We start from the raw sequence: 144,179 nt of genomic DNA, 5'->3' as shown, positions 1-144,179 counted from the left end.
TACAGCGGCACTGATAACAGCTCTATAATATTGACTGAACCTTGATAATTTCATATCAAGGTTGCCTGGTAATTTGTAGTGCATAATTATGAGATTTAAATAAAGCAATGCATTTGAGTGTTTTCTTTAGGTGATAAACACTGTCTGAAAAGTACGCTGGAATGCTTCTTATGCTTGCATAATTTTGTCATTATTGCACAAGTTGCTTAAAGATATAATGAAAGTACAAGCAACAGGGGTGGTTGAGTGTGGTTTACACTGTCAATCTGGCTCAGAAATGGTCCATGTTTTACTTCTGGACCTCAGCCATCCACTTAAGCTAGTTTTGCTCCCTGAATCAGTTACTTCCCTCCAAGAAGAAATGCAGGCTCAGTTGACTGTATGTAACACAGCAAGTTGAGCTTTTTTTCTGAATGGTGGGGGTATGTCCTACGGCAAGGTTGGCTAGGGTGGTGAGCAGAGCAAGCCAGCTCTCTCCCGGCTGGCTTGATGCCCTTGAATGCCCTCCACATTGTGCCCTTGGGCATGACACACGTTTCAGCCTAAAGCTTTAAAAATTGCTCTTTCATAATTTCAAACACTTTGAACACAGAACAGGAAAAGCTGCTGTGGATCCAGATGGTGACCCAGGCCACTTGCTGCAAAGTTGTCTAGTCCAGACTTAGGGTGGTCTCAAACAGTGTGAAGGTGAGCCTCTCTGGAGCATTTAGGCTGTTCGTGAAGACACCTCCACACTGCAGTCCATCAGGGTGGTATGAGAATATCTGATACTCATATTTTATTTTCCTTTATTAGCTGCATTTCAAATTACATGCATGTTTGGGAGTTGCACATCCCACATAGGAAAGAGAAATTTGAGCAAGTGAAAGAAGAGTCTTGGCTCTGCTCAGCATGGGGCAGGTCTGAGCAGTTGCCTTTTGGTTATTTGGTTGCCTTTGGTTATTTGGTGGTATCTGCCTTGGCCTGGCAGATAAAATTTCCCAACAGGATTTAGCACAGTCATCCAGAAGCTCTTGTGCCAAGACAGCAGTACTGCTCATCATGTGATGTAACTATGTTTGTATGGCAGATCATGGTTTTGTCCTTCTTGAACTGGGTGCTCTAATGGCCTCTCCTAAATGTAAAATCAGTGAGGACAGAGCTTCAAAATATCTTTCTCAAATAATTGGTTTGAATATTACTGCAGGGCAAAAATGCTTCCTAAATCAAATGACCTTCAGAAGAAAATTATAATGGTCGGTATTATAGGTGGAGCTTCTGCAGATTCTGAAGCCCAGAGGGTGAATGTAAGTTGTAAGTATTCCACTTATAACTAATTTTCACAATAATTCATGTTTTGGATCAAGTTCAGCACTTGAGGCAAGAGACGTGTGACCTCTGAAGTTTTACAGCTGCTCTGGAGCTAAAACCAAGGAGATAAGCTTGTAATGTTTAATCCTAGGCAGAAAAAAGAGACTAGGTGAGAGAAAAGGAAACAAAAACAAAAAGAAAAATATTTATTTTTGTTGTAAATATGTGTTGTCTTGAGTTATGTGCAAAAAGAACAGAAGTAGTGTGGATGTGAGGTGAACTTAAATGTCAAACTCCTCTAGGGCTTCACCTAGTTGTAAGGATAATAACATCTGTTCCCTAGATTCTACCTGTTCCTCTTCCTTTTCCCCTCCTTCCTCCTGCTCCACACATTTCCAAAGGTCATAGCTGTGGGAAGCCTTTAGTGCACAGGTCTCAAGGCACATAACTCATATTTCATCTGCTAGAGCAGCATTGTCATAATTCCCAATATAGAACAGCCTTCTTCAAATTAGATGTGATTGGTCTGTTTCTTTTTTCAAGATGATGGGAAATTTTTGATCAAATATTGCCACATATTTCAAAAGACAGGGTCGGTGTGGATGTAAATCGAGCAAGATGTTATGTGACTCTTATTGTAAGTCTTACCTCAAAGTCTGTCTTTTGTCCCTTTCATATTGTCTTCCTTCACCATTAAAATCCTTTCTAAAGTGAGATCTGTGCATGATTTGTGCTAATCTAGTCTGACAGAGTAATGTGAACCAAAGGCTTTAATATAGTAAGACTTGCATTGCACCCATATTTAGAATTTCTTAGTAATTAATACATTCAATCTTATTTTTATTTCAACCAGTTCACTCCTCCTGTGAAAACCTTTGCCAATACTTAATTAGTTTTACTTTTCACAATGTTTGCTTTTCAGTGGAGGTCTACTACATGGCATTTCCTCCCGTGTCTTAAACGGTGGGCTAAGTTTAAATCCTTTCTCTACGTAGGTAGTTGAGAACTGTGACCAAGTAATCTCTCTGAACTAAATAGTTATATTGTGTTAGCCTTTGCAGCAACAGACCCAAACTGTTCAAATAATTTGATCCTGAGTATAAATTGACTTTGTACTGGATGAAACCATTTCCACTGCTAATGAATGGCTAGTTTTAATCTTGTGTTCTTGGATCAATGGCTTTTGTAAGGTAGCTTGATCCATACAGAAAAAGCTGTTAGATTTTTATTTTCAATATCTTTTATATATTTATTTGCTTGAGCTGCAATAACTGATACTTTGAAAACTGAACGTTTTCTGGTTCCTTCCTCATATTTCAGCTGGTGTTAACATGTGAAGAATGCATCCTTGAAAACATTAGATTCTTGTCTGCTATCCTTTTCCCCTGGTGTATTCATACTTGCTAATCAGAAGGTAGCTCTGGGTTGAAATTTGGGCAGTGATTACTGCAGACAGAAATGGGAGCAAGTACTCGGCATTACAATAGCTGCTGTAGAATTTGGTCACTAACAGGCTTTCAGCAAAATAGTATTAATTTGCCTCTTCACATACTCAAACACATAACATATAATTTCATATATTTTCTGAGTGATCCTCAAGTGTGGCGTTCCTAGCAATGGTTTGTATGAGTCTTTCAGCCTCCCGTGCTTCTCATGAATGCCCAGTTCAGCATTCAGCTGTCCTGTACCGAAGACTAAGGAAAGAGCTCCTGCAGTTGGGCTCCTGCCAATAGTGCAAATGTGAGTTTGTGCATACCTTCATTCATAAGTTAGAATTAGTCATATGCTTAACATTTCTGAAATTCCAGAGCAATATGTGTATATATGAGGTTACTGAGGCTTATTATCTTGCATAAATCTGCAGTGAGTTAGTCACGAGCAGCACTCCTTGGCTGTCAAATACCCTCTCCTCAGAGGACATAGGTGATCTCTGATAGCATTTAGCAGCTTTTTTCATGAGACCTGAGAACTAACATGAATAAGATGCTGCAACCTAAACCCAGCTTTTTGATGAGCTGATTACTTTAGGAATTCAACAAGTATTGGTAAAAATTGCCTCTACTTGATCTCTTCTTTTCAAGTAATGATCATTAGTTTTTGCCATACTTCATGTTAGTTACTTGGTTTGGTTTGGTTTTGGTTTTTAAATTTTTCTTAGGTATTTGTCACTTGCATTCCTAATATCTACATAGGTATCTGATATTTTTGAGCTCTTCTACTTTGGTTTACAAATATTTTCTGAATATAATATTCTAGAGTAAAATACTTATATCTGTGAGGCATATATATTGGCATCTAAATATGTTTTGCATTTATAGTCCGTGTGCAGATTCTGTGAATAGCTCTTTAGAATGGGAAGTTGTAGAAATGGGAAAAGCACAGTACTCTCCAAAGATGTTTGAGGTGGTGTTATTTGTGTAGTGCTTTGTGAGTTCAAATGACTTGCTTCGTGATGAGATTTTGTAGAATAATATTTCACACAAGGAATAAAAAATGTATTGGTTTTCATACTGTAACATTAAAGATTCTGCCAGTCTCTGTATTTTGACAGGTGAATTTGTAAGGATGTGCTTGGCCTTGTGCGTCATGTGCTGTGTGTCTCGATAGACCTGACTAGATTAATGAAGAGCAGAATTTTTCCTAAAGAATAGAATACTGGAATAGAAACTGAAAATAAACTGAAACAGAACTTGTGATTCATATAACTACACCCAGATTTTAGTTCTCCAGCTCTTCAGGTTCCCCTTTCTCCTGCCTTTTCTTCCCTATGTCTGGCCACCTCAGTCTGCAGCCACCAGAGAGACCATTGAGAATTGCCGCACGTCTCTTGCTCCCACAGTCAAACTTGCTCAGCACTTTGGAAACAATAGCTGCTTCATTGCTGACTTCTGAAACAATAAAGTTAAACATATCAGCAACAATGCATGAAAAATGTGATGAACAACCTTCCACAGGAAGAGGTTTTCCATTCTACTGTGTAGGTATACAGAATTTATTGGTGTCAGAAGCTAATAAGTAAGAAATCCTTCTTCTTTTGTGCTTTATCTGCCAGCTCAATGCTGAGAGAAGTAAACTGTGAGATTTACTAATAATAGCAGGAAGGAAGAACCCTGTTAAGCAGAGATAGATAAGTTGGAATGACTTGTGTGTTTAAAATCCAAGGTTGTTTTTTCCTCTCCTCAGCCCTTTTTATAGTCACCTTTCAGAAGAGAAAAACAAAAGAGAACTTCAGGAGGTGAATCTCACTTTCAAGGGAGGATTGAGGGAGAAGAGGCAGATGCTAGGTACAGATGCTATAATGATGGTCATATGAAAGGATTGTGAAGATGTGAGATGTGGCCTTGAAAATTTCTGTTTAGTTTTCTTATCCTAACAATGAATCATGTCAGAAGAGACTTGTGGAACTGACTCACTCTATGTCCTATTAGTGGCAGCAGTCTCAATCTTGTATGAGCTGCTTTAAATTTTAAAGGTGCAGCATCACTACCCTTGCAGATGCTGCTGTCTCAGCACTTGGAGGTGGGTTATTTACAGGGACTCCATTTTCTGCTTTTCTTAACTTCTAAAAGAAAATGCAGAAAAGCATTTTTTTATTTTACAGCAGTAAAAATCATGGATCCTAGCCATCGTCTGTATTATTTTAAAACTTTCATGTCTTCATTGCTTTGTTTCTTTTTCTGAGCATTATTTTAGTGGTGCAGAGTTTGCTTTACTATTTTATCCCTGTTGAAACCCGAACAACATCCCTGCAAAGTACTTTCATAGCAGTATTTTCTATTCTGAGACCCTTCATGAAACACCTAAAGGGCTGCTAGGGTTTTTTACATCAAAGAAAATAAACTTTCTAAGATAGAAAAACCCATCCAACAGACAAAATATAAACGTCTCATTTACATTATTCTGAAAAGCTTTGGAATTTTTTTTCAAAAATTTTTTGCATCTTTTTTTTGTGGACTGAGAGATTTCAGTCTATGTTTAAATTATATTTACAGTAATTTAGCAAAAATTGAAAAAAAAGAATTTGAACTTTCCTTAGACCATGTGCTGCCTAAACTGAATGATCAGTCTAAATTATTGGAAACTGAAAGCCTGGTGTTAATTTACTTGTAAAACAACTACATCTTGTGCCTCTCACATTCCAATAAGTGGTTTGTTTTAGTTAGGGCAACACACTTAAGGAAATGCTGCATTGTAGAGGGGATAACATGAAGTAGCACCCTAAAACTGGGGTGAGGCTGTATGTTTTTTGGCAGCATCAAAGTCTATTAGATGGGTAGAAAGGATAGCATGAAAGAGTCCGTTTATTTTGAGGCACTGGGTTGCTGTGCTGCTACAAGATCTGCAAGTGGACTGTAGGCCCTTTGCAGGGACCTCTGTGAGAGGAGCAGAGCAGAAAAGGAGGAGTAGTGTTGCCCTCAGAACGCTGGATTAGTGTGCTTGCGTGGCTTTCGGGTCCCTGGTGCCAGTGGAAGCTGTGAGCAGAAGAGAATGAGGGAGTCCTGTTACCACAAGTAGGCATGAGAGTGAGTCCATGTACAAGCATGGACTGTGTGGTTAATATTAATTTCTTGTAGCCTGTGTCTATGAGATTTAATTAGGAAAGAGACCATCTCCAGTATATTAACTGTAGAAGTCAATATTTGCCGAGTACTTAATTCTCACACTTTACCACCTTAAGAGGAGGGATATGTGTGTATATATGCATAGGTGAAAAATCCAGGGGTAAAAAAATACAATTAAAACGGCATGTGAAGGAAATAAGGAAATACAACTGCTAAGTAATTACGCATGGGCTGACTTGTTCTGATAATGTCCTACTGTTTTGTAGACCTTTCTCCTTTGTCAAGATTGGAAGGGGAATGGCAGCATGGGGGCCCATTTGTGGTGCAGAGCAGAGAGGAAAGTGTTTGCCCACTCCGATGGAAGGGTGGTCATACATGATAACATGCTGCAGTATGTCTTCATGTGATCTGTCAGATACTTATTAAGAGAGGAACCACAACAGGTCTTGAGAGCTTTTAGTTTCAGTAAAGATTAGTGCAACAGGAATTTGTCAGAAAATATAGATCTGTAGTTTCAGGAATTGCCCATTTCCTTGATTAGTAAAAAAATCAATTTATTTCTCGTAAGTGATTCTCATTCCTTACATTCACTCTCAAAGGATATTATATAACTGTTGTTCTTTATTCTCAATATATTATTTAATGTGAAAGCTGCATTTCAGCATTTGATCTATTTATGTGCTCTTTGTACATGTACAGACTTTCTTTGGATTTGGTTCATTGTAACTTAAAAATAATTTGAATACCACAGGTTTTATTGTAAACAATGAAGGATTCCAACCCTTGTGTCATTGCCGGTTTTTTAAAAAAACACACTTGGAATTGCTTCAGTAATTATCAGTGTTCTCTTATAAAACTAATTAGGCTTTTCCTGTGATGGAAAGAAGATTAAAGGTCATATAGTTCAAAATAAGTTTTTGGACATTTCCAGATAAAGGAAAATAAACTCTCATTAATAAGGTCGACTTCTTAAATGTTTGTGAGTTCACAAGGGTGTATGAGATGAAGAGAACCGGCAGGGACAGTATTATGCAGATAACATAACTCTTCTAAGGAACAGCAATTTTATTCTGCAGCCTTTGTAAAGACTGAGTGATGTGGTCTGGCCCTTGAACCTGACATTGAGTAAAGTGCAGCTGACAATGTGGGCAGTTGACATTTTCCTCTGAAGACATGCTGTTTTGAGAGCTACACAGTAGCTAACAGTATCCTCCAAAACTGAAATGTGCTATGAAATAATTAAATTATGTTTTCTTCCAGTTACATGTCAGTAAAATGCAATAAGCACTGGAGAAGTGGAAACTTCCCTGTATTTTCATTGGATTCTTGGTTTAGGTACTGAAAAAAAGAAAAAGGTATGTGCATTTTTTTCTATGCTTTGCACCTGTATTAAGTATTGAAAAGGCATAGTGGATAGCCACTGGAGTCATGATAAGAGGTATTTTGTAGTAATCAGACTCGTGTGCGTTTGCTCACTGTGCTTGTTCCATGCTGTGTTGCAAAGCACAAGAATTCAAGGAAGTGTGTCGATCATGAGGTCACCAAATTCAAGCATATCAGGAAATGTGTGTAGCTGAATCAGATTTATTAAAGTGCATCCTTCATCTCCATATGCTATTAATCTGCCAGTTGTAGTAAGTATCAAGAAAATTTTTGAATGGGTTAAAACACAAGTATGTAAGTGACTCTGAGCTGTTTCCTTCTGCTGCACAGCACAATAACCTAGATGATCAAAAATTCTCTTTTGGCCAGTAGCATCCCTTAACCTTCACTCCTTTGCTTTGTTCTTTGTTCAGATGATTAGGTGTTTTCCATCTGCTCCTCTGTGGCAGGAGAATCTGTGCTTGTTAATTTGAGCTGACTTCCTAAGGAAGCTGGGCTTATCTGATAATGTGTTGTCTGTCCCCTCACCCTTGTGGTAACCTTTGAACACACTGTTCAAGTTCACTTCAGTCAGGACGAGGAGGTTAGATCTCAGCATACTGTGTCCTTACAAACTTGGTGAAACTCAGCATCTGGATGGAGAAACCCTGCTGAGGAAATGGCTGCAGAGTGAAGTCAGCCTTTACTGTACTGCAGTTCCGACCTTTCTAGCATACCTTTGCTGATGTCTAATAAGGCCTAGGGGTAATCTATAATAGTATTGTCCTAATATGTAGCAACAATAATCATGAACAGGCTTGCAAATATCCCAAAACATATTTAGTCTATTTTTGGTGGTATTTGGGTTCACTGTGTTTCTCAGAAGAGTTTGTTTTTTGTTGTTACCATCTGGAGAGCAGTGCTGTGCTCCTAGTAGTCATTGGTGTGCTTGTATTTAAACATGTACTTGATGACTAATTGATATCGCAAGGACTTCCAAAATCAGGAGTGAGACACCCAATTTTCCTTTGAAAGTATCCTCATTCTTCTGAAAAATATCACGCTAGGAACAGTGAACAATGCATGAAAAAAAATACTCTAGTAGGACTAAGAGTTTTTAAGTTAGCATACAGTTTAATTGAAAACAGGCATAAATCAATGAGAGCAAAAGGCAGAGTGTCCAAAATGCATATTTTGCTTGAAAAACAAGAAAAGCCACCTAACAAATTACCTTTTGATTCTGTTTCTTTGCTTTTTATTGTCCTTCCAGTCTACTGCTCTGCCTGACTGCTCCACCTCTTCAGTATCACAGTGCTTTTTTCTCTCCAGCTCATTGGTCCCAGCAGGGGTATTCTTCCCAGTGGTCTCTGTCTTGTTCTTATTTGGTGGGGATTTTTGGTTTACATGAGTAACATGAAGGAGTCTTCCGTTGTACTTTCCAAATCCATCTCAAAATTGTATACATTGTACAAATACGAAGTATTTTATATCTTCTTCTGCTACATATTTCCTTTCTTTCAAAAGGGAGGTACTGAGTGTCTCAATTTCTCTGTGTGTGTTGTGCTCTCCAGCAGGTACTAAATGCTTTTGTAAAGTCATCCTTGAGTTGTGGCGCTTGTTCATGAGTTTGTCATCTCTCGTGTCCTTGCCAGGGAAAGGTGCTTCTCATGCAAATCACCACCTGGAAATACCCTGCAGCTTTCCCAGTCTGCAGCTTGCTTATTTGTATTTCCATAGTATCTAACAGTCCTGGAATAAAAAAAATAAAAAAAAAAATTAAAAAAAAAAAAAGGAAGAACTAAAAATACTGGAATGCAGATGCAGTTGCGAGTTGGCCTTAGAAGCTGAGACAGGTGACATACTGCATCTGGGGTGCACTTTTACCCTTGTTGGTAAATTTCTTGCTAAAATGCTTGTGTCTGTAGGTGGTGCTTGAGACCAGGAGCTTTGAAAACAAAACGCTGAAGTGTTGATCCTTGCACTGAGCTTGTCTCCTGACTTCTCACTTCTTGCAGAGGCAGGCTGGGGTGCCTGCAAGATTAACTGCAGTATCTCGGAGGTGATGCTGCTGTTTGGCAGCTAGAGGAAGCAGTGAGGAGGGAATTTTTCTTCTCATGCTTGGCAGGAGAAAGACCCTAACAAAACAAATGTCTCATAGGACTGTAAGTTTGGCCTTGTGTACTCCTGCACATTTAATGAATAATATTTGAATAATAAATATAACACCCTGTCTTTGTTTTCTTTTCTTCCGCGGCAGATTACAAGGCATTTGGTGCAGATAGGAAACTTGAATTTTTTTATCAGCTTTCAGAAAAAGAAATAGCAGGTTTTTAAATTAATTCCTCAGAACTGGGGAAAGCCAGATTCCCAAATGGGACTCAGTCTCCGTTTATAAACAAGTTTCAGTGATTCATGTCCTGCAAATCTTCTATAAAGTGGAATAATGCCATGTTATAAAACAGAGAGGGAAAGCCTCCATCTAGATTACTAGTGATTTTTGTCTCAACTTTGGAAATTTTTTCAAGGAGGTGGAAGAATGTACTCTATTGAAAAACAGCCAAGCTCCCTCTCCCTCAAATAAATCTTTTTTCTTTTTATTTTTTTTATTTTTTTTTTTATTTATTGCTCAGCTAGCTTTAAAGTCATAGACTGAAACCTGTGCTAAATGTTTAGCTGTACTAAAGAAAAGCAGTTCATCTTCTGTTTCTGTGATCATTGCCTTTACTGTCAGCTGTATTGGCCATTTGCTTAGTTTCCCAGAAATGTGTACTTCTGGCATGGTTTTTCAGATAGGGGAATTTTTTTGGAAGCTTTCAGTTAGCAACAGTAGAATGCATAACTTGATATATGCATTTTTACCTGTATGTGAGTGTGTTTTTTTCACTTTGAAGGTTAGTGTCCTTCAGCAGAGACAGGTAAAACGATCTTTCTCTACCTGCTGAGCAGAGTAATTTTTCTTCTAGAAAGGTTTGATCTAGGCACATACATAGGACCTGCATTTCTGCCTGGTAGTATTTGGGATGATGGCTGTCTAGTATTGCCAGAAATGCAGCCTTTTATCATTCTGTACAATATTTTGGTGGTATGCTTTTATAATAATTTTCCTTGAGAGCTTTTAATACCCCATTTGGTGGTAAATTATTATGATACCTTTAGCTGTGGAGCAAAATAAAAATTTTTACTTGAGAAAGGTTATTGACAAAGAGACTTCTTCATTTGCCTTTACTACATATATTTTTACTGATTTCATAGTTTCGTCTGGAATTCTCCATTTAGTTTCCTAAACCTTTCATATTAGCTGACTTTTTAACCATTTCTTTTCAGGTATCTGCTTCTGGAGCAGAATTATATATATAAAAACTCCGGCAACTAATCCTCAATTCATAGACATTTTTAAAAAATGTATCTGGAGGCTTGTGACTGTCAGATCAGGCTGCAGGCAGAAAGCAGGCTGGGAAGATTATAGATTTTTTTTTCTTTAGCTGGTTGGTTTGTTTGTTTGTTTTCAAAGTGGTTTCCAAGCACTTGACAATGAAATACATTCAGAGACCAGAAAACTCAAAAGTACAACAAAGCTTTGCAGAACTTTTGTGCTTAGAGAACTGGTCTGTTACAACTGACTAAGAAAACACTTTTTTTTAAAGAGAATTGAGCATTTGGTCAGCTTTGCTAAAAAAAAAAAAAATACACAGAGCCAGTTAAGTCAAGAAATAAGTAATAACAAACACAGTCAGAAAGAGACATACCAGTTAATTTTCTGTTTTCCCCTTTAAGAGGTTAAGTCTAAAAAGGGCAGCTATCTTAGCTGCCCTCATTTTCTCTGTCACAGAACCTTTAACCTTCTTTACAGCTGACAAGGTTTTGAAGCAAAGCTGTCCTCACATATTTTCCCAATATTGTTTTGGAGTACTTTTCCCTTTCTGATCTATCTGATCATTACTAGATGCACTGACTGCATCAAAATGTCTTTAGAAGTAATTTAAAAGTCCATGATGACTATTGAGCTCTTTTCTATATTGGCCACCAACTGCTGGTTCAGTGGTTAAAAATCTGAATCTAACTGTTCTTTTGCTACTTTTTCTGCATAAAAAGAAATTCAGAATTTCTTTTTTCTGACCACAGGTGCAAGGGTAGCATGACATGACGCCCTACATGGAAGTCAGGGCATTCCCATGTGCTGTACCTTCCAGCATGTATTGTGGAATCCTGCTTGTAGTAGATGCTTTTAAAGAAGGACAATTTACACTGAAGCCTGTCATTCAAGCCTGCTGTTATGGCGTGAATTTGCATGTGAATACTTTCTGTATTCACCCACAGTTTTTTTACTTAGCATTGATTTGTGAGAGGCTCTTTCTGTATTTTAAAATTTCAAAAGTGAAAGACCTTTTCAGGCAAAGACTTTAAGGTGAATTTGCTGTGCAAACATACTCATGCTCAGTCAGGAGGTTTTCAGTCTATTTGAGGATGAGATTGGAGTCTGAAGTACTAAATAAACAGCTACGTGGCAGCTTTGTACAGTATCTCAGGCTGGATCACACACTGATATTGAATCAACAAGGTCTGAATGTAGGAGAAAGCAAATATGGCATGGGCTGTGTAAACACATAGGTTTGCCTTTGGAAAGTTCCTTCATTGTTCTTGATAATGCTCAGGCCTCAGGGCAGAGATATTTCAAAACTGTGGATACAGCAGCTTTGGTTCACGGAGAAATGTTTATTCCAGGAATGATCAGAAATCTAAAAACTGAGACTGGGAAATGGTGAAAAAAAATTGGAGTTTAAGGGAGGCGCTATTGGAGATCTAATATCAGTTGTCTTCTATGTAAGAGGTTGCTGCAAGACAGAGGATAAACTGTTCTTTGTCTGCTGGAGATAGGACAAAGTAATGTGCTTAAAATGGACCAAGAGATTGTTGTGGAGCACATTTGGAACACTGATGATAGCCCCAGTGAAGTGACATGAATATATTGCCCAAGGAAATGAGATTGTTATGGGATGTGCTCTTTTTTAAGATGGCCAACTGGTAGAACTGGTTTAATTCCAATAGCTTTTTCTGGTGGAGACAATGGATTTAACACCCTTCGTACTGTTTTTAAAAACAAAGACCTGCAGTGTAAAGACATTCATATTTAGTAACAACTGCTCTGGTTGCACTCCAGGCAACCATGGTCAAGGTTTTACCTTCTTTTGACAATGTTGATCTCACTTGTCCTAAATAAATATCCCTGCTTCTAAGAGTACCTCTGTCTAGAGGATAATATGCTTTTCATATCTTTCAGGGTAAAGAAAAACATCCATGCCTTGTTTGAGTTAGTCGTGAACTGATGGAAGGCAGCTTTCATGCAAAGAAAGTACATTTCCTATTTTTAAAGTACTTCAGTGATTTTGTAACTTTTTAATTAAAACAAGCCTATAAATGGGAATCTTTTCTCCTGACTAATGGCATTTAATTACGTGACATGTGGCTTCTAATTGCCAACTTTTCAGCAAGTTATAAAATGTGAATAAGAACGTAAGAGCTAGGAAGTCTATTCTTGTTACAAAAGATCGTGGTTTACAAGACTCTCATCATACCCTGCATGAGACTACATAAGTTCACTTCTGTGCCTGTCTCTGAAACTGAAATTAAAACTGTGCTTTAGTTAGGAGAATTTGGTATGACTCAGATTTCTTGTAATGCACTGCTATGATGTTACTCTTAAAACTTCTGCAGTAGGAGGACAAGTCAGTGAGCTATGTGTTGAAAGAGGTGCAAAATACCAGATTTTCCTAAAATACACACACACACAGACACACACATAGTTGCTGAATCTACCTCATAAACCTGGCATGACCAAGCAGGTTTTGCATGTATCTGCGCAGGTAATGTGTTTAGAGACTTGGGATTAATATGAAAGACTTGGGATTTAATTAACATCACAGCTCAGTTCTCTCTTCTTTAAGTGGTATCAATGCCTTTTAACCTTTCCTTGACTTCGCCAGCTGATAGAGGACTGTCAATTGATTGTGCTATAGAGCTTGAGATTTTGGGTTTGGACTTTTCTGCAAACCAGAAATAGCCTGTGAAGAAGTCCTCAGAAAGAGATAAAATTTGCATATATTTCACAGACTGAAATAGAAGTCAATAGAAATCAATAGAAAAAAAAAAAAATTTATTCATGTAGCTCCCAGGCCTGGCTGAGTGGTATTCACTTCACTGCCAGAGGTTTGTGAGCAAAGTTTAAACCTGTAGATAACATTCCATATTTTCATTAATGACATGGAGAAGTACAATATGAGTACTCTGAGATATACCAGAATGCAGAGGGGGAATTTGGCTCAGAAATTAATATATTTTATGTGCTGGTTGGTTGTTGATTCATCTTTACCTAAATTTGTCAACCTCTGCTCCTGATTTGGCTTTTAACAAGCTGCACAGCATGGATATTACAAATTTGGAATATATGAAAGATATTCTCTGGGGGCAGTGTGGCTTAAATTAGTGTATGTTTTGTGAGGTTTTCAAGTGATTTGAGAACATGCTGAAATTAAAATAATTACTAAGTTTTATGGGTACCCCTCCATATGTAACAGTGGTCCTGACCGTAGCATTTCTCTCATCTCTTGTGCTGCCTGGACCTTTCCTTCTCCTGGTTATTGCAGACCAAGAGAAATAAGAGAAATGGCTTCCTGTGAGCAGCTCTGGATTATTTGGCGTAGTGCTACTGTGTTTCTCCTCACACAGTGCAGATTGGTAACAGACAGAAGAGCATTTAATGCATTTCCAGCTGTCCTCTAAGGGAAGAGTCCCTAAAACGAACAAACAAACAAAAAACCAAGCTCATAAAAATACGGGGGGATGAGGGAGCACAGACCTCATGGTGCAGGAAACTTCTGTGTAAAGGGGTTTCTTTTAAAATTACAGAGACTTTTAGACAAAGTTTGTTATTCTGGTGATGTTCGCCTGGCTTTGGAAGATATTTCTGAGTCAAGGTCAGGAGCCTTTCAAAATAGGATCCTGGACAAAATGGGAACAAAGCTGCTCTGTAGGACAGGTAGGCTTGTCATATTCTAACATGAAAATGACCCAGCTCTTGCTTTCGGTTGTTGGGAAGACCTCTGGCTACATGGTCTCTGGAAGGGTGCTTATGTCTTCACAGGTTTCAAGTAGCAGGGAAACCATGCGCCAGATATTGACTGAGGTTTTAGATAGGTTTTCTTGCAGTTTCTCCCTTCTGAGAACAAAATCTGAAGGTGATTGATGTGTGGGCGGAAATGAGTGTGTTCCCAGGGTCCTGCTGAACAGCTGGGCTTCTCTTTTTAAAACAAGAAACTTGTTAAATCTTCAATGAACACACTAAATATAATATTCCAGTTAAGTTTTTATGCGACGGTCAGTAGTTGCAGCAAAAAGTATTTTTTGATAAAGGAATGGCTCTTTTTTTTTTTCCTCCAAGGCTTATTAGTTAACACTGGATTGAACCAGTGATCCTCGGTGATCAGATCTGGTTCTGCAATGTCTTGGGCATCCCTTAGGTTTGAATCACAGCTTTTTGAAAATTGAGCAGAGGAAAGAAGAAGACAGATGGTGTGTTTGGTCTTAAGTGCATAAATTAATCAGAGGACATTTCCATTCACAGTATACAATATCCTTTGTAGATATGGCATTTCATCTAAGATCAAGAGGCTTTTCCTAGGAGAATACTCTGCCATGTCTGTTCAGTTCTGATATTAGATAGTCCTGAAGAGTACCTATGAACTGTAGAGTTTTATATTTCTCTGATTCTTGAGGAAATGTCTTAGAGAAAATGCATGAATCAAGGAGTTGTTGTAACAGAGGAGGTTTGTTTGCCTGGTGAAGGAAAAGGAGTTGCTATGCCTGGGAACATTACTGAGGAAGAAAAGTATATGGAACAAAAAGTGGCATTTGTGGCATACCAAGTCCAGAATTTAAAACTTTGATTGTTTTTTTTTCTTTATTTCTGTATTTAATTTTAGAACTGACCAGCTAGTTGGAAGATGACGTTTACTCTTGCTTAAAGCTGCTATTCTTAAAACAAACAGTAGAAGAATGTGGAAGAACTCAAGCCTTCGCTGCCTTTTAGCACTAGCTATTTTATGCTTAAGAAGCTTAATGTATAGCCAAGAGATTGGTAAGTTTATTGCAATGCAATTCACTAACTCCTTTTTCTCTGTAGCTTCTGTACCTTGTAATTTCATTGCTTTCCTACTATATGTATGTTCGAAACCTGTCACCTCTGTGGCCCAACACCATCCTAGGGATGGAGGCAGTGCCAGGCCTGGTCTCTGCTTTCCACCAGCACCCAGCAGCATCTTGCAAACCAGTGCAAAACAGAGTGTTAAATTCTCCATAGTACCACTGATAGTCTGCATATGCATTGATGTAAATGTCTACATTGAAACCTTTCTGCTGTATATGTTGGCTCTCTTCAGCCATTTCACACATTATCATTAACTGTCCTTCTGTCATTAATTGCCCTCCATATATGACATGGAGGAGAGCAAAAAACTCATTAGGTTAAAATCAAAGCTTGTGGTTTTGCCATTGGCCCAAAGCCTGCTTATTAGGCTAAGCAAGGAATGGGTGTTGTGGAAAGAGGCAGCTGCCTCTGTTATATGCATGAGTATAAATCCTGATCTCGGGTACCTCTACAAGTCTGTGAGTCTGTGGCTGTCTAATCAGGCGCACAAATCATTCAACAGTTTTAAAATATTGGCCAGACATGCGTGCAATAAAAATTTAAGAAGAATGGCTACAGATGTGAAAAAATGTTTTACAGTTGCTCATTTTTGACCTGCAGTTTTTTACAGTATTTTTTATATGATTTCAGGCTCTCCCAGGGACCCCCAGAATTTGAAATGTGTAACGCACAATTTACACAAAATGCTCTGTACTTGGGATGTCCCTTCTAGAGGAAGACATGGACAAACTGACTTTTGCTACACTACCAAGTAAGTCCCTCCATATACCTGGTTAAAAAGTACTAAATTGTGATGAAGGTACAGTTTTTTCTCAGTCACTGCCCATGGAAATTGTGATGCTGTTGTTTCCCAGCATCTCCCCACCAGTTTTCCTTGGGTGGTGCTTCCCCTAGGCCCTGTTAACTCAGGCAATGGCAGGGTTTCTGGCAAAGCTGTTCCATGCTAATAATTTGCCTGCCAAAATCTTCTTGCTGTTTTCAAAGGACTGGAAGATGCACTTATTTACGCAGACTTCTCTGTATGTCTGCCTATCCCTTGGTCAGAGATTTCGTGAGGGATATCTTCAAAACAGGTTCAGTCCAAAAGGAAATGAGAGTTGGAAGCAATGAATCCTGATGTTGTGGGCCAAAGCAGTAGAATATATGACACAAGTGTTGAGATTCACGTGGATTTTGTGTGGAGAAACATGAACAATCAGTGGCTGCCTTAGAACCTTTATAAATTTTAAGCTGTATTAGAGGAAACAAAAATTATTTCACAATTGAAACAGCTTTTCTGAAGTGAATGCAAGTTGAGAATTTTGAGAAAAGTTTAAAAAAAACTTAAATCTTCTGTGTATTTTTTCACTAATGAGAACTACATGTTCAATTCCCCATGCTGTGGGTCTGCCAAATACTTATCATGTGCTAGGGATGAGTACAAATCCATTCTGCATCTTGATCCTGCCCCCAATCCAGATATTTGTACTGTCTTTTTTTTTTCCTGTAAATTCTGCAGGCAGCCCAGACTTTTCCTTGGGGTCCTAAGGGCTTGGCTGCACTTAGTCCACCTACATGCTTGATTTTCTGTGTCTCATTATTCCTGCTGCATTGCCAGCTATCATTTCTATTTAAAAAAACACCATATATATGATTCTGTGGCCAGAGTTCAGAAGTGCAGAGTTCATGAGGTACTGCCCTCTGAACAGGAACAATCATGTAGCTGCTGCTGTTTCTCCTTAGCAAAGCAGGACAGGCTGGGGTCCCTGAAGCAGAAAGTCTGAGCAGACATCCCTGAGGGAAAGAGGTTTTGTTTTCCAGTTGCCCAAACATCCTCTAATAATATCTCAGTACCAAAGAGGAACAGCCTTTCTGAGCACTCAAGTCTCAGCTGGCCTTTGCTAGCCCAGAATCTTGTGTGAATCTTAAGAGTTCAACCCAAGCTCTTGACTCCAGCTGATGGGAGCTCCAGGGTCCTGTTCCAGTTCATAAGTGAGTAACAGTCCCTCAGCAGGAAGTCTGGCATTGTTCTCTCTGCTTTCCTTCCTGCCGTCATTCCCCCAAGAGGAAGGTCTGGATTTTTCCAAACTTTCTGACTTTCTAGTTGCATATCAGTGATAATGAGCAAAGGGACTTGACCCATCCATTATTGTTTCCTGTATATATCTACATCTTAAAGACAAAAGCCAGATCACATTGTGCTGAGCACTGCACAAACATTAACCACAGGCTACGTGTTCACCTGGGATCTTAGGAATCCTCTGCCCTGCTCTCTGCTCTTTTCCTGTGAGCTGAGCAGCAGAAGGGAGCTAAAAGATTGTTCTAAGATACAGACATGGGTGTTAATCCTTCTTTTTCAACCCATGTGAGGGCACATGGGTTGAAAAGAAATGGAGGGAGAGTGAGTCAGGAAACACAAAGGGAGGAGACAATGCTATTAGGTTTGGGGTTTTTTGTTTTTCTTGTTTTAAAATGTTGATTCATGGTGACTAGGTTTCAGAAACATGTCTTTTGTTGGCCTCAAGTTTAATTAGATATTAAGAAATATTTTTTTCACAAAAAGGGTTGTAAAGCATTGGAACAGACTGCCCAATGAATTGGTAGAGTCACCATTCCAAGTGTTAAAAAGCATGTGGATATGGTACTTAAGAACATGGTTGAATGATGAACGTGGTGCTTGTGCTAGGTTAACAGTTGCATTTGATGACCTTAAAGGATTTTTGCAACCTTAGTGATTCTATGATTCTATGATTTTGGTTAAAAAGCAAGGTTTTCACTTTGAGGTGTTCTCTTAACAACTAGTTGGTTGCATTATGCAGCCACTGCATAATCTACCACTATGATAAAAGTGACTTGAAAGATGAGAGAATGCCATTAATCTGATATTAACCAAAACCCAAGCAAGTCTCACTCCTTCACAAACTCAATATGGAGTTTTCTGTTTATTACAGAGAATTTATGTTTTATTAGTGTGCAAGAATAGGACTTAACTTGCCTTAGCTTCCTATCAGCTGAAATAACTGCTTAATCCTATTTGTCTTTTTAGTGACCTTACCCCTCAAGTGTGTTTTAAAACTAAGGAGAGAAGGGTTGAGATTCCAGTCCCAGAGAGCTCCATCACAGTGACAATCAAAAGCTCTGGAGCTGCTTTTGCTACCAGAGAATTTGTAATTCATCAGAAAGACATCTGTAAGTATCAGGTCAAATGTGTGTCCTAAGGCGTTTATACTATGTTTAACAGCTTTTCAGATGTGTATGCTTGCAGGTTTCTTTGGCAGCATTCCTGTATGTAGAATGTTGATGTGCTGACTCCATGGAAAGCTTCCATATATTTTTATAAATGGTTTTCTCTAACCCTTCAAGAGAAAGAGTACTCATCTTACCCATAGTTCATAGCAGCAAAAATCAAGGGCAGAATGTGAGGAGGAAAACAAAATACAACAATGTTACATCCCTCACTCTTTTCCCTTTTTAGTCCTAGTTAGAAATTAGGAAGCATTTGTAAACAAATTCCTAGACTACATACATAAGTAAATTAGACTTTTTCCCGCTTCCTTCCAGGCAAAGAAGGAAGTTGTAAACAGAAGACAGCAGTGACACAATCTGCCATGCTTGGTCTAGTTTTTGCCTTTGCTTTGCCTGCTTACTCCTTCAGTGTGGTCAAATTGTAACGTCAGTAACACTTCTTATCCATGGTTCTCTTTCCTGTCAAGAGCAGCTCAAGAACTTGTACAAAATGCAGCTCAAAAATATTTGGTCTACAGGATAAGTCTCTCAGGTTCATCAAAGGTTACCATAGGCAGTGTATTGATTGTGCCAAACACTTTGCAGGCTCTCAGATCCTTGGTCAGGAGTGAAGATGGATGTATCACGCATATTTTTAAAATGTTGTAGTTTGCACCAGGCCCAATGAACTGCTATAACCCTTGTATTACAGAGGTTCTTCCCTGTTTCTCAGCCTCTTGCTTCACCACAACACATTTTTAGAAGAGATGCTTCTGTTTAATCTCCCTGTCCTGTCCCTGTCAGGATCTCATGCCCTTAATACTTATTGTAGCTTAAAATCACTTTCCCTGTTATCTTCAAAACCTCATGTGAGCTTCTTCTGTCCTGTCCTTCTGGTCTCCTTCCTTGCCACTCTCCCTTTTGTTGCAAGTCACCACTTCCCTACTGGTCTCCAAAACATACTTCTTCTTTTGGGGATGTTTTTTCCACTATTCTCCCTAGAAGTGTTCTCATGGACATTTCAAACACTGCTACCATATTTCCTTTTATCGCTGCGGTATTGAAGGAAGGTGGGAAAGATGGGATATCTTCCCTCCTGTGCATTGTTAAGAGTCATATTCACAATCAGTTATTCGCCCATCTACGTGCTGAGGTATTAAAAGAAAATGCTACCTGATGATTCATCAGCACCTCTGCTTTCCTGAGAACTCTCATGCTCAAGTAGCCACAGAGCCTTGTTCTAATTACAGAGGTTGAGTTACATGTTTGTATGGCTGCTAGCCAGTTCAGAGCACAGGGATGTGGCTGTTAAACACCTGTAGGGTTGGTGCTGCTCACTAATGACCTGAATATGGCTTTTTTTTCCTCTGCCTCTTTTTCAAGCCTTTGTTCCTGTCACCCCACACATTCTTAGTTTAATGCCTGACTTTCCAACTTCCACATTAAATCTGAAGTGGAGTGATAATGGATCAGTCTTCCCATATGGACTGGATGCCCTTTGGCAGATTCAGATACTCCGAAAAGAAGCTTTGGAAGTAGTCACACAAGTAAGTCCCTTTCTTCTTTTATGAAAAAAATATGTACAGTTTTTGCCTTTGGTAATGTTCTGAGAGGTCACTTGAACAAAACTGGGAATGATGAAGATAGTGGAGCTTTGCAGAAACTGAGTGTAATCATGCTTCTGGCAGGTAACTTGTTGTTAAATTTTGCAGTTACGGGAACACTGGCTACTGAACTGTTGGTACTTAGTCACGGCAATTTTTTTTTTTCTGGTAGAGGGACTTTGGAATTAGAACTTACTTACAAATTTGGCAGATACTTTACACCTTTGTCTCTATATCTCCAATAGTGTCTCTAGTCTTGGTCATCACTGAATGCTCAGCTTGCTTTTTTCTTTTTTTGTAATCAGAGTTCTTCCAGGCCAGTTTGTAGCTCTGTGCATAAATTTTAATAATGAAGAAAAGATGAAATGTGAAGCCTGGGACTAGTATTAGAAGAGTTTTATTTTGGAGAAGTTGGAACATTTTGCTGCCTATGAGAAGCCCAGGGTGCAGTAAAACTGGACACAATTTTACTGTGTAAAACTGGACACAGTGCAGTATACGTCTTTAAATGCTTGGGAATCCTCCTGCTCTCCCTCAAATGTCTGCCCTCTGGTATTTCTGGCTGACAGTCTACCTAGCTGTTGGGTTGTTTAGCAACTTGAACTTTATCCAGGTAAATTCATAGCACAACTAAAAGTTAGGTGGAACATTCCAATAATCAAAATAATCAAACACTCCAATAGTCAAAAAATTATTTACTTCACCTAGTTTGCCATTCTGTTGACACTTTGGAGATTATATGTCATTATATTAACAGGTGTTCATAAGTTCTGTCTTGGTTTATGTCTTGGTGCAAAACTTTGCAGGTTACTTACTACTCAAAACTGACTCGTGAAGATGTCATTCTTTCTTGGAACTGGACATCAGATATGCCTTTGGAGTGCACATCACACTATGTGAAGATTCGCTCTTACATTAATGCAACACAGTTTGTTGGCCCCAAGGATTGGAGTGACTGGAGCCCAGCAGAAGTGATCCCTGGTATGTTTGTTCCCTTGCAACCACATGGACTTTTATTTCTTTATAAGAATTAAGCCAAGGTCAGAGGAAGAGCATTAGGTGGTGATGGGCTACTGTTTGAGACTGTTTTGATTAGAGAAAATGCAATCACTAGTTAATGAAACCTAGGAAATACTTATTTGTGTGCATTGGAGTGCTCCTCAGTCACATTTTAGCTGATCAGCACCGTGTTTATAGCAAACTGTTCATGTAAGCTTTCTTGTTTGTTTTTTTTTTTTTGGTTTGTTTTCTTCCTTCTCTGCTAGGAAAAGATACCGAGCCTGGTGGAAGTGGAGTGTTTCCTCTGGACCCTGTGGTGGCAGTAGGTTCAGATTTGACGTTCTGTTGTGTCCATGAAGAAGATCAGCACATAACAAATATGACTTATGGATCAAAATCGTATACAATGATGCAACTGAGCCGTCGAAGCCATGCCATCAGAGTGCTAAATGCCAGTGTTTCAAATACCAGTGGAACAAATGTAGTGTGCAGACTCGAAAATGGGTTGGAAGGAAGTGTCGTGTTTGTAGGATGTATGTATCATGATTACTAACCTTAGGAAAATCAAAATCATTTTGAGACTCTTACAGTTCTGCTAGGAAAAAAATACTACTGTGGTTTTTTTGCCTCCTGGGGGAAAAGGTTTTGAAGTTTGGTTTTGAAATTGAACTAGGGATTGTACTTGTTTGATTTCACTGTGGAAAGGCCAGCTCATGGAGGAGACACCAAGTCTGAAAGGATGAGAATGTGCCCATGTAAGCCCTGTTTAGAACCCGCCCCAGTGCTTCTCTCATTGGTCTCATGTTGTAAGGTACTTTTTCATGATCTGGAATGCCAAGTAGTTTATTGCCATATGAATATTCAACCCCTATCTCTACCAGTCTCTATCAGTTTAGGTTTCCATCTGTTCTAGTGTAGTCCATGACTAGGTAAGAGTAAGAGCAAGAACAGTAAGTGCAAACATTCATTTACCAGTCGGTCAAGTGAAGACAACAGTTAAACTTGCAGCAACAACAGATGCTCATCCAGGGCAGAAGCTCCTTGGGAGCTAATTACAGCAAAGGAAACTGGGCAGTAATTCCTGGGCATTCTTCTAAAACATCCTTTTACTGTTTTCTTTAAAGATACTGACTCACTTTGTATCTTCTCTGTGTAGCCATGCAAAGCTCAGACATATGTTCAGAAACAGATACCTATTAAAACAAATGGCTTAATGTACCTCATTCTTCTTCCCCAACATTGGTTACTTTAAAACTTTTTATGTTTTTTCCTCACAGGGAATTTGAGAGTTGTCATCTTCCAATAGCTGCTGATTAGAATCCCATTCCCTATTACAAATGCATACCTCTGAACTTAAGGTCCTTGAGGTTGAGGAAAACGACAGGAGATACTGGAATAATTTTGAGAGTGTGTTCCAATCTCCAGCCTGTGCATCCTGTCATTGACTTGGTCTGTTAAGGGTTCACTAGAAAATGCAAAACAGAATTCAGCCTTTTATTACTTCTCAGTGATATACCATTTTTACATTATTTGTGCAGAATTTGCTTTTGTGGGAAAAGCTTCCATGTAAATAGATCAAGAATGAAAGCCGTAACAATCCCATAGGATTTTCCTTCACTTTTTTTTTTTTTTTTTTTTTTTTTTTTAACCGATGGGTTGCCAAGTCTGTTTCTTATCAGTGTTTCTTTTTGTAGTACCTGGTTAGTGGGGAGAGGTATTGTTACAGTCCTTTTGCTGGTGAGGGGAAGAAAAGCTGAAGGAAGTAAATATGTATACACAACACTTTGGTTAAGCCTAGGTCTAGCAAAACAGGCGTTTTTTTCTGGCTCACTGTTCTTAATATGAGCTAAGTCTGCCACCCTTGCCTTGTATGTTAATTCCCCTTCTCCAGGGCAGAGAGAAGAGGATAAATCTCTATGTGGATGTTGTTGCTCTACCTTTGGCATACACTTTTCCAGTTTCATACACCTCAAGTGTACAAGACCTGAAATAAGTGCTCTACCTAGTCTCACGTTTGCATGGTTATCTCTCTATGGGAGCATTGCCCATCTTTTCCAGCAAGGCACACATCACTGCTCTAGTATGGGCACAAAGAACAAGACTTAAAAGGAAAAGATGGACACTTGCAAAGCCATGGTGAAGAGGATAAGCCATTCAGGGCTTACTTTAATTTTCAAATTCAGTTTGGAATTCATGCTAAAGGGACTATTTTCTTGACATGACTTGTTTGGAGAATTCAAAGCAGTGGTGGGGCTGGCATGTTAGAAATTGTGACACACAGCCGACAGCATTCCTGCATTGCTCAGCAGCTGAACTGATGCTCAGAATTTCAGAAAACTCTTGGCAGAATTTCAGTGAAACACTTCCAGGTCAGAGCCTGGAGCTTGTGAACATGTTTGCATGAGATTTGCCAGATTACCCACCCACTTAGAATTCTAGAGTCAAGTGTTAGTCAGATGGGGTTGATAATTATCCATCTATCTTATTGTCATTTTTTTAAAGCATATTACTTCTGTGGTTGGGGTGAAGTTATTGCCATGTATTTTTGAAGCACGCAACCTAGACCCAGTGAAACAAAAGAGCAATGCTTTCAGGAAGCCAGTAACCCAAATGTCACACTAGGATGACAAAATGTCAGCTAATTGTTTTTGGTTTCCTTTCATGCTGCAGATGCTCCTGATATTCCCCAAAACCTCAGCTGTGAAACACCCAACTTTCTGATAATAAAATGCACCTGGAAACCAGGCAGGCCCAGTGGACTATATGGAGAACGAAGAACAAAGTACAGTTTATTTGAAAGGTAAAATTAATCAGCACTACAAGGAGTAAAAGAATGAAACTGGAATACCTTCATTGCTGACTAGGACTTACTGCACCATACCTATTTAAGTTGGATTTCTTAGAGCCTAAAATACTTTCCAAGAGTTTCAGCAAGCTGTACCTAAACTAAATTTGGAAAACCCTGGTCTAGCCCTCCAAAATTCCAGTGGGAATTAAGGATAACTTTCCCTAAGGTTTTTACCATTATGAACCCACAATCAGATAAAGGGCTTAGTGTATCAGGCTGCTGCCAACATGTAAACAAGGCCAGTATGAAAATACAGGCAGATAGTAGGAGTCAATCACTAATTTTTAACTTTTTTATATGAAACCTGGGTCAGATAATTTCAGACATTTATTGAGCTTTTGCTAAGCAGGATGACAGATGAGAAACAATTGTAAGACAGGTCATGGGGCATTTCCCAAATGCCACTAGGGAAAATAGCGGTTAGCCTCCATCAGTTCTCCTGCCATTAGGAATTAGAGCAAACAGAGTAAATATTACCCATAAAACATTGAAAAGGACAAATAACACTGGTTTCACCCACAGGAAGGTGGATGTCCTACTACATAGTCTTTAAGGCCAGGCCATGTAAAGCCTTAAGAAGAAATATTGGAATAGCACTTGCAAAGTGCAACCACTTCTTTGGAGGTTGTCATTAGAAGTTAGTGAGGAGTTAACAAAATTCCTATGGTGAGAGGAGACTCCTGTGTCATTCCAAAGGAGCAGTCAGGGAAAGAAGCCAGGAGAGGCCTGAGTCACACAAAATGATGAGAAATGGAGTCTCATGGTGGCTTAGAAGCGCGCTAGAGGCATTGAGGTTTGAGTTACAGTCACAGATGTCATCTAGTGTGCCAGTGCTAAAAAAGCACTGGGTAGGGTGCGAAGAGGTGGACAAAACAGGGCAGATATTCACAGGAAAGGAGCTTCAGTCACTGACTGCCCATGTTCATCTTATAAGTAAGAACATTGTCCAGTCTTGTTTTGTGCAGCCCAAATCTGTGAGATTAATATGATGCATTTCAGGATAAATACTCTCATCCTTATTGTCAGCCCACACTGAACTATTGAAATAGAGCACAGTGTGGAGGGAGCTCAGAACTCAGCTAGAACACAATAAAAAAGCCTGAAAGTAGAAGAAGTTAGTTAAACTTGTACTATTGAATGAGAAGCTTACACAGATAGTAATTAAAACAGATATATGTACTACGTACAGATACACAATTTAGATTTTATCCCTAAAGATGCACCCCCGTTCTTGTCTGTTATCAGACTGCCTCTCCTGCTTTTGATTAAAAGACAGCTGGGACTAGTGGATGTATTCCAGGTAACAAACCTGAGTTCATATTTGACAGGGCTTATAGAAAGACAGTGTGTTTAACATCTCACTAGTTCACAAAGCAATTAAGAAAATTCTTTAAATGCAAATGTATGCTGATCTGAACAAAGATACATTAAATCAGAATCTTAGCTGTGACTTGTGAGGTGGTTTTACAGGACCTACCTGTTTTCCAGGCTTTTGAAAAGTGAGAGAATAGAAATGTTATGCTAGTGGAAGAGGACAGTTTCACGTGAGAACAGGGCAAGTCATGACTGATGCCACTTTAAGCTGTGTTGTGGTGTTAGATATGCCTCTGCAATCAAATCCTTCTGTAAGCCATGTGAACTGAACCCATTGTTCTGTGACATGTTTTCCATCTGACTGTTGCTAGGAATTAACTTACTCAAAAACTAAGCTTTTCCTTCCCCTCTTTACTTTGTAGAACATCCGGTAAAAATGTTTCATGCGAAGTCAATGAAGTGAACAGAGACCATGTTTGTGGCTTTCCAGTACTGCCAGATCAAAAAACCTATGATTTCATATTAGGTGTCTCCAATCCTATTGGGCAAGCACAGTCATCTCTTTTGGTTGATATAACTCAAAGAGGTAAGACTTATGACTTACAATGCTGCTTATCATGGAATCTCAGAGTGGCTGGGGTTGGAAGGGACCTTAAGAATCATTTAGTTCCAGCATAGCACACACACTCCCCATGTCCCACTTCCTGCCATGGACAGGGATGGCACACACTGGATCAGGTTGCTCAGGGCCCTCTCCAACCTTGCCTTGAGCACTTCCAGGGATGAGGCATCCACAGCTTCTCTGAGCAAGTTTATGTTTTATTTCATATTCTATTACACATCAACAATTAAAATTTAGGTGTAAGTTTATGAACCTGTATGTAAAGGACCCTGTATTTCAGTGTTGGCTTATAGGACAAAATATTACACAGTTTTACAGCAGCAGGAGTTGGAGCATTAAAAAAAATAACATAAAAAGACAGAAGGTAATATCAGGACTATTGCCTGCTATTGGTAATAGCCATGGTCATCTGCTGTCAGGGTCTGGAGAAAGAAGTAGCTTCTCTCACTTAAACCTTCAGTTTAAAAAAGGAAAGGAAGATCATCACCTCTGTAGCACTGCCTTCACCACCCATTTCTCCTCCACAGTCATGGCTGAGATTTCAAGGATTCCTATTGGTTATAGTATTCTGCTGTTCTCCAAAAAACTGAATTAAATATGAGGATAGTACATTTTTTTTTGTCCAGGTCCCAGTTCAACTAGCCTGAGATTAGAATTGTCAGAGTAAATTGATGGAGTTGAGAAAAGCATAATTTGTTTCTGCTAATTATTAACTGGGCTGTTTCACACCCAGGTGATATGCTGCTGTTTCCTATTTGTTTCCTTTTCTTTCTTTCCTGCACTGTCCAGTTAATTCCCAAAGCACAGTACATATTTCCTTAAGGTATCTGGACCAAATCCAGCAATAGATTTTTTTTTTTTTCTTTGATAGCTGTGAATGTTAGTGCTGAATATTATTGAAAAATTCTGTGAAGGGAATTTTGGGGTGGGGACATTTAGGAATCCTCCTTTGTCCAGGTCTGAAAATCCTGGCAGATTTTAAGTACTAATTCAAAAAGTTCTCAGAAGTTGAGCAAAGTTCAGTAAATTTCATCTATCACTTGTGATCATCTGAAATAGCTGGTGTTTCAGTCTTTTGATAAAATCTGTTAGGAGGAAAAATGTTTTTCTGTGTCTCAATTCCTTATCATGTCTGCAGTACACTCAGTCTTAAGTAAATCTGTTTCCATATTTGATAGCTGAGAAGATAGTCGGGAATGAGAGCGCTTGCAGGTGCTTTCCCAGTGCCAGTTTTCCCAGTTGCTGATTGAAACACTTATCCTTCTGATTCTCTCTGATCTTCTAAAATAAGATTTTTCTGAACTATAGTAAATGGGATTTTTCTTATAACTGAAGGTTTTTTCTTTATTTTTTAAGTTCATCCGAAAGCCCCAGAAAAGTTAACTGTTACTGGGAACAACTCTACAAGCATCCAACTGCGTTGGTTTATAAATGGCAGCTTTGCTGAGACCAGGCTTCTGTGTCAAATTGAGATTAGCAGTAGTCACTCCGAGAGAAAACTGGTAAGCATTGCTTTTAAAAGATAATTGTTTTGAACAAATGCTAAACTTTTTCACTGAACTAATCACATTACAAATGTATTTCTCACTAAGAGCTTCATTCTGATGGTCTTATTAAATCATTAATGTAGTAATGAATAGACGTTCATTTACATTCTTGCTCATCTGTTATTGCCTGTTTTGGTTGGTTGGTTGAGGTTTTTTTTGTTTTGAACACTAGAGAGAAGCCAAATTACGCACCATGTTATTTGGTACTTGAAAGGGGTGCATAGTGCTTTATGCTGATCCTTTAGGTAACAGTCTGTGTGCTTTGTCCTTCTTGGTGCAAGCTGTATTAACACACTCTTGTTCCAGGATGCATTGCTGCCCTGCAGACTTCCACACTGGCTGCTTCAGATCTTGAAGTCTGCAGTTGAATTTCTCCTTTTATTTTTTCCCCTCAGGGAACAGTTCATTTGTTTGCTGTCAGCAGTTGACGTGCACGTGGCCATAACAGGCAACTGCTAAACCTGCTTATATGTCAGTGATGTAGAGGCAGGAAAGGGAAGGATTCTCCCATGGGATGTATCAATAGATAAACTCCAGTTTATGTGGAATAACTTCTGCAGCATGACAGAAGGTGGTATTTCTGGGTGGGGTTCAGACTTTCAGCCCAGTCAGGCTTCCAGCTGCTGCCTGGTGCTTTGCATCATGGACTGGAGCTGCATATTTTCTCTGCTGACTGTCAGAGGAGCTTAGGATACTAATTTAGACCCCAGCATCAGAGATACTGAGTGTAGGTGATGTGAATATATCCTCTTTTGTATTGCCAGACTTAGTAAAGGGTGACCTGTCTCACTGGGGAAGCCTAATGCAAAGTGTGCTTTCAGCTGGCCTGAGATTCACCCCCAGTTTCTTTGTGCATACATATCTCTGACCATTCATTTCAAGTAGGCACATAGTGAATTCTCAGGTAGGTCTTGATGCACAGAGCCTGAATTTTTAATTTGAGCAGATTAACCACAGAGGCTTCTTTTTGCAATGCTTGTTTGATTTTTAGCAGTATTCTGTTACTCCCGGCATTTAATTGTCAGCTGGGCACAGCTGTTGAGCACAGCCTTGAATAACGTAAATCAAGCCACAGAAATGATGCAGCTAAGACTAAAGATAATCATTTTACATAATACATGCCTCCAAAATAAGAGGGTGCATGCTCTCTAAGAGTATATTTAAAATACTTTCAGAGTACTTAATGAGTACAGAAACCTTAAGCTTTTATATTTTGTCTGTAATAACATGTGTTAAGTAATACCAGAGATTGGGTACTATAAAAGGAACTTAGATATTTTTGGAATATGCAGCTCAAAACCTGGGGCATGGACTAATTTGTGAACTCTGCTACTGCATAAATCATCTGAGATAGAGGGAGAGGGTCAGGACTTACACTTCCACAGCAGTTTGATTCCCTTCACCTGTATCAGAGCCCTCACCCACAGATATTTTGTATGCAGCGAACAGCTTGGCAAAAGCTTTTATAGCTTTGTTGTATGGTTGCTGGTTGCCTAATAAAAAAACTCCAGGAGTTCCGTCTCACAAAAGTAGCTGTGAAGTTGCTATGGGGTTTTACATGGCATTTTGAGGATGTTTTCAGAAGCGTTTCCATCCACATGAGAGATTGTTGGCTTTTCTAGTACTTTTCAAATTGTCATTTGTCTTTTCTATTATTTTTCAAGTTGTCATTTGGCTTTAGAAATGCACAATTAGTTGCATTATAAAGTCGCTTGAAGTCCAGTTTTTGGCAGCTGTGATGCACATGTGTTATAATTAGATTCAGTAAAAAATTCCTGGGCTTAGGGTTTCTTCAAGTAATTGTGAAATTGAAATGCTGTCTAGACCCACACCACTTTAAGAATAATAGGAGAGACTAGTCCTGTCATAAGAGCTGTCAACTGGGATCATCTGGGTAAGACCTAGATACTATCTTCTGAAAGAAAAATGAAGGCAGCAGACTACATAAACATGATAAACATTCTGCTCAAGCAGAACTGTCTTTAGTGAACTTCTGTGCGTTCTCTTCTGAACTTCTCATAGGAAAAAGGCCTTTGTCCCCACAGTCTGATGTGCATGTGCTCAGTGGGAGCGTGCGTTCTGAAAACCAGAATTCTGGCCCGGACTATGTGACCAGTTTTGCTGTATATGGGTGAGAGGGAGACTGAATAGGATGGATGGGAAACCACCACCTGCTACTGTGTGCAGAGCTCACACTGTTGCAGAATCATCCATGTTGCCTCTCCTTTTCACACGTTACTGTATGCTTCAATTTCTTTCTATATAGAACTTTATTTTGGTGGATCTCTGAAGTTTTTGTTTAGGGTGACTGCATGGGACATTTTTTTCCCACTATTTTCTTCATAGGGCTTGACTGCAGCTTTGTCAGTATTTTTGGGGGACAAAACCCCTCACCTTTTCAGGTGTTGTCTAGCAGTGTAATTTTGGAGAAAAAAAAAACACATATCACATCAATTTCTGTAAATTTGTAACAGCGTAATGTCTCCATACCTGGGCGGAAATCTTCAACTTACACAGCTCAGCTGAATGCATTGCACCCTGACACCAAATACCAGCTCAGGGTGCGCTGCTCGGCTGCTGACCACTTCTGGAGGTGGAGTGACTGGAGCAGGGGAGTGGAGCAGACAACATCAGAAGCCCGTAAGTTCATCTAACTCTTGATGATAAAATGTTGAACTTGTCAAGATACATATTTTAAAATTAGTCATCTAAAAAAAACTAACTTTTCAATAGATGGTAAATTGTTTACTGTGCTACTGGGGGAAAAAACTGCCACTCTTATTTTTTTATTTAGCTCCTGCAAGAGGACCAGATATCTGGAGAGAGAGAAGTCCTTCTGGTGAAAGCCTAATAGTCTTCTGGAAGGTAGATAGGACACGTAAAATATTATGTCATGTAACTGTACAAAAAACTATTTACTTTTCTACATTTATAAACATATATAAACGTTTATAAATTAGTGAAGTTTATAGTCAATAAACCAGACTACTTTTCTTAACTTTTTATAAAACCATCCATTGAGACAAATATTTTTCCCCAAATAAGAATGTTATTAAAATTTTGTAATTTAAACATTTCTTTGAGAAGCATTTCATATAAAGAATTAAATGTTTTATACATATCAGTTGAAAATTAAAAACTTAGGAATTTACATGTTAATTCTCAAAGTCACACTTGAGTTACTTTTTTGCTTTATAATCTTACACAGTCATCAGACTAGATCAGGAACAGTAAATTTATATTATCCTATAATACAATGGGATATCCTATTATATAATATAGTAATATATATTTTTAATATATATATGTATCCTATAATATAATGTAATATCCTACAATATAATATTATCCTATAATATAATGTCTTCTGTATATTGCATTTTGGTTTTAATGCACTCTTTGTCTGTTCACAGCCCTTATCCCTTTCTGAAACCAATGGAAAAATAGTGTCTCATGAAGTGTCCTGCTACCTGCTAGAGACACTACTGGAGAGTAAAGTAGTCTTGGAACCCTCAAACAGTACCGAGATAAAACTTGGAAAAAGTGACTGTGTAATTAGTGTTGTAGCCAGAAACCGTGCAGGCTCATCTCCCCCTTCAAGGATAACAAGCGTGGAACTTCCAAGTGGTGAGTGCTCCCAGCTGAGAGTTTAACACCTTCAAAGCTTGGGGAATAGCTAGGAGAGTTTGTTTATTGAAAAATAATGCTTTTTTTTGTGTGCGTTTATTTCCCCACAAATCTGCTGGGCAGGGAGAAAAATGCTGCTTTGCTTTTGGAGTAGTGTCTCACCAATTTATTGTGCTCTTTACATAAAATAAAAATGATAATGTGCACTCTTTACAGCTAATTGCACTTTTCAAAAGCATTGGTGTAGATCCCTGATATTTTGGGAGCTCAGTGTATTTCTGTTCTTGTTGAGACACTGAGAAGTGTTACATGCTAAAGAGATTCAGAAGTTTTAGAGGTGTTGTGTGGCTTTTTAAGGCAAGTATTATCAGTTCAGTGCCTGTGAGCTCTGTAGAAGAATATTAATTGGACTAGTTGGTAAAGTGTTGGCATCCTTGTGCTAGGGAGCCAGTATTTGAAAAGGAGGTAGAGCTTTAGTTTCCCAATTAAAACACTGCTACTCTTACTGAGGGCTTTGTAAAGGGAAATAGCTGAGCCAGATAATGATTTTCTGTTCTTAACACTGAGCTTGGAGAGTAGATAATATTGCAAAGCAGTTATTGAGAGTCCACACTTCCCTGCACACCAGACAGTGTAGTCTCCCAAAGCCCAAACCTTTAGCTCCAGATCTGATGCTCTGCAGGGAGGACAGATTCACACAGCAAGGCCTGTCTCTGCTTGTTTGCCAGGAGCATTCATGGATCTGCTTCTCCTTGCCCACCTGGAGAGCAGGTGTCACAGTTGGTTGTGTGGCAACTCAGGTTCTGGTAAGACATGGCCATCTCTCATAGGAATAAATGTGTTCTGGCTGAGATTCACAGTGAGATGAAAAAACAAGTTTGCTTCTGTGGGAAGGAAAACCATGTGAAATACAATGTTTCTTGTGCTTCTCCAAAACAAAGAATCACAGAATAGGTCAAGTTGGAAGGGCCCACAGTCCAACCACCTCGCCCAAGCAGGGCCATCCCAGAGCACTCGGCACAGGATTGCATCCAGATGATGCTTGGGTATCTCCAGTAAGGCAGACTCCACAACCTCTCTGGGCAATCTGTCCCAGTGCTTGGTCTCTGCACAGGAAAGTTCTTCCTCATGCTCACGTTCCTGTGTTCAGTTTCTGTCCTGTTGCTTGGCACTACCGAGCAGAGCCTGCTCCCTCCTCTGATTCCTCCCTGTAGGCTTTGACAGACACGGATGAGGTCCCCTCTCAGCTGGCTCTTGTCGAGGCTGAACATGCCCAGCTCCCTCAGTCTGTCCTCTTAAGAGAGATGCTCCATTCCCTTAAGCATCTTTTTTGCCCTCCGCTGGACCTGTGCCAGGAACTCCATGTCTCTTTTGTCCTGAGGAGCCAGAACTGAGCACAGCACTGATGCTAATACCTAGTAGTATATTCTTAGTTTGCCCATTGGAGAGAAAAGTAACTATATGGGACAGTTGATTTGAAATGCTTTGATAGCCCTCCTTCAGCAGAGAAAGCGTCAGGCTCTGGGAGTCAAAGAGGCCTCTGTAATAGGTTTGTGGTGTGGGATAGATGATGGCAGCTAGAGCTTTCCATTCATTTATAGCTTTCTCTTAGATGTCTGAGGTTCCCTTTGGTGTTACCCAACTTGTGCTCATTAAAGATTTGCTCCCGAGTTGGTATAGGAATTGAGTCACTGACTGGAGTCATACAACATGACTCATTCAAAGAACTGGATGACATTTTTGCCCAGACATCTTTTCTGGCTGCTTCCTGTGTGCAGTCTGTAAGTGCTTTTAATGTCAAGAAGAGAGCAGAGGGTCTGAAGCTGGAGTTTCTGAAAACTGAAAACACAAACACAGGATACACTGCCATAATTAATTTGTCACTGTCTCTGAACAGTGCTCTGTAGAAAGCTGGGGCATATAATCTGGCTGGTCCAGGCTCCCCTACCACAGTAGTGCTCCAGTGCTAGTAGTTATTTGTTCTTCTAGTCTAGGTTGCAGCTATAAATACACCAAAATGAGCAGTACTGCCCATGGTGAATTTCTAGTTGTCTAGCTCAGAAAATAAGGTAGAGTGTGATGTATTTAAGTGGGTTTTAGACAGTATGTGATTACTGTCAGTAAAAAACTCTTTTCTGTAAATAGAAAAAATCAAGTCTGCTCATTAGAAATATGATCTTTTACAGCATCATAGAAATGTAGTTTCACTGGATGCATAGTAGTTTTTCTGGGGAAAGTATCAAGGTCCTTGTGGAGTTGATTTGCTTTTATTATTCATGTGTCTTTTTCTTGCCATGAGCAAGTTACAAAACAATTGTACACTTAACTGTATGCTAAGATTATTTAGAAATAGACAGTCCTTTGACATTTGCAGCACATCTGTGAGAGTAAAGTTTTCATAACACTAATTCCTAAAAACTGTGCTTGCCCTTCAGCCTTCCATGGTTTATGGCTTTAATAAAATGAAATAATCGACTCAATGGGGAGCATAAATGAGAACACTGAAAAAGGAAAACTGAAACCCTGAGATTGTTTTTGCAGATCTGTCATGGGGCCACTCCTTTTGTGGTGGCCTTTGGAAACCATCCCTTAGCTCTGCGGGGTCCCATGTGATGGACAGCCATGGAAGGCAGCTGCAGGAATCGGAAGCTGTTCCCAGATCTGATCACTTCACAAGAACAGCTAAACCTTTGATAATCAGAAACAAGAAATATAGACTAAAGGCAAAGTTTTTTTTTCTTCTTTCTTGTAAAATTTACCCTTGGTAGACTGAAGCCACCATAAAGTTCACAAGGGACATGATTATTGCATTGATTCTTCATGAAAAATGGTTGTCTGTGGTTGGGCGAGTGGCAGCAAGAAACTTTGAAAGAAACACAAAGCAAACTATTTGATGAAATGACAGCGGGAATTTATAGCTGGAGGCTCCTGCCAGATTGGTGTCAATTCATATTTCAACCTGACATCTGCTGTAAATCCTTACCTTGAAAAAGTGCTTTTTAAGCCAGTCCTGAGCTGCTGCAATTCTCTTCATCATACTTAAGGCTGGCTGAGGGATTTGCTGCAGGCTATGTCTCATTCTAAGCACTCTAGGCTCAGCTGAGTGCACTGCTTCGAATTCTCAGTTCACTCGTGCCTCTCATTCCTAGAAATGACTGCCCCTAGAAATGACTGCCGTTTATAAAGCCATTGTGCTGTGGCTGGAAGGCTTTCTTTCATCTGGGGCTGTAGATAAGTGTCTGCTCTTTGATGGATTTTTGTGTAATTTTTGTTGCAGACAATGTCACAACAGATCAGGCCGTGGCAATGGGAAATGGAATTAATATTTCTTGGGATTCTTACCCCAACATGACATGTGGCTACATAGTAAAATGGTGTCATTCATCTGGGTCTGAAGCCTGTAGTGTGGACTGGCAGAAATTTCCTTCAAATACAACAAATGCAGTGATAAAATCTGGTAAGTCAGAGTACTTTCTTGTGAGTCTTTCTGGTTGAGATCCTGAGCAGCAAGTGGAATGAGAGCAGCATGAAGCTATAGGTTGCAGATTGTTTGATTGCTGTGTACTTGTGTAAATAAATTAATTTCTTCTTGGTACTGTGTTTATTTTAATTTCTTACACAGTCTTGCCAAATCCAAATATCAGTCTTGACTTAACTTTTATCATCCTGTATTTATTAACTGTTTTGAAATTACCTCTTGTAGCTGTACGCCACAATTTCCTAACTCAGCCTAATGCATAATGGTTAATCTAGAGTTAGGGGTTTTATTTGGATTCTAAGCATAAACAGTGCTGCTCAGGATGGGAGAAGACTAATCCGTTGTTTTTACATGAGGCAGATTTTTTTTAAGTGTGACCTCCATGTGCTGGCTTGCTGTCAACTATTGAAATTTCCTGGAACAGGGCACATTCCAGGTCTTTAGATGCTGGTGGGCAGATCAGGGAAATGAAATTCAGCTGTGGTGGGACTAGTAGCAGCAGAAGAGGAAAGCGAGAGCACATTAAAGATGTGGAATTTTTTCCTCTGCTTTCTATAAGGGTATATATTTGCCTTTTAGAAGAATTTAGTAATAAAGTCTCCATTCAAGGAAACAACTTGGAGCTGTGTATGTAGGAATGTTGGAGGGGAGTGAGACCTGGAAGAATGGGGGCAATATGTTTTTCTGTCTGTAATTACAACACTGTGTCCATGTTGTTTCTGTTTGTGCTAGCTAGAGATTTTTTTTTTTTAAGCAGACAATACTGTGTCTGTCCAATGATGCACTGCTTTACTCCTGAGCTCTTCACGGAGATGGTTCTTGCAGGATGTGACTCTTTTATGAGTTGTCCAGCTGCTAGGGCTGGGCTCAAGCTGGCAAATTCACCTCTGCTCTTAGTCCTGCTAGGAGAATCCCTCAGGCTGGACCTGAACTCTTGCAAAGCCCAGTTGACTTCTGTGTAGTTACTCAGTGGTATCTGTTTAGAAAAAGTCTTCAAAGCAGTGTACAGTCCCGACTTGACAAAATCCCAGAAAGTGGAAAATTATTTACACATTACAGCATTAAATATCTGTGCTTCCACCAAAGACATGTGAAGCATAGATTTGATGACTATCTGTGTTTTTTAAAGTCAGGTCAGGACTGAAGTTCATTACTAAGTTGTTTCACTGTCACTTCTGAGCATTTTCTGCGATCTTTTGTACTGTTGCTCCAATAAACCTGGTTATTTCAAAATGCATTTGTATTTCTAAGGAGGCAGGATCTACATGGCTGCTGTGGGAGGAAAGGAAGGGGATTATTTCTGGTAACTTCAATTTGTGTTTCCCCATGGAAAGGGCAATTTATGCAATTTGAGTAGCTTGTTTTGAATCCTCTTTGTTTAGTACTAAACTTTCTCTGGGAGCTAGATTTGGTTACTGCTTCTAAACCACATCTGATGGCATAGCTTTTGTAGAAATTACAAGTAGGAATGGTATTTATACCATTATACTTTGTAATTTTTGATACATATTTGTATATCTGCATCACGTGAAATCTACAAGCATCATTCTTCTGAAGTGAAATATACTTACAGCAATTTTCTCTTGCAGCTCTGTTCAAACCTGGTGTGAGATACAACTTTTCTCTGTATGGCTGCAAATCCATGGGATATCAGTTGTTGAAAAACGTAACTGGGTATATGAAAGAGCTGCGTGAGTACACTTTTATCATTCAGGATCTCTGCAAAGTGAACTTAGTCTTTGTCTGTTTTTCAGCTCAGTGCTGGTAGAAGACTGAGACCAGAATCTCCATGCAGTACTACTTACTCCTGTTTGTTCTCTGCATATAACTGTAACACATTTCTCCAGCCACTTCAAGTTCCAAGCATATGCAATCACACTTTGTTCTCCAGCTTGTGTGGTGGCACAGAGTGTCACAGCAATTCACAGCCATAATTTGAACCACATGGCTGTGGTCCCTTCTACACAAGAGAAGGCAACTTTTTTGATTCATCAAGTCCAAGTAAATTTTGAAGCACATTTAGTACAGCTCAAAATGTAAAAATTTAGTACAGCTCAAATGTAAAAATTTAGTACAGCTCAAATGTAAAAATTATCCATAACATTTCTGTGTTGAAATGAAAGCACTTTGTAGATCCAAACTAGATCCTAGAGCACAACCACTTTGAGAATTGCAGTTGTATTCTGTCCCACACTAGCCCTGTTTGGGTAACTGGGGTTTGACCCAGTGCTGAGCTTTGCTGGCCTGAAGATGCATTAGTGTCTGAATGCTTTCTGTTCCCATGTGTCTGGACATGACTTTACACTTTAACACCACATTGTATTGTATTGTATTGTAGTGTAACTACAGCACCCATTTCACTTTGAACTTTAATGTGTTTTCTGCTAAAATAGTTTCCCTAGAAACTGAACTGCTGACATAATCAGAGTCCTTGGAAATGGTGTTGTTTATTTCATTGCTAAGGTTGAAGGTGAGGTTAAGGCAATTTTATCAGAAACTCTATTTTCAGCCATTTGTATTTCTGCAAAAATTCTGAAAGGCTTCCCAGAAGAGTTTTCCATGTGTGTTATGAACAGATCAGACAGAAGCTTTCAAGATACAAAGACTTTGAGGGACTAAAAATGCATTGAATGTGTAGAAGAAACTTACTAGGAACTGAGAAATGCACAAGAGCATAAATTCATTCTCAAACATTAGATTTGCCTTTGGACAGATAACCATCCAGAGAAAAATGGATGCATTCTTAAACATGAGTTCAGCCGTGCTGGAACAAAGCCAAAGTCCTGACATTGTACATGGCAGTATGCATTATCTGCTGTAACACTTTCAGTAGGCTTCAGGTATTGGAATAAGGACTTGTGCAAACTGCTAAAAGTAGTTCTTTCAAGCTTAGATGGTAAAATTGTGGAGTTTTTTTAGTTTTAAGACAAGCTATGAAGTCACAGAGTTAAAGCCTGTAAAAGCTAGTATGTATCCTCTGAATGTTTATACAATCTTTTGGGGTTTATTGCAGGAAGAAGAGTATTTACATTTATGGGTCTGTAAGACAGCTGACCAAAGAGAAATTTTTCTTCTAGCACCTCTTAGTAGCTAATACTGCAGCAATTATTAACAATTAGTCCAATATAGCTGTGTTTTTGTAGACTCCTGATAAGTCTTTCACACGTACTTTACAGTGAGGAGTCTTTAGGAAAAGGTTGGAAAATGCTAGTTCCAAAATAAAACTGATGAAATGCTTACATGGTTTCAGCATTTTATGATAAGGTAATTTCTTACTGGTTTCTTCCTTCATAATTCTCCCTACAGCTCCAAAAACTGCACCAAATTTTATTGTTGAAGAAACTTCTTCAGATTCTATATTGGTAAAATGGGAAGACATTCCTATTGAAGAATGCCGAGGATTTCTAAAAGGATATCTTCTTTCCTTTGCAAAAGGTGAAAAAGATGCTTTGAAGCCTAGACTTTCAGAATCAGGTAAGTTAATTGTGTAGATTGCAACTTTCTTGCTTACATATTTTTTTTTTATTTTTCAATAATTTAATTTTACTTTAATAAAAAAGGTGCTTTAGTAATAATTCGGTTGCATTACTCACTGTTATAATTTGCTCCTGATTTAAAATGCCTTCGTGTGATTAGCCCAGTTGTTTTTAATATAAAGCAAAAGTTGGAGAAAACTGTCTCTCTGAGGCCATAAAGTAATGCAGTGACTAAGTGGCAATGTGTCATGCTGTCCTGTGCTCAAATACCCTGGGTAGATGAGGTGGGGAGGTTACATGGCTATATTTAATAGGGTATATTCTGCCAGTTCCTGTTCTGTCAGGACTGAAGCCTGACTCACATTCATAAGAGGACACGCAGGAGGGTAAGGAAATGCAGTAAATCTGCAGCAGCAGCAGCACCACACTCCTGTGCTGTTTGGTGCTAGGGTCCTTTATTTCAATTTTTCTTTACAAGGACTGTTCTTCTCGTTTCATCTGCTCACTTCAAGACAGTTTTGCTAAAGCTGAGGTTGTCTTTTTGAATCCTTTCATATGAAGTTATGCATTTCTTACTGCTTCCAAACAAACAGGGAATCCAGAACTTAAAGTTAACAATATCACTGACTTAACAAAGAAGTCTATGAAAATACTTGATCTTCAAGGCAAAACAAGTTACCAGCTGGAACTACAAGCCTACACTGCTGGTGGGTTGAGCCCTCCTAACAGCCTCTATGTGGTGACAAAGGAAGACTGTAAGTTGATTATCCCTGTTCAGACATATCCCTCTCTTTAGCACAGGGGCTGTATGATGTGTCTAAATCTGAGCTTATTTTGTTGGTTTGTGGGGTTTTTTTCTGTTCCTGTAGGTGGTTTGGGCCTACAGTCTAATTTTTGCCTTTATTTAGTTGGTTATTTATAAATACAAAAATACAGTTCAGAGTGAGGGAAGATCCTTTTCTATTACAGCTACTTTGTAGTTCATGGTAATGTATGCATAAAAAATAACTTCTAACCTACTACTAAATATAGTGGAGTCTGAGCTTAGTTTTCTCAAACAGCCAGCTGTTTTTGTCAGGTTTCCCATGATGAATGTCTGCTAATACATGGTGGGAAGAAAGACATTGTGGAAATATTTATCAGTTTTAGAGTTGTAAACAGATGCTTCTCGACTTTGAATTCAGTTTTATTGATCCCTTGACAGAAGCAAACACAGAAAGACAATTATATAAAAGAGATTTTTGGACAATGAGAGAAAAAAAGTATTTCCTATGAAGGACTAAACACTGGGGTTCAACTAAAATACGTGAAAATCAAGCTTGAGGCATTTAATATCAATGGAAGAAGGTAGTGGAGATCTATTGGAGCTAAAGCCCAGGGATTGGAAGCATTGTAAAACATACAAAAGACAATGCTGTTTATGCAATTAGTTGTTGGCCTAGAAGAGCCATTACCAGAAACTTGGCCAGCTCAGGTAGCATGAAAGTGCAATGTCAGTGCTTAGTGAGAACAGAATCACCATACCAATGAGTCTTGTACTGCACAAGAAGCTTTCTGTAATTAAACAATCAGAGAGAAATACCTGCTGATTCCTGTAGTTATCACTGAATCTGTGAATTGCTGCAAAGGGGAAGGATGATAGGTGTAGGTCACTGTTTGCAGACCACTGCACTAGCTGAGTTTAATGGAATGGTCTTTAAATGGGGAGAATATTAGAAAAGGAATAAAACTTACTGGTAACATTGGATATATATTTACTGTCTCCTCTTGTTCTTATCTGCCAGCTGTAGGATTAATCATTGCAATTCTGATCCCCGTCGCGGTGGTGCTGCTGCTTGGAGTGTTGGCCAGCATCTTCTGCTACCGAAAGAGGGAATGGTAAATGCCTGTCTCGGGTTCTCAACTTTTCCTGGAAGTGTTTGCTTCAGTGCTAGGGTTTTCCATGATTTTAGTTACTCCCTGTTTTCTCTATATACCCAAAGATGTTAGTGGGCTTTGTTCACAGGTGGGTGGCAAAAACACCATGCAGAGGATGAGGGAGAAACCGAGTTGGAGACAGGTCAAAGGGAGGAATGCAAAAAGTTTTTGCAGGAGCCTGTCTTCCAGTGAGCACCATTTATAAACAGTTCCCAAATGGAAATAAGCTGGCGACATACTGTAATTTGTGTGCCCTCTACAAACAAAGATGGACATAGCATCTTCAACTTTTAGTAAATGTGGCATATTAAATTCCCAACTTAAAAAAAGAAGAAGGTTGCTGTTTTTTCCATTATACGCAGTGAAAGTTCAACACACTAAATCTTTGTACCAGATGTCTTCAGTATTCTGAGTTAAAGGGAAGTGTCTTGACTCCTTTTGTGTATTCACAATCTGTTTCAGGCCTTGCTATCTTTATAATAGTTTATTCTTTCGTCTTTAAAGGATTAAAGAAACATTTTATCCAGAAATCCCGAATCCTGAGAACAGTAAGGCACTACAGTTTCAGAGGAACATCTGTGAGGTAACCCTTATTTTAAATCTAGTATTTTAAGCTTCTGAAAGATAAAACCAGTTAAAGAATTCTTTTGCAAACTTTGACTCATCTGTTCCAATTGTAGAAAAAAACTGTGGCAGAGAGAAGCAAGCCAATTTACTGAGTAACTTCTGTCAGGTGCTATCTAGAGCTTTGTTGTTGTTAATGTAGTTATTTGCAATGTATGAAGTAGGAAAGGACTGTTGCATTTCTCTCCTTCCAGCTAATAAGAAGTGTCAGTGCCTGATAAGAATACGGGAGTAACACACCCATCTTTGTCAAAGTGTTAAAAGAAGCAGGAAGTACGGAGATCTGCCATATCCCATTATCCTGGTAGATACATTATTTGGAGATGGGCATAATATTTAAACAACCTTCGGGAATGGGTTGTACAAAGATTTGGAGATTCGGAGAAAGTTCTCAAACATTTACTGCAGTGTCTTTAATTTGCATAAAATACTTCCAACAGTAACAGGAATGTGAGCCAGAAAATGATAAACGCTTTTTTTTTCTTTTTTTTTAATGTATTGTACTAGTGGCCATTGGATGAGTACAATCCACAAGCCACCAAACTACTGTAATTTTGGCAACTTGTTGCTTTCAGGTTTTCCAGATCTTTTGTCTTAGTGTCTCCCCCTTCTCTTTTTTCTCATTTCAGGGGAATAAGACACTTAAAACACTGGAAATGAACCCCTGCACCCCCAATAGTGTTGAAGTGGTGGAAACACAGTCTACCGCTCCAAAGATTGAAGACACAGAGATGATGTCCCCAGCAGCAGAGACCACTGTGCCTGAAGATGGCTCTGACTCAGAAATGGAAAACCACGTTGTTGTCTCCTACTGCCCCCCTATCATTGAAGAGGAGATCTCAAATCTCCCTACAGATGAACCTGGGGGGTCATCTCAGGTGGTTTACATTGATATCCAGTCAATGTATCAGCCTCAAATTAAACCAGAGGAGGAGCCAGGAATAGACTTAGTGACTACGGCAGGCTATAAGCCACAAATGCAGCTCTCTATCAGTGCTCTGAAAATAGAGGGTCATTCACCTGTGGAGGAAGAATTGGATAAAACTGCAGGTTACAGACCTCAAGCAAACACAAACACAAACACGTGGAACATGGGCACTCCAGACTCCCCTGGATCAGTTGAAAGCAGCAATGAAAATGCATCTTTTGGGAGCCCATGTTCAATTAATTCCCGACAGTTTCTGCTTCCCCCAAAAGATGATGAAGACTCTCCTAAACCCATTAACACAGGGTGGTCCTTCACACACTTTTTTCAGAACAAACCAAATGATTAACAGTGAGTCCTCATTGCACGTGAACCTGCCTTCTGAATAAGCTTTTATTCCTGATATTGTAAAGAAAGGAAGAAGAAAACTGCAAAAGGAATTAATTATTCTTGGAGACAGTCAGCAGAAGTTCTAGTGAGCTGAATGTTACCATATTACCATGTTTAAGTTAGTCAAAGTGTTAATACTCCATTGTAATAGAGGCTGAGAGGCCAAAATTATAGCAATTTAGTTATTACTCTAGTAAAATATATTGGATGCAAGGGGTTTTGAATTTACAGCCCCTGATAATTATAGTCAAAGAACTCTGCCTACCTTCACACAGTGCTCCAAGATAAAAGTGGTCTCATGAAATTTATAACTTGGAAAGATTGCTTTGCTTTGTTGTAGTTGTTCTCAACCATGCAGACTCAAATGATGCAGCGCCAACAGATTTCCTTACTGAAGGTTTAATTTATAGCAAATTCAGCCTAAGACACAGAAACAATGCAGATGGAAACTGTTGAGATCTTGTACCTAGTTATAAACAAAGAACAAATGAGTGTGCTATTTTTTTTCTTCTCCTGTATGGAAGGTTATTGTCACTGTTTAACACTTAAAAAGCAACGGCTATTCAAATCTGTTGCTTTTTGACTAGACACTAATTTCTGTACCTACTGTACAATGTTTATTAAATGTTTGACTCAGGGGTACAAACTTGGGGAAAAGAAGTGTAACACTGATTGAAACCTCAACAAGAACTGCATAAAGTTTAAAACTTCCTTTAAAAAAAAAAAAAAAACAACTTAGAATGCTCTATATTTTTTCTATCTTTTGGTTAAAGAGTTAATCTTTCCTAATGTATTGCACTAATACATTTTGTATTTCATAGCTTCTGCTCCAGATTTCCTGCTTTGAAGTGGTACAGTAGTCCAGTCACCCTCAGTGTTCAGCAGTCTTTGCACTATGCAGTAATGTAAGCCATGAGGAAATCTCTGTCTACTCACCTTAGCTGCTGAAGCAGTTTGGCACATGAAATTAGAGGTAGTAGGACTAGGTCCTTGAGGAGAAATTGCTTTTTGGATGGTCTTTATTGTATTAGCTTTGTATTACCTGCTGCCTGGCTGATCTTTGATCTTAACTTGTCAACCCAACAGGACCTTCTATACAAATCCTACCTGGGAGTACAAGGTAGGGTTTCTCTAGTGGCAGGGAGAAACCCAGGGAGGTTTTAGTGCCACTAATTCTACCTCTCCTTTACCAGATATGTGATGCAAAGAAAGCTTAAATGATGTACATTTTGTGCTTAAAGGAGTGTTTAGAACAATCATCTTTTAAAATGCTTGTTTTCCCATGTGCATCTCTAGACAACTGTAACTGTAACATTTCATGGTGTAAATTTCAGGCTGTGGCATACATGAATTTCACTAGCTTACAGAAACTTTTGAGAAATTTACCTGTTTCTTGCTGTAAAACAGTGGGAAGACATCAGATGTTAAAAGAGTGATCAAAAAGGGTCTCCATGAAGTTCTAACCAAATTTTATTTTAATCTCCATTTCCTTAGCTACTGTGTTTTCTTTAGGGTTTGGATTGTTGTTTGGTTTTGGGTTTTGGGGTTTTTTTTAATAAATAAGACATGGGAATGGTTTTCTAAACAAAACAGATAAGGAGACTGAATTGGCTAGGCTGCTAGTTGTAAAGGTGTGAGAGTAGACCAGGAGGATGACTTGACAGACCTTTGGTCTCCAACCCACATGATCTGGCCATCAAAATAAAACCAAGCATAAAGTTAAATCTAATCACAGCAATGGGTCTTCAGTTTCAGAGGCTGGCATGTCTGTGCCATCTCCATAGAATGAAATATAGAGGTGTTTCAAAACTGACAAAAAGGCAAAGCACTAAATAGTTACCATAATAGGTAACAGCTTCCTGTGTGTGCCTCCCAATAGAGTGAACTGTGAAGTAGTGAAAAACAGATTAGTCTGCAGGTCTGGCAGAGTGCACAGTGTCTCTGAAAGGACAGAAAGTGCACATAGGATTCATCTGTTGAGTCTTTGAATTAGCAGGGCTGCACGTGAAAAGACTGGCAGTGAAAAGAGCTGAGGTCCATTTGTGACCAAGCATCAGCACAAGGGAAGTGTCATAGCCTGTAACTTAGAACATTAAACTAACACATGAAATGAAGCAGTTGAGCCCTTCGTGATTGATAGCTGGGAGGAGGCTAAATCCTAATAGTAACAACTGTTTTTCACAATTATTCTTTTGTTAGAGTATTTCTTTTCACTAGTGTAGATTTGGCTTAATGTCTCCATCTGCTAAGATGAATTTTAGCTTTTGCTGCTATATGCTTTTAATTGAAAGCAGATGATGTCATGGACAGTGTGTATGGGTAGTGGTTAGGGGTATTTTTTTACAGAGCAGATTCTCAGTACAGAGGAGCAATCAGTATTGTATGGTGATCCAACTGAAAAAAACCCTCTGTAGCAGAACAGCTGACCATGAAGAATAACTGTGCTTTTCATATGGCTGTGTATTGCAAGAAACAAAATCAAACTGCAGTTTGAGAGTACTAGCAATTTTTAATTTGGAGACTGGAAATCAAGGCAGCTGCAGAGAACACAGAGAGCTCTCACAGGAAGTAGTTTAGGACCATTCTCAGTGTTCACATGGTGAATCACTTACACATAAGCATCATATACTCAGGTTTCCCAGTGTGCTGCTTCTGCTATTCAGTAAAGACAACAACATTTTAAATTGCTTCATTTCTTAGTGATTAGGTAAGGAAAAGCTCCACAAATGCATGTTCTGCCTCAATATTGATGTTATAAACTCTCGGACCTAATTATTCATCTCTTTTTTTCTTTTTTTTTTTTTTTTTTAATTCTTGACTATATACCTGGTGTTCTGACTTTCAGGATGCAGGTCAGAAAGGTCCTTTAACAGCAATGGCTTCAGTGAGAAGAGTGGGAGAGTGGGACAGATGTGGGAGAGACACAAACTTGTGCAGTATCTGTAGCATCATTGTTGCTTAATGCTGATGAGCCAGTAAGCAGTTGTCATTCCAGCACTTGAAAGCTCAGCTGCTTCACCTCTGTGGTTTCCTTTGAGCCTCTTCAGTGCTGCCTTTCAAATGCTATCTCAGATCTTCAGCAGTGAATTCAGATGCATAGGGAGAGGTGGTGCAAATGTGATCAACCACTCCTAGGTACATGGAGCAGTAGGGATGAATGACAGGGACAGTCAGGGAACAGACTTGCTTTCTGAGCCCAAGTGCCATGTTAAACCAGTGAAGCATCTTTAGGAATGTCTTTGAACCAAATACTCTCAAAGCATGGTGCTCTCTCATAGCCTCTAAATGCTTTGATAGCAGTTGTAAGTATCAGAGGGGATCAGATTCTTTGTACTAGTGCCTTCTAGCTTCCTGATGAGCCTCTTCAGACAAGTTTTTTTCTGAAAAATATCTTAGGAATCCTAAAGTTTAAACAGCATTTCCTAACCAGCCTTTTGTGAAAAATCTTATCCTTTATTGAACATTTGTTTTTAGTTATTTTGGCTTTTTACTTCATTTTTTTAGAAGAGTAGAAAGTGCAGCTTTAAAAAAAAAATTAAAAGAACCAACCAAAAAGCAAAACCCAACAACTTCCAGAAGGGATATCACCAGAAGGGATTGTGTCATGCCTAACTTCAGTCCTCCAGGATCAGTATTCAGAGATGTAGGGTATTAATGCCAAGCAGTTGCTTTCTGAAGAAAGTTGTTGATTCTGCTGCTTTTTATTTTTGAGCCATGCCTGTCATATGTGACAATTTAAGTTTTGTAATGGGTTTTTGTACTGTTCACTGTACGTGTGGAACATCAGTCACATTTGATGTATCATTGTGCACTCTCTATTTGACACATTGATTATTTTTGGGTTTTTTGCATGCACAGATCTGGGATCTCAAGCTTGTGTTAGATTTTGGGATGGTGGATCTGCATGTGATATACCTCACAGAACTACTAGTTAATATATCAACAAAATAGTAAGCTAATGTTACCGGCAGGCAGTGAATTACTTCCCCTGCTGTGCAGTGGCTGTATAGGCAGATACAGATCCTGATAACTGACATTTGCTGTCTTTATTATCTCTAGTTGCTGCTTTAATGGGTAAACCATTTCCAAAGGGAGCCAGTTGCTGTGTTGTCATGGCACAATTGGCAGATGTGCTGCATTTCTTCATCTTTGGTTTATGTGGGGGACCAGAACTTTACTTTGCTAGGAACGTGGCAGCAGCACACTCCTGCTGGCCTCGAGCTTCAGGCTGTTCTGAAGAGGCATTTTCAAGTCACCTTTTCATGTTGTTGTTGATAGGTTCAGCTGGGTAAAGCTTAGTGCTGGGTTGTTCCCATGTTTCCATGATCATGTCCTCCAGGATACTCAGTTGAACATGAATAGGAGCAAAAATTAAAGCGATTGGGTGCACTGGAGAGAGAAGGTGATTAGACATCACTCTGAAAAGGCAATGATAAATTGTGTGCTCTGTTTTTAAATAAATACTGCTTTGTAAATAGAATACTTGTATCCCTACAAGTAGATAGAAATATAGTAAAATAATTTGACAGATATTAGAAAAATGTAACATTTAGAGAATGAGATTGCTAACAAAGCTCTGTGTACCATAAATCTATGAAGAGCTTCCTGTGTAAATAGCATCTTCTGTTCTGCCAGAGACTTTGATGAAGACTTCGGTGCAAATGACATTTAATATTTGTAACACTTAAGTCCTAAGCCTTTATGCACACATGTGCTTGCATCATCATGTGCCTAGGTGCATATGGCAGAGAAAGTCAGCTTACAGCTGCCAAAGTGATTTTTTTTGGAGTCCTGTACATGAATATATACCTTCTGAGACAGTTTTGTCTAGGGGAAGCACCTGCCGCCTTGTGCTCCTCCCAACGCACTTTGCAACACTTGTGGTGCTGTGCATTAAATGGTGCCCTCTGTGGATGATGCTCAAAGATGCTGTTGGCAGTTGGCAGTATTTGTTGGTTTTTCCCTCATCTTTTCCTTAGCCAGCCTGGAAACACAGACCCAGACCCCAAATGCTAGACAAGGATTCAGAAGTGTTTGAGTGTTTCATTCCTTTATGTTTAAGATATCTTCCTTTATGTCTTAGATATCTCATTAGGAGCTGTAAAATAGTTTCTTCCACCACGATTTTCTTTCCCCTCCCCCATTTATATAACTCTAGATTTTCCCCAGTGTTTCTAAGATAGCCAGTGTTTGTTTTCTTTTAGCATGTTATACAAACAAACCTCAGATGATATTTACTGATGGTATCTCTAACTTTATAAGTTGTCCCAGCATGCATGACAATACTTCTCCCCCACAAAACCATCTATTATTTCCTTCAGCTTTTACAACTTAAAAAAACAAAAAAAAAAACTCTAGAGGACTTCTGGGTTTTGGAGAGCAGAGGCTCGGTATCCCCATGCAGGTGAGCTGGTCTAATGGCAGGGTGTTTCATGAGAGGATGGGGTTAATCCCTCTCCAGTCTCACCCTCTTCTTGTGACAGCACTGTCCAGGTGACTTTGTGGTGCACCAGAGCAGATAAATCCTTGGTTTTCAGTTTGATACCTAACAACATCTCTAGGACAGTCCCAAATCTGCATTTTGACTGAAAGCAAGCTTCAGTGGAGATTTATGGAGAGCTTCTCCTAGAAGGTTCAATACCTTTGCAGCTCACTTGATCTCATGTTGTGCAAAAGGTAGTGAGTAAAACTAACCCAGGAACAAAGCAAAAGTGAAATTTTCACTTTTTCATTACTTGGATTAAGAAAAATTTTAAAATTAATAGCTCCAGCAGGGCAAAGTAAAATAGAAAAGTCACATCCTTTAGTAGTAATACAATAAAAAAATAATCTTTGAACATCAGTCTGTCAGTGTTTTCTAAATGTGGTTCAAGAATGGCTTTGGAAACATTTTATGTTTTTTTAGCATGTCAAAAGTTTGTAAAACTGGGGATAACAAAAAGAGAAGACAACTGAATCATGTCATATCTGAAATCCTACTTGAAGGTAACAGCAATTTGAACTTTGAGCCTTTTGTGGCACACAAAACATCGGAACTGGTGGAATCATACAGGTCACCTGAAAAAAACACAACATTGTACTATAATGCTGTAACTTTAAAAATATAATACTGTGAATAGGTTCAATGTTTTTTTTAGCTCTTTTTATACCATATTTTTTACAGCATAAATAATTTGCTTAGATCTGTTTTTTATGTTCTGTTTTTATGAAGATTTTAATGGACTTTTGTTTAATACTAGTGAAAATATTGTTTGCCAATTTGACATAGTCATCTATAGAAGTTAATTCTGAGAATAAATCAGTAGACTGAGCTGAAAAAATAGTCTTCATAATACACTAAATCTAATAAGTCATTCAGCATATTTTTCTTGCCGAATGATACTGAAATTTTCCAGCTTCCAAATCTGCTATTGAAAAATTACTTCTTTCATGATTTTAGCAAAATCATCACAAGGCACTTTAAAGAAGCTGTAGCATGCCAAGTAAAATACTGATTCAACAAAGTGTATCAATATGAAAATTTATCTGCTAAGCAGTTAAACAAATGCATGCTTAAAAAAGGAAGCATGGGATCATGTTGGGGATAGAATATTTCAGTGTGGCAGTTGACATTTAAGACTAACCTAGCACTAAGATGCAACTTTGCATACATTTTAAACCTAGTTTGCTTGCTTGATGTAATTCTTGTTGTATTGCTTGGGTGTCTAAAAGTAAGCATGTGTTTAACAATTTTGCCATAGTATTGCCATGAAACTTAATAAATATATTTTCTTACACTCTTATATGTCTTCATTTTCTTTGCTTTCCTATTTCTTTTTTAAGTAAGAGTTAAATTCTGCTCATGCCCCAGTACAAAGAGAGTTATTTGAATTTTGTGCCAGAGTAAATAACCACAGGATCTAGCAAGCACAGCCTTGGCTTCCTGATAGGCAGAGTGGATAGTAACAAATACTCCCCAAGTGGCTTCTCCTCCGCACAACAGATCCTGCCATTTCCAAGGCCCACTGAAGCCCTCCTGTTCTTGGTGTACAATGCAGTGATAGGAAAAAGCCCAGGTCACTTACCTGTGTCCTCCTTGGCTGGTGGCTCTAGCACAGCTGGGGTTTGATATGTGATCCCCCTGCACCCCTGGGCTGGGGGTGTGCAGACATCAGCCCCTGCAGACTCTGCACGGGGAACATCCCTGTGCCGGGATGAAGGGCACAGTGGCAGGACGGAGGGGCCCAGGCTGTGCACTGTGGGGTTCGTTTGGGTGGCACAGGACATTTTCTCAGTATGTTTAAGTGGAACTGAGATGACCAGCTAATGATCATGAGCCTTATGTTTGAGTCCATTTATGTCTTGTCATTTATGTCTTGTCATTTGGTGTCTTAGTGACAGGTGAAGAATTGTGTTGGCTCATCTAATCCAGAGCACCTTTACTTGGGAATAACCTGACCTTAGCAATGTGTGTAATGACAGGTGCTACACCACAGCACGTCACAAAAACCATCATGGCATGTGCTCTCTCCATCTCTTTGGAGGCATCCTTGAAAGTCAGAGTCAATTCCTTGCCCCACAACAGCAGATTGATGCAGCTTGATATGACAGCAACTGGGCAGGGTGTGGGAGCTCTTCTGAGCACTGGGGATTGTGGGATTTAGGTCTTTTAGTGGGACTGAAGAGTATTGCTCTGAAAAAAACACGTAGAACTGTTGGAATGTGGGAAGGCTTAATTGTTTCAAAAGTGAAACCCACAGCTACCCTCTCCAACCCTGCTGCTGCTCTGGTAGCAGGGACACCAGGGAGGAGCTCCAGACAGGTCTCACTCCACCATCTGTGTCTCAGGTCTAAAAGAACTAAGAGGATGATGGCTTTGCAATATCTTCTGAAGATATTGCACATGTTCAGACATATCTAATTCAATCCTTGGCAAAACCAGGTTAATCCAATTGGGCTGTGTATTTAACACAGCTCCCAGGCAGCTAGAATGAGTAGATATGATCATCATGGAGACACACAACAGCAGCAGCAGAGGACTATGAAAGCAGGAGGTTTTTTGCGGGGTTCATGAACTGTCCCATGCATCACCATCATATTGAGAGTGGAGAGAGGGAGTCAGACCATCCATGTTTTCTGGCTCGTTCCAGCACACAACCTTCTCCAGGCAGCAACTGGCAGAACAATAGGTTGCAGTCTCAAGCTGCATCAAATGAAATATAGGTTGGATATTAGGAAAAAGTTTTCCATGCAAAGAGTGATAAAGTACTGGAATGGCCTGCCCGGGGAGGGGGTGGAGCCACCACCTCTGGATGGGTTTAAAAAAAGACTGGAAATGGCACTCGGTGCCATGGTTTAGTTGAGGGTTCAGGGAACAGGTTGGACTCGATGAGTTTGAAGGTCTCCCAGCCTTGTGATTCTGTGATTCTTATGTTCTTTTTGGCTCTCCCTGTACTGCCAGTGCTGGTAGCTCCCAATGTGGCAGTGGCTGTAGCATCAAAGTACACACTCCCCTGGATCTGCAACCACAGAAAACTTCTCTCAACACATAAATAAAGCTTAAATTTCCTCTGTATGAAACATTTGTTACCTATCTGTGTTTTGGTAAGAACAATCAGTTCAAATGAAAGCTACCTAAACATGATGATAAACAGGTAATTTAATTTTTGAATTCTGCTTTGCAGACGCCACAACTAAAAACTGTAGAGAAGAAAAGAAAGCGGGAGCAAGTGAAATGGTAAAGAAAATATTAGATATTGCTCCTCCCATGTTTTCAAAAGACAAAAATTTAGGAAAATTCTGCCATGTTTGCAAAAATTGATGAGATAGGCTGCCACTACTGCCAATAGAAACTAAGAGTCTGCAAAACAAAAAATTAGGTTGGAAAGCTGCTCTTTTGTGAGACAGAACATGGGGTGTCTGCGCTCTGCAGCTCTATATTTTCCACATTTCTCCATATATCTCAATTACAAAAAGTGTTGGAAAACATGGCCTGTGGGGATGGTGTTGAAAGAACTGGCACAGTTGTTTTCCTAGAAAGAAAGACTGAGGGAATGATTTAAAAAGAAAGAGCAGGGGAAGAGGAACAATGTAATCTTTGTCTTAGTGCACAATGAACAAAGAAAAATGCTGTGACAGTGAATGGATATTCAAAAGAAATCAGGGCAGTCGGTCACAGCACTGCCAGGCAGTCTCCATCACAAGGGGTTTGACAAGAGGGCACTCACAGACGAGCGAGTCCTGTCCACAGGGACAGAAAGCCAGGACCTTGCAGAGCTGCAGTGACCACAGGTGCTGGCACCAGGCTGTTATTCGTGAGTGAAATGCCTAAGTGCAGAATCAAGGGCACAACATCACAGTGCCTTGTGGACCCCACAGGGCCCACAATGACTCAAACCAATGAAAAATGGAGTGGGAGAGAGTTGGGGAACAGGAACACCCCCACCCCACCCCCACCACCCAAGAAGTAAAATGGTGATAAAAGACTGTCTGATGGGATGTGGCTGTTGCTCTCTCTGAGTAAACCATGACTGTACCTTATCTAGTCCTTTAAAGTGAGGAGATTTTCCTCTCGAGGGGTGATGCTGTCATGGAGGGAGCTGAACATGCAGAGCTGGAACAACACATTTTCCACCCAGTTTACTTTGCTGTGCAAACAGAATGAAAACATTTTCTGAAAAGGAAAGCCTGGCTGACAAAATAGCAGGCAGCTATTGCAGGGTAATACTCCATCCAGGGAATGGGCAACTTCCCAATCCTAGTAACCCCTTCTTCCCCCTCCTCTTCACTCTTTTGCTCCCTGGGGCCAAGCTGGGAGGACTGGGATGGAAATGAGCTCCTAGCTGACCCAGGACAAAGCAGTGCAGCAAGGATTTTCCAATTATACGGAGCGTTGCTAAATCTCATCTGGCTTTAGAACTCCTTGACTTGCTTTCTTTTTCTTTTATCCTTATTTTCCTTTAGGATGAAGCAGATTAAACCTAACTGATTCCTAGTAGCTGGCTCCCATGGAGATGGAGGAGTAGTGGAGAGCCGCAAGACACACTTTGCCCTGGGCAGAGTGAGGGGCAGCTAGGAAGCAGCTCTGGCCAGCAGCCAGTGCTCAGCACAAAGCCTGACTCAGCCCACCAAAGCTGGCATCAAGGCAGGTGTTCAGCCCTACTAAGTGGAATATTACGTGTTTTGGGAATAATGTGGAAAACTAGTAAGAAAAATAAGAGCTGCAGTTTAAGGAAGGAGAAAAAATTGCAAAGAGAGGTACAAGCACTTGTGGCTGCTGCCTTCTCTGCTGGTTTGCTCAGGTAACTGCAGCAAAAGAGATGCGGCTCCAACTGGCAGGAACTTACCCTGTTCAGCACTGGGGTCATGCCTTGCATCTGAGTCAGCCCAAGCAATGAATAATGTGACTAATAAACATTCCTGGAGACAGCACATGCAGCCAGTTCCTGGGAAAATGACTAATCACTCTGCCATTCACTGTCCACCTTTCTTTTATCCTTCCCTGACCCAGCATCAGTGGGGAAGGTGGCAGAGAGCGAGAGGGGCAAAGCCTCCACATGTAGTCAGATGTTCCTGATTTTCTGCTACCTGTCTCCTGTTCAGCCCCTGAAGTGGAAACCACAGTGGGAACCCATGCCCAAGCTTTACCAGGAAGAGTGGAGATGTAGATGAGGGATGTTTCTAAGATTGTCTTTAAAAGGATGCAGAAAGGATCCTTTTTTTACCGATTTGAACCACTCAGCATCTTTGCTATTCACGCCTCCACTCCTGGCTGGCCGGCACCGCGCAGCTGTGCTGCTCGTGCTCAGCCTGCACCGCTGCAGGGTGATGTCGCCAGCCCCGAATTCCCGTGTGGTGACAAGCAGAGTTGGAAACAGATATCTGGGGAGCTGCTCTTCTTTTCCCACAACAACAACAGAGGTATTTCCTACCCATACCCCTCCCTACCCGACATTTCAGAAGAGCCACTTTTGTTTTGGAGAAGCACCGCCTCGTACCAAAGCGCCCGGTATTCTGCAGTAAATTATCTTAAAAGAGAGACTTCTCCCACCAGATGTTTGCCTTGGAACTGGTCTCCAAACTCTGTGACAGAAACTAAAGGATGGGAAAGGCCAGGCACGTAAGACAGAGCAGAGGATGATGCTGTTTGTGGACCTTGGTAGAGCCCCATCAACACCAGCCCAGCATGTCCAGAGGATTACGGGTACAGCCAGTCAAATCTCCTTACTCTGTGCCAGGTCAGGACAGGTCATTAGCATCTGGAAAAACCCTCAAGCTCATAAGATGTGAATTTTCCCTCTCAGGCAACCAGCAGCTCAGACACTTCCCAAGGCTGTGTCAGGCCACTCCCACAGGGCTACACTGCGTAGACAGAAAAATCTTCAGCCTCCAGAAATATTAGTTTTCACTCTTTTTCAAACTCCACGCATTTTCCTTTTAAAACCCAAGGCATCCAATTCCATTTACTTTGGTTTCAAAGGCACATCTTGATCTGGTATACTTTATCCTGCTTTTTCCCAGCCACAGAGGGTTTCTCCTTCCCCATGAGGCTCCCAAGCCAAACAAAACTTTGATTCTCCTGGGAGGAGAGCCATGAGTGTCTCCAGTTCCTCTGCAAGCTGTCCGTATCTTCTACAGATGTTTTTTCTTGAAGTATCATTTGAACAGGGGGCAGAGCACAGGTGCACATGATGGCACCGCCACGTATTTTCCTTTTACTTTCCATTTCTAATAAGTGCCTGCATTTGTTTTTTGTAGATAAGGTAGTGCCTGCTACCTTATCTACAAGGAGCACAAGATCTGTCATCTAAGAGATCAGGGTGTCCCTTTAGCATGCAGGACAGGAGCTAGGCTGTCCTTGGCAGGAAGTTGTCTGTACCATTATCTAGATTTGCTGTAGGTGGGATGAATCTAGGGAATGTGTGTGCGGTCTCAGGGGGCCAGGAGCACTCTGAGTACAGCAAAAACTTCCTCACGTCCATTGCTTTCACCACATCAGGTCCTTTCAGCTCACAGGCATTCAGATGAACCTGTGCCCCTGAGGAAGTTTGTGGTTCTCCTGCCATAGGCACGTGGCAGGCTGTGGGGTGCCCTGCTGCATGGTTGGTCTCTCTTCCTCTCCCCAGCCCCTTCACAGGCTCACTCATCCACTTTAAACAAAGAATTAGGGAATAAAAATCTCCAAGTTATGAAATTCTGGACCACTCTTTCAGTGTCTCAACAGCACTCTTGTTTGCCTGCTTAAATTATACTTTGGCAATCAAGGTTGCATAAGTGCTGGTCCAGTGCCTAGAAAACACAACATTTTAAGAGGACTGTGACTTACCAAGGTCTCTTGCAATAGCTTTTCTCATTATTAAAAAAAAAAATTATACCACAGTAGCAAGTATTTGCTCTTTTTTTTCCCTAATCTTTTAATCTGTTTAAGACAGGAAAGCTTCATAATGTACAATTTTAAACTGTCAAAATTTACAGAACAAAAAGAGTCAAATGTAAAACTGGTCATAACTCACAAATATCCCCATTAAAACTGTATAATACAGACATTAAGCCACAGGTCACTTTTCTATTTTTAGGAAAGTGTGCAAAGAGCTAATTGTATAGTACATGTAGATGTTAAAAGTGATGCCATGTAAGCAGGTCTGCTGCTGCTATAAAAAATAGACAAGTATAAAATTACTTCTACAAAATTGGTTCATTTTTGTGTTGCTTGTAATAAAAAAGTAGACTTGTAAGAACTTTCCTCCTCAACAAACAACAATATTTTGAAACCAGTCATTGTAACTGTTATCCTGCTAGACAGGATGAAACATAATTTAGCTAAATCAGAGGGTGGTAAGGAGAACTGCTTGTTCCAGGACCCACATGTGAATGCAGAAATACGCTGCCCACTGGTGTGTGTATTGAACAGCACAGTCACTGTAACACTGCAGGGTGGGATGACTGCAGGTGTTTCAAGATTGCTTTCTCTGATACTACAAAAGATAACCTAAGGACCACAAAACACAGTCACTGAGCTACTCGTAACATCACACTTTGCCTTTGCACTGATGCACAATCTTTAGCGCTCACTAAACACTTAAGGGGTAGAGGGCACGGTTCATACACAAAATGCTTGGTTTCATTTGGACAGAAAAGGAGAAGAAAGGAGAGGGAATGAGAGGGGAAAAGTGTTCTTCCTTTTTTCCTTGTTTTTGGGTTTCCCTTTGGCTTTGTCACCTTCCCAGATGGCAAACATAGTCCGGCTGTAGAGGACTGCCAGCTCTCACTCAGCCACACACACAAGCACACGACGGGTCCTCAGCACCGGCATTCCTCTCTTGTCACTTGGTCCCACATGTGTTGATGTTCTTCCCGTTGGCAGCATCCTCCACCAGCGAGATGTGGTAGTCAGTTGAGAGCGTGAGGTGGGAGATGCAGCCCACCAGCCCCCGCAGGTACTGCCGGTTCGTGTGCAGGGCAATTTCCTTCATGCCACCTGCGGGAAAGGCAGCTGTCAGAAACTCTTCACCAACACGGGCATCTGCTCCTGCTTGGCAGGCTGCACACCCAGCAATGCCATTCCTAGTGCACCTCAGAAGGGAATTTTAATCTATAGGTTGCTTTGTGTTGTTTTAAGTAAGGATTTTAAGCACTTGAAACTACAGAGGGGACAAGCAGGAGGTAATAAATTAGGACACTAATTATTTATTCCAGAAATTGTAGCATCAGTAAGAGCTGAATCAGCTTGTGCCCAGGTATGGGGTTTCTAACTGCCTCTTGCTATGTACCTGCCAGGAGTACCACAGAGTGTCCTATAGTGCTCATCCCTTCTTATATCCATTCCCCCATCCCACTCAGGGAGGCCTTCTCACAAAAAACAGGCTGTGGCAGACTACAGTCTGCTGTGTGGCACCTCCAGCAGGAGCTGGACAGAGCTGGGAAGCCCTGCCTTGCAGCTGACCTTGCATCTGCGTCCTGAATGTGAATAATTAGCACCCACCTACATAGAGATCTCCATTGATATTTAACTGCCTCATCTTCCCAGGGGATTTACCGGTCCTGGCACCATAATCGTCCACGGTTACTTTGCCAGACTGTCCATCCCTGAAACAAAAAGCAAACCACTCTCATTCATCCAGCCTACAACCAGATGAGAGGAGGAGCAGTGGCATTTTCCACTCGCCAGGAAACCAGAGCAGCTCAGAGCTTAGCTGGGCTCATGGTGAAGGCTTGGAATTGGGAAGTCCCACAGACTCAGTGTACCAAGGCCATCCAGACTTTTCAGGTTTTAGGATTTTTTTAATAGATGTAAAAGACCTTCAAAGTGTGCAGGACACATTTTCAGAGCAGAAAGTGCTGGAAAAGAATCAAATTGGACAGGTAGGGGACAGAGGGGATGGGCACATTCTGACCTGTTGTTAAAAATCAAATGTAATGTTAAAAGTTAACAGCAGAAGCTTCAACAGTAGGGAAAAAATGGGAAAGCTATGGCAAAACTTATTTTTAAGCAGTTTTGTTTCTCTAAAGCCATTTTACATATGATCAATAACAGTATTAACAGGAAAGCTACTTGATGGGTCCTATTCTCACTGAATTTGGGAACAAGTTGTGCTAAATGTCAGACTGTGATTTCCAGGGAATCAACCTCTCATGAAGAGAGGGATGCATGCTTTCCCTGCTGGACACAGCTGCCTCCCATGAGGTAATGAGTTATAAATATGAGTTATATATACACTGCAAGATGTCTGCACCTCCTCCAAATAGAAAAACTAGGTTTACACTGTCTGTGCTCCAATGCTTGTGCCAGCCCACAAAATGCTCACCAGGGAATTTTAAAATGCAGACATTAAAGAGAAATACTCTTAACAGAAAGGGTAGGGGCTTAATAGAATGTCTGTCACAGCCCCAGAATAGCCCTGCATGACTTTGGCAGCCTGCCTTGAGCTGTGCCGAGCTGGCACTGTCACCTCAAACACAGCAATCTTTGTGTACACCATCCCGGGACAGCCAAGCTGCTAACAGTTCCACTCCTGAGCGAGGAGTGAGTGTGGAGCCGCAGTGATTCACACCCAACCAGCATCTTTAATGGCAGGGTGGCTCCCAGGTGCCTCCCAGATGGATCCTGCCCGCTTACCGAACAGCTTTGACTCTGTGCCACCGGCCGTCGCTGAAAGAGCCGTTCACCATGACGGAAGCAATGCCACTGCCCAAATTGTAGCTACAATCAAAAAAAAAATTGAAATGTTACTGCCTTCCTGTAAAGGACTGGTTGCCTACCAAGCTGCTCAGGCATCCTTACTCCCTTTTGGCTCGGATTTTGGGGCAATCAGTGGAGTCCTTTGGAGTCCCAGCAACAGTGCTCTTATTTGGTAAAGTCAGTCTCATGGACAAGCAGCTAAAACTCCCTGAGTTGGAGTGGGTACCATCACCACCTTCCCATGGGGGCAGGAAGAAAGCCTCACGCCATGCTTCCCCAAAGCAGGGAACTATGAAGGTCAGTGATCTACAGACCTTTGGCCTAATAGGAGACCGCAAAGAGTGGGAATTTTCAAATACAGTTAATAAATAAATTTTTACAAGAGCAAATAAGCATGCAACCTATAACAGATCTAGAAACCATCTGAAATATAGGGAAGGTTGAGACTTGTGATATTAGAAAAGATGAAGTCTAATAAATGCAGCTGCTTCAGCTGCCACTCTAATTATTTCTTTGCTTGCTTTTTGCTTCTACTAAAATAACTCAGCAGATATAATGTCCCCATCATGTTTACACTGCAGGCATCTTAATTTCTGAGTCCTTGAGGCTTGGGCCAACCTTAACAAAAGAGAAGTAGCTGCTAGAGCACAGTGAGCTATTGAGTGCTCTGGATGAACTAGCTGCTGCTGGACTTCAGCCTGTACGAAGCAGGAGGGATTAAAGCCAACATCACTATCTCTCCAAAAAAGACTGAACGTGGAATGAACTCATAGCCAGGGTGAGGTTCTGAAGAACAGCACATTAAACTGTGAGCTGCCCAGTGCAAAGTGATTACCCTAAATTTGTTTCCTCTCCAGGGGTTTAAGTGAGTCTCAGGCAAGCAGCCCCTTTTACCCAGGATGCAGACACCAGTCCAGTTCAAAAACAAGAGGATTTGAGTGTTCAGGATTGCATCAAAATGTTAGACCTTTGATAACAGAAATGAGATTCATATCCCTTATGAATCCCTCTACAACAGCTATCCCCTGCAACAGTGAAATAACCTTTGACAGAAGCAGGAAACAACAGAAAGAATTTCTAGCAGCAAGTACTACAGGGAATAAGGCCATAGAAAATGGGAAAGAAAAGGTGTGTTTTGGATTTCAAATTTGATCAGAACACAGACATCTAAACTTCAGCTGCAGGAAAATTCTTCAGACAAATTCATAGCTCTGATAGTCTCTTGACTTCACCTCTCAAAAGATGAAAATCTAGCATGAGGATCAACCTTTCAGAATTATTTTTTTCCTGCTTTTGTCCTTTCACCATCTTCTTTGATGGTCCCCTTCAGTAAGCAGTTACTGCTTATGAGGGTTTTATTTTGGTAGGTTAATTTTTCACCTTCCTAAATGAATGTGGAAGGTAAAAATATTTCAGTAAAATTCAGCTGGTTTGGTCTAAAGCCTTTGACTATCTTCATCTCTGAGGAACAGCAGCAACATAATAAAAATTGCACTGTGTTTTGGAAACAGAATAGAGTGGCCACTTACTACCATGCATCTTAGAAAGACTGTCCCTTCCAAAGACATTTAAACAATGCACCACTTCTGCAGAGTCAGTTCCTTATTTATAAATCAATGAGGAAACGAAGAGGTTTTGTCAAGTTAGCCACTGTTAAATCTCATTCAAAAAAAAAAAAAAAAGCTTAAAAGAAATTAAATAGAAACGTGTAACTTATCTATATATCTGTATGGTAGCAAAGAACAGCCAGTTAAGTAAAAAAAATTAGCTTAAATAATAAACTCTCTGCCGCAAGATCAATAGTATCTCACAACAATCCACGATAGTGATGGCATCTGTGGTTTGCTGTTTCAGTATTTGCCTTACACAACCTAAAGGAGCACCATGAGGAAACAAAAAGCTTTCAAAACACCAAAAGTCCCAAAAAAACCCCATGCAAAAACTTGCACGTGCCTGAGTGTCTGCAAGGGAGAAACAGATGCTGGAGCAAGACCGCAGCATTTCCCAATACTCCCCAACTTCATCATTTTGACAGCAGTATTACTGCTTAATTAAGTGATTCTGTGGATGGTGGCAGAAACAAGGTGTGGTGACAGCTGTGTGTGTGTGTCACAAGGCTGGATATCTGGGGATTTGAGGTGGTGGAAGCCCTGCTCCTGTGCACTGTCTGGCAAAGAGTGAGCCCACAGTGAGCAGTGGCACCACCAAAGTTTGTCCTTGACCCCTTCCCTGCTCTGCCTGAGATAGATTTAATAGGTGTGGGGGGGGGCTTACCAAGAGTGTTTATCCCCTCATAAGAAATCTTTCAGAAAATCACAATAAAGCCCTGATGTTTGAAAAACTGGGAAGGAGGAGTGATGCAAATCTTTCAGCACATTACCTCTTCAACTTACATCCTCTCCCAGACAGCAAATGGGACCCACCATTGAACAAAACTTTGAGGATGAGAGTGTCTCACACTGTGCCAAGGGACAAGTGCGCTGTATGTGTTGTAGCAACTCCTTTGAGCCCTGTGTGTTACACAAACAAGGGAGAGAAAGTTTACCTGAATATCAACGCTCCCTCCTGAAGGCCTAGAGAGATGAAATCACTGTTAGGTCGCATGGGACTGTTTCCCCTCCACATCAAAAGGCCTTCCTTCATTGTGGTTTTAAACCTCATGAACACATTTGTTCTTGTTCCTGATACCCTGTTTAATGCAGAAGAAAGAAATAATAGTAAAATACTAAATTGTGCCAGTCTTCTTTCAAAAAAACATAAAAGATGATGCAGTATTTTGGTTCTGCTGGTCTGGTGGGTTACTGCCCTGCAACTCATTTACATGCTGATTTGTGAAGGATTCTGGCTCACATCCCCATTTCCATCATTTCAGAGCAGGGGAATTTAACTCATCTCTCTACACAACAGCTGCTAGGTTATTCCATACAAATAAGAGAAAATCCTTTTATTCCTCTAGCCTAGTGTGAAATCCAGCCCAAAAAGCAGATTTTGAGAATGCTCAGTAGATGTGATGCCCTCAGAAGCCAGTGGAAGAATCATAAAAAGGGCAAGTCAGTAAGTCCCAGTAGGTGGGAGGTACCAAATGGCAGGTGAGGATGCTGGTGTACCCTTCTCTACTCAGTGGCTGAAATAAAGGTAGATGGAGCAATTTGTTGAAACAAACCAACATTTGCTGGAATGTGGGGATGTTCTACTATACAGAGAGTCAAAAAAGTAACTTTGAGAATCTAAATGTTAGGCTAAAGCAGGAGCTAAAAAGGAGTTAAGGTCCTTAGTCTCTTTTGAGACACAAGCTCTGTATGTCTGTTTTTTGCCCTCAGGGAAAAACCAGTCCCTCTCCATGCCAGACACAGGTGTGCTATTTCTTGACAGCGTGTAAGATGCTCAAGTGTAATAAACTAAGCCACAAAGATATGCACTTAAAATGTATTTTTCCCTGAAATTTAAAAATATGGCAGAAATACTGTTAGAAATATTATAAATACAGCTTAAAACACGTACATATACTACACTCTCTCACATAAGGCTCCTAACATTATAACATTTAAGAAACAGAATACTTAGGTCCACAGGAAATACATTACCTTTTCAAGATATCTGGATTATCATATGTGAGGTAACTGCGACCAATAAATTGTGGGATTTCAATTGCTTCTGTAATGGCTGAGAAGTAAATACAAAAAAAAAATGAAGATGAGTGTCAGATACCTGACTTGGAAATGGAAGGAAAAAAAGAGACAAGACTCTTTTATTGATTTAGTCCTGCAGTGACAGGTACCATCCAGTGACACAGAACTGAGCTGAACACACCCTGCTTTGCAAACAGGCACTGCCAGATTTTACCTAGACGTAGGGGCAGCAGTTACGGGGGTTTAAATGGCTGACAGTCCCTGTGCTTACAGCCTCCATGTCAGGAGCCTAATGTTCTGCTCCACTACAAATGTTAGTGCAGAAAAATACGAAGCATTGGGAAAACATTGCAAATTTTCTCTTTACCCCCATTTCCACATTCCTTGATTCTCTATGCGGTTCAACACTCCCTCCTGCCAAAGACTGTGCATTAACCACCTTTGTTTATAGACTAAGAAACTCCTCCCTGCTGCTAAGAGAGCACCACATGCCGAGCACATTAGGGACCTCTCACCCTGCAAAGGGAGGCTGAGAGGCTGCACACACAACCTGTGAGCTCCCTGTTTTCTCTTTCTGTGCCTGTGACTGCACTGAGTGGCTGCTGCCTGGTCAGAGCTCACCCTGGGGTGCAGTGTGGGGGGCAGGCTGTCTCAGGGAGGAGTTACAGAGTCCAGAGTCCCAGATCACTTTAGCCTATTGAAAACAGCTGGGACTATGCTAAAGGCTGCACGGCAGAGGCTGTGGAGCCCTTTGGTGCATTCAACACTCCAGTGCAGCCCTGGGGGTCTTTCTCTGTGTCCCTCATCCAGCATTTCTCTAGGGACAGCCCCAGGTGCCCCTATGGTGTATGGCTGGGACAGGGGCAAACACTGCAGCCAGAACTGGAGCTGTGCACTGCTGCCCACGAAGATGACTTTGGCAAAATAACTCAGCTGTGTGACATAAACCATGGAACATCCCTGATACAGAGCCCTTCACCAGGCTATGAGCATCAGCCCAAACAGATTTTTTTGTCGAGTGAACATCCTACAGTTTGTTGCTGGTCTCCCGTAACTGACTGCTGCATTAATATAAGCCAGTTGTATAAATTACTTAAAATAGATGCCTTCATCCTACTTTCTTACTGAGGAATAATCCCTTCAACCCACAGCTAATCCCATCTATATAAATTTCAAGCTTTCCAGGGCAAGGATACCTGCTTTCTTTACACAACACAGGGTCTGGGCTTTTAGAGCTCACTGTGACACAGATATGCAACAACTGGTGTAATCTGGCAGCCAGCAACAGTAATATGAAATTTAGCTCTAGGTGCCAAGACTGAGAATTTTAGACAGTGATGAATGACTGTTTTCATCCATAGTGAAATCAGGAAAGCTGCCTAATGTGTCTAAAGAAACCACCACAGGCCATGTCCAGCCTGCAGTCTGCCAATGCCGTTGGAAGATTGCAAAAGTTGTGTTACACTGGCCAAACATTCCTCACCAGGTCTGACACTTCCTGCACTGGACAGCTTCTGATGGCAGCAGAGCATGAAAGGAGCCCTTGTTCCCCCACCACATCCTGCCCTAGAGCCCCACTGCTCTTTGCCTTCAGCAGGGGAAGGTGCCCACGTCATGCAGCAGCCTTTGCCTGTGCCAGAGCACTCTGATTTCCTCTAGAGAGCTTAACGGGCATTTACTGCTGCTTGCTCTTCATTTGTTTCACTGAATCTGAGTGCAGAAAAACAATCAAATTTTAGCAGTGCCCTTGGTGCAGCCAGGATCTTTGCAGCTGGAAGGAAGCAGAGCCAGTAAGGAGATCTAGGATACACACCTTCATTCTTTGCCCATCACGGTTCAGCAGACAAGCACCAAAGCTCTCATGCCAAGCAGAAGTGAGCTCTGGACTGCAAGGCAGTCTGAAGTCACGCCACAAAACCCACAGCCGGCTACCTGGCCCTCTGCTTGGCAAATAAGGCAGACCACCTGTACAGCCACTGTTCTGAGCTTGGCAAATGCTTTGGATGCAGTTTGAAAGATCAACAGTAGGATGTTTAAGGAAGTTCTGTATAACCTTAGAAAATATTTTGGCTTAATGACAGAAACTCCCCAGGCTTAATGGAAACCCAGCATCCAGACAGACAATGACAGAGCAGTTTTCACATTATTTGCAGTACTTACTGTTTAGGCAGTAACTTCCACACTCTGCAGTGAGTCAGCACAAAACAAAAGAACATTCTGGGTTTATTATTCTAGAGCATAAAAATCTCCTTTAGCCCAATTTCATACCCACTTTTCTACAAATGTATAATCTCCCACCTACCACTTGCATAAGCGACTACAATCACCTGTGAAGGTAGTACTGTTTTCATAATTGGTTTGCTCCAAGTATCTATATTTGTCTGCTCAAAACACACAAAGGGACAGACAGGTAGGACCAGCAGCAAATCCTTCTGCTAGTCCTGCTTCTCAAATCTCAGTGACTCACCAGGTTTTACCCAGGGATCAGCTCTAGCCAAGGGAAAACAAGTGTTTGCTGTTCTATTCCATCTTACAGTTGAAGTATAAAAATACCTTTAGCACTCCCCAAGCTTGGACAGAAGATATAAAACCTAGCAATGACAGCAAAAACTCTACTGAATCTTCAGCTAATCATCCATTACAATATGAATCAATACTTCATATACCTCATACCAGCATTACTTGAGTTTTTAAGTGGTGTGTGTAATTTCGAAGAATTACATGCACTCCCTCAAAAGCACTTTGCTTTTCAGGGTTTTTTACAGCAGCCTACCACCAAGTAGGATGGAGACAGCACCTTCACCTCACATACCTTCTGAGTCCACTAACCAAAACCCTGTTGTGAAACAGAAGTGGACACAGACATGCTTTCTCACATTAACAATGTCTATACCCCAACAGAGACACAGGTAAGGAATATTTTGAGGAATCTGTTTCAGGTGGTTCTCATCAAGGCTGTCATGGACTGAGGTTCAGGGGCAACGCCATGCTCTATGCACATCTGTCAGAAAACCCTTCAATTTTTGGTGGCAGCTGAGGCTGCACAAGCACAGGGAGGTTGAGCTGCACCTGAATAGGAGCCATAGTATCAGGAACAGAAAACAGGTAGATCATGCTTTTGGACACCCTTAAAAATGAATAAAGATTGGATTCACATAAGAAGCAGGGCCCAGGATCTGGCTAAATCACAGGCAAAAGTACTTCAGACTGTCTCTGAAAGCCTGGACACCCACTGAAGTGACAACAGGGAGGACATGCCAGCCAAGTGGCACCACTGCTGGTCCATGAGCCCAGACACTGCTCCCTGGGCTCAGCACAGGCCAAGAGCTGAGCAGAGGTGAGGAGCTGCGGCCCCAGCACTGCACACCAAACGGGCAGGCACTCACACACCCGGCTGCAAAGCATTCCCTTGAATGACTGCCCTTGGACATGTGTTGGTACTGCTGCAGATACCATCTTGAAGTCAGGAATTTAGCACCCTGCACATACCTAGAAAGTCAAAATCCCAGTTCTCCTGCCTCCCTACAGAAAAGCCAGGGTAAATGACGTTGTTTCGGCTCTTAGTTAGACCACAACAACGTAAGCAAAGGGGTTTCTTGCACTGCATTTTATTATAATGCTTTTGTTCTAAGATATTGTCTGTTTTGAAAAAAAGGCCAATATATTCATTGCAATTTAACCAAAACCACTACATTTAACTTTGAAGTTTATGACTGTGAGAAATGAAGCAGTGGGTGAAGACAATAATGTCAGCCAGCTCTTTTGAACTGAGTTTACTGTTACATTACAAAACCTCCCCTCAGGAATTTTTTAAGATCAAGCTTGACAGAAGTGAAACGACTCCATCTAGTGGAATAACCCAAAGCACAGTTTTTAAACGCTTTTCTTGCAATCTTACCCCTTTTCTGAATCTAAGGTTTGAACTATTACAGTGGCTCTGAAGAAAAGAGAGTAATGTGCACATGAATGAGTTTTCCTCCTTGGTGGTCTCCTTCGCCCCACCAAGGCAGGATCTCTGCAGATGGTGCAATCTCCATCAGAGTAGTCAGTGCCTAAAACAGGAGCAGACCTTTCTGTGTGTGAGAACAGTGTTTGCTGTCAGCTGTATTGTGGATAAAATTACAAGGGTTATCCATGCTCATGCTTCAGGATGTAACATAACTGCTGGCTGGAGGACCCTGGCAGGAATTCCCCCTTTGCACAGCACTGCACTATTAGGGACGTGTACCAAGTGTTAGTGTTCAGTGTTGTTCCCCACAAGCAACCAGATACCAGGTTGCTATCTATGGATCCTAGCCCCGTGCTGGGATAACAGTTACTGCATTCCTAAGTAACAAAACAAATTCTTCCCTAGATACATGGAAAGTGCACAGATGAAAGGGGAGCTCTGGCCTCCAGGGCTTCTATTTAAAGGCATGTGTACAGTAGCAGTTGTAGGTGCTAAATCTTCCTTATTTTTGTGATCAGCTCCTGATCCCTGGTTAATATCCAGCCATGGTTACCTTTCTGGCAATGTTGCCCATCGAAGCCCAGGGGACAGTCACATTCATAGCTGTCCTTCTTGGGAATGCAGGTGCCTCCATTCGCACATGGTGAGGTCACACAGGGGTGGGCAGCATTTGCTAGGTTGATTCCAAAAGTGAAATCCTGTTTCACATCAATTGTCCGGTCATTCAAGATAATCTATATGTCAAAAAAAAAAAAAAAAAGTGTGAAAAGATGATGTTAAAACTTTCAAATGCAGAGCATCCTACTGCTAGTTAGAAGATTCCGCTGAAAGACTTCAGAGAAATGTAACTCTCAAAACTTGGCCCAAACCCTATTCTTGTGTGTTTTCCAGTTACAGAGGTCCAACTCATACTTTTGCTCCCCCTGATCCACTGGAGGTTAATGTCTTCTGTGTCTTGTGAAACAGCCTTAGGCAACCCCTGTAAGGGGTGAAGCTGTGTGGAATTTACCAGGCCCTTGCCTGAACACTTGAACACTGGTGCAACACTGGTTGTAGCTGAACTGTGAGCTGAGATGATAAAATTAGATGAGTGCTGCTGAAGAAAAGCATTTCTGAGATCAGAAAACCCCCCAGGAGATGAGTGTTGACAACAGAAATACTAAGCAGAACAGCTTGTTTTTCACATTTTCTATTGCTTTCTAGTATCTCATCTTGCCTGAAAGAAGCTAGAGTTAAGATGAATGAAAAACATAAATAATGACTTCACAAAGCTGTTTGTATATAAATGGAAGAAAACTGTTAAATGCTGGGATTTTTCCAATATGTCAACTGCATATGTTCTCCAAAATAAACCAACACTTGTATAATCTCAGCTGACATCTCAGCAAGAGAGATTGCATGCAGGCACAGCATCTGATCTCAGCTACATCAAAATAAGTACATCTTAACAAACAATAGATTTTAAGGCCAGAACTGAGAAAGGTAATAGTTGCTCTGGCTCCTGCATAACTTGGGCAATGCACCTTAGGGAATCCAACCCGGAGGAGAGGTTACATAAAGCACTGCACAACTCTAACAGCAGAGAAAACATCCAGTCCTGTCATGTAATGAACTGGGGAAGACTCCATTATGTTTTCAGCTTCTTTCCAAATTTTGTTCCACAGGTTACCAAGCCTCCACTCATAAAAACATGTCTTTTGTTTTAAACTTCTATTCAGTTTCCAGCCCTTGCTTTTCATCCTGTCTTTTTCTGCATAATTCCAGCACCATGTATCCAAAGAAATCTCATTCTTATCTAAGAACTAGAAGACCACAACAAAGTCACTTCTCAGCCTTATCTAACTGAACTAAATATATTGTGGTCTTAGGTAATTCTATACACTGCATATTTTCCAGTACTTGGTGATGTTTGCAGCTCTATTTCTATATAGTTCTCCCAAATCCAAAGAAGGCAAGCGTTACCAGTGCCCAAAAGGCAGGCAGTACTTTCCCTTGACATCCCATTCATGCCTCTGAGAATACAAATCCACCTCACTAAGTACATCATGGAGATAAAGACTCACACTCTACATTTCCCAATCCTTATCAGCACCTTTACTCTATTGTACAGCCCCTCACATAGTAATTGTAACCTGTGTTAATTGTTCCTAGGCTCTCTATCTTGCATCCCAAAATACATTGTGTTTAGTCAAGTCTACCTTCCTAATCACATTCATGTGTCTGACCTGTTCCCATCCCTATTACTCACACCTCCAGTTTTCCTGAACTTCATGCTTCCTGCTGGACAGCTGACAAAGACAGTAAAAAGTGTCAGACTGAGTGACTGAACCATTTACACCGAAATACAATTACTTTTTGGTCCTGGAACAATTGTTAACTGTAGAGCTTTAATTTTTTTAAAATAAAAACTATTATTAAAAATTTGGTTTTATTTGGTATTTCTTTACACTAATCTGATGCAATTCACTCCTCTAAAACTGTGAGGATTCAGGACCAACCTTCCAACTTTATCCAAGTTATTTTAAGTATGTTTAAAAGAAAAATGTAAGTTCATTTCCATTTGATTATTTACTTAGGCCCGATACAAACTGAACTCATGCTCAGCTGACCACATGGGAACATCATCCCTAATGTCTGCTAACAATGGAAAACATCTCCTCCATACATGTGCCCCCTATAAAATTGTAAGAGGGGAAAGCAGCATGGTGCACATCTCCATGGTGGTGTAAGAATGCACTAGGCAGACTTTTCACTGTGAAGTAATCATTTAACCACTTCATGGTGGGCTCCTGAGGTGAATCCTTCGTTATTTTGAATATTGCCACATAACAATAACAGCAGTTTTGCACAGAAAGCATGCATGGATACAATGGAAATAAACGACCACAGTGTGTTTCTCTGGGCACACACCTTCTGGATGCTCCCACTGAAGGGTCTGAGGATCCCAGAGTTCTTCTTCACATCATCATAACTGGGGACTCCACCAATAAATATTTCAGAGCTACATTTAATCTGTGTAAAAGCCCCCTGCAAGAAACATAGAATAACATTTTATTAGAGTAGCTGGAACCATGCTTCTATCTTCAGATTAGTTGTCATACAGCTTATTCCAATGCCTCCTCCTTGTACAATCAAGAAAGCCACTGTAGGACTCTTGACTGACTTTACACTATCCCTGTCAGAAGTAGCTGAAAAATCTCAAGTATTTCAAAATACCAATACTGAAAGAAAAAACGAAACTGACTTATAGTGTTTTCTGACTGCACATATAGCTTTATTTGCAAAGACTTGAGGTACACTGATGTAAATCTATAACCAGAATTAGGTTCATAAAGCTAAAATCAGAGCAAAGTTAATGCAACAGGGAGTCATTCAGTATTTCCAACATCTAAGAGATAACCTACTGGAGGTTAGGGGCTAAATGAAAGAAACATTCAGTTTGTATCAACTACCAGAAGCAGTTGCTCAGGATACCTGATGGGAATATTCAGGGTCCTGGAGTTAACTGAAAGACATTTAACAGCTAAAGACAGAATAACTGCGTAACTCCAGTCCTGCAGAAGCTTCTGTGCTTTCATGGTTGGCAGTTCCCAGCCACCCTCCTCCTGGAATACTGCAATGCAGCACTTAAGAGAAAAAAAAAAAAAAAAAGGGATTGTTCACTTTAAAGAAGTCTTGAGTGCTCCAGTCAAATGTTTCTCACTCAATTTGTTTCCTGACCCACAACTAGAATTTCAATTTACTTAAATTTTTGAAGAAAAGTCAAAGTTTTGATAAAAGTTTCTCAGTTTTCTGAAAAACCTGCTATAGGATTTTTCTGCTATGGAATTTTTTTTGCTATGGGATCTGGAGTCTGGTTTTCTGTCTGCACTCTCCACTAGGTAGAAGACATTTCCCAAGCAGGTCTAGCCTTGGCCTTTATCAAGATAGAAAATGTATCTCTGTGCAGGCATTTAAGTGCTTCGAGTGAATATCCTGCTTGGTACAAGTACAGCTTCACTTCATTATAAATTAATTTGACTCACTATGATCACTTGGTGAGTGAAGAACAAAAAGCAAGTCATCAACTGTCTAATTGTTCCAGCACTTACTCTGGCCTGCAAATTATTTTAGCAAGAAGAAGACAAAGAAACAAGTCTCTTCAGGTCCACCTTTCCAGGACAATATTCAGCAAGAGGTAAAAAACACTGGGCACATATTGTTCAGCATGATACTTCCCCAAATTACACCTCTCACAGAGCACACATTGCTCAACAGACTTAGCCACAGCAAGAACCAACAGATGAACCTCAGGAAGATATATGATCCAGAACAAAAATGTGAGTCCAGTTATGTGTCAGGAGCAGGTACAGTCGGATTCCAGTGGGATCCCTGCCTTTACATGTGTCCTTGTCCTCAGAGGGAAGACCTTACACACAAATTCCCAACTCTGGGCTTAAGAAAATGTTGCCCTAATGTGCATACAATTTTAAGCTAGTAAGAGCTTTGAGAGCAGGCTGTGCAGTCTAGCATGCAATCACTTTACAGTTCAACAGCTGCGTTCAAGACAAGTCTGCCATGAGCTCACCTCAGCCATCCCTTCCACTGGCTTCTGTTTGTCCACCTGCAGGATGCCATTCTTTGCCGTGCGAGACACTCGCAATTCATGCCACTGACCCAGGCTGACAGGTTCTTCACTCCTGTTTTAAGGGCAAGAAAATTTTCAAGCATGCAACACTGTGCTTTTCTGACACTCTGTAATGTTAAAAAGTCAAGTCTTCTGGGATGATTTTCTAAATAAAAAATAAATATCAGCCACTGTGATTCTTCCCTTATATGGAAGTAACGATCTTCTGAGCCCCATCAGCAAAGACCATATTCTACAGCAAATAACAAGCACTCTAGTTTTATTTATAAATGAAACACTATCACCAGCACACACTTTAGCTACCTCTGTGCTAGTTTTTCTGCTCAGTCATTTATAACACATAAAAACGAGTTTTTGTCTCAGCTGTACATCCTCAATTCACTAAAAGCTTCCCACTTAATGGTTGGTCTAGCCCCACATTCTTCATCCTCTTTTAAAACAGAACTACTTTGTGTTGGCTTATCAGCTCTATTTATGCATCCTGTTACATTGACATCTATACACACACACGTGCAGCCCGGATGCTGTACATAAAAGGGAAGTAATTAAAAAATTATCCTAATAATGTGATGAGATCTTGGCTAGGAACAATAATCCCCAGTTGTGCAAAGTATTCATCAGTCTCAAAGGAAGCATTTTTAAATAGTTCTTACAATCTTTACTGGCACAGCACTAATATGAATAGCAGTCTGTATGAAGGGCAAAACCATATTCCCCTTCACAAGTTCTATAGATCTTTGTATCTTGGTTTCAAATGTCATTTTACTACACTGGTTAAAGCATTTTATGTCTAAATGAGATGTAGCAGCCTTTCCTCCAGGAAGACTGTAAACTTTTGTTTGATTTACTGACCAAGCTGGAAAAATCAGAACTGTGTTATCTAGGACCCCTAAGACTTCTTAGCTTCAGTGAAAAAAACACATAATTTCTGGGGAAGAAATAATGTTTTGTATTTTCAGAATACTTGCATTTAAAAATAAAACAAAAAAAAACCCCCATATTTTGAAATTAAAAAACAGAAAAAACTGTAATCTGAAATAGTCAATAGCGATTCAAATGCTGATTAAAAAACTTAAATAATTTTGAAAATGTGAAAATAATTTTTTTTCTTAATAATCAACATCAGTTTTGAAACCTTTCTGTCATGTTTTTCTCGATTCTTCAAGTTTTTTAAAGCCCATTTTTATCTATTTTAATGATGCTGGCAGTGTTACTTGACAATTCTGAATGACTTCTGAATGGTTCACAAAACCTGCATTAAAAATATTACCAAGCAATGCCAGTCACTTGTCCTCGTTTTTATGTAGCACCATTTAGGGTTTAACTGTCTTGGGTAAATCAACAGGTAAGGAAATCTAATCACCTTGAAGAAGTCAGCATATACATATATATAAAGGAACCAGATAGGTTTGGCTACATAGTAAGTGGCAACACAAACATTATCTCCTCTGCTACTTAGGTTGTCATCATGCTAACCTTCCTGGTTTGCTAGATTTAATTACAATCAGGGGTGATTAAGCCTTGCAGAGTCATCACTTCAGAGCTGCAAGCTCTTTTGTGGAATCACGGGCTTTTTGAAACCAGCATGAGTTTGGTAACTCTTTCTTCTGATGCTTAAACACTCCTGGCTCTTCATGTGCTGTGGGGTTACTTTTTCCCATGCAAACCAAAGTTTAAAAAATATACCAGACCATGAAGATCTTGATCCTGCTTGGCCAAGGGAATTCCCAACAACTTCTCCTCTGAGACATTTCAGTGCTCAGGTTCTGCATCTGGCCACCCACTCTGCATCCCTTCTGCCTGTGGAGCCCCCAGAGCACACTGTGCTGCTTCCATCCTGGGATACATCAGGAAATCACGACCTTCACCAGCTCTCCTCCTGCTGCTGCTGACGTACACAAATAAGCTTGCCTCATCCTAATTATAAAGTTATTATGGCTGTGTTCTGATTATAATATAATATCTAACAACCTGGTGGCCCTACCTACGGCAGAGGTGTCAGGATGACCAGAGCTATATCTCTGTTAAAGACACAGTGTAGGCATGACATAGTATGATTAAGATGGAGTTTTAACTGGATATTGACCAGGCAGGCATGAAAAACAGGGTATCTATTTATCTTATTTAATCACTAACAGAGCTGATGACAGGGTGCGAGTTGCACACTTTGTCTAGAAAAGGAGCTAACAGGATAGCCTGACAACTTTCACTGAATCCTGATGGTCTCCTGAGTCTCACCCATTCCTCAGCTACCTCACCACACTCTTTTCCTCCAGTCCATGTAGCTCAGGGAGTAGCTGCCATCCAGCTTGCTCTTCTGCTTTCCAGCAGAAAGGGGCAGTTTCTACTCCCAGGCATATGGTTGTGGCTGTCTCTACATTTCATAACTCTACATATCAGTTAAACTTTAGTACAAGGTGTTTTGAAGTGCTACAATATTCTTGGAAGAAAAAAAAAATCTACTTTAATATTTCATGGTTGCCAGTAACAGGAATTAGAAGGCTGCAATCAGTAGAGATTGAAGGCTGCTGTAAGAAAGGCTATTCTGAGTTGGAGAAAAGGTCTCCAAAATTAGCTATTTCTGCCACTTTTCAGCAAGAGAATAGAATAGGGCAAGTATGAAGTGATTCTTCCCTTGATATATCTCTCAGCTTCTGGCAACTTGTCATTTAGCAATTTCCTGAGTCATAGCCTGCATCCGTACAACTGCGTTTGATCTCCCTCAATGGAGCTTTCTTCAAATTTGTCCAACTTTTTTTTAACCTATTTATAGTTTTGGCATCTGTAACTTGCTGTGATGATTAGTTTCCACAACTTATTTATGTACTCCTCTGAAAAAAAAACAAACCCCAAACCCAAAGAAAAAAAGTCTTATTTTCTTTGGTTCCTTATTTTCTTTGCATATTGAAAAAATACAGAATACTCATTAATCTCCATGCCATTCATTATTTTAAAACCTCTATCATACTTCCACCAAACTCCTTCTTTTCCAGGCTGAAAGGTCTGGCTGTGGAAGAGTTTTGTGGAAGATGTTTCATTCCCTCTCCTGTATGGCAAAACTACTCTCCCTTTTTAATTCTGCTAATTTCTTTTGAAATGATGTGACCAGAATAGCAGCAAGTTTTCAAAACAGGGTGCATTGTGGGCTTCAGCAGAGACATTCTTCCTTATTCCATTCCTAATAATTCTCTGCATTTTACTTAGGTTTCTGTATTTGTCTCCAAACAGTTTGCTGTTGCTTCCACAGAACTATCCATGATGACTCCAGGATCTTTCTCTGTCTGACAACACTAACTGTTTTTCCACAGCTGTGCATTGTTAGGCTTGTGCATTATTTTGCATTTGCTCCCTTTCTATTTCATATCTAATTTTGTCTGCAAAACTGAATGAGTTTGTTAGCTTGAATCCTCATTCACTGTAAAATCAGTACATTTTCCCTAATCACAGTATAGTCAAAATTCCTGATGCCCATCCACAGGAATCATTGGTATGCAAGACTTGCAGACAGTGCACACATTTTGCATAAGCTTTATATAGAAAATTTCTAAATACCAGGTCAGCCTGGTCAAACTGGCAGCCTCCTGGGCCATATCCAAGACACTCAGTGCCTCTGTCCAGCCCAGTGCCGTTTCAGAAAGCCCAGGAACAGTTGCCAGTGACTGGACACTCAGTTACACAGGGAGAGAGAGCAGCATTTTTGAGGCATTTCGCTGCTTCTATCCTCCTAAACATTAATTTTAGGCTGCAATGGGTCACTCACAGAAGGTCTGTCTGAGAACCTTGGTGACCAGGTCAAACCACATATTTATGTTTTAGACAGCTTACGTTGCATAAATTGGATACTAGCCTCAGGTCCATCAAAAAACAGCACTTTGAGGAAGTGGAAGGACCTGGAGGTGTATCTTCTTGTGCCATTTCCAGCCTGGCACCCCTCCTTGGAACTGGAAACCAGAAAGGAGGATGCTCACGCAAGCGCCAACATTGTGAAATCCTGTGGCTAGAAAGTATACGCATAAAATATTTATAGATCCCCTAACAGCGCCATGGGGGCAAGAAGTGAATTACTGCAATACCATACAGACACAAATGTAACATCTGTAGGAAGACAAAGCATAAAGCTTTGAAATACACTGATGTAGGGAAAAAATCCTGCCCCCTTGACCAAAATTATTGTGCTTAATAGTGCTTCTGTGCTTCCTCAGAAGCAGGCACAAGAGACCAAGGGGTCTGCACACCTCATCATAGGCTGTGACCCTTTCCAGCCCACTCCTCTCCTGGATCAGCAGTGTGGCACTGCTGGGAAGGAAGCACCAGCGTAGTGATTTTACAGCACCATTTACCTGATAACAGCCGTTCCTGAGCCGCAGTCGAACCTGAACTCCACGTAGCCAGCCACCATGTTGATGGAGAGGAAGTCCTTGCTGTCTGTGTCATAGCTGTACAAAAGGACACCAGTCTCTAAATCTGGACGAAATGTCAGCTCAAACTCCATGAAGGAAAGGTAATTCTGTGGTTCCAAGGGCCAGGGTGTGCTAGCAAATGATCTTAAGGATTCGTTGAACTGAGGTATGGCCAAGGTGAGTGCTGGAAATCCAGAAATCACAAGCAGGTCACTTGAGGCTCAAACATAAAGGACTGACTCTTACCAACCACTGTCTGTTCCTTGGGTTAAGTATTTAAGCTAATGATTAGCAAAACTATTTTTTTTTTATCTAAATTACAAATATTTTATAATACTACCCAATACTAGTTAATCCCTTCCTTTTCCAAGGATTTGTACTGTAAAGCATTTTGTACCTTTTCTTTACGATTCATAATAGTGCCTTTCAAAGTAGCAAGCATGCACACAATGGGTGATAGCATGAAAATTTCTACAGCATAAAAAATAGTGCCAGATGTATTTTACTACTTCTATCTCTGATATTAGCAGGCAATTGACATTATGTTATTTGCATTTCAAAATACACAGCTGACACTGGTTTTAGGAGAAAGGTGGGTATTTTATTAGGATTAATGTGCAGCTGTGGATGGGTACATTATTTTAACTTCCGAACAGGAATTTCAAGATGCTTAAGTACAGTTAGTTTAAATAAGCAAAGAAGTTTGAGAATCACAGATTACGTAGGAGTGGGATGTAGCTCCAAAGCAGTAAGGGAAGGGTTTCAGTACGTGACTTTTAAGAAGATAAAGTAACAAGTATTCTCTTCTGTCAGTGCAACAGTATGAGACCTCCTCTGGTGTCTCTAAGTGGAAAACACATCGAACACTAAATAACACACACAAAGAAATAGAGGCATCCCAGTAACCACTCACCTTCCTCGCAATGATGACCTTTAAATCCAAGAGGACAAAGGCAAATATAAGAGTCTGCTTTGCTTGCAGTACAGGTGCCACTGTTGATGCAGGCTGCCTCATCACAGATGCCACTGCTACACTCACCTAAACACAGGAGTCAGAAAATCAATTTATCGAGAAGTTTGTCAAAGAAGATTTATTTGGCTGTTGATCGCTGCTACTAACCAACACAATTTGCTCTTATACCTAGATTCTTTCCCATTTTAACAAATGGTGTGCAAATTAGACAAGGGAACTTGATTATTATTTTTTTTTAATGTCAGACCAGCAAGAGACCTTATAAATAGCAAAAAATAGCCCTTATAAGCAAACCATAATAAATGTAACTTATACTCATTCCTTGGATTACTTATTGTCTGCTCTTTTTCCTATTTTCTCATAAGATACAAATTTCTCTAAATTGTTTACATGCACTAAGCCTGGTTTAGTTTCAATTATCTTAAGTGCTTCTTTGTTCACTATAAATTCATGCCATGCTCAGCATGGGAGGTGTTAATCATCAACTAATCTTATTAGCCAAAATGGGGCTGTCAACCTTCTTGTCCACACTAAAAGGCATCCATATCATCAACATACGGGCTTTGTAAGAAGCATCTCTATTATGCTGGCATATCAACTTAAATAACAAGAAGGTTATTTCTTCCTGCTGGATTTTAGCTGAAATTGTTGTAGAAAAAATAAAATCTCATTTGCTTCTTAAAACTGGTACCTATAAAGCCAAACTATAAACTGCCAAATGTACACCTGATTGAAGTTCTTGTTGAATTTATTTTCTCCTTTACTTTCTGATCAAATAACTCTCCCCATGTCAATAGTAACAAACTGATTACTTGTATCAGTTTGTATACATTAAGAAAGACCAAGTTGTGGTGTACAATGGTAAGCACATCATTTGGAGGGGCTTAGTGTCTTATAGTAAAGAATTACATATTTAATGTAATTCTAAGAATTACATATTTATTTTGAGGGACATTGAAGTATCAGCTCTGAGATGACAAAGGTTTCATGAGTCAATTCTGGTAATAAACACTGGGGAACAGTTTTGCAGCTTGAGGTGATTGACAATGCTCATCTTTGCTGTATCTGCTCCAGCGTTAATGTTGGCAGTATGTTCAAACAGATCAGACTTAAACAAAGTCTTTGAGAAACAGAAAAGAACAAGGAAGGCAACAGCAACAGACCAGTCATGGGATCCCTGATTTGAGAAACGGCTTGAACTGGAGTAGTCTTGATATTTGACAGGCTGCTCTCCCAATGTCCCAGTGGCTTTTCACAGCCTTTGTGCCAGCATAGGTGACTATGCTGAAGAGGCAAACCACAAGTGTGGTGGCTGCATTTGCTTGGCTCCAATGGCAGATGAAGAAGGAGAGAAGCTGCAGCAGGAATCCCAGGTTCTGCCATGCCTGCTCCAAACCATGCCCAGTGGCTGGACCATCCTCTGTTGGTCCCTCAGCCCACAGTGGGACCTCTGCTATAGCCAGAAGAGAGAGCAGAGAGATGGATGGACTCCTCTGCTCGCCACCCTCAGTTCTATGATCCATGTAGCACAGCACTCCTGATTTATATACTGTGCCAACAGAAAAAAATCTCCAAGTGACTGACTCGCAAAAGTCATTCCTAAGCCCTAGCAGAGCTTACTTGCAATTTTTTTGAGTTATACTTACATGACCTATTGTTTGCAAGTCTCTTCTGGTGCAGTTTCATATAAATGTGTGCAGTCACACAAGGACAGCAAGGCTTTATCAGTCAGTTTCAAGTCACACATGGCAGAACACAGCATTTCTTTTCATTGATGTTGATTGTTAATGCAGCAGTGTGTGGAGCATTCATGGATGGGAATGAAGCTAGCTGCATCCCAAATGGCAATAGAGATTAGGGCTAGAGAAGTTCAGCAGGGCTTTCATCTGTCTAAATTCCATAGATTCTCACTCTCATGAAATTACACTCTGACTCCAAAATCTTACTCTTTTCAGCAACTGTTTCTTTGGCCAGTCTGTTCTACTCCTATATTGCACAGAAGTTTGGCCATGTTATCTAGAGAATACAGAGCAATTGTTAAGAAGTTTCTCATAAATCATTTCCTTCTTGGCATGTCAAATGCACAGCTACAGAAGAGAAGAAAGATGACTTTGTGGCCAAAGCATGGCAGGGAGAGTTCAGTGGTATGGAATCTATTTCTTGCTGTTAGCACTTGCCTTCTGTCTTGGGTTTACCCTTATTTTTATACTGTTTAGACTGGGAGATCATTAAAGCAAGGATTTTGTTGCCCTGCCTTTTTTCAAGTGCCCATTAAAGGGATTAAATAGATGAATAAATGAGACAGGACTAGTTAATTATCTTCCCTACTTCTCCATCTTTTACTCTGTGAAGGGAAAATAATTTTATAATAACACCTCATAAAGCTGCTGGAAGTATTTATTCCAAGCTATTTTTAAATCATACCACAACTCTGGATAGCAAAACAAAGGATGGTATACAGGAAAGCCTATATGCTTCAGCAGTGGCTGGGTGTAACACAGAAAGCCCTCTGTAACACCCACAGGGCTGCTGTGGGCCTGAGAGATCCACGTGTTACTTTGGACAAGTGCAATGATATCTTTAGGCAATGATATCTTTTGGGTCTGTACTGTTTCAAACACAAGATCAGCATGCATACTATTGATTTCTGATGACAGGCCTGTGTCAGTCAGGGGCATGAAGAGGTGCCTGAGAGCTGCTGGCAGAAATACCGGCGCGCTTGTAATGATATCTGCAACACAGATCTTACTGTTCGCTCACGAAAATGGGTTTACTATTTACTGCGCACAGTGTGTCCACAAAGGGCTTGCTTGTGCAGTGTGATGAACTGTCCTACGACAGACCCAGCAAGAGCAATGTGCAAAGGAACAGAGGAAAGCCAGACCAAAAATAGAGACTGTGCCTTCCCCCTCCCAAACCTGGACCTTCACTCAATTTGTCCCAAAAGGATAACCTGGAGTTATCAGTTATAACACTGACTAAAGACCCCACACCATTACACTCACCGACGTCAGCACCACTGAGAGCTTTCCCTAATGGCCAGGGTCTCATGTCAATTATCTTTCCATTGATGCTCAGCGACTGGACGCAGCCCTGGAAGCCGCGGTTGGTGCCGGTGGCCCTGACCAGCCAGTACACGCTGGGAGCACCGCCAACGTAGAAGGGAGTCTGGAATGTGATCTTGCTGTACTGGCCCTGAAGGGAGAGCAAAGCACAGCATGCTGTGTAACAGATATAACAGGAGAAATCATTAAGCCACAGTGGTTTACAATCCATTTTTTTCCTCCATGAAGAACTGTGTCAGGGAATGTTGTTCATTGGTAATTCCTTCCTGTTAGTCATTCCCTAAATCAGTCCACCATTTGAAATCAACCTTTTTCACCTGCATCCCATCACGATAACACGAACTACTAAAAGCACAATAAAAAAGACTAGAAATCACTGTTTGGAGGAGAAAGCATGGTCTGTCTTTTGCTGTAATTTCTTCCCTTCTTTCTGCCAAAAAATTGTTTGTCTCCTAAACTGTAAGCCCTGAGGGATAGACCAATGAGATAATGTCTTTTGGACAGAACCCAGCAAGCGTTCGGTACTTAATAATTATGAAATGACAAAGAAAAAGTAAAAAACAAAGAAAAGGCAAAAGCCAATAAAGTTGCAACTTCAGCAGGGTTCTGCTCACTTTGCCATTGCTAAATGTACTGCCCATCTCTTTAACAAATCTGTAGGAACCTACATATGCAAGTTTACTAAAATTGCTACAGTGAAAGAACAAAAAACATCAAAACCAACAGAATCTTTTTGGACCACTGACCCAAACTCCATGCTACTGCAGCCACATGAGTCAAAATGCCTTCCACAAACTGATCAAAATATGACTTTTGCCTCCTACTCAACAGCTCTTTCAAAACCCCATGGACCTTTAGAATATTCAAAATTCTCAGTTATTCAGGGCCAGGTTTTACCAACCTGCACTGACCTCTAGCCTAAAATCTTCCAGGGCACCCCTGCCCTGCCCCCATAGCATTTATAACAATATATTCTATCACCATAGCCTGTATTTGGCCGGGCTAAATAAGCTGAGGGTATTGAGTCTGCAGATGTTCACTTGCACAGCACACTGCAGAAGCTGTACATATCTCTCCTGATTCACATCCGCCCTTTGCATGGCCTCATAGCATTGGTAGCAGCAACACATGACACACTGAAATTCTTTCCTCTGTCATTTCCAGCTGATGAGAACTCAATACACTGCAATTTTTTCTCTTCAGTGCCTGCACATAAAAGTGGAAAGTAATAAGAGATCTGAAGCTGCTTTCTTTCAGGGCTAGGGATGGCATGTTAATAGTAGCTATCAAAGGAAAGACATCTGAAACAATTTGAAATTGCTTTTTCTTCCAGTGCCTTAATTTTGTTTTCTAGCCCAGCAACAGATGAGCAAGTCAAAGCATCTTCCTGTATTATATTTTATCTTGTCAGCCTTGTATGAACTTGCTGGTGTTAACATAAGTCAGGGCAGAAGGTCTATCTCCATTACTATGCTTGAATCTTTGTCCAGAATATGCATGTAATTATACCTCTGCACACAAATCTCCTGTGGATATATGCATCTTATACTCATAAATAAATATAAAATATATACTCATACACACATATGCATGTAATTTTTATGTCTGAGGCAGCAGAACAGTTCTCTGAGGGTTGAAAAAGAAAGCAATCAGGGACAGCAGCTGTAAAATCTAGTAAACTTCTCATGGCCTGTATTTGAGACTGGCATAGGGTAGCTGAAGGGTGGCAGAGCAAACATGGAGCACAACAGAGAAACTGTGATGGGAATCAGCCTGAGATATTTATCTCTGTGATTTCTAGATTATGTATTTGAAAGAGTAATCTGTACTCTGATCCTAGTTCACTAAATGTCCTAACACCAATAAATAAAACTGCACCTTTTCCATCTGATCAGGCTTCTGGTGGCAAGAAAAGAAACATCATCACAACCTTGAGAGACCCCAGGATCGAGCCACAGGGGCAGGATTACCAACCTGAGATTTTCCTGTCACTGGAGCATTGTTGTCCATCCTAAGCCAGCCATTCACCCCATCTCTGAACAATGTGACACTGTGCCAGTTCCCCAGCTTGATTTTGTTTTCACTCGTTATGACTCCAACTCCCGTGCCACAGTTGAACCTGGGAGCATGAGATAGAGAGGGCAAGGTGATAATCTTACATTGACCAAATAACCAAAGTTGGTTTTAGACTTCAAATATTATTTTTGCACTCAGGAACCTCTCTGTTGCACACTGCATATTAGCACAGGAAATTCAGACAGCAAGTCTATATAAGATCTGTTCCAAATTTCAAACTTCATTATCTGTCTTTCAATGTGGAGAAGATTTTGCATTCTCTGCCCATACCGAGTGCATTACTAGGCTTGCCAACAGATGAAACTGTTTCAAGATGGAGGGTATTACAATCTGAGCTCCTGCTATCACAGTAATTTCTCCTGGGAATTTTTCTAGCTTCCTGGTGAAAGGCGTGATACATTAATAACTCTGCTAGTCTATTTGAAACTCAGTGCCAATTGACAGGAAGACCTCCAGGAGAGCTGAATGTGCACAAAATGTCCCATTTTCCCTGACTGTCATGCAGTGCAGGTGAACAGAAACACAACTAAGGCACATCACCCACTTCGTTATTCCCCCCTTCTAAAGGACTCATCCTCCCAATTTAGGAGAGCCTGGAAATACTGTTTCACCTGCTTCATATCTGTCAGACTGCAAGAAACACTCTCCATCTTCATTTAAAAAACCTAAACAAGGTATCATCTCAACACAGCATGTAAGATGAAGTTCCTGGCCCCTTGCTGGCACTACATCCTCTGTTTTGCTACATTATCTGCAAGCCTTTTTCTGTGAAGCAAAAACACTGACTCAATACACCATCAGCTTAGCAAATACAGTGGCTCACTGGCATCGCTGGTAACACAGCTATGAGCCCCAGACAAATGCCTTAAAGAAAACTGATCATTTTGCCTTTACACTGAAGTCTGAATAAAAGAGATCAACAGGGCACATGTTCACACACTAAAGAAAGATGAGAGAAAAAAGTATTAAAATACTCTTAAATGAAACTATACTGTCCATTTGGTGCACTGTATGGGGCAGAAGTCAAAGACACTGGAGATATTCACCATATATAGCAGTCCCAGGGGGCACTTTCTCTTTGCATCAGATTTAGGATGGAGGTTTTACCTGAACTGGAGGCTACGTCGGATAATTGCCAGTGACATAAAATCACCACGACCATGTTCATTTTCTCCACAGTACAGCAGCAAACCATCTTCAGATTCAGCCTGCAATCATTGTGCCAATATGAAAAATCAAAGCCTCACAATTGCAGATAAAAGCAAGCAGCAGTGGGGGGACTTTTCTCCAGAAAAGAGTCATCATTTTTCAGAATGAGTTTTTAACTTGCCGAATCAGAAATTGTTTGATCAGTTTGGAATCCTGCATTTGAAAAACCTAGAAAATCACTGCCTTAATGGTTAAACAATTTAAGACCATCTCTTAAAGTGGGGTATTGTCAGACCTGAAAAAAAGCCTGGAAGTATTAAAGACTGTCAGATATCCCATACGAGACTCCCAAGTAAAAAGTCTAGCAAGAATGTCCTGGCAAGCCTGGTAAGTGTAGACACATCAGACTCAGTGTGCATGAATACATACACCCTACTTCACATGTTCCATGAGACTGACACTCCTCTAAGCCAAACAAGCTGTGCTGGCAGCATTTCTCCATATGCTCACAGCAGCTGACACAGTGGCTTCTTGCAGTCATCCTGTGTTTTAGAATGGCAAATTGCCAGAGGAGTGTAAGATCACCACTGAGGCAACTGATTACTGCTGCTTTAGTAACAGTCTCCTTCCCAGACTGTGAGGCTGCTGAGTCTGCTTTACGTGGGGGTGGGGATGCACCCGAGAGCTTGGCCACCCTCCCTAGGGGCAGACCTACATCCCCTGTCCATAACAAACAGACAGCACTAACACAAGCCAGCACGGGATCTATCCACACTTTAGTCCTGCATTTTAAGTAGTATGGTATCCTGAATGTATTAGTAGCCTGTGTCCCAAACTTCAGAGGGGGAAAACAATGTCCATCTAAATCCTGCAGGGTGAGAAATGAATGCTATATATAGGGCAGTATTTTGGCTAGTATGACAGGATCATCATCTCTTGTCCATAAAGATACTGCATACCACTTGCAAACTCTAATTCACAAAAATTCTGTGTTCTTCAGCCTGTAGCTCATCCACATGACTGTAACCTTGCCAATGTACATCACTGCTAGTCCACAACTACTAGTCCAGGGATTCTCTCATGCAGTGCCTACCAACAATGGATGAAAACCCTTCAGCTGCTTACAAACTTAATTTACATTCACTGAGGGTTGAGCCAGATCTTTGCAGATGAAGGTTACACACACGTTCACCACAATTACACTGAAGCTATACTGAAGCTAAGTTACTGCTCTATTGTCCACCACATCAGAGTAAGTAAATAAAATTTAAAACACCAATGTGAGAATTGCTTTAACTTACCCTGAATTCAAGGGTAATTTGAAATGTCTGATAGGACTTCTTCAGCGGTTCAAAGGTGATATATGAGTAGCCAGAAAACTGGGGGTACTGGATACTAATGTCTGAAAAGCAAAGAGGGAAGCATGTCATTTAGCCATTTTCTTCCTAACAAAAATCAATATACACATTTAGTACTAGATAACATCAGGTGGCAATGAAAGGCAGAGTTCCTCCAGAGACAACCATTAGTCAGTAGCAGACAACAATCAGTTAACCTATTGTCTTGTCCTCCCACCACTTTTTACAGCTAATTCCTTTATTCCCAAGGACCTAGTGAACTTGGAAAGAAACAGGATACTGAGGGCCAAATAATGCTCAATAGCTTAATCAGAGAGTTCAGAGGAAATTTCAGCAGGTTTTCATCCTTGTTACAGAATAAAGACCACATCAACTTTATATTTATCTTCTTTTAAGAACTGATTTAAGAAAGAGAGGACAAAGTGATTGTTTGTTTTGCAGGATTACAAAAACACACATGGGAAATATGGCCAGACTCTAGGCAGCATTAGTCACTGCTACTCTGTAGCTGCTGCATCCAGCATCTGGAGAATCACTGGATGTCTCATAACAGCCCAGCAGCTTCCAGCACTTCACTCAAGTCAGCTCAGGGCAGAAGCTAAAAGGAGTGATGGGGAGAAGAGAGTCCTTGCAGGCATCTTTCCATCCCTGGCTGCAACAATGGCTCTTTTTATTGCTCTTGTCAAATGGCATTATCAACCCTCACCCTCTGCTGTCTTGTGTCAGACCCGGACCCTGAGAGAAAACGAAAATTAGAGATGTCTTACTGCTGGCCACTGTCAGCTGTAAAATTACCTTTGCAGCGTATTTTCCTAAGAAGCACTCTTTCAGGCTTGAGTTTTTGTATTGACAATGGATTTTACTCTAATGAGGAAGGAAGGATGAGGATCTCTATTCCTCTTTGCTATTTAAATACTGAGGTTTTCTCACTCAGTTTTTGAATCTGGTTAGAGTTCTCTCAGCATTTTTGGTTGCAAGGCACACATTTTAGGCTGAGTTGAAGGGGATTGGTGCTATAAACCTGAATGCAGCCTCAGCAGAGAAAATTATGTCATGTCCTGATCACAAGCAGAACTGACTGGACCAGAGTGCCAGGCAGCTGTTGAATGTGAAGAAAAGTCTGTTTCTATTCAGATTAAAGTATTTTTTAACAATACTGGCTGCTGAAGACAAACTCGGTACAAAGGAGTATTGGCACATGATGTTTACTTTGGAGTAACACCCTGCCCTGTGAAAAACAAGAGGGTTTTGACGGGTGTTAATAGACTGCTTTACAAGTTGTATATGGCCTTGTCAGTTAAAATAAATCCTCAACTCTTCATACTTGATCAAGGCCTAAAATCATAGCTGCAGCTGTTCCACGTCGCTGAGTCACACCAAATTGTTTTCAGAAGGAGCTCTTTTTGTTCCAGCACTCCAGTTTAAGAAGATGAAGCACCCTCACTGTCTGTATCCGTGATGCATGATGCTGTGCAACATGAAAGTCTAACATGACCCTGCACAAGAAACCTGGGTCCCTGATGCTCTGCTCTATGGCATGGTCTTGGCAGATCAGATCAGCATGCAGAGGGATGGGCAGATCAGCTCCTTCTTAGCTGGAGGAACAGCACCACTACAGCCAATGGGACATTTTCTTTTCATGAGCTCTGCCATTCATCTGACCCCTTGGTCACCAAACCAGAGGAAAAATTACTTCAGGGGGAAAAAGTGACCTGCTTATGGCCCAGTGGGGGAGCTGGACTGGCTCACCAGGCGATCTGCTCAGTGTTAACCTTGTGAAAGGGTGGGTTTAGGTCTCTAGAGGGAAAGAACAAGAAGGCAGTGAGGGAAGAAGCAGCAGGACAGCCTCCTTCAGCTCAGCAAGTTCCTGCCATGGCTCAGCTGCCCTGAAAAGAGGCAATAGGATGGGACTGGGTGAAACAACACCAACCTCACATTGAGTCAGCCTTCAGGACATGCTTTTTGAACTGCAGATGAGATTTTTTTCCCCCGTTGCCCCAGTTTGCCTGACATGAGTGCTGCACTGCAGACTTGCAGACGATGGGGAAAGCCTCCTCTGGAGGTATTTTTATAATGGGAGTTTTCTCACATCCCTGCTGTGGGACCAGCATCATCTGGACCACACAGAAAATGGGGGTGGTTCAGGGCTTCAGCGGCTGCCAAAATGCAAATGTCAAAGAGGGGTTGAATGTCTTCAGCTTCCATCTGAGGGTGCCATGACTGGATCCTGTTAACCTGGGTGATTAACAACGTACTTGCCCCACCAATGACTCTTAGGTAGGGGAATGACAATTAACTGCCTCTGTGCATCTTGACACAGGTTCTGCATTCACCTTTATTAAGGAATGAATTTTTCCCACCTCACTGAGGAAAAAAAGGCAAAGGGGGTGATGCCTGAACTGCAATTTGCCACTGGTAGGGATCCACAAAGCCCAGCGGGCTATTCCCAAAGTGCGCATTGGTGAGCTCTTTGCAAAGCCGCTCCTTGACCCAGACAAAGAACAGCCAGCAGCAGTGGGCACACAGAAACCTACCTTCCTCGCACGTGTCCCCTGCTTTGCCCAAGTTGCAGTGGCAGCGTGAGCCGCCCCGGTCGTAGTCGTTGATGCAGAAGCTGTCTGCAGAGCACACGGCCTCGTCGCAGGGCAGGTCGAAGAGGCGCGCGGCAGGCGACGCGCTGCCCCTCCGCGCTGCCCTCGCCGTGCTGGCAGGCTGTGTGCTGGCAGCAGTGGAAGTAGTGGGCTCAGAAGTGGTTGTTAGGACCCGTGACAGGAGCCTGGAACTAGACCCTGGAGTGACCTTAGTTTCGACCAGAAATTTTCTGTTGCCTCCTTTAATAGCAGGAAGTGGTCTGAGCTGAAAGGAAGTAAAGAAACACCAATTCAGTACAATTAAAATGCTATGGGAAAATGAAATTAATACCTTTCAAGATACAAATTGAGGCAACAAACTCATCCTCAATGAAGAAAAAGAAGTGACCACATCACTATATCTAAGCACTTAATATCAGATATTAAATGTATTGACAGGACTGGACACTTTAAAATATCCAGACTACAAAGAAAACAGAAGTGCCAAAGACAAATCTTGACATTTACCTCTTCTATATAAATGTCATAGTCTGAATCATCAATATCAAATCCATCACCATCACCAGTCACTGTGTCTGTGACGTACCGATGCCCATAGCTTCCACTTCCCAGCTCCTCAGAGCCTGAAAAGACATAACTGGCATATTCAGTTCATATAGTTTTTTTCTCTTTGCACACAGCAATTCAGATCTTACCACTCCCCCGATTCAAAACACTTAAATCTGAACTGATGATAATGTTCAGCCTGTACAGACAACACAAGTGTGTCTGGAGATGGCAGATCCTGTCCAAGTGATATACACACAGCTCAAAACAAAGTGAAGACCTTCATTTAGTCACTCACTAGATGATTAAACAAATAAAGCAGGCAAAGATCAGTTCTCCCTCTGCAAACTGACTTGTATTCATCATTTTTCCACGACAAAGGTTTTAGACTCTTTTGGCATGGACAACATTTTAATGACTGAATTGTTTTTAAGTCAAGATTTTCCCTTTTGGAAAACAGGCTTGTATCTGCCTTACTGGAACAGCAAAAAAGATAATAAATAGGAACAGCAAAAGAGATGTGTACAGGTAAGATACACTCTATTTAGGAATTAATCTACCTCCACTGACTCCAAAACTCCTGAAATTAGTGTCCTATGTGTATTCTTAGGCTATTTTTAAAAATACAATTCAGCACCTTGAAACAAGAAACATGCACAAACACCTTCACCCAGAGGGTTGTTGGGCACTGGAACAGGCTCCCCAGGGAAGTGATCACGGCACCAAGAGCTCAAGAAGCACTTGGACAATTCTCTCAGGCACATGGTGGGAGGCTGTCCTGTGCAGGGCCAGGAATTGGACTCGATGATCCTTGCTGGTTCCTTCCAGCTCCAGATATTCAATGATTCTATGACCATGTGTTTTTCAAGTACATAATCTACTTCTGCCATTTCCCAGAACTGGCATTAGTAGATGCTGAAGTAGATTGCTGAACTGTGCTTTGGAGGACTCTGGGCTGGGAACGCACAGATTAAACAGTAAGGGGATCCTCATTTCTGTTTCACAGGAAGTGTCCGTAACTTTTCTGCACTATACATAGCAAATTCTGCCTAAACAATGGTTTGTGCCTTTTAGCTACTAAAATTCACCAGGTCATGAAGAAATACGGTAAAAATAACCAATCGTTACAGTAACTTGTCATTTCAGTGAGGCTGAGAACCGATATCTTTAAAGCATTAAAATAATATACTCATATATCTGCCTTTTCCATACAATATTTTTCCATCACTTAAAACAGCACAAGCAACCTTCAGTTTACAGTCTCTCTACTGAGCTGAGTGTACTTACCTGAATGTCTTTGTACTCGCTCTTCCTTTGCTGTGATGGCAACCCAGAAATCCTGGCAGGCAGTTATGAAATCCAACATATGTGCACCAGAGATGAATGTGCCCTGGCTGACTGACTAACACTCTGTATGCTCTGCAGGGGTTACTTATCAATGGGCTTTGCACATTACATCAGCATACAGAAAAATTAGAAACAAATGAGTAGAGATAATGAGGCATTCACACTTGCAACCAAGAAAGCATGCTGGACTGGGACAGAATGTGTGTAAGTCTTTCCATTCTAACATGTATACCTAGTCATCTGTAAATAATACATTTCATCTGTACATTAAATAGAAGTATTCAGCACTGAGTTCAACCAAATGAGCTAAGCAGAGAGCTCTGCTCTATGACTGGTAGCAAGATGAGGCAAACAGGACAAACTACATCCAGATTATTTCTGCTACTGACTGTGAATGCACAGGCAAAGAATTACTGTTAGGGCATCAGACTGCACATTTATGAACTGGTCCCAGTCCTACAAAAACTTGAATTTCACCATGCTGAAATCACAAGGTAAAAAAAGTCGCTTACTCCTGAAAGTGAATACTTTCATTTTTAAAGTCATTCAGGTTAATCATCAAACAGAATAATTTTACAACAGGTAGGTTAGGGAGACTAAAGCAGAGAAGAGTAGAGTACAGTAGAGTAGAGCAGAGTAGAGTACAGTACAGTACAGCAAAGCAGAGTAGAGTAGAAAATTATTCTGTTGGAAGGAACCTACAACGATCATCTAGTCAAGCTGCATCTTCTACCCATCATTGCATCAGAATCCCCTTCTTTGGTAAACAGTGATTCTGTAAGACATGCATTTCTACAAAAGAGTTTCAGTGTGTAAAACCACAAATATATGCATTACAAATATGATTTGTAGTTGGATTGGTTTTACATTGCCTGGTTTTTGTAGCAGGATGGGGTTACGGGGGTTGCTTCTGTAAGAAGCTGCTAAAAGCTTCTTCCATATCCAGCAAAGCCAATCCCTGGCGGCTCCAAAGACGGTGATGCTGGGCCAATTAGAAATGATAGCAATACCTCAGTGATAACATATTTAAGAAGAAATCAAAACAAAGTTTGTGGTGAAGTTTTAATCCCTGACAGAGAAGAGTAGGAGGTGAGAATATATGAGAACAACACGTAGACACCAAAGTCAGTGAAGGAGGAGGGGCAGGAGCTGCTCCAGGAGCCAGAGCAGAGATTCCCCGGCAGCCTGGGGTGCAGCCCTTGGTGAGGCAGCTGTGCCCCTGCAGCCCCTGGAGGCCCAGAGGGGAGCAGAGATCTCCTGCAGCCCTGGAGGAGCCCACACCGAGCAGGTGGATGTGCCCGAGAGGAGCCTGTAGCTGCGGGAGACCTGTGGGAAGAGGGCCCTGCTCCCAGGCTGGGGCAGCCTGTCCCTGAAGGACTGCACCCCACAGAAGAGTGACCCACTGCTGCAGTGTTTGAGGGGTGCTGCTGCCCATGGGATGGACTCACACTTTAGTAACTGGCAGGGAGCTGCTGTCCATGAGATGGAGCCATGCTGGAGAAGTTCATGGAGAACTGTCTCCTGTGGGAGGGATCCCACGGTGCACGGGGGAATGACTCCTCTCCCTCAGCAGCGAGAGAAGCCCTGGGTGATGATGCGACCACAGCCCCCATTCCGTCTCCTTGCGCTGCTGGGGTAGGAGGTAGAGCTGGGAGGGAGGGAATAGGGTGGGGGAATGTGTTTTTAAGGATTTATTTTACTTCTTATTATCCTGCTCTGATTTTTTAGTAATAAATTCACTTCATATCTCTAAGTTGAGCCTGCTTTGCCTGTGATGGTATTTGATGAGTGATCTCTACAGGTCCTTATCTCAACACATGAACTCTTCATTAATTTTTTTCTCCTCTGTCCAGCTGCGGAGAGGAGAGAGAGAGTGGCTTAGGGGGGGCCTGGCATCTGGCCCAGGTTAACCCAGGCTTCTTACTGGAGAATGTGGGCAATCATGAAGATTTTCAGATAAGGACAGTAACTGGGAGAAGTAATGGACAAAACAAGTACTGAAAGTTAAGTGTTATAGAGCAGAATGATCATGAGGAATTTTTCTTGTAATTGTGGTGAAGGATCAAGGAGTGAATTTCATGCAAATTGTTCATTTTTGTTTTCTGTTGTGATGATTTTATTTTGGCTTTAATGCTGGGGGTTTTTTAAGTTCACCACAAAAGGGATTTATTGGTAGCACCATGTACAGTATCGTTTTAGTATCACATACAATGTCCTTACTTCTGCCTTGATTTAGATGTAGAAGCTGCTCTCAATGAAGAAAACCAGCTCCAGTTCACAATTTGCTCCTGGCATTTCCCATTGGCTTCCTTCATTCTCTTGGCCAAGAGCTTTGTATTCTGCTGCTTCCTCCTTGTTCTTTTGAGTGCAGTGCTTCTTCAGAGCAATATGCCTGTGCTTATGCTGCAGCATTTGAGTAGTCCCTAGTCACTGGATTTTAGGAGTCTTGGTTTCTTGCCCCCCCTTGTTCAGAGGCTTCTTCACAACATACTGCTGAACATCATCCTTCTTAGACAGGCTGAACAGCTTGGGGAGTCTGCTGCTCCTCTCGGGACCAAGATGACAGGGTTGTGTCAGTCAGCCCCAGAATGCCCCGTTCACTCTTTTTCACTATGACAGTGTTCAAGACACTCAAGTTTTTATCAACAATGCAACCACGAATGGATTTGCAGTTTCTCTCTCCAGTTCCTCTGGGGTGACAGCAGGAATGCTCCTTGCTGAGCAGACATATCTGTGAGGCAGGACACCTTGCTGCATGGAGAAACCTTTGTCATTCCCACCACTGATCCAGATGACATATCCCTCCCATTCCACCAAGGGAATCAGAATGGCTCCATGGCCATTCTTTTCTCATAAAATGTTCTTAGCTTGTACCCATTGTCCACTTTAATGAGCATTTGGCAGCCAGTGGCTGGGAAAGAGATGTTCAGCTTCATCATGCTCACACCTTGATGCTGCTGGAAGGGGCAGCACTAACTCAGCTCCCAGCATTCACAGCAATTTTCAGCTCACTGAATCACAGAATCAAAGAATTCACTACGTTGGAAATGACTTCGAGATCATCAAGTCCCACCTATGGCCTCACACCACCTTATCAACAAAACCATGGCAGTGTGGCACATCCAGTCTTTTTTTAAACATGTCCAGGGATGGTGACTCCACCACCTCTCCGGGCAGATGACTCTAGTGCCCAATCACTCTTAAAGTAAAGAATTTCCTCCTAATGTCTAGCCTAAACTTCCCCTGGTGCAGCATAAGATGTTGACCACTTGATCTATTAGTGGTCACCTAGGAGAAGAGACCAACCCGCTGCTGACCAAAACCTCTTCTCAGGCAGTTGTAGAGAGTGGTAAGGTCTCCACTGAGACTCCTTTTTTTCCAGGCTAAACAACCCAGGTCACTCAGCCATTCTTCATAGAACTTGTGTTCCAGGCCTTGTTGCCCCTCTGGATGCATTCGAGCAACTCAACATCTTTCCTAAATTGAAGGGCCCAGAACTGGACACGGCACTCCAGGTGTGGCCTCACCAGCATCGTGTACTGGGGAACACCTACCCTGCTCCTGCTGGCCACACTGTTGCTGATCCAGGCCAGGATGCCATTGGCCTTCTTGGCCACCTGGGCACACTGAAGACTGTTCACAAGTTTTTATTGAAAATACAGAGAAACTAAATTTCCATGCACTTTTAGTGAGCTTTTTGAGATATTCTAATTTGGCCCCCCCTTCCAGCTCACCTTCTGGGGGTGGTTCTGAGAGTTTTTTTTCTCAGTCTTGACCTTTAAATTTTGGAATGAATAATAATAATCTGGGAAAAAGCCAACAGGGTATGAGCTCCTTCTCAGGCATTGCTTGGAAGCTCACCATTTCCCCCACATTCATAATATTTTTATCACACATTGGGAGTGGGTAGAGGAATGAGTTCCCCCTTCCTAACAAGTCCAAACTTCTCATGCAACAGTATGCATTCAAATTAAAAGACACAGCTCTTTGCCATGTGCTTTTTCTTCAGAAAGCTTTATTTAATTTACCAACATTAGTAAAATTTTCAAAAGAGTCTCTATCCTTTGTAACTTAGTTAATTCTGTTGCAGAGTGTGGTGTCATCACCATCAGCTCTGTGTCATCATATGCTAATGCCTTAAAAAAGAGCAGGCCTGAGGGTGATTATCAGGAGGGTGGCTCCAATGAGTTTTCTCCCTCCCCCAAGGTGTGACGGGAGGTGGCATCAGTGACACCATGGTCAGGAAGCCCTGCCTCCCTCTCTGCCTCCTCATCTTTTACAGGTGGGCAGAGTTCAGTGTTGTGGGGGGGAGTCTGGCTTTGGTGCAAACTCCTTCCTTGGGACGTCATGTTCAGGGGTGGCCCAGCACTGCTTCCAGACTGGCACGCATGCTTCCCCCAAAGATGTTATTTTGCATTCTAAAGCCCTTCAACTCTGCACAAACAGGTTTCTGTGGTTCTGGGCTAGTTGCTTTTGGGCCATCAGCTCTGCCTCAACCCTGAGGACAATCTGTTTTTCCAGCCTTCAAGGCAATTGGCACCTTCACCAGCTCCTCAGCAAAAATGCGCTTCTCTTTTAGGGTAGCCATGTAAGACTCCCTTATGTTCTTTATGTCTTTTGGGACAGCCGTCTTAGACTGACCATGTGCTCCATGGGCAGCTGTTTTAGACTGACCACATGCTACCTCGCCAGGAGATTTCCTTTCCCACTTTGTGAAAGTTCCAGTCCTCTCAGCTGCTACCTGCAGTTTTTGCCAGTTATTTCTCAGAGACAAGATTTACAAGTGTACAACAACTTCACTTGGAGAGCAACCCAGGTATGCCCTTGACCTTACTGCTGGAGAACAATAGTTTTAACCAAAAATTTTCTCTCTTTATGCTGCAGCTAGCAGTTACGTCCACACAAAACAACTCTTTGCCTAAACTTAATATCCCTTCCACTCCTCACCAAGGGAATCACCCACAACCTCTGTGGCCATTTGTTTCTCATAAAATGTTCTTAGCTTGCACCCATCATCCACTTCAGTGGCTTCTGGCAGCCAGTGGCTGGGAAAGAGATGTTCAGCTTTATCCTGCTCACACCTCGATGCCATGGGAAGGGACAGAACTAACTCAGCTCCCAGCATTTGCAGCAATTTTCAGCTCCCTGTACACTGTTGCTTTTAAACCAGGTCTATGCTACTGTCACCAAAACTGCTTTGAAAAAAAAACCAAAAACAAAAGCTCTCCAACAACACTTTATAAGTACTAGAAAATTAAGGCATTACTTTATTCTGGCCAGGATGTGTAACAGAAATAATTTCATCCACACATTGCCTGGGTTGTGCAGAGAAAACCCAGAGAAATCCATTGCTTCATTGGTCCTAAGTTACACAGTCCTTAGTATTTGGTTTCCTATTGGTTACTGATCCCTTTGCCTTCAATGCTAATTAGGTCCTCATTCTTGCTTCTCTTATTGATCTTCTCCCAGACCAGGTGTCTCTCACACACCAGGGAGGATGATCAGGTGTTGATGTTTGTTAATGTGCATCCTCTGGCAGCACCCAGTCCACTGAGATATCAAGCTCATCAGGCCTTGCCCAGGGAACGGCCCCTTAAAAAGAAACTCCATTCTCTTCTCCCCAGGTTGAAGACGAACAAAACTCCTGACTGAAGTTAGTTAAAACTTTTAGAAGTTGTATCATTTCCAGCACTATTACTTATTGCCTTTATATTATGTCTGAAAGTATTTCAGAGCTCATTTTGTTCTTTCAATGTATAAAAGTATAATTTGCCTAAGAGCAATGGAAGCCATAAAGATAATTTGGGAATGAAGAAGGGAAAACTCACAATGATGTGTCAAGGGAAACAATCTAATCTGTACCCAAACAAGCTGTAATACACAAACTCCATTTTCTAACTTAAAGGTCATAAGCTACAAAATAAACATCTGTTATGGTCAAAATGCTGTCGTATTTTTTTTTTCTCCCTCCAATCAAACATTCTGTTGGCTTAATGGCATGTAAGTTCAATAAGGATAGCAGGAGTGAAGCAATGCAGAAAATGAAATATCCATATATTCATACACAGGAAAATGTTAGGTCTGGAATCAATATTCATATAAACGCACTTGAATGTATGGGTATGACTTTAATGTCATGGCAGTTTCACAGAAACGTAACTCTCCTGATTTGAGTGGTTATCACTAAAATACATTAATAACCACCAGCATGCAATGAGATGTGGTAGCTTAGGAGAGACTGGCAGATCTCCAAACAGCAGGTGGGCCTCTTTCATCCGGCAGATCAAAATGTTCCATGCTTTTCCAACAGAAAACCTCAGGAGACCAAATGTACCCACTATTTTAAACTGGACAATGGCTCCTTTCACATTATTGAACTGGTACAACATTTAGAGCCTGGAGAGAACAAAGAAGGTATGCTTATTGTGTCTGGTAGAAAGACTGCTTTGAGGCCCTTCTTCAAAGACATTCACTATCTAAGTTTGGTGTCACCAGAGTAAGTGTGACTTCAGAAGATGTCCTAATATCCATAGCTCTCCAACTCTCTAATTTTTCCCCTTCCTGATGCTATCTATCTGCATTTCAGTTAGCACATGTGACACTGCTCTACCTGCTGATCTGTGAGCAGTTTGGGTAACATGTAATGCACTTGGGAGCAATGCAGCTGCTGGATGGACTCCTGACCATGTCTGAACTTGCACAGGTGAGTACACACAGGACTGATGAGGTATCAGACCACTGGCTTCTCAGCTGCCTTGTACCTCCCTACATTTGGTCTTTGCTCACTGGACATAACATGACAGCCACATGACGTGATGTAATATCACTACAAAACAGGATGCAGAGAAATTAACAGGACTTTTTGTAGACAAACCCCCACATCAGCCCATCCCTTAAGTGCACTTGCTTTCCTGGAGAGCTCATCTCGTCATGGGTGGTAAATCAGGGACAATTAAGCAAAGTGGTACTCTGCAAATACCAAAACAATGACTGCAGAGATTATAAACAGGCTATATTTAATTAAATCAGTGTTCCAGTGTACAAGGAGATGAAGTCTGAGTAAGACCTTTTACCAGGTACTATAATCCTGTTTTACAAATAATTGAAGAACTTGTGGGGGTCATGAACTTTAGACAGCTTCTTTCCAAATAATTAGGGATTAAGTTATACTAAAGAAATCCTTCTCAAAACAAATATAAAGCCACAAAAACTTTTGTTTTGCTAATTAGGTTGCCATCGTTATACTGATGAAGAGACACGAGAGAGTGTAGGAGGTAAAACAGGGGGCACTGTAACACAGATAGAATGAATGCAAGTGTTAACAGACTGAGTGGCTTCATCCAGAATCTGCCACAGGTCTTAATCCCAAATACATCAGAAACATTTAAAAACATGTTTTATGTTTTTCAATGACTCACAGTGTGACCCTGCATGTCGTCTGGCCTGTCTCTTGCTTTTTGTCACTGTCTCTACAATTACCAACACTGCTTTTGTAAATTCTCTGGACGCGTGTGGGAAACAGTTCTGTGGAAAACCTTCTGCATTCACTATCTCCAGGACACATCACCACCATTTAAATCAAGGTTTGGGCCCTTTTTTTGTGCCTGAGCCTCAGCTGACACATTCAAGCTCCATGCAGAATATATAAGCATCTGTGGCAATGCCCTGCTCTGCGTGGTCCTGGCAGTGACAGCCAGGACCAGAGGAAGGGATGTGCCCTGCCTGAGCAGTCACATTTGTTGTGGAGACAAGCAGGAGGGTATTTTTAACAGAAGACACTTCCTCTGCTGGTCTGGTAAAGCCCAAGGCTGGTGACCTTGCAGGCACAGTGCAAACCCCATCTGTTTCCCGAGGAGATGAAGGGTATTTAAGCAATGCAGGTGATGACACTTTTTTTGTTTTATTCTTTGGGACAGTTTGTTTTGTTGTTTCTAAACTGAGTATGTGCAGTCTTTTATTTTCCAGTGAATTGTCCGTGACATTTTGAAAGATTTTATACAACAAAATTCCAACAACCATGTAGGTGAAATACCCACAATGTGCAACTGTAATTAAGACAGGCTACAAAAAATTGATTTATTGCATCACTTCCCTCTAGAAAAAAAGTTAATGAAACCAAATCACAAATAAATTAGAACCCTTGGGGAAACTTGCCCTCTCTTTACTCCCTGAAAATGGAGCAATTAACCAAGCATGCATTTTTTAGTAGGTAAGGGGGGAACTGCTTATAATCAAGGCCACATGTTCTATTTTCAAGGACCTTGGGAGATCTGTCACATTAGGTGAAACTGTCAGCATCCCTTTAGTGGAACAAACCAAGACGATGTTTTCCTATGCTGACCTGAAACAATGCAGTCAGGAGTACTGCAAATCCACCCCCATTTTAGAAACAAAATGAGTGAACTACCTGTGAGAACGAGATAAACCACAAGAGAAAACCTCCCCAGGTAAAATGGACTCATCTCTGCCTCAGCCTGCCTGCAACGGCTCCAAGAGAACCTGTGCAAGACATCATGGACCCTGAAGGTCCTCTGCTTTTGAGGTAATGTTGGGAATTTGTTAATCAATTAAAATAAAAGCCAGAAAAGCACTACTTATGTCAAGTCGTGCATTAAAAAATCCAGCATATACAAGTGTAAAGTTGCAAACTTTTGAAATCCAAACACACTAAGGACCTTAGTACCAGCACCATGTGAGCTAAATGTAATGCAAAGGAGTCAAACATAAATTCTGCCAGTTTTCTAAGATATTTCAGGAATTTCTGAACACATAGGCAGGCAGAAAATAGCACCAAAAATCTGTGGCATGTAGCATGTTTCACTGCTTAGGTGGAAGGAGGAACCACGGCAATAATGAAGGTGGTAATTCTTATGATGTGCACTCTGAAGAAAAAAGGTGCTTCGGTTTCAGAGATGCCAGCTGCCTGGCACCTTTTCAAAAACACAGGTTTTTGACTAAGAGGCCACTCACTGGCACTTTGAGACAGTCAAGCAACTGGTGCCACCAGAGCCAGCCCCAGGGGACTATCAGGTGTCTGCGAATGGCATATGCCTCCTGCAGCAACTGATGAAAACCACAACACTTTGAGGACCTCAAATCTGCTCAACACTAACACCTGAGCAACTAAGTGAGTGATTAGCTGGACCAAAATTCTGGGCTTTCTGGCTGCTAGAAGCAGGAGGGTACTTTCAGATACATAATGTGAATTAAGAGTGAGTTTTAATTGGATGCCCTTGAGTGCAGTGTGTAGTTTGGGGTTTTTTTCTGTTCCTGGTTTTTTCTGAAACTCGTCTATTAAATCATTCTTCAGAGGTTTTTCATATTTTGGGGGAAAATAAATGTTCAGGCTATGCGCAGCTTTAATGAAGAACAATTTTCTCCCAACAAAAGCTTAGCTTTTCTACTAATATGCAGAGTACTTGTGTGTCTGGTTAACATCAAGTCAGTCTCCTACTCAGACATCACAAGTAAAGACAAGCGAGAGCTGCTATCAGCTAGACTATCATCTCAGCTACACTCCTCCCTTCAGAAAACCAAATAATTTATTTCTAAAGGCATGCATCCCTGACACTTCTGAGCAACACTCCTTGCTCTGCACAAATCTGGTTGTTTTGAAGACAGGTATCCAGAAGATAACGCAGGTTTTCATGGGTACTGGCTACATGTATTTTTTTAAGCCTATTTTCAAATAGTACACTGCCAAAAAAACAACATTTGCATTTGCCAAAGGGTCCACAGCACCAAAGTAGCCCCAAGTACAAGTCGCCTGCAGCACGGCTGGAGCACATCACGGACATGACACGGCCCTGGCCTGCAGGAGCTCTGCCTGCTCATGAGGGTCTCTGCCAAGCACTGCCAGGCCCTTGGAGCAGGGAAATCAGCCGCTCAGCCACGACAGCACCGATGTGCCTACCCTGGGCCAGCACAGACTTTTTAAGCCCAATCAAAGAGTAGTGCAAAATGCATAATATACTGAATTTTCAGATCTGATCCAGGCATAGAGAAGCAAGCTAATGTCCCTTAAGAACCTCTCTAGAAGTCAACACTTATGCACACCAGATGTGATTCCAAGCTCTAATGACAGAAACCCATGTACTAGAGACATCTTGGCAGGCCGCTGCAGAACAAGCAGTTTCCAAGGCAAAGTGCCTTCCCTGGAGTACTGCAGTAATAAGCACAGCATAAGGATGAGTCCACCCTTATTAACAGAGCTAAACACTTTGTCTTTTCTGACCAAAGGATGCAGCTGCTAACATACAAAGATAAACAAGATACCAAGGAACACACGTGTGCCTGAGGCAGCAGGAGTTGACCCTGGAGGATCCATGGGCCAAGAAACTCCAGAGTACACTGCACAAGGTTTTCACAAACATTTACTTCAGAAGTTAAACTTATGAGCTCAACAGCCATAGCAAACTACAGGCAAACTGTTCAAGTAACTGAATGTATGACACAGTGACAAAAGGAATGGAAACTGCCATATTAGAGTCAATGAGAAAAGGGACTCCACAACAGAGAGGCAGTTTAGAAATAGATCTTTATCAGCTTAAATTGGTGGAAAACTAAGCATTGTTTACGTTTTTGCAGCATGCAAACTCTTCTTGCAGAACTCACAGTCCTACCTGAATAATTGCTGTTCATTTTCACTAGTTAATTAGAGATTATTTGCAATAGAGAGAGCGAGAAAAGGAAAAAAAAGGCACTTAAAAGTACTGATAAACATTTCTACAGAAAAAGTTTGGAACATTAATGATATATCTCAGTTAGTCCCCATACCTTGCTGGCTTTGGCTCTGTTTCCTCCATTGTTTCTCTTTGTGACACTGGGGTTTTTGCTGTTAGAAGATGTGATTTGTGTGATTCCCAACATGCTCTGTGTTGGCTTGGCTGGGATTCTCACATACAAGCTATGAATTTGGGTGTGATGAGGAGCAACAGCCCCTTAAAGTCAGCCTACAAAGACACCAGTACTGGCAGAGGATTGCATCCTGTGGAAGCCCAGCAGCAACTGGACCAACACTTCCTGCAGTGTGCATGGTTTATATTGTTATATAAATGTAAATATAATAGTTAACAAGTTGGTATATTGGCAGGTTCACCCAATATCTTTGCTATGCAGCTTCTGATCAAAAAGGAGTGCTTATTTCCTTATATCATTAGTTTTATGACTGAACTCAATAGAGTCTTACTCCTCAGAAAACTGTACATTTGATTTGGTCTTTCTGAGGTGCTGAAATTATAAATGTAATCTAAAGTTCATCTTCAAACAACAGAAAAAATGAACAATAGGCTCATCTCTCTCATTTCTCCCCATGATATTCACTTATTAGTACTGCATGAAGCCAGCACAAAATTCAGAAAGTAGCGATCCAAAAATACTGTCAATGACCTCCAGAGCAAAGAAATGGCATGAGGGTGATGCTGCCTGGGTCTGCTCAGATCTTTGCTCATGGCAGGACTTTCACAGGGTGCTTGCTGCAAGCTCCTCAGACAGGAGTGAGAGGTGCCAGAATGGAGGCGACGGTGCCTGGAGAGCAACTCTTTCCACCAGCAGGCCTCCACAGCTACCCCAGATACACTTTATTTACAGATACACTTCCTTTTTGTTTAGCTTTAATAACAAAAAGGCGGCTGTACTCACTGAATGTGCGGATGACATCGCTCGGTGTACTGGCAGGGCTGGATCCAAAGGAGTTTGCTGCTCGGATGGCAAACTGATACTTCGTGTTTGGGAGAAGTCCTTTGAGAACCATGGACTCCATCTGGATCTGCTCTCTTATTACCGTCCAGTTGCTGTCAAGGTCTGGCCTTGAGGATCAAACAAAGACCAGATCTTGAATAATTAAAGCTGGCTGTATAAATTAGCTGCATTTATACTTTTCTAGGGAATGCACTAATAAATGAGACAGAAGTCTACTAAATCATCACTGAAACCCTTCACTCTTAAAGGATCAGACTGTGCAACCCACCATTACCAAGCTGCAAAGCCTGTGATGTCAAAACTGTACAATCATATGAACCAAATTACTCAGATTTTGCTTATAAAGTGAAGGAATGACTGACAAATCCAGTTAAGTTTATCTGTTCTGTGGATTTTGGATTCATAGTTTCCAAGTGGGGGTCTATTACCCGCAGTTCCCACTGTGTGTATACAGCCCTATGCGGCTGTGTTAAGCAGTAGTTTGCAACAGAGGGAAAGGTCTTGATTTATTTTTTAAGAGTTTGTGTTCTAATACCAGTAAGTCCCTTCAAACATATACAAGCATTGGCAAGATGAGAATCCAACATTTGATCTCCCAGGTAATCAGGTTAATCCACTTACATAGGAACATACGAATCTAAAGTCGTCTCTTCAGAAAAACAGATGAAAGAAACAACCCAAACAAAAAAAGTCCAAACAAAATCACCAAAAAAGCCCACACGGACAACCCACAGAACATTAGTACAGAGAACATGGCCCAGGTACCTGGATTCTGTAATAACATTCCTATAGCTGCTTTTGGACAATGCCTGGTTAACTCCTGATTCATACTGGAAGCCAACTGCCAGTAAGTACTTCTCTAGGTGCCATTATATTTCCAGTGAAACCAGTTTAACCATTCACATGGCAGTTTGTTATCAAGTGTTTTTTAAGTTCATGTATACAGGCACATTGTAATGGGGTAGGCGACTTCAAGTACTCTGAGAGAGTATTCTGATGCTTTCACACCATTTCCACTGTCCAAAAGTGGCCTCTTCTTATCAAAGAGAGAACAAATACAAACAGCACAATAATGTAAACATTCACTCTAGGCCACCCAAAATATTAAAATTAAAGTTTATGAAAGTAAAATAAGGACAGAAATAGCTTTCAGAGAAAATTATTCCAGTGTTCTTGCAATATTTATTACAGGAAATAACCTCCAAGTGCACTCTGAATCTACCAGTGTTTACATAGGACTAGCTGCAAATGTCTCCAACAGTCTTCAAATTAAAAATTATAGCACAAGGCAGGCATTTTGTATTTGTTTATTTTCAGCTGGAAGGAAATGCCAAAGTTAATGTATGTTTTCTTTTAGTGGTCAATACAAGATTTATTGATCACTGAGGTCCATTGCTTTGTGCCAGCAAATGCTGTGGCAAAGCACTAGCTCCCAGCTGCCTGTCTCAAGTGCACAGTGGCACACAGGACATGAGTATTTCATTGTCTTGCTAAAAATAAAAACAAAATCAGACAAACACACAAGATGTAATGATAGCTAAACAGACCATCTTAAGTCACCCTTCACCACCATTTCCTGGTAGACAGAGGAGCATTTATTTTGGCTACTCTTCCATTGTTTCCCTCCTCTGAGCTTTTGATGCCTGGGCCAAAATGAAAATATATAGTGCTTTCCAAATAAAAGCTGTTAACATTGCCTCCTTCCAAAGGCTCGCTTAGTAGTGTTTTCAGTTTTCCTGTACACATCCTTTTTTGGGTCTAATTCCCATCCAAGGAATTCCTGCTAGCTCAAGAGCTGCCTCTTTGCAACAGACCTTGTCTGTCTGTCCACCCAAGTGGAAACAACACACCTTTGATGAAGGGACCCAAAGGAGGCATTGCACCCTGAAAAGATCTAGGAGATAATGAAAACAGCAGGCTAGGCTTCAAATACACTCACTGTCCCTCCCAATATTTCCTTCTGCAGAAGTTTATAATAAAGGAAATGCCTGCAAACATGTAAGGATCTGCAGCTGAAGGAGAGGGAAAGAGGGAGATTTATCACTTGACCTTTGCTACTTCTCCAGAATGCTCCCTGTGTGAACAAAACAGTATGAGATGAAAACATGGCAAACAGATGGGGAAAGGAACACAAATTCAGCTGGTGAGTGCATCCAGGGCAAGCCAGCTCCCATGTTCCCTGAGATGAGAACACTTTGTTGAAAACTGTCTTCATGGTCCTTTTTTTTTATGTTGTACTTCAATGTGTTGCCAACTTTTACACTGTAAAGGCTCATTCTGACACCACTTTTCTCATTTTCCTGCAGCAGTACCTTCCCCAACACAGAGACCAACACCTTGCAGGGCAGCTCCAAGCACTGTATCTGTGAATGGGGAAATCAGAAAACTTCCATGGACACTGCCTGCTCTTGATGCATCTGTGCATCTCCAACACATAAATGCTATGCAGAAAGAATGTAATACACGTCATAGTGGTTTTAAGATAATAAATATATGGCTAAAGCCAATAGGACTGGATGGGTATAAACCAAGGGCAGAATTCCATACCAAATGTAGCCAAAAAGTTTGGATTATTGCTTTATGTTGTAACTTGGGAACTGATTCAATTCAAGAATGGAATTCTTTCTGATGCAGAGAACAGCAATTTTATAGTCACTTAAACTTCCTTTTAAAATCACCTGGAAATTATTTAAGTGTGAGGCATCCCCTAGCAATCCAATTTTTCTAGTGTTTCTGATTATTCTTCTGTGCCGTATTTGCACTCATCTCAAGGGGGAAATTCATCTTATAGTGATTTTAAAAAGTATTCCAGCAAATAATAAATACGATGACAAGTACAATGCATCATCATTTACGATGGAAAAATCTCTTGCATAATACACTGCACATATTATTTTTAGTAACTATTATTATTTCACATTATTGTGACACTTTGTACAAAATAGATCAACTGATATGCCAGGTCATCTGTGAGGAAACGAAAAGTGAAAAACTTTGGTAACTCATTCTCTTGTTAGATATTCTTCTGATACAATCTAATATTGTCAAGCACTTCCTCCCTAATATCTTTCACTCCTCCTTCTTCACCACTTACCTTTTCAAGGAGTTAATCTCACAAGCAGTGAGCTAAATACTGAGTCAAATATGCCTATTTCATGCAATAATCAAGGAAACAGTATTAAAAGTATTTTTTCCTAGACACTGGGAGGTGTCTCCCTGGTCAGATCTGTTGTTTCAGGTTCTTTGCAAACAAAAGCAAACAATGACTGTCTGGTTCAGTGCAGTGCCAGAGACAGACAGTTCAGCAGGGAACGGATTCAGGGATAGATTTTTCTGGGAGGGAGAGGGAATGCTTCAAACTAATCAAGAAATCTGTGCACAACACTATGCTAAATCTGCACTACCCTAACATCTGAATACTAATAAATCTCCCAGTTTTATCAGCAGAACCTGCCTAGTTCATTGCAGCAGAAGTTTCATGTCACTACCAAGATACTGAAAAATTTCCTTTGCATGCCAAGATTAATATTAAAAGCATTTGATTTCATCAAATGAGATGAAAAGAAAGTGACCTGATTGTTTTAGGGTATGTGCTGCTGAAACACTTGTGGTTCTGTAGCTGCTATGTGGCTATAAAAATTTGGATAAGTTAATCACCAAGTTAAAAAGATCATGTAGGTATTCAACAGATTAAAAATTTGAGTATTTAGAATATTTGAGTGAAAATATCCAAGATATTTATAAGAATTAATTTTGCATAGCATCTTCAGGAAAAACATCTAAGCTCATGTGCTTAAGTCTGGGGTCTCGCTTTAGATACTTTCATTAAAATGTAATTTTTCATTAAATACTTCTCACTGTTAACCAATAGTATATTTACACTGAGCCTACAAAGTTGCACAGACATATATATTTTGGTTTTATATATTTTGTGCATTCTACTGCACATTCCCTTAGAACTGTCCAGTGAAGAGTGAGTCCTACAGTCTCCCTCCGTACTTTCAGTATTTAGACAAGTGGGATTGTGATCTCCTTAGCATCCTCTGTTAGTCAGCAGCACAGCGGAGCCTGAATTAGCTCAGTTCATCTTATATCTGAAGCTGCCTGCTACCCTCCACTGCCTGTAGGGAACCAACTACTTCCTTTAGTCCTAAGGGGAATGCCTCAGGCAAGTGCTTAAATAAAGCACCAAATTCAGACCCTGAGTAGAGACAGGATGCAGGCTAGCTCTGGTTCTGATTAGATTCTGGTATCTCAAAACAATTAACATACTTAATTGAATGTTTTCATGAATGTTTTGAGAGTTTTCATGAATGCAGTGAATTTTCCCAGTATCACAGCTGAGCAATTGAGAGGAGTGTTTTGTCCCAACATGTTTTTCCTATGGTTAAAATAATAAAGTTAATTTTAAGGAGATGGAAATTGCTTAAACAATGTCACAGTTTTTAGACATTTGTGCTGTGCCCAAGCAAAATTACAGATTTGCATTAGAAAGTTATTAATTTTGCAAAATCAGAGGACCCATTTCTAATTTACTTGAGCTGATTATTTTTAGTCTTACATTGGTTTAATTTACTAGCTTTAACTCATGATAATACATTTTATAGTAATTCCAACTATATGCAGCAAAAGACAACGAAGCTTAAAGTAAAATGTTTACCTTTAGCTGCCATTAGGGCTTATGGCTCATTGAACTTACTCCAAATATACAACCAAGCTTCCAAGTCTAAGAGAGCATAATCCCAAGATTAACAAAGGCACTTTTGACTTAGCTTTAAACCTCAAACTAAACAGTGTAATCAAAACATTTTGCTGTTAGCAAATTCTTTCCCAAAGTCTAAAGCCAATGAAACACCGAAATTTCAATCACTTGCATCTTTTGACCTAAACAGCAGCTTTCCACTCCCTGACGGAACAAAAACATCCAAGGGTGCACTTTCAGTGTGTCAGATGGAGCTGACAGTGCCCACTTCTTCCATTAGCAGGCTCCTGGTGCTATGAAGAAATGTACATAAGCCTCCAGGTTCCACTGTGCAGTCAGTCAGAACGCAACAAAATCCCTTCCCCATCAACTGAGCAAATGAGAGGGAAGAGATGGAGAGAGAGCAAAAAGCTCAGATAAAAACTGCAAAAAATAGATATTGAAGAAATTTCACTGTAGGTCTACAGCAGACATTACACAAAGGAGATAAGTATCTTCGGGCCCCATGTCCTTCCTCACAGTGCACTGAATTGGATGGCCTCCAACTAAATATGGGGGCTTTCAGCCCAAACACAAAGTGCATCAGTTAACAAGTAGGTTTTCAGTCTGGGTATTCTTTTTGCTATATCAGTATCTTTTTGCTATCTCAATATCTTCTAGATTGTACCCATACTTTGAAAATCGAGTTCTTCCTGTGTGTTCTAACAACAATTATTTTTTAACAATTACTATGTTTTCCTTAAGAACAATTTTTTGACCTTTTACAGATCAGAGTAGTTTAAGAATCGATTCTCTCTTCTTTTCCAGGAACCTCAGCTAAAACCTGTGATCAAGTATTTGCTCAAAGGATTCAAAGAATGAATTTTACATTCACTATAAGGGTAAACACTGAGACAAATAAAAATATATAGATTTGTATGCAGATATTAGCTCACACAAGCATATGTCAAGTACAGATCCTTGTTTATGCTTGCAGATACAATCACCTCCTCCTGGCCCTTTTTATGCAGCTTATAAAAGCAATTTGACTGGAAACTTCTGACAGTTCAGTTCTAGTGCTGCAAATTTTAAGAGTTCATCATAAAAGAACAAAAAAAGCACCCCACCAACACTCCACTTTTCCCCCTAGATCTAAATAGAGAGATCAACATTCCATTTAAACTTGATTAGCATTAGCATAACAAAGCAAGCCTAAATTCTGCAATTCTTTATGTTCTAGAGACGTCTGGGTCTGGCACTGGGTTATGTGATTTAGTCATTTAGGGCTACAGTGCTGGGTTGATGACTGGATGATCTTGAAGGTCTCTTCCAAAACTGGTACTTCTATGATTTATAACTTTTGTCAGGTAAAACTGTCCAACACACTGAATTTTCAGTCCTTGGATTATTTTCTAAAGTAGCCCAGGGAAACCGCTCTGCCAAACATTCTTTTCTCAGCATGGTTTGACAGCATTTGATGACAGGAGAAACTTAAAACTTGATTAATCCAGGCTGCTATTAGAAGAAACAGATCAAATCAGACTTTATTTTTCTTCCATCAGAAAGTACAACTTGTTGGTGATTTTACAACAAATTGGATCCTTTCTGGTTTTGTCTTTAAATTTCCATGGTAATTCAACACACACTGAGAAGACAACTGAGCATACAATACACAGTAAGTAAATAAATCATATCTATATGCAGTTGAATAGTGCAGTTGAGGTTAAAAAAACCCCAAAACACGGTAGTGCACAAACACTGAAATTCAGACTTCACTAGCAAACTTGCCTGATAAACTCCACCATGTAGTACTGGATGGGGGAACTTCCTTCACTCACTCCAGGCTTCCAGGACAACGCAACTTCTGAATCAGAAACCACCACGATCTGGGGCTGATAGGGTGGCGCAGGAGGCATGCACTTATCTAAGAAGAAGTGCAAAGGAGTAGCATTAGAGAAGCAGCTGGGTTGCTACACACAATACCCAACACCCACAGACTTAGGAATCAAATTCCTAGGCTTCTTCCTTTACGCTATTGCCCCTCTAAAACCCTACATATGTGGAAAAGTACCAGTGAAATACCGTGATACTGCACATGACAGAGGTTAGGTGTGAGTGCACAGACATCTGCCCTGCCAGTTTTGCAGCAGAGCCCGGCAGGCAGAGTTACCTTGGGATAAAGTTGTCACCTCCCTGGGCATGCTGGGCCGTCCTTTCCCCGCCCAGCTGTACGCTCCAACGCTAACGCGGTGCGGAGTGCCTGGCTTCAGGCCGCCAATAACAACATCCTGCCAAGTCAAGAGCAGAAAAGCACACTGTGATAGCAGTCTGTAACTGGGGATGGTGCTGGGAGCTGGGACTCAGGGATCTTACATGGTGTTTTCCCTGTACTCTACTTGGAAGATTGTCCCCTGCCCAGTACAGCTCAGAAACAACAAACACAAATAGAATCATGTTTCCTCTCAAGCTGCAGCTTTGCCCCAGGGGAATCCACAAGGTTGACCTGGACCCATTTCTCCACATAACTCATAAGGTTGCAGAAATTTGCATTTTATATCCAGCTTTTTCACTGGTGAAGTCAAAGTCACATTATTCCCTCTGTTGAGCCAAATGCTAGCATTTGGTATCAGTCTGGTGTGTTTTCCCCATTTTGTTTTCTTGTTTGTTTTTATTTCTCTTTTAAATTCAGAGGCCATAAAACCTCCTGAGAGTAAAGCAATTTGATGCAGTGTGAACTGATGATCCTTAATTTCTCATGGAGCAGAGCCCTATCCCATCATCTCTCACAATTTTATGAGCTCAGCTAACAGCCTTGACCTGAAGCGAGCATTTCCCTTATATGTCCTTCTGCCATAAATACAGAAAGATTAACCCACAGACAGCTACCACAAAGGAGGTAATGCTCAGCTCCATGTGAAGAGCTCGGGCTGATGAATACTCTTCAGAGGAGCCTTCAAATCCCCCAGAAAACAGAAAACATCACCAAAACATTACACTTCATCACTGGCTGCATGGATGAGCCTCAGACATTTAGATCTGGTCTTTAATGGAGAGTACGTACATGTGTAATGAAATTTAGTATTCTTTACCTGCAGCCTACCTGGAATGACTATGTTAATCCCAGGTTTATGAAATTTGACAGTATATACAAGGAAACAGAAATATCAGGTTCTATACCACAGACTGTTCTCGTGTGAAGAATAAGCACTTACAAAAAGCCTGTTTTACAGCTATTATTCTTCTGGTTTTCATTCTCTGATATTAAACACATTAGTCACAGTGCATTTGAAAATGTAGAGTTCTCCTTTTTCTTCGTGTTGGAACAGACTTTAAATCTGCACTTCCAGTTGTGTTAAAATAGTAAACAATCCCAAAATTTTATGAACTGATAAATTTCCTTTTGATGGTCTTTTGGGAAAAAACACTTCCTCTCTACTCTTTGGGGAACTTACATTATTACTACAACATTGTCCAGCAACACCCTGCTATCAGTAGGGTCCTGTTATTTCTCTGGATGTGGTTTTGGAGTTCCAACACTGATTTCCTATTAACATGGACCACCTGACCACTATCTTGTTTTTCCATCATTCACCCTTGTTATGCTTGAATGATCTGGACAGATCTGAGATGAATCAGAGATTATAACAATGAGGGAATAGTAATTGTCCAGAGAGAGGCAGAAGAACACTCACCCTGAAAGATTAATCTGGGTCTTTCAGCCTCATAGCTGAAGGGACTGAGATCTTTTACAATGTGATCTGAGAAGCCAGTTGCTGAAAACCCTGTACCTCCTCCTGGTGACAGAACTGATGCCCCAGCTCCTGCCTTTCCGTCCTCCATGCTATACATACTGTCTGTCTACCCTTAAACTATGTGCGTTTTTTCCTGCCAGTATTCCTCTTTATTTCACTCATGCTTATGAGGAAAAATCCTCCATTATCTGTCTTATTGTTTTCACAGTATTCAGGAACTTGGCCCTTGGAATCAGTTAGATATTCATGTATGTGCCTCATATTATTACCTCCAGACTCAAGTCTACAATAAACTGAACAGAGAATTTCTTTGAGTGCCTGGCCAGTCAAGATCAAAGCCCTAATATCTACTAAGGTATTCAGCAAGTTCAATGTATGTGCTCTCAAAACCTCACCAAGGTGTACTCATGCCTTACACACATGGGTACCTGCCTCCTCCTGGCAGTGCCCTCTCCAAGAACACAGCCCTGGAACACACAGTGGGTATCTCTGATAATCTTCAAAGATCAGGATATCAGTGAATAAGTAAAAATTCAGGACACCATCAAGCTACCCTGACCTGTGGCAATGTCAGGGAATAACATCCTCACACCAGGAACACTTTCAAATCAGATCCTGGAAAAAAAAAACACATTTCCTTGTGCCCCACTGTCCAGTAGCCTGGGAGTACACATTTAATTTATTTTTTTGCTTGTATTTAGAAGACAGGTCTTAAACCCAAGTTCTGTTCCTCTCACAAGAGACAGAGTGGCCTCACAGATAACAAATGCAGGTAGTATTTTGAAGAGTTATCTCCATAATTTTTGTAGTCCCCCCTCCACTCAGATTGGCTCTATATTTTGAAGCCTGATGCCCCAAACTCAACACTCAGTTGCTGATGATGCTTCAATAGTCACCAGCCTCACTTTCTTGCCTTGCATGACTCTCTTACTAAAATCCTGATAAGTGACATTTGGTATATTCATTACAGTCTCACATTGTTGAGATGGGGTGATGCCTTTTCGGTGGCAGGGGAGCCAATTTCACACAGATTATCCCCTATATCCCTCCCTGCCCTGCCACACAGCTTGCCTTCCCTACAAGTGTGTTGAAACTGTTTGTGAGGCTCAGTAAACTGCCTCACAGAAACCAGGATTACAAATTGTTTTCCAGAGGAATGTCTGTTTTCTGTTTTGCTTTAATCCAAAAAACATCAAACTCTGGATTACAGCACAGCTGCAGGAACTGAGCTGGTTTTAATGACACTGTCCCCTGGCGACAACTCCTTCCCTGAACTACTGGTCTCGGCTGGTCACTTCCCATTTTGTACTGGTATGTTTAGTGATTTCACAGGGAACAGTGTTGCTCTCCAGGGCTCTGTGCCCAGCCTAAAACCTCCCACCTTTAAAGCCTACTAATTTTTATTGATTTTTCTTGTTTTTTATGTGTACCAGAGTTCCTGAATTTTATGTCCCATCAGAACAACCACCTATACTAAATGGTACTGCATCTGCACTTCCCCTGGCTGCTGTCACTTACATATTCTCTACTTTACGATGATATAATACACAATAATACATTATCCACTTTGCTAACACACAGACACATAAACAGAAACAGGCAGTGCAAATCAGCTCTTGCTGCTACATCAGTCCCACGTGGCCCAGAGAAGCCTCCAAGAAAGCAGCAGGGTCATACCCAGCACCAGGAGAGGAATGATGGAAACATTAACTATGCAGACTTAACCACAAAACTTTTGCAGATTTCTGTTGAGTTTGGTATGAATACAACAGAAAGCATTTCATCAAGAACACCACTTCCTGGAGGATTAATGACAGCTGGGAGCTGATTAATCCCAGCCATTCATACTTCTCCACAAGTACCCCTCAGAAGTGTTATTTTTATCAAGCAGAAAAAAAGTGCCCAGTATGGAACCTCAATTCTGAAATGCCATAATCCAGACTCAGCTCAGCTAGGATTGAACCAGATAGTCCTAGTTCAAGTGCATCCCGAGGACTCAGCCTCCTGTAGTCCAAACAAACTCAACTTACTTCAGACCACAGAAGCTCTATGGGCTCCACCAACCATGTAAGATTTCTCTATTCCTAAAACAGCTCTCAGAAAACAAAAGTTTGCAAGAGGCTGTTGATGCTAGGAATTTCAGCTAAACACTGGAATTGCTGTCCTTCTCCCATCCAAGCCCGAGCACCTCCTGCTTGCTTCCTGCTCACAACAAACCCAACCTGTTTACTGCTCACAGGAAGCAGACTGGACTGAGTGCAGGACTGGAAATAATCAATCTGATTAATTCACCAGCTGCAAAGCCATAAGAGAGTTGGTATTTCTTTCAAACTTGTTTTATACTAGTAGCTAGTCTCCCACTCCTTCCTCCTGGGCGTTGCAAGGCTGGCCTCTTCCTGTGCTCCTCCTTCTCCTTGGCTCTCTCTGGGCTGGCTCAGGTTTTTCCCTCTTCACCTTCTCTCCAACTGCCTGACTTTGTTCTTCCCTTCTACTGTCTGTCTGACTACCTGACTGTCCCCATAATTTCCAGACCCTCACTGCCTGGATATATCTCATTTTTTACACAAATTTACTTCATCAAAACAAGACATTCATAAATACCTCTGGTGACTGAGAAAAAGGTTTATCCACTGCTAAGAATGGAGCTACCTTACCTACACGTATCCACCTCGTCCACCTGTGGATTTTGATCTTTTTGAGGCTACTATCTGCTCCATTTTGACCAAAAAAAGATCATGTATAAGTGCTACATAGAATCAATATTTGAGATCCACTTTTGTGTGCATCTCTGGAGAGACAGAGTCAGAAATGTTCAATCTTATTTTTAATCACATCTGTGACCAGGTTTCATGTGAAGCAATACTTACAAAAATTGCTTGTCCTTCAAGTTGACCCTGGGAAAAAGCAAATACGACTTGTTAAGAACTAAAATAATAAAAAGTGATGGCAAAAGCACATAAATAATGGGTCAGGGAATTAAAACAAGACCAATGCTGAAGCATATAGCAGTCTGTGTGGCTGTTAATCATCTGCATGAGTACCAGATTTTCCTCTCCCAGTACTGCTGTCAGGATTAAGATTAAAAAAAAATAACAGTGCTGTTTGATCTTTCTCAGCACTACTAGCAAAACTAGTTTTTAAGAAACAAAAAAAGGCGAGAAAGGAACACAGAGATAAAGATAAGAAGGGAGAAAATAATGCATGAATAAAGAAATGATGTATCATGATGGCAATATTGTTTTATTCATTGTGATCCCAGATCCTGCAGAAGTCAGAATTGACAAAGAGAGTGACGGAAACCTGCAGGAAATCTGAGCATCCTCCTCACTCACACTTCTAGTGAGGAAGTGGGGCAGAAAAAGGGAAGGAGCAAAGAGAAGGGAAAAATGAAAAAAAACCCAAAAAACAAAAACCAAAGCAAGAATGCAAAGGAGATATAAAAGAAAAAAACCATAACTTTAAAAACAATGGAGAGAAATGAAAAAAGTAGTCCTTTCAAGAAGGAAATAAACACCAGTGGCTGGGGGAATCTTCCAGAATATGAACTTGCAGAACTGCAACTAAAGCGGCCATATTTCAGGAGGCCACAGTTCACAGAGAGGCAAAAACTCTGTGTGTGAGCTCACACAGCTGTGTCAGACACTGCAATACACATATAGTCATAGTGCAGCCACCCCTTCCATGTGTGAAAATGCATGCATTTAAGATTACAAGTTCTATTTTAGTAGATTTACTGACAAAGGTCAGTACTAGGAAGCTGAGAGCAAGTCCCAATAGTTTTACATGATAAAACAAGTAAGACAAGAAGGGGAAAAAGTGCATCACTCAAACACAAAAACACTGTGATTTCATTTTGCTCAATATCCAGAGCAGATTTGGGGCTTGGATCCTCACCATATTTCACAAAACTGCAAGGAGACAGTTGCATGTTTCCACTTGCATGTTCTGCTCGAGTGTTCTGATTGTTGATGAAAAGAAATACTCACCATGCTAATCATATCCAGACTCAGGGGAACATCGTGTGAGAGCTGTTTAACTGCTTTGTCACCTTCAACTTCTGAGTAAAAGACCTTGCGAAGAAGATACAGCCAAACCAGTTACAGCAATAACTCAGTATTTCAGAATAACTTAAGAATGAGTGCACCAGTGCATTATTCTCACACTGAGGACAGAATTTGAGCCCATGATGCCCTGCCTTTTCATATGCAGGGAAAGCTGAAGTCCTTTAATATTCCTTATGTATGTGCTAGAAGTTGTCAGTGTTACCAAAGGACACCATCACACAGTGAATACACTTACCTAATGTGAAACACAGTTGTGTGCTTGTAGCACAGGCCTGAGCTGTTTCATTGCGCATCATTTGTCTCTGGTTAACATGGACAGCTGGAGATTTGTGGGACTAGTCTGCACTATACAGACACCTTAGTTCATGCAAGAAAGATGTTGACATTTCATGATTATGACATTATAAAAATTGCTCTATCATAAAATGTCTCTCCATGTCTGTTGCCGTGTACTGGAGACTAATGAGACAGGCAATCTGCTTTCCTGTGCACACAGACCCAGAGATGCCAGAGGGTCAAGATACTACAGTGAAAACGTTTTGGGTAGAGCACTATTGATGCTGCTTGTCATTGGTTTTATGATCATGCCACGCACCAGCTCAGGGCTTGAAAAAAGTAGTGGAACAGCTTGATCAGCATGCATGAAGAGTGACCACTGTTTACTTAGGCCACTTACTCCCTGCACCTCTGTTTTCACAGAGAAGGGTGGACCCAGCTATGCACAAAGCCCACCTGAGGCAGCTCCTGGCCACAGCAAGTGCTTTTTGGAGTTTTAGACTCTATATGCTAGTTCATAGCACTTTCATAACAATAAAATGAACTCTGCAGCTGGGCTGCACTGGTGGGATAAAGGAGCATGTGTACCAGAAATACCTATTGCAGGGATTTTTCTCTTTCTCTTAGTGTACATTAATAATATAGAGCAGTAGTGATATTCAGTAGTATTCTGCTTCACACCTTTTTACATAAAACTGAATTTGGGGCATTTTATTCCTGAAAATTTCAAATCTGTCCACAGAAAATGCTAATAAGAAAACTGCTATTTGGTGGGGTTTTTTTGTTTTTGAAGGGGAAAGCAACACATTCTAGTCAACATCTCGCACCTTTGGTGCTAATTTCCCAGTGACTCACTTCTATTTTGGCACTGAGTTTCATTGCCATGGAATACCTGTTAAAACAATACCTAACAAAAATGAATGAATGGCATGTTCATGCTCATTGTTTTCCTTCTCGCACACTAAAACACAGTAACCAGTTTAGCCTAGCCCTTCTGTTTTGTCCTATAGGCAGAAGGTAACATGGCAGAGGCTTGATGGAGGTCACACACTTCCTGAAAAAATTGCTGAGAACAACAGAAAAGTCCTTCAGCTTCTTTAACAGAAACTGACTTCTGAGGTAGGGGGGAATAAAACAAAAGCCCTTTTGATATTTATGGCTGCAGGTGGGTTCCCAGGGATTCTATGCAGTACCTATCCAGGAAGAGTCTCCATGAAACAGTCCTTCCCTTGTACCTGGTGCAAGTCTGGCAAGTTTTAGAGGCTTAGTTTGAAAACATATTCCTGCTAAAGTAATCCTCAGGCTGGAAGTACAAGTCAAAGGATCTGCATGGCCCTCACTTGCACAGCGCAATATCGACCTGCTCTGCTCTGCTCTACTTTACTGTTTTATCAGAGAGCACTGAGACCCTTGCAGGAAAACTGTAACAGAAAAGCAACCTATATCCACTGCAGGCCCTTGGCATCCAACCCAAATTCCCATCATAGCTTGTCTCTAAAACATGAGCTGCTTGTTTTTTAAGGTTACAGCTCAGTCTGCTGAAGCCCACTGTCCCCTGGCCGCTTTCTGGGCAGCAGCACTGTTTGTGAGGAGAAGGGGCTGTCCTGCTGGTTTCAGTGTGTGCAGCCTGAGGCCAGGCAGCAGCACAGAGCAGCGCTTACCGTGTACCCCGTGATGGTGCTCGCGTGCTGCTTTGGCATCTTCCATTGCACGCTGAACGCTGTGCAGTTCACTGAATCCAGCAGAATATCCAGAGGAGGCCCCAGCCGATCTGCTCAAAACAAAATGGCATCATGTAAGGAGCCATAGGACAAACCCCCTCTCCTTTAGCTGCCTGGCAGGTATGTCTTTGAAAAATAGGCCTGAAGGATAGCTGCCCTGACTCCAAACTATCAAACACACACTACTCAGATTTGACTTGGGTGCCCCTTTTCCCTCTCCACTTCTGACTTCCAAGGTAGCAGTGGAACTCCAGGAGAGGGGGTGCAAAGGGGAACATCTCCTCTTCTTAGTGGGCAAGCTGTTGCTTAGCTTAGGAGCACCCAGTGCTTCATGCAATACCATTGAACAACTCATAGCCTTTTAAATATGTTCACGAAATGCTGGATACTACCCAGGACCCAAAGACAGGGACATTCACACTCGTACAGTACAGCTGTGGCACAGATTCAGACTACTGGGAAGGTCTCCCAGGAATGGTCTGGAAGGCAGCGCCTCTCACACACCATATCTGTAAGTCAGCATGGACATCTCTGGGGAAGGAAAATCCAAGAGAAGAGGATCTTGTGGAAGAGAGCCAAACCATGCCATGTTCCTTGGGCCATCATCAATTTTCTTCATTAGCACGGACTTAGTCCCATGGACTCCTGCTTGGCCCAGGGGCTCTGGACACAGCATCTGCTGCCTCCTATGCTCACCTTTTGCCCTGTACTCAGCAGTAGCTGGAACCACACACCACCTGCTACCTAAAGGAGTGGCAGGAGACAAGCAGCCAGGGCTGGCGTATCAGTGTCCACTTAAGAAGCATTTCACATTCAGAAAACAGCTTTCCAATCTCCACAACACCCAATGAGGCAGATTAGCATTTCAGCTGCATTAGCATTATTAGAAAGAAAGAATACCCCCTAACATTCAGTCTTAACATATTCATAGCATCCTTGTGTTACTTTCTGGGGAAGCTCTATGAGACAAATTTGCTGGAAGGCATAGTTGCTGAAATAATGAATTTTAACCAGCAATGACAAATAGTCATGTAAGGCAAGTTTCAAATTCATATTCTGGAAGCACTATAGGCCAATAACATTATTTACTGAAAGTATTTGGTGAATAATTTGGAACAACAAATAAATTTTAACAAAATGCAATCCATTTGTAGACTATCTGCAATCAGAGAGACGACATCTGTTTTATAAGGAGCCACATAATGAATTATTCACTCAGCCCTAGAAAACACTACTATCTCCAGGTTGCAGATGATGAAAGAGACACAGAGAGCAAAACAGTGACCTCAGTTACACTGGCCTATAAATTGTCACTGTGGAGTAAATACAAAGCCCTGGACTATGCCAGGGAAAACAATAGCAAGGAGCCAGAGACCGCTATATTTTTATTCTCCCTGTTTAGTTATCCCTAGAAGTTAGGGAATTCCCCTAACATAACAGGAATGTGGCTGGATGCTTGCTTAGAAACCAGCTGTAAGTGCCATCAGCCCTAGCACTGTCTTTGCAAGCAGCCTCAGGTGATGGCCAGCGCTCACCACAGCACTGCATGCTGCCCTCTCCGTGACAAAGCCGGGTGACAGGCAGGCACATGGCACTCACACTGCAGGGGACCTGCTGCCTCATGCCCAGACCAGGAGCCAAGAGGAAAAAGAAAGCCAGCGGCAGCTGTGACCCATGCACCCAGTTATTTCCTGGGGAGGCTAGAGGGCAAGGCAGAGAGGAGTATCTCATGCAGCGTGGCAGTCCCAGAGTCCTCTGCTGTCACCACTCCTGGCCTGACAGCTCGGTGATGCGCGTCTGGGGATTCAGAGTCACTTCTGGTTGTCAGAATCTCTCACAACCTGGCAGAAAGTAAAAAATGTCCATTTCTGGACTGAACTTTCCCTTCTCAGCCATGGCAAAGTGACGGCAGGATCTGACACAAGCATTGTTTCTGGCACTGAGCTGCAGGAGATGTCATGGCTTTTGAACAACCATATCAAAGCAGTTTGTCAGCTGACCACAACTGCTGCAGCACATGTCACTGCTCTACTGACAATCCATTTTGAGATAAATCTGAGCTTAATGTATTTTGCATGATTTTACAGAGCATCATGTATTAGTCACACTAAACACAGACATTGAAGCTGGTCTAAACATTTACATCTTTATGTCAAATGTCATGTTTAGACTATTAAAAATAATAAAGATTTTTCAAGGGTAAAACTCTTGGGGTATTTGTAGTTTCTCCTACAATTGGGGTCAGAAATACCTCTTCTCAAAACTCAGAGTGAAACCTCTGTCAATCTGGTAGGACTAGGGACAGTGCAAAACCACAACAGAGCCTCCTCCCCTCTGCACCCCGTGGATGGGGAGTCTGCAGACAAGGGGGGTGAGACATATCCACTACTTGTACATGCTCTGAAGATCTGCCTGAGTGATGATCCTCCTGCCAGGGCCCTCTGCAGCTGGGTCAGTGAATACCTAAGAAGGCATGGAGATTTGCTCTGATCATAAAGAACAAGGAGCCAATTTATATACACAATGAAATTAAACATGTTTTGTACAAACACAGTCGTTCTCCTTTCTGGCCCATCAGGCACAGAAAGTTTGATACTGTCCAAAATGCTTTTATGGTAATGGGAGCAATGACTCTAGTGCCATGCAAAGAAGCCATGAATCAAGGGGGAGCACTCTCACACATATTATGACTATACATTGTGAAAGTATATGAAACACAAGAACTTAATGAGGATTTAGCCTCATTAGACAAACAATGTTGAGCTGATAATGTTGTGTTTACTTTCCTGTTTACAGCTACTTTCCTTCCTGTTTATACGTCTTTGGTTCCATCCTTCTAAAAATATGCAAAAAAACACCAAGCCAGTAAAAAAGTCACCAAAGAAGCCCTCCAAGTGAGCTGAAGAATACATAAGTCTCCCTGAGATGGAGTAAATTTTGCCATTTCAAAGTAATGACCATTATTTAAATTTTTGCTTCACAAAGGCAACTGAAATTAAAAATGCCACCAATACAAGTGTCACTTTCATTGTGGCTCTCACTGTCACATACAACAGCCTCTGCCCTTATACTAAACACCCACGGACTACCATCAGGGTGGCCACAGGCTAAATGCATGCCTCCTGGGAGCATCCCCAGCCTGGGCCCATCAGTGGCATTACCCTTTACTGCAATGAAGAGATGAAATTCTTTGCTGTGAGGGTGGTGAGGCACTGTCACAGGCTGCACCAAGAGGTTGTGGATGTCCCAACCTTGGCAATGTTAACGGCCAGGTTAGAAAAGGCCTTGAACAACCCAGCATAGTGGGAGGTGTCCCTGTGGCAAGGGGATTGGGATTAGTTGGTCTTTAAGGTCCCTTCAAGCCCTTAGCATTCTACCATTCTATGATGCTACGCACCAGCGCCTCGGGATGCTCCTTGCCATCACTGACTGCACCAGCAGAAATGCCAGCTCCACGTCTGCCTTGTGATTTTGTGCAGTTACCTCGAGTACACAGTAGAAACACTTCCAGTGAATCCACCCTCTGCTCCCAGGCCAGCCATGCTGGCCTTGTGCAGGGCTCAGGAGCAGCCACCTCATCCAGATCCTTTCCTACAGCTACTGCAAAAAATCTGCTTATGCAGGAAGCTCTTCCTTCCTTCCTTCTAGTCATGGACTGAAACCAAAATCTTACTACTGTGATGAACACTTGTGAGAAAAAACCTCAAGTTTAAACCAAATACATTTCTAATGTTGATAAGCTTCGTGTTTGGAGCACTTTGGATGAACTGGACAAAGCTCATCCATACTAGTATATACTACTAGTACTACTATTTTAGAGCAAATTTCAAAACTGATTCAAATTTTAAATTAGATTAAAATATTAGTGATTAAAAACAGTTTCAATCTTAAATACTGAAGAATGGAATATCTGAAAGGATTTGTGTTATGAAGTTTTCTTTTAGAATTTTAATCATATTTTGAATTTAATATTTTCTTTTTAGATGTTGCTGTATCAAGGCATGCAGGTAGTCACAGGTACTTGCAGATCCTGAAACAACATGCAAATTCACTGATACAATCCACATGCAATAATACAGTAGTACATATACGGGAAAAGAGATGGTTAATTTCATCTTTATGAGTTTGTAGTTTGGAAAATCAAAATCTTTATACTACATTTTCTGTACTACTCTTAATGAGAGAGCATAAGGCAAAGAAAGGAGATAAGCATTTCAGTATTTTACTCTTAAATCTCTGGGGGTAACAGCCTAAGAGGTACTGACTGAAGGGCTCCTTATTTTCCAGGTTGATGTGTCTCCCATTTGTGTCCCATGAAACAAGTGAAACTTGTTGATGAAATGCCAGTTGTACCTACTAACCTGTCACAATGTAAGAAAAGAGGAATCTAAAAAGCTTAAGAAAAACAATTCAAACTAATTCTAACTTGAAGCTTTCAGAAAAAAAAAAAAAAACACTTTCCAGAAATACCTCTGAATTTCTTGTTTGAAACATTTGTGTTCACCAATTCACAAAAAAAACCCCAACAAAACCTCCCTATGAATTTCATTAAAATAGCATTTTATAATTGTAATAACTGTTTTCAAAGGAAAAAAGCTTGGCCATTCCAAGAGATGAAACAAAATGTAGAACAGTCTATTCACTCTCTCAGTGAAATACTGGTGAAATCCTTATTTATTAAACAATAAACAGTGATAAGATCTTTTGCTTCCCTTATTTTACAGACCAAAAGTTATGCAAACACCACAGTGGAAGGAAGACAACATGACAAACTGAAAAGGTCAGGAAATTCTAAATGAAAAAAATATGCCATCTTTAAATTTCTTTGAAGCCTTTTCCAGCTCCCACTGCCCAGCAGCAGTGCGTAAGAGAGCAAGAATTTCTCAGCCACAACAACTACAAAGGACAAGGACTCGAAACTGGAAAATCTCAGGCAGCCTGTCCTGGTTCTGCACCAGGAGCAGCAACATCCATACACTGAAAATCTTGATAGTCGTTTCTCTGAATGAATCACCTACCACTGCATCAGATCCTGCAGCAGAGATGGCAGGTAGCACGGCCCTAGAGAGGCACCACAGTTTTTGATTCAAACTACAGTGCACAAGTCTTTGGAGAGACTAACCTTCATCAGTCCTTTAAAAATACTGCAAAAGAAACCACAATGAAAAAAAAATCTCAACATTTTAATAAATAACAGGCTTGGACTCATGTGATGTCTTGCTGATGCTTATATAGCATCTGTTATCTGCTCCAGGGACAACTGAGGTGACAGTCACTGGGATTTTTATAGCCCAGTGAAGGGGAGTGAAGGATACAAAGCTCAGAACTTAAGCTACAGAGCAACACCACAAATCCCATTAAGAACGAACAGGCACAATGTCACTGGTGCCTTTGTTGTGGCTTTTCCTGCTGTACCTTAGCCCTGCAGATCACTGAACAGAAAGGCAGCAAGGGGAAGTTCTCTCCTTACACTCCTTCCTGAGCAAGGCTCTGCTCCCAAGAAGGCTCCAGCTGCAGCAAAGGGAAGGAGAGAGGAGGTGAGCTCTGCACAGTGCAAAAGTGAAAAGGAAAAGCAGTAACTACCTTTAAAAAAAAAAAAAAAAAAAAAAAAAAAAAAAAAAAAAAAAAAAAAAAAAAAAAAAAAAAAAAAAAAAAAAAAAAACAAAAAAAAAAAACTTTTGGAGAGATCTGTATATAAATTTCTGGCTATGGATGGTTATGCCCTGGACACACTTTTGAAGAATTCCTGGTGCTGAAGGTTATAAAAAGCAGGGGACATCATATCTCTAAGCAAAGGTCTAGTTTGTAGCTGTCTATCAGGCAATCTCTAGGCAACTCTTACAGGCTTGTGTTTTTAATAATTACTGCTCAGAGGCCAGTTTGATTCACACAAGTGCATACGTTCATACTTTGTACCTGCACCTGGATAACTTGGTGGAAGTTATGCTTTCCTAATCGAAGCATTTTCCACTTCCAGAGGAAATGGAGTATAGGTGCCTGTAAAAACCCCCACCACGACTCTCCACTTGCACAACTTCCAGTGTATTTCTGGAAGTCTGAGTCAAAATCTAATGCTTACTCCTCTAAAACCAGGATTGTTCTTTGCCCACTGAAGCCCCAGTGCTGGGACATGGCTGTCCTAGTTCCTGATATCTCTGCAGCACCTTGGCCTGGCAGAGGAAATAGGTAACCCTTCTTGGAGAAGGGATGGGACGGCACTGAGGACCACTTCTCCCTTCTCCAGCCTTGATGCTGCTTCAATGCAAAGCTCAACATTTTTCCTGGCTTGGGATTTCCTGTCTGGGCTCCAACCTGTCTTGTCCCTCTGGATGTGTCCAGTGACTGGCAGGCTGCAGCCAGCCCCACCAGCTGCCATTACACTGCCTGCCCTGCCATGGCCTGCCTTCTCATCAGCTGCTTCAGCACTTTTCAATTAAAAAACGAAAAAATGTGTCTAAGAGATTTAACTTAAGTGCCAGAAGTAGCTGAAATCAAGCAACAGTACATCACCCTGTCTGTGTAATAGACTTTTGTAATCAGTGGGACGGGCTGCTTAGGAACCAGCATGCCAGTAGCATATCCTGGCATCTCCCATCTTTTTTGTCTCATGGGTTATGCATCCGAGGTGCTAGGAAGCACAAATAATGGAGGAGCTTCACAAACCACAGCACTTCAAAAAGTAAAAAGGCCAGTGAAATTGTAAAAATGCCAAATAAATAACTTGAAAATTTATTATCCCATCAATTAATATCTTATTTTTCAGGTGTTTGCTGTCCAAATCTTATTAACTCAGTGGAACACATGGCAAAATTGTTCACAATAGTTGAAAAGTGTTCTCCTTGGTGTACCTTAATTGGTTCACTTTATCTACTGCACATTTCTTTCTTGCTGAAACCCAGAACAAAAGAGTTCTTGAAGAAACATCTTACTTAGTACAAGAAAATAATTAAAGGGCAGCTTCCTGAATAGTGACCAGATCGAAAAAAATTACAACCAGACAATCGCACATGCATTACGTACACACATGCAAAAAGATTAAAGTGTAAAGAGGACAAAGCTGACCATGTGACAGGCAACAAATGTGCAGGGGGAGGACGTGACATGCAGCATTTGGGTTTCCACAATCCTTCCAAGTCCTAAGTGACTGTTTTGAAGCTCATTATTCATGGTCCTGCCGCAGAAAGTATCACAAAAATCAGCGTGGGGGTTAATTATCCCTGAGGTTCTGGCACAGGCCTCATAGAGGTACACAACACAAAGTGTAGCAACCTCCCACTTTATACTGATCACAATGCCAAAAACACTCATTTCTCTGCAGAAAGCAGAGTAGTTGGTCCAGTTGATGTTTTGACAGGGTGGAGGAGAGCTCAAAGGAAGCTAAACCTGCAAGGTGAAAAAGATGTTTCCAGGAGATCCTCGTGACACTCTGCAAAATCACAGAGGGAGTGAGGCTGGAAGGCACATTTGGAGAGCACGCTCAGCTACACCAGGTTGCCCAAGACTTTGCGTAAAGAGGTTTGAATATTTCCAAGGACAGAGACTCCACCACCTCTCAGGCTAAATTCTCAGTCACCGTCACAGTAAAAACGTATTTGCTCATGTTAAAGGGAATTTCCCTTTGTGTCCACTGCCTCCATCATTGTCACAGGGCACCACTGAGAAAAGCCTGACTCCATCTTCATTACTCCCTCATCATTTATATAAACTTGTATGATTCCCACCAGTATTTAACTTCCTAAGAAGATCTGGCATCTTCTCAAAGAGCAGGAAGTTCTTCCCCAACTCAGTTCCTCTATAAGAAATAGGACAACTTCAATACCTTCTGCAGTCTCTCCATTTACTGAGTTATCAGTAAAACCAGAGGAAATTCTTTGTCTGTACTAAGTGACTGAAATAACTGTGGTTTTCAAACCTGAATCCCTGCACTGATTTAGTGTGGGACACAGCCTGTGCATTCTAAGAACCAGTAACAAGCAGCAGGATGTGAGTGCTAAAAGACTGACAGGGAAGGACAAAACCCTCTTTGGTGCAAGAGACAATGAGACATGGAAATATATCCCAGCATAAAGAACAAATACATAGGGCAGAAAATAGCACATGACCCAGGCACAGCTATGATGTCCACACAGCCAGTATCTAATGCTCCCTAATCCTCTCAAAGCATTCCCTGCTCAGTCTCCTGCAGCCTGTAGAGTCCCAAACCTCTACCAGGGCTGCCTCATGGAAACCATGCCCTTTACTTGGCATGAGCTGGTCCAAACAGCTCGCTTTTTTTCCCCCTTTAAAGCCATTTTAGGTGCTGTCTTGTTCTTTGTCCAGAAGTCCCTGAAAGAATTTCTTATATTCTGCAGGTTTCTTCTTCCATCCTATGACCCTATGGCTCTGCAGGGGTAAATGGCTGGAAGACCCTCATCTCACCCTACTGAGTGAGTCCTTTGGCACACACATGGACAGAGAAACAGCTCTTCGCTGCGAAGTTCAACTCTGCCATTGTGACTGATCAGTTAAGATGGGAACATTAGCAACCTGCACACCACAGGTTCACATGGGAAAAAGAACATCATGAAACGGGAACAGGAACTAAAAATGCCAGCAGGACACCAATCTCCATGCATGGCTGGAGTATCAGCTGCAATGCCAACATCTCTGTAAACAATCATCCTCATAAAATGCCTGCTTATTTTTGGAAATATGTTACCTTCTCCTGTAATTGTCTAGAAAGCAGAATATGAAAGAGACCTCACATTTCAGTTCCAAGGAACAGATTTTGGCCTCTGCAATCTCTAATTAAACCACAAAGATTTTGGTCCTAGCCACGTACTTTCCATCATCTACAGTTTGATGGGTTTTGTTCATAGCTTGGCTTCCTTTTTCTTAAAATGATACTCTAGTTGAAATTTTTAATGCATGAACGCAATTAAACTTGAGTGAAATACTGTATAATTTTTGCCCTTAGGATTTTTTATCAAAATATTTTTGAGTACAGAAACACAAAGCCAGTCTTGATTTAAAACTCTGTATGTGCAACAATACCTCTGTCACAGCAGAAAGATCAGAACAATTTCTGTAGTATGATAAACATTCACAGGATGTTCATGTCCCATCATTTTAGAAAGACAATTTTGCAAGTTCCAATGTACATAGGTATTGATGTATACCATCGTTTTCATAGATGCCAGCAATTTTAACCTACTTTTAAAACTGAGAGAGGTGGAAAGAGTAATCTGTTCTGGGATTCTTTCAGCTTCAGAGATCCTTCTGTGCAAATAACACTGGACTGACTATCCTCTGAAGATGTGGGGAAATTCAGAACCATTCAGTGTCTGCTTCTCAGAAGAACTGTCCTTGACACGACTGCTACCTGCACTGTTACATAAAATGTGTTTATTCGCTGTAAGGTTAACATATATAAGGGGAAAGATACCCTATCACTCCTTGGGGATACACTCAGAAAGCCATGTTCAGCTCTTAGCACCTGCATATGGTTTCTATTTCCTAGCTTAAAAAAATTATCCAGGATAACTTCGGCGATGCTTAACTGAGACATCTTTTTAAGAAAAGAAAGCCAACGCATTTTGGCTATCCACCTACAGGGATCCAACCCAAAAGAAGAAAGGGTTTCTACCACGACATAACTGTCCTATCCCTTTTGAGCAAATGGCTCCCTTTACCAATATTGTGTGGATTCCTTTTTCATTAGAGGCCAATATCCTGCGGGTCTTCCCTCAACAGTAGTCTTTACTCCTGAGCGCAGCTACCCTATGTTCAGTGGAAGAACTGGCATGAACTTGGTGTATTTCACACTATACACCTCTCACCTGCAGAGTTTTGTGGATCATCACACAGCGTATCATTATCTAGGTTTGAGTTAGGCACCTGGTTGTGAGAAAGCTTTCCCCCTAAGCCTTCAATTTTCAGTGGCTTACGCCCTCCCGAAGCAGTTACTTTCGAAGATGAATTCTGGCGTGCTTGTTCTCAGCTCAGTGGCTCTGAGAAGTCTGAAAAAGTAATGCTGATATTTTGCTGTGGTTTGAATGGTCACATCATTTAAAATAACTAATCTGGCTGTCATGTGTAAGCATCTTCACTAAAAGTAAAAAATAAAATGAAATATTGCCTAGCCTTACCCAAAAGTATTTCCTTTCAGTTGGAATAAGTAATGAAGAACAGATTTGGGAATTTGTTTGATTTGTGGGATTTTTTTTAGATAGATAATTTGTTTGCACAGAAACCAATTAAGAAATCTTATTCAAGATCACACATCTAACATAATCTCCTGTGTCCCTGTGATTTAGGAAGTCTTTTATTATGCCATCATAGACCACCATCACACATTCACTGATAAATATGGCACCCAACTGTACACTCAATAATGAAATAATAAATTCTGCAAAGACCTATTCATGGCTGTTTGCTTAGATTACAGATAACTTTAATATCATTTAATGACTTTTTCATATGAAAAACTTTCTATAAGCATTTTAGAGTTTCATTTCCTTGTGATAGAAAAGTTGTGAAAAGGTCCTATCAGTCCTGTTTTGAGGACATAAAGCAATAATAGTCACTTTTTAAAATTAATTTTATTTTCAATTTTAAAAAGACCATAAACACTTATTAAAAGGGAATAAATAGAAACATGCAAAAATGTGAGTCCCAATTTAAGCATGACCTGAGGAGTTACAAACTTCCAAGTATTCTCTCAGCTAATCAATGAGTTTTAGGGGGCACTGAAGATAACTCATGCACTGAAATTTTCCAGTTTAACAAAACAAGGTGCTATTCTGTTCCTCAGGATGTCTTTTGGGTGACTGACACTCAGAATCCCTGCCATTAAGTTTAAGGTGAGTATCACTGTTGGATGTGTTCACATCTAATAAGCTGCCAACAGTACACAGTGCTGTGTCCTGTCTAGTCCAGCATAACTGAGAGAAAAAGAGGGTTTTTTTCTGCAAGGCACACCAGAAGGCACCAAGAAAATCACCTACACATTATCATTCAGTTAAAGCATTGACTAAAATTGGGGTACAGCTGTGATGAGCACCCTATAGGAGTATTTTCACTGTCTAAAGTGGCATGGCTGGAAAAGGATAAAAGCATTAAAAAAAACTACATTCCCATTTTCAAAAATAAAAATCTGGCCTGTGAAGGACTGGCAAGCTGTCAAAAACAGTCTGTGATAGCCTCAAGGTAGAAAGATTTCCCAAGGATCACTCTAGTGCCCTAACTCCAAAACAACCCCTCCTCTCCAAAGCATCACTGTGAGTCCCAGTATCTGGTATAGAATGCCTTGGCTAATTTTACCTTTCTGAACACTGGTGGAAGCCTGAATAGTCATTTCAGACATTGGTATTGGCAAAATGGTGCAAATGAAAAACATTTACTGAAAGTTTCCTTGTACAGAGGAAGACTGCAATTTCGTGGTGGAAAAGGCACAAGACATTTTGCTGCAAGTGAGACTAACTAAAGTCAGAAAACATACTTCAAAATGAGTAGCAGTGACACACAGAGTATCATGCTCAAGTGGACTAATTCCTGCTGCCCTGGAAAGTATTATCAAAATGCTCCTATCTGCATGAGGTGGGGATGTGATTGATCAGTTTTCAGAATTTACCAGACCAAGGACCCCAGGGTACAAGAGGAAGTCCAATCAAAATGAGAATGTCACATAATGTTGTGATGCAACTTACACCTGAAGGTGATAAACAACAAATACATATATAATGAGTGCTTGATTTTACTGCTGTTGAATAAATCAGGCATTTTTGAAACTGTAAGAGGATGATACTAATCTTCCCTAAAATAAATTATTCACATCTTCTTTATTAGTTCTAAGTCACAGATATGCACTGCCTCTGACAGTTCCACAACACTCACATTAGGAATCATTCAGCTTCGAGTCATTCCTCTTCTCAGACACTTCACACCCAGCAGCAAATCAACTTTACCCTTACATGCTTTGCGTGTGGGATTTATTATGACAGTGAATAAGAATTCATCCTACTGTTGTTCCAAAAAACTGTAATATTTAGAAACTCAAATAAGCACCTTCTTTCCCAAAGCCTGTTGCATTTTTCATATCTGTAGACCGGATTTCAAGGTAGTTTGACCTATTTTGATACATAAATATGGCTAGATTTTCAAAAGTGTTCTTTATGCAGCAGCTCTTGTTGTAGTCAGACTTTCTAAAGAATCCAAGTATCCCAGCACTAAATCCTTTGGGAAAAAAAGTTATTTACTGTAGTACAAGGATCTGTACTCTTTTGAAACTCTGGCCCTGGTATTGAGTGCTACTCTCTTGTAAAGTCTTCAGTCTTTAACTGGTCTGATTCCTTCAGCATTTACACAGAAAGCTGGTGATATCTACTGCTGTGGACATCTGGGAAAGAGATACAAGCCAAATTCTTTATTTGTATTAGCTGGCAAGCATAATATATTTATAAAAGGAGAAGCATTCCTAAGCATCAGATATGATTATTTGTATTCTCCATACAGACCGTCTTACCCGTTTTATTATTCTACAGGGCGTTGGAATTTTACACTCAAGAAGCATCAATGCAGTACAGTGCAAGAACTTTATGCCATGAATAGCCACAGGACTGGTCAACTCTTTCCCCTAAAATTCTCTAAAATCACACAACTATTAAAATTAAATACTGTGTTTGTATTAGTAGCACAGTAACACACTGGGAGCTAGCTTCAGAAACTCTAGTCTTCAATCAGTTGAAACTTGAAATAGAGATGGGAAAAACCTGTGCCTTTGCAGAAGGCAAAAGCAAGAAAACAATGTGAAAGCAGCAGTATGAGTGCCAGTTTCTGGGAGTACAAAATATAGTGAATCCTGAGAATCCCAGGCTAATCTGTTCCTAGCTATACTATTCACCACACAGTGTCTAAGGATTTGTTTTAAGCCCTTTCCAAAGAGTCTGTCATCCCATTTTCTTGTCCAGAAAATGTATTATGTAACTGTAAATAAATGTTCAAATTATTTTAGCCATCATCAGAATGTCTTGTATTTGAGTATGACAGCCTTTTTCCCTGAAGATTATTTTAAGAAGTTGCATTTGTGGCCATTTTACTACATATTTTCAACTTCACAAACAGATTTCTCACTTTGCTGCTTTCTTGGGATTACAGAACTGATCTTTGTAAACTAAGCCCTGAACTGAAACTTGGGAAAAATGCAGATACATTTTACTATCTTTTTTCTTTTAATCCACGGGACCTCCAATTCAGTTTCTGTTATTGAAGATCAGCTAGTTTTATGACTTCTCTCTTGATATAACATCTTGCTTTCACCTCAGTTAAAATTCCTGTACAAGTCTCACTTCTATCACTATTAAAAGGGCAAAATAAAAGAAAAAAAATCCTGAAGAACTTTTTTCTATCTTATCTCTTTACTCACTGAATGTGTAATTTTGGATGTGTGAGTAAACAATAGTTCTTTTCCACTTTTAACCACCCAGCATATGATATGCTGCAAAACAAGGCAGAGATGTTCCAGCTACTTGAAACTGCACCTGTTCTGAGTGTTTTGAGAGCAACATTTCATAGTAAGGACCCGGTCATGGGATGCTTGGGAGCCCTCAATTCCAAGAGTCCCCACAAAATGCAGATGGGATATATCTCATATATAGATACTGCACACAATCTGTATGGGGGAGCTCCGTCTTCAAATCTTGCTACATGTGGATTTTGAAAAGTTTGTACAGATTTTGAAAAAATTTTGCCCAATAAAACTCATTACTTCTTATACTGCAAAAGAAGGAAGAAAAGGATGATTGAATCAGTTGGTGAATCTGAAGCATGTTATAAAAAATTAACATAAAAATGTGTGCCAACAAAAGAAAGGTAAACACAATGCAAACATATTAATTCATTTCCTTCACAACACTACAGTTAAATTTCCAAGCTTTAAGCTGTTTTAATTTAATGCACAGAAATACTTTTTCCACACGTCTGCCATTCTCCTGTGATTAGGGGAAACAAATACAACTGTATGTTACAGTCCAAGAATATCTTAAAATATTTACACATTTGCCTCCCCAACTTCACAAATCCAGTATTTTTAATGCAAGCTACTAATCAACTCATTCACAGTGACTAATTTCCTCAAGTACTTAATGGTGGCTATTATGACAACCAAGGATCATGGGACTAGATCCCTAAGAGACAAGGTCAGACCAGTAAAATTAGCCATCTGTCCAGTAAGGGTTTTAAGCTCAGGCTGTATTTAAGTATTAAGTTTCCAACTGTACAGGCATTTGTTTTCTTCTCATATGAGCACGAAAAGGTACAATAGTGATTCTAAAAACCAGAAACAAAAATCTTTCAATACTGTGGGATAGATACAAAAAGGATCTAAAGCTGCACACACTTTGTGAGATAGGCAGATCTTACTAAACTTTTTGTATTTTCAGCTGAACTGATCTAAGTGAACTCAGTGATAAGAGTCAGTGTTGGTCACACAGACTCCAGGACAGTCCCAGTTTTGAGACAGTCCCAGGCATAGTTATCTTCTCTTAGCTCCGCAATTTGTAAAGTATACAGAATGTCAAACTTCACCATGCACTATGTCTCATCTCATTGTTTACATTTTACCTTACTGTTTCATATGCTGCAGACTGTAAAAGGGTTTTAACAGACTCCGGGTTTTAACTTTCAACCTCTAAGGGCTGTGCAGGACCTCCTTGATCAGCGTGCAAACCTCCCGTCGACAGCCGTGGGAACTCTCCCACAGGAGACGGGCAGCGCTCAGCCAGGAGAAGGACCAGGAGGCACACCACATACACGGCAGCCACATTTCTGGGACAAAATCATTGCTTTTCTAGTAATTTTTTCCCCCACATTTACTACTCTGTGTCTTAGGTTATTCACCGCCACAGCCACGGAACAGCCTTCCCGGCAGGTCACCCCTGACTGGCTTAGAGGTTCACCTGGCTTCTAACTCTGCTCACGCCTCACCGCAGGTAACGGGATCCAGGGAAAACCGGATCAAATTTTTGCCTATTTCTTCCGCAGTAGCTGCAGCCTGGTCCTGTTTTGGGAATCGAGCGCGCCCACCGGCACTGGGCAAGATGTCGGAGGAAACGGGTCATACACCGACCCGGCAACTTCACGGATCCCTGCCATTGCCTGGGCATCCTCTCTTCTCCGTGGGAGGGCGGCAGGGCTCGCAGGGAAGGGCGAGGAGCGGCGGACTCCCCGCCGGGCGCCCGGAGCTCCGGGACGAGCTCCCTGACCGGGGGCGCGGCCCGACCTGCGGCGCTGCCCCGCTGCCCACCGGGGGCTGCCGCCCGGCCCGCTGCCGCCCGCGCCCGACCCGGGGCAGCCCCAGCGCCAAAGGGACGCGAACTTGGCCGGTGCAAGCGTGTCGCGGGGCGGGCACCCCCCGTCTGGCGCTGCCGCCCGTCCTACCTTGCCGGCGGGGGATGTTCCTGCGCGGCGTGGCCGCACACCCGATGCACGAAGCCAGGAGCAGCACCAAGGCGAGGCAGCGGCGGTGACAGCCGCCCGGCACCTCCATGTGCGCCGAGTCCCCCCGCCCGAGCGAGCGGGGAGCTGGGGCCGCTGGCCGCGGGCGAGGGGCGGCAAGGAGCGGACAGCGGGGCTGGGACGCGCGCCGGGCAGGGACGGGGAGGGACGGAGGGAAGGGGGAGGAGGCTGGGTCCGGCCCCTTGATGGGATTACGGCCGCTCGGCGCGGGGCACGGCTCGGCGCCTCCCCCGCGGGGCGCCGCCGCCCCGGCTCGCCCGACCCAGTCCCGCTGGAGGGGTCGCGGCGTCCCCTGCCGGGAGGCCCCCGCGCCGCCGGGGTCGCTCGGCAGCCCGGCCCTGCCCGCGGGGAGGGCGCTCAGGACGCCCCCCTGGGTACCATGGGGCACTGTGTCACCCCTTCCTCAGCGAGGACCCTGCCGCCCCCCGCCTTCGGCCCCGATGCGCCCTGCGCGACCCCAACCCCAGCGCGGCTCTCCCCAGGGAGCATCGGCATTTGTCATGGGTTTCTTCCTTTTTTTTTCCCTCCGAAGGTGCGGGGCTGAAATGCTAGCCAACTGCTGGGGCGAAGGCGAAGCTAGGAAGAGGATTTGGTGAGGAAATTGTTGCTGAATTAAGAGGATAAATTAAGTTTAATCCCCACCCCCCAGATGGAGGCTGAGACCTATCCAGCCACTCAGACTAATATAGAAACCCCTTTGGAGATTAGAGGGGATGGGGAGGGCAGGGGGAGGAAGGCAAAGGGAAGTGCTGGAGTTTGACTATATCAGAAAAAAACTGAGATAAACAAGAAATCCAAAGCATCTCTTCAGAGCAATGAAACATTGGTGGGATGAAGGACCAAATCCATTTGGTTCAGTATCCCATCTTTGAAATTTAAAAGACAGAAGGAAGTGCAGAAACTTTGTATTAGCAGACATGAGATTATCTGTCCTCTGCTCCAGGTCTCATCCTAAGCTTGGTTAGTTAGAGATCAGTATAAACCCTGAAACACCAGAGTTGTTATGTCTTGAGGGTTTGTGTGGGCTTTGGTTTAGAAATTTGCTTCATTTGTTTATTTTGTTGCTTGCTTTGATAACTTTCAGTGGGTTTGATGTCCATATAAATTATGTATGTTTATACAGTCTCTGCAAATCTGTAAAACTGATACTCTGTTCAATGAGTTCCATGCTGTAATTTTTTGACATGCGGAGAAAAACCAGGAAGAGATCAGAAGAAAAGCTGTCTCTCTGTGGGAGCAATGCTGATATAGGAAAATAAGGAAATCTGTACCTCTTTAGGGTATGAGAGGAGATAAGGAAATGGTGATGAAGTCCTTTTGGACAGAAGATCGGAGGAAGGGAGTTTGATCCTCTATTCTGCAAAAGTACTGCAAGTACCTCATGAAGAAGTTAGAGGCAGTAATCAAAGGGTTTAGGAGAGAATGGAGAGGACAGCCCTTGCCTATGTCAGAAAAGTAGAGGAGAGAGAAACCTGGTCCTCCTAGAAAGGGCATCTTCCAAGTTTCAGAGTGATCACTGCCAGGAGAATATGCTCGAGGCTAAAGGAATTAAAGATGAGGAGTAGTTTTGTTAGCATGATTGGGATGCCAGTGGTATGTCTGTCTCACACTCTTTATCAGTCTGCCTTTGCAGGGACAGAGGAATTGCAGTACATGTGGGAGAGCTGCAGGGCTCATGGCAGGAATTCCTGGCAGGGTCAGTAACTGTGGTGTGCTAAGAAACTGCAGTTCACAGGGCAGAGGATGTACTCTGGACTCCATATTTGCCCAAAAGGCACATTGACTGCTCACCCATTGACAAAAATGGCGAGCAGATCACAGCCAAGGGTGGAGAAAAGCAAAGCCTGTCCTTTATATATACTCCAAGTAATTGTGGTTTGTACAGTGTGCTGTCATCAAATTCATTACAATTTCTGCTTTTCTTTTTACTTGATCTCCTTCCTCCCTTCCTTCACTCCCCCAGTGCTTTCCTCTGACTTTCTTTTCTGGCAGTACTCATAATAACCACTGTAGTTTGTCTTCTCACATGTGCCTATCTACCCGAAGTATTCTGTGATTAAGTTGTAGTTGGACATATTGAGGCCAAAATTATTGGAACACCAAAGTTGATACTGCTGAGTTTCAGGCATTTATAAGATTCAGACAGATTTAGTAATTTTAATTACAGTTTTAGGAGATTATCTCTGCAGCCATGTAAGCTGGCAACCTGCCTTCTGCTGCGATGAAGCAGGATATTCAGTTCTGGATGTATGGAGAGGTGCTCTTCCTGAAAATCCTACCAACAAAGGTAATCCACCACAAGCCTGGTGAATTCCCTCTGAATAACAACATGATTCCCAGTGGCTTTCTCACTGTTAAGATTTTTACACTCTCCTCATTGGCATAGTCCCTGTTGTCTTCCAGTAGCATATTGATTAAAATTAATAAAACTTGGCACATTAACTTTGTTAATGCAACCTCTATCAGAGGGAGAAGCATTTTGGTGGAGTGTATAGAATTAAAGATTAGAATTTTGTTTAAAAGATAAACGTATGCCTTGCTATTTGTTGATCTGGGAGATGGCAAGATGAGTTACATGAACATTTGACACTGCTGAGTTTTGTGCCTGTCTCAGACCAGCTTGTGAGATACAGCATCATCTTACAGACAAAAAATTACCTTTATCATGGAGGAGTCTGTTGTACCAGAAAAGCACAGTTACTAATTGTACCTCTTGTCAGCATATTCTTCCAGCTGCTTCTGCTTGTCCTCACCTGAAACTTGTTCTGCCTGGATTTGGCTCTAATCTGTGGTCTGCAGTTTGATTCAGCCTCAGAGCCACCTCTATACCAGTGATGAGATTTTTGTTTAGTTCCAGAGAATATGTAAAATATCCTTCAGGTGCCTGGTTCTCCAGTGGTTGTAAATACTTGTTGATAAGGACTGAGACACAGTCTTTCAAAAGTCCGTAAACCCAGGAGTCTAGGTGGTGGAGGCAATTTTCCATCATTATCTCCTCCAGGAAAGATGCTAACTAAGCCAGCACATTAATTTGGATATACTAGCCCTGTGTTCAGGTTGCATATTCCATTCTTTCTCTTGCTCTGTAGCTCTGGGAAGGAATCAGACTCTTGTCCACAATGTTTCTTACTCAGAGAAGCAAAGGGATACAACACAGAGAATTTTCCCCTCACCTCTTTTCCTTAAGAGGCAACACATATGCGTACAGCAATAGGGATACAAGGAATGATGTCCTGGGAAGGCAGGAGAAAGTGTGTTTCATACTTCTATGTACTCAGACCTTTCTAAAAGCTCTACATCCAAAAGGATCAACTTGATTCAGCTTGCAGCTCCATTAGCCTGTTACATCAACTTGTGATTTCCAAGTGCCAGAACCTAGAGCCACCTCTTTTCCTTGAAAAGGCAAAAATAGATATAAATGCAAAGGACCAAATTTTCAAGCATGGCCTCCCTTTCAGGTTTTGGAGGTCCAGTGTAACAGGATTTCATTTTTTTGCGTAAATTTCAAAGTTGTCACATCAGGACTCTCTAAGGAACAAAGTGTATGTAGTAGGCATCTAGACCATTACTCATTCATAGTTAAAAATAGATCCCTACACTTATTTTTAACACCTGATTTTACAATAAATCATTGTGGAAGGACCTAAAACAGGATGTTTACCCCAAAACTATTTGGTAGAAGCAAGGAAACCGGGCAATTAAGTGAGCAGATGGAGAGTCTGGGTAGCAGAAGGATCTGGCCAGCGAGGTTAAGCAGGCTTTTTCACTGTGATTCATGGGGGTAGAAGGGCCTCGTCTTTGCCTTGGAGCTTGTCTTCACTTGAAAGAGGAGTGTAAATTTATAACATTTTCCTGAGTTGCTCAACATGTGGATACATTTAGTCCAGAATAGGATTAAAAGAAAAACAGTGAAAAAGTCTTTTGAGATAGAAGTGTACAAATGGGGGTGTCTCATGTTGAAATGGGATATTTTATACCTTTATAATTCTTTTTATGATTAGAGTATAGGGGGCAGATTAAGACATTTGGAATCTGGATATTTGCATAATTATGAAGAATGGATTATTTTCCCATTAATCAAAGCTTTAAAAATTCTGTTGTTCTCCCTCTTTTTTTTTTTTTTTTTTTTTTTTTTTTTAACAATCAGAATTTTTTTAAAGAAAAGTTCCAAATATGTAGCATTGTGTCAATTTGTTCATGACCCAGTATAGATTTTTGTCAGGAATTTTTCACAGGTTCTTCTCAAAGGAAGATAATAAACTTTTGACCTATTAAGGTCCTTTTAATATACCAAGGTCACTCTATCTATTTTACCATCCTGGTATTTATTCCAATGAGATACTGATTAAGAGTTATACCAATCTGTATATGTGTTAAGTAGAATTACATAGAAGACAAGACCTTTTTATTGACTTTGGTAACTTCATAAATTTATGGAAAATGGAAGGACTATTACTTACTAGTTTTCAAAATTAAAACTCAAAAATGTCATGTCACTTAAAACCATCAAACTTTAATTTAGCAAGTCACATTTAGTCTTGTAGCAATAACAAGCAAACCAATGGTAATTTGTATCTTATTATTAAATTAGAAACCAGTGGTGTTTCATAAATGAATATATTTGTTGCTTCTACTAATCTTTATAATAAATAATTGCCTAATTTTCAAAATGCCATAGATAAGCACAGAGTGCATATGACAATATCTCACTTAAAGCCATAATTCTTTTGCATAAACTGGTTTTTCCTGGCTTAACTAAAGAGTGTCTTGGGTAGAGCTGTTCCAGCCAATGAACATCTGAACATTAGGAAGTTTGGGCTGCCTGCATAGTTGGTAGGGCTTCTTCCTTAGCATATTATTAGGAAACACATAAAGGTCTATGTAAATTTAAACTACATTGAAACAGGGAAGGGATGAGTTTATCCTATTAGGTTCTTGGCTTCTGACACCATCAACTTATTTTAGATCTGGATCTCAACTGAGTCTTCAAAGCTCTTTCTTTCTTTACGTTTTCCAGAAGACAGACTATGAAGCCCTGATTTAATTCATTTAGGGGAAGGAACCCAAGACAATCCCTTCCTGCCATTTACTCATATCTTAATATAAAAACAACTGCACCTCAGAGACATATTACACATGGACATGTACTAAATGCTGAAAAGCAAGACCAAACAAACAGCAATAGCCTTCTATTGTCACGTCAATAAATATTTGATATATATTTATTACCCAAACTGATGGTGTGGAGTCCATCAGCCTCACCAAGGGCTCAGATTTTTTCTGTCCCCCCTTGTCTCTCATATGGACTGGCTGTAGCATTGCCAGAAAGCACACATGAGCATCTGCAAGCAATGACTGTGCTACAGAGAAGAGAGTCTTTGCAACCTTCATTCGTGTGCTGTCTGCTCTTTCTCCTAGCCTCCCTGCCTCCTGCTGTATTCTGGGCTAGTTTTTGGTCCCTCCATCTCTTCGCTTCCTATGACATTTCAGGATGTTTTTTCTAAATACATTTCACAGCTTACTTTGTCCCTCGTACTCCATCAGGACTTACAAAGCACAGCCAAGACCTGTAGCTCTACACACAGAGACCAGGACACAACATAGAAAAGCCTCGTTGTGGCCCAGACTTCTGAGCATGCCACAACTAGATGCTGAGAACAAAAATGGGAGGATGTGAGCAACAAGAAAAATAGTGGTTACAGCCCTGCAGTCATCTGGCCAGTATAAAACATTGCATTCCTCATTGTTGTCTCACTCTTTTGCCCGCACTAATTTTCACTTTTTATTTTATGCCACATTAGTACTTATCATCTTATCAAGTGTTCTTCCCTAACACACTGTACATTTTTTATTAGTCACATTTTGCAGTATATTTATAATTAAGATCATCTATATTTATACTTTATAATAATTTATAATGAAGAACTAGTATTCATTACACTGCTAAAACAATAGGATTACAGGGAATAAACAGTAGGTGTTCTGTTTGTGGGCCAACTTTTTTACTTTGTTTAAAATTTAAAATAAATGTGATTAGGAGTGAGCACAATCACTCATTTGTGCCAGCACTCCAAAATGGATGTTGTAGTCTATGTGTTCAAATCCTAAAATGTAATCCTGTAGTTTCTTTTGGTAAATATTACTTTTTCTGACTCCTGTAGCAAAGAATTTGACAGCTCTTTGGTCATAGATTAGGGTTTCAATGTGCTACAGATGTCCAAAGTAAGCTCCAAAGACCATTGAATCTGAGTAAGTTTAACTACAAGATCGGAAGATTCTTAGGCAAAGGAGCCCCGTGGAAATGGGGCCCAGCAACATGTGGGGTAGCTTGTGAGAGCCAAACCTGACACTTTTTATTTATGAGAAAGCTATTTAGTTATTCTTTCTGTCAGAAAGAATAACTGTCCACTTGTGTGTCGATTTGTAGGTTCTTGGTTTAATAACCTTGTTTTCTTATTCCTTTCTTCTTTTTTGGCTGTGTTTTGGTAAGGTGGGGAAAGCATTGCTTTGAACTCACTCTTTACAGTGTCCGTCCTTTATTCAACTCATAAAGAAACAGCCAGAAGCACAAAGACCAAAATACCAAAAAAAAAAAAAAATCTCGCTTAAGAATATAAGCATATTTTTATGCATCTCTCTCACCCTTTCATCTCAGATAAGTCAATAATTCCCAGGTTTATTCCTGGTGATTTAGCAGAGCAAGTTCTCCTCTTGCCAAGTCAGTTCTTTGGACGTATGGTAAATGCAATGAAAAGCAGCAGAAGGAAGAAATGTGGTCTTTTGCAAACTTGATATTGCTTGAGACACTCATAAACTTTACATGCAGCAAATATTAAATATTTATTATTTGTAAGTGTGGGAGGTGTCAGAAAAAAGATGGGTTTTTGTCTTTTCTGTTTATGATAATGATATAATGAAAAATAAATGATCCACAATGCTCTGAGGAGCTCAGGACGCCATCTTCATATTTGTTTTCCCATTTCAGTCCTTCTGCTGTCTCAAAAAAAAGTGACTTCAAAGATTGTCTTTCATTGTCTTTCTGTTTAATATAATATGTATCATTATGCATATTATATAATATGTGTATCTCCCCGTCCTCTCATCTGTTAACTTCATAGACTGGTGTATAACTCCTGCTTAGGATATAATTTCCCAGGATATTTTTCCCACATTTCTGATCAGAATTTCAGAAACACAGAATGGGTCAGGTGGGAAGGGCCACTGTGGGTCATCTGGTCCAAATCCCTGCCCAACCAGGGCCATCCCAAAGCACATGGCACAGGATTGCATCCAAAAAAATGGGATATCTCCAGAGAGGGAGACTCCACAGACTCTGCGGGCAACCTGTTCCACTGCTTGGGCACTGCGCAGTAAAGTGCAATTTGGAATTTCCTGTGCATCAGTTTCTGCCTGCTGTCTCATGTCCTGCTGCCTGGTACCACTGGAGAGAGCCTGGTCCATGCTCTGACCCCTCCCTGCAGACACTGACAGACAGGGATGAGGAACCCTCGGGATGAGGTCCCCTCTCAGTTGTCTCTTTTCAAGGATGAGCAGGATCGATTCTCTCAGCCTTTCCTCATAAGAGAGATGCTCCAGTCCCTTGATCACCTTTGCAGCTCTCTGCTGGACCCACTCCAGGAGCTCCATGTCTCTGTTGTGCTCCAGAGACCAGCACTGAGCACAGACTCCGGGTGAGACCTCACTAGAGCTGAGAGGCAGGGCAGGATCACCTCCCTGGAATTTCTGGCCGTGCTCTTCCAAAGGCATCCCAGGATTCTGTCGGCCTTCCTGGCCACAGGGCCACAGCCGGCTCATGCACAGTTTGGTGTCCACCAAACCAGGACCCCCAGGTCCTGCTCCACAGAGCTGCTTTCCAGCAGGTTGGGCCCAGCCTGCGCTGGTACCCAGGGTTGTTCCTCCCCAGGTGCAGGACCCTGCACTTGCCCTCGTAGAATTTCAAACTGTTCTTTTCTGCCCATCTTTCCTACCTGTCAAGGCTCTTCTGAAGGGCTGTGCAGCACTCCGGGTCTCATCCACCCCTCCCTTCTTACTTGCCAGAGTGAGCACTAAAAGTTGAATTTGCAGAAGGAATGGCATTTCTGGGAAGGTCATTGAAGAAGTGGAAGACCACAAGATCTGCTAGCTCATTTTCACTCAGTCATTCTCTTCTCCTCCATCCATAGGGAAACATAAGCACTGGAGGAAAAAGCAAAAGTTTTAATAAGATGAATTTTTCTTTCCAAGTCAAGCAGAAAACTGCTGAATAAGTGCCACGTACCTTGTAGGAGCCCAGTCATGGTCTTGAGTGTTCTAACACATTGCCATGGATATAACATCATATACGAATTTACCTATTGAAACTGACGTGAAAAACCCTCTGGTAGGTATCACATGGTCTCTCAGTTTTCATGAATATAAAAAATAAGACATCTCCATCTAATTTTGATCATTGATTCATCTAAGATCTTCCTCCTCTGTCTCTTTACAAAGATCACTGAAAACTTCACTTGTCACACATTTTTCACTGTCTTGAAACACAGAGAAAATATCATAGAGATAACTCCAGCTGTCTTGCAGCTTGACAAGCCTCTAAGGAGTTTTTGAAAATCATAATTTTTTGGAGATATCTTTAAAAGCAGTTTTAGTTGTTTGCCCTAGCAGAGTAGTAATGTTTATATAAAAATAGCTGATAGCAAGGTCCAGCCAATAAACCATAAAGGCACTGACAGCACCAGGATAGATTAGAAGGTGAATAAGTTGTGAAACCTTTTAACTTTTTCATTTTTTGATTAAGAAAATAGTAAAAATAAGATGTGTTATTTATTTCACAAGATGCGTTATTTATTTCACAAGCTTAACTCAATGTGATCTTACATCTTTCTTGTCATTATAAAAGCCCCCTGCTTGTGCAAATATGAAAACAGTGGATTACTTAGGTACTCATCCTAAAATCATGATTCTTATTTTTAGGCTGAAGGATGTTTTAAAGAAGACAACAATTTCCTTTTGCTTACCTGCATAGGGTAATATCTAGGTTCCACAAAATTCTAGAGGGACAAGTTCAACTGTGGCTACCAATGGTGACTGGTAGCAGTCACTAGCATAGAACTGCCCAGACTGTTAACATAAGGGATCTGGGAGATTCTTTGTTTCCCCAAGAGCACATGACCAAATGAACTCTTGAGTAGTCACAGAGCAGCAGATTTTATGGAGTAGGAAATGCCATCATTCATCTTATTTATGTTTATAATGACTATGTTGTGGATCCATATTTCAGGTTCCAAGTGCCTTGGTGGGCTGCAAAATACAAGGGAAATGGTGCTGATCTGTAATGCAGTTTCAGGAGATGAGGGTACTATTCCACTGACGTAACCATAACTCTGAAGGTGTCTGTGGTCTCTGTGCAGAGCAGCTGTGCATTCACATCACGTGTGACATCCACACTAGTGTATGTAAAACTGTCTCAAGTCTTGGTCAGTTGTGCTGCCTTCTGGCCTGTTCATTCATCTCCCTTTCCTTTCACTTTGAAATTCAAGGCCAGATTGTTCCAGCAGTTTTCTAATGCCAAGGCAGTTTTGACACGCATCTCCACTCACCAGTCCTGTTAATATTGCAGAGTGGGTGGGGTGTAGGATACTGTGTTCCTGTCCCAATGTCCATCTTGAGCTTGTTTTCCTGAAATTACCATCCCAGTTTCAATGCTGACCACCTTGCCGTTTGCTTCTCTGGTACCCACTGCTGAGATGTATGGCAACGCAAGTGCAGGGGCAAAGTCACCGTGAGGCAGTGGTTTTGGACTTGAAGTTGTGCATTAAATTGGCCAGCTGTCCCCTTGCCAATGGACATACGAATTTATCTTCTTTCAGAGACAGGGAACAGAATGGTATATTCAGCTTGTAATTCAAATATGTGTTCTCTGTCTGATTTAGCAGTTTTTGCTATGGATCTAATACAAATAAGACACTTTGTTTGTAACTTAGACCACATGGCTCTGGAAAACTTATTAATGCAATTGCCTTACTGGACTGGAACCAAAGCTGGTAAAGTCAACTGAAAACCTTTTAGTGACTTCAGTGGATTTTGCTTTTGTCAGATGAATGTTGAGGTGTTCAGGCTTGATTTTTAATACTTCTATGCTTGGGGATATATGAAGCTGCAACCATGCTGCTCCCACTCTAGGCAAAAAAGGGCAATAGTTGGGAAACACCACTTTGTATTCTGATCTATGCACATATGTAGGACTTTGTATCCAGCTTCCAAACAGTGTGAAGGTCTCTGAGCTACACTGCTCTTGTGTAAGAGCAGAACTCCTGTGTAGTCCTAGTGAGACCAGAAACCTGATGTGGACACTGTAAGAACCTATCATATTTACTTTTTAATGAAAATTTAAGCAAAAAATTATGCTTTGGCTTACAAGACAGGAGAGAGGAAGCCATTGACCCAGCCCCTAAAGACTTGTATTTCTTCAGATGCATGTGGTACAGATTATTAGGGTTCCCTAAACAGTCTTAATATCTGCACAGATATGCTGTAACAAGGATGGTAAACCTAAGGCTGAGCTAAATCAGCTTTAATATTGAAAATAAAGAGCTAAAGGGAGAAATTAAATGTTTGGTTTTTTTTTTTTTTTAAATGTTCTTCTATAGGAATTGAGAACTTCACATTTTTGAGAGACTTCCTCACTACATGCCACATCTTTTTAAAATTGTTTTGAATTGCAGTACTCTCAAATATTATAATTTCGGTGGTACGACTGTGGCTTTGACCAGGTTTTCCTTTGGGAAACACATCCCTGTGTGCATGGTCTAGTGCCTACCCTGCTGGTATAAAGAGCATGTGTACTGGATGGGATATGGATGCTTAATGAGTGTCATTAGGTTGCTGCTGCTGCTTAATTAGGCCTGATTCCGAAGGGTCATAAAAATGTGCAAAAGTTCTTAAATTGAGTCCAGATAAAAATTCCAGACAGAACAAGAGTAGCCAGAAAAATGGTTGTTCTGACTAGATTGGATAGTGCCTCTTTCATGTTTACATTCTAGTAAGCAATGAGCTCTATCAAATATTAGATAAATTACCTTCTTTGTAGAAGGAAGTAAATACTGACATTTACACGATTTGAAAGTGAAAATACAACAGCTTATACTCAGAGTAATCTGTCCATCTCTACCCATATCTGTGGAGCTGTTCTGGATTTATAGTACCATTTTTCAGTTTAGGATCATTTTTCAGGTCAGGCTCAAGACAGAGCCTGATAAAGGGCACATACATAACTTAGATTAAGTGGAATGAACCAGGCTGTATTTCTCTATTCTAGTTACTAAAAGATCCTCCATATAAAAGAGAAAAATCTCATAGACACTGAGTGCGGGAAGTCCAGGGATTTTAATGAGAGGAGATAGCAAGTAATTTTTTGCTGTGTAACTCTAAGCTCATTGTTTTGTCTGAAACTGCCATAGCAACAAATGCCACCTGTATCTTTGCTTTGCAACCATGTTTCCTGAGGTCACTTTGCTGCTGCCAAACACACAGATGACTAATAAGAATATAAATGTATGTCCACTTTACATCAGCCACATTATAAGATATTAGATATTAGGTCAGGTCCTTTGTAGATTTGAGTCAGGACAGTTCCTAGGATGCTCCATCAGCTTCAGAAAAACACTGCCTCTCGCAGTGACCAAGGGTGTGGCCCTAGCATATTACCTTATAGCAGTATGGAGAGAAGGGACAGCCTGCTCATGAAGTAAGATTCCAGTGTTTATGTAGCTTGTGTTTTCCAAACCCTTCTTCAAAATCATCAAGGTTTTCTTTTTCTTGCTCATCCAGGAGGAAGACAATAACTGAGTCTTCCTATTAATTAAAATTATTCTAACATTATATTAATATAATATTATATTATATTAATGATAATATATACTTACTTTTTACTTTTTTATTTTACATAGTGAAAGAATAGGTGTGTTTGTTCTCTCTTTGTCTAGCATCAGGAAAAAATATTTTCAAAAGAAAGAAGGAAACAAGTTATGCCCATAAAATTTTCTCAGATCTTTAGGACCTTCCAGATGCACTCTGTTAACAGAAATAATGGAAGTTTGCATCACATATATCATATCTATGAGGCATCACACTGTCTCTTGGATTAAGACAATTTAAAATGTATTGAATGCTGCTTTGTTAGTGTCATATTTAGATATCTTTCCTCAAGGATACCATTCTGTATCTTCCTACAGTAATTTTTCTTCGATTTATTTCTACTCCTGTACCAATCCCAGAAGTAAGCCATGCTATTTTTTGTCAAGAGAACACCACTTGGATCTGTTTTATTCTTCACATGCAGTAGAATGGCAGTTATTAAAGAGGCTCATTCTTTAAATTTCTCTGACCAATAAACTATGTATTTTCATCTTCTGTAGCTTGTAAATTTGTTGAGATTTCAGTTAACAAAATCTATTGTGTTATATGCATGTGGCATGTAATTAAGAGCCTAAAAATTTTTATATCTTTATTTTTGTAGATATTATATTAATACATACTGCTGAAAACCTGTAACCTTTGTGCTCTCACTACTAATTTAATGCTGACTTTATGCAGAATTTAATTCTTAAATAGCTACTATTTTTTCTTTCCAGCACAAACACAACAGGAAGACAGTGTCTGCAGTGTTCTGTCTCTGATCTCACCAGAATGCTCTGGCTTTTGGGCTGTGGCTCTCAGCTGCACTGCAGCTCCACTCACTACCAGAATCCAGAACCCACAGCAAAATATAGCAAACTGTTCTGCAACACCAAAATGTAGCAAACTGTTCTGTTGGCCCCTGACTTTGAAGCACTTGTGACAGCACAGACATCTGAACCCTGCTGGCCTATCTGTCACCTTTGAGTGCAGTAGCGTTGGTGTCACAATGATTGTGAGAAACCATCCAGACATGCTCAGCTGCTGGTTATAATCACATGCTGTAACCACTTCTCTTGCTATTTGCAAACCCATTGTTCGCGAACTCTGGAAAAACAAAAATAAAAATTGGTTTAGTTGGTAAAAAACAGTTCTTAGTTTCCTTCATACGAACAAGAAGGATTTTTTTAAAAAATAGGACTTAGAAATGTAACCATGCATTGGGGGCTTGGTCTAGGGACACTTTAAACACTTATGAATACCTAGCCACGTTATAAACAATTAAATTCCTCGCCCATGTTGTATGTACACAAGATAGTTTGAATGTCATACAGAGCTCTTAGAAACAAAATGTGAACAGACCTTTTCAGCTGCAGAGGGAGTCTCAGAAATCAAATGTCAAAGTGCAGCCCTGTGAAAGCTGTAGGGGATCATTGGGGTTTGTTTATTGGCTGGTGTGACCTGCTGTCTGAGAACTAAATTGACACTGCTCCAACTTAGTGGGTGAAGAAAATAAAAAGACCTTCATTCTCCCCACAATACAAGAAGCAAAGTAGTGACTTAGGAAAAGGATAGCAGTAGAACAGAGAAAAATTAGTGCCTCCCATTCCTGTGGAATCCAGCCACTGTTTGGTGCTGACAGTAAAACGGCAGGGAACAGTGTGGTGCAATTCTGTAGGCTAGTGATATCAGCTTTTCCAAAACAGATGAGGGGACAAGAGGTAAGGATAAAGCCTATACTTTGATCCCCACACAAAGTGATGCTGCTTCTCCCATCCATCTCAGCTTAGACTGGAAATTCACAGCCCAGCCCTAAGTGACGGCTCTCTTGTCTAAGATCTGGTGGGTCAGCTGGGATCTGGGCAGGCTAGGTCCATGGCCCGAGGCCAATTGTATGAGGTTCAGTAAACCAGGTCCTGCCCTTGGGTAACAAGAGCCCCAGGCAGTGCTACTGGCTGGGGTAAGAGTGGCTGGAAAGCTGCTGGCTGGAAAAGGACCAGGAGTGCTGGTCAACAGCAGCTGAACGTGAGCCAGGGTGTGCCCAGGTGGCCAAGAAGGCCAAGGACATCCTGGCCTGCATCAGCAACAGTGTGCCAGCAGGAGCAGGGCTGGGATTGTTCTCCTGTACTGGGCACTGGTGAAGGCCACAACTCATCTTCTCTATCCAGGTCTGGGCCCCTCAGTACAAGAAAGGTGTTGAAGTGCTGGAGAGAGTCCAGAGAAGGGCAGTGGGGCTGGGGAAGGGTCTGGAGCATGAATGTTTTGAGAAGCAGCTGAGGGAGCTGGGGGTGTTTAGCCTGGAGAAAAGGAGGCTCAGGGGAGATCTTATCACTCTCTGCAGCCTCCTGAAAGGAGGCTGTGGCCAGGTGGGGTTCAGCCTCTTCTTCCAGGCAGCCAGTGACAGGAGAAGAGGAAATGGCCACAAGCTGTGCCAGAGGATGTTCAGGTCAGACATCAGGAAGAATTTAATCACTGAAACAGTATTAAGCATTGGAATGGGCTGCTCAGGGTGGTGGTGGTGTCACCATCCCTGAAAGTCTTCAAGAAACATGTGAATATGCACTTTAGGACAGGGTTAATGGTGGACGTGGTGGTGGTGCTAGATTGGACTTGATCTTTAAGATCTTTTCCAACTTCAGCAATTTTATGATTCTGTGAGTGAGGTCTACCTTGGAAAATGTTAGACAGGATACAAAAGCTTTTACAAATGAAAACATTGGTGAAATAAGTTCCAGAAAACAACTTGCACAAAAAGGGAAAATGAGTGGATCATTAGAAAACTGAAGGACAGCTTCAAGTAACGGGACATTTCTTTTCCAGAGCACTTCTTGGGAACAAAGGAAGTGAAACCTTCGACTGACTCCTGTCTGTGTAAAGAGCTCTCCATGCCTGACGCTATCTGGTAGGTACAGCTGATGCTGTCCTTCATGGCCTCCACACTGCAGTGCAGAGCCCAGTCTGAGGTACAAAACTACTTTTGTGATGGTTGCTGTTCCTCACATGCAACTGGACAGAGAAAGGATGGTCAGAGATGAGGTAGGAAAGCTAAACTTTTCCCTTTTGAAATTAGCAAAGTGATAAGGAGAAAGGGCTCTAAACCAGCAGTGGCTGTGTTGTTCCTTCCTTTCTCCATGAACAAAGGAGAGCGATTACTTAGACAGGACACAGACTTGCAAACTTTTCCTTGCTAATTGGATTTTACGTCTATAAGATGTCCTTGGCCTCATCAAAGATCCAGCTCTCCATTTCTTCCCTTTGAAGTCTGTGTAGCTCAGTAACTACTCTTTGGTAAAATGGATATATTTCTAATTGCTGGAGAAGTGAAATGCTTCTTAACTTCTACTTGGTGAATGACAGGATTTTCTTTGTAATGAGTTAATCTGTGAAAGAGTGAGAACCATCATTTCAAAGCAAGATTAATATGATCCAGTTGCCTAAATTGTGTACGTAAATGACATCCATGCATAATCAAGGTAGTGGAATACCTAATATAAATCACTACAAGGAAGGAACAACAACAAAGAAATTACTAGTGATCGTTGCATGCAAGAAAGGGGTGCTAGCATTTGCAACACTATTATATGGCTGTGTCATCCAAAGAGTCAAAAAACACTTCATCAGAGGTAAGTGCAAGAATGTTTAGCACAGTCTTGACTACAAACAGATAAACTGTACAAATATAGAAGATAAAAGAAAATTAAAAAGCAGCTAAAAGAGAAGATAAAATCCACTTTTTTTGCAAGGC

The 144,179-nt window shown here is 41.1% G+C and overlaps 3 protein-coding genes and 1 pseudogene across 7 annotated transcripts in view; 2 read left to right on the top strand and 2 right to left on the bottom strand.

The window, feature by feature from the left end:
* Positions 1 to 48,771, top strand: part of LOC121356345 (leukemia inhibitory factor receptor-like) — a 53,531-nt gene extending 4,760 nt beyond the window's left edge. For 3 of the 5 annotated variants that reach the window (XM_041472656.1, XM_041472648.1, XM_041472664.1), the window contains 19 exons: positions 15,191 to 15,345; positions 16,045 to 16,165; positions 18,440 to 18,582; positions 20,002 to 20,165; positions 21,029 to 21,203; positions 21,488 to 21,754; positions 23,892 to 24,021; positions 25,806 to 25,969; positions 27,362 to 27,507; positions 30,027 to 30,192; positions 30,347 to 30,417; positions 30,966 to 31,179; positions 34,457 to 34,636; positions 36,247 to 36,348; positions 37,964 to 38,131; positions 38,727 to 38,888; positions 39,918 to 40,011; positions 40,555 to 40,633; positions 41,304 to 48,771. In XM_041472656.1, coding sequence (XP_041328590.1) covers positions 15,264 to 15,345; positions 16,045 to 16,165; positions 18,440 to 18,582; positions 20,002 to 20,165; positions 21,029 to 21,203; positions 21,488 to 21,754; positions 23,892 to 24,021; positions 25,806 to 25,969; positions 27,362 to 27,507; positions 30,027 to 30,192; positions 30,347 to 30,417; positions 30,966 to 31,179; positions 34,457 to 34,636; positions 36,247 to 36,348; positions 37,964 to 38,131; positions 38,727 to 38,888; positions 39,918 to 40,011; positions 40,555 to 40,633; positions 41,304 to 41,948 — 3,273 coding nt within the window. In that variant the 5' untranslated portion in view covers positions 15,191 to 15,263 and the 3' untranslated portion in view covers positions 41,949 to 48,771. Of the gene's footprint in view, positions 1 to 7,112; positions 7,208 to 14,138; positions 14,248 to 15,190; positions 15,346 to 16,044; positions 16,166 to 18,439; positions 18,583 to 20,001; positions 20,166 to 21,028; positions 21,204 to 21,487; positions 21,755 to 23,891; positions 24,022 to 25,805; positions 25,970 to 27,361; positions 27,508 to 30,026; positions 30,193 to 30,346; positions 30,418 to 30,965; positions 31,180 to 34,456; positions 34,637 to 36,246; positions 36,349 to 37,963; positions 38,132 to 38,726; positions 38,889 to 39,917; positions 40,012 to 40,554; positions 40,634 to 41,303 lie in introns of those variants that run through there. The other 2 variants (XM_041472640.1, XM_041472672.1) reach the window with 2 other exon arrangements.
* A 5,601-nt stretch (positions 48,772 to 54,372) lies between these two features.
* Positions 54,373 to 128,690, bottom strand: EGFLAM (EGF like, fibronectin type III and laminin G domains). Its single transcript, XM_041472288.1, has 23 exons — positions 128,465 to 128,690; positions 112,991 to 113,100; positions 110,976 to 111,059; positions 109,857 to 109,883; positions 105,408 to 105,525; positions 105,026 to 105,161; positions 98,497 to 98,663; positions 85,471 to 85,586; positions 84,907 to 85,228; positions 82,316 to 82,416; positions 80,973 to 81,073; positions 79,764 to 79,908; positions 77,730 to 77,919; positions 74,665 to 74,790; positions 73,692 to 73,935; positions 69,292 to 69,403; positions 67,635 to 67,751; positions 65,278 to 65,458; positions 60,731 to 60,809; positions 59,692 to 59,835; positions 57,084 to 57,167; positions 55,950 to 56,053; positions 54,373 to 55,445 (listed from the first exon to the last, which is right to left on the bottom strand). Exons 1-23 carry the CDS (start codon positions 128,571 to 128,573, stop codon positions 55,291 to 55,293), a joined length of 3,072 nt encoding a protein of 1,023 aa, XP_041328222.1. The 5' UTR covers positions 128,574 to 128,690; the 3' UTR covers positions 54,373 to 55,290.
* Positions 88,945 to 97,497, bottom strand: LOC121356153 (annotated as a pseudogene).
* Positions 128,691 to 128,727: 37 nt separating the features above from the next.
* On the top strand, positions 128,728 to 130,783 carry LOC121356164 (nascent polypeptide-associated complex subunit alpha, muscle-specific form-like). Its single transcript, XM_041472297.1, has 2 exons — positions 128,728 to 129,134; positions 130,710 to 130,783. The coding sequence occupies exons 1-2, from the start codon at positions 128,728 to 128,730 to the stop codon at positions 130,765 to 130,767; spliced, it is 465 nt and encodes a 154-aa protein (XP_041328231.1). The 3' UTR covers positions 130,768 to 130,783.
* The last annotated feature ends 13,396 nt before the right edge of the window (positions 130,784 to 144,179 follow it).

This window comes from Pyrgilauda ruficollis, unplaced genomic scaffold, assembly GCF_017590135.1.
Source record: "Pyrgilauda ruficollis isolate IOZ18807 unplaced genomic scaffold, ASM1759013v1 scaffold108, whole genome shotgun sequence".
NCBI lineage: Eukaryota > Metazoa > Chordata > Aves > Passeriformes > Passeridae > Pyrgilauda > Pyrgilauda ruficollis.
Note: the sequence above shows the minus strand (reverse complement) of the source record. Positions and strands in the feature narration are given on the sequence as shown.

Bases quoted from the DNA above. Each gene is read 5' to 3' on its own strand.
- EGFLAM (XM_041472288.1), bottom strand. From the start codon at position 128,573: ATGGAGGTGCCGGGCGGCTGTCACCGCCGCTGCCTCGCCTTGGTGCTG. The intron at 85,587-98,496 runs GTGAGTACAGCC...ATGTCTTTTCAG, and splicing joins CGATGTCATCCGCACATTCA to GCTCTGAGGAGCTGGGAAGT. The intron at 79,909-80,972 runs GTAAAACCTCCA...TCATGCTCCCAG, and splicing joins CGACGTAGCCTCCAGTTCAG to GTTCAACTGTGGCACGGGAG.
- LOC121356164 (XM_041472297.1), top strand. From the start codon at position 128,728: ATGGGATTACGGCCGCTCGGCGCGGGGCACGGCTCGGCGCCTCCCCCG. The intron at 129,135-130,709 runs GTGAGGAAATTG...TTTTAATTACAG, and splicing joins GAAGCTAGGAAGAGGATTTG to TTTTAGGAGATTATCTCTGC.